The sequence below is a fragment of the Hemiscyllium ocellatum genome, chromosome 37, assembly GCF_020745735.1.
Source record: "Hemiscyllium ocellatum isolate sHemOce1 chromosome 37, sHemOce1.pat.X.cur, whole genome shotgun sequence".
Taxonomy (NCBI): domain Eukaryota; kingdom Metazoa; phylum Chordata; class Chondrichthyes; order Orectolobiformes; family Hemiscylliidae; genus Hemiscyllium; species Hemiscyllium ocellatum.
Window position 1 is genome coordinate 43,084,833 of NC_083437.1, and position 144,179 is coordinate 43,229,011.

Genomic DNA, 144,179 nt, shown 5'->3' on the forward strand with positions numbered 1-144,179 from the left:
TGATTTGTGTGATACCATTCAATGTATTGATGCCAATAGCAGAATAACATTCACATTTATCACAGAGAACACTGCCCTCATTCTATTCCAACACAACTTTGGAGTAAGGAGCCAGCTTTGGTGAAGAGAGGGCCTGTAGAATGAACAGATCAAATTGAAAATTGTTTTTAAAAATCTGCTTTAAACTTGTGGGAATTCATTTTTAAACACAGATGTTACGCTATCACATATTCTTTGGTAATTTATTGAAAATGTTCTCGCAATTGTCCAACTGTGTCACAACTCTGAGAAGGCCTTGCCTCCATGACAGTTCCAATATGGCAGCTCACTGGGTGCCTGGCTCTCATTGGTCCTCTGACTTGCTCTCCCTCGCTAATTCCCTTTGTTTGTCGAATCATATCTCAACCTGAGATACACCAGATACAGAATGTTGGTTAAGGTGGAACACCCCAGCTGGATGCAGCACAGAATGAAGTTCCTGCTGAAACTTACTCTAAATGATGTGGGGCTTACAGTCCAGGGTGAAACACTTCAGTTTGTAATTGTGACTAAAATGATCACAATGACATTGACTGTTAAAGGACTCTACACAATTAGAATGATCTGTTATAAATAACAAACAGTAGTAATTATATTAAAATTGAGGGAGCAGAAGCCAGTATCCCATCACTGAGTCACCCTTTATTTAGAGCTGAAAATGTGTTGCTGGAAAAGCACAGCAGGTCAGGCAGCATCCAAGGAGCAGGAGATTCGACATTTCGGGCATGAGCCCTTCATCAGGGCTCATGCCCGAAACATCGATTCTCCTGTTCCTTGGATGCTGCCTGACCTGCTGCGCTTTTCCAGCAACACATTTTCAGCTCTGATCTCCAGCATCTGCAGTCCTCACTTTTTCCTGATAGGTCCAGGTTAACAACCCCAAACAAAGATCTCATTGTCACCAAGATCCACCTGGTTCCAATCACTACATTCATGAAGCATCATCAGAGAAACTGCTGAAGTATCTGTGCTCTTCGCCCCGTGACCTTCATTCCGAAAATGAAATGAAATGTTATTGTTCCAGTTAACCGTGTTATCATGTACTGCCTGAAAATGTTGCATGTGGAAAGATTGCAGCATAAACATTTCTCACTTTCTTTGTTTCCTTGTTTTAAGAAGTTGCCCTGTCCAATTCTCTGACAAACGTGCGGGGAGAACCCCGTTCAGAGTTACCAAAAGAAAGAATGTGAAGACTCAAAAGAAAAAGAAAACCTCTCAGTCCAACCAAGCAATTCATGAACCAAGGCCTGAGCATTGCTGCTGAGGAAAGGAATACAACCGTGGGAAGAACCTGGTTGGTTTTGTGACTTTCAATGGATTCTTCTGTTACTTTCTCTCCCCTATCCATTTGTTATATTTTCATTTGTCTATTTTTCCTTTTGTGTGGTTGTGTGTGTGTGCATGTGTGTGTGGGAGAGTGTGTTGGGTATGTGTGTGTGGGGGGGGGAGTGCGTATGTGGGTGATGTGTGTGTGTGTGTGTGAGTGGGTGAATATGTGTGTGAGAATGTGAATGTGTGAGTATGTGTGTGTGGGAGTGTGTGTCAGGTATGTGTATGTAGGAAGGAGTGCGTATGTGGGTGATGTGTGAGTGTGTGAATGTGTGTCTGTGTGGGTGAATATGTGTGTGAGAATGTGAGTGTGTATGGGTGATGTGTGTGTGTGTGTGTCGGATGTGGGTGTGTGTGGGGGGGTGTGTGTGAGTGAGTGTGTCAGGTGTGGGAGTGTGTGGGGAAGTGTGTGTGTGGGGGGAGTGTGAGTGAGTGTGTGTTTGTGTGAGTAAGTGAGTGTGTTGGGTATGGGAGTGTGTCGGGTGTGGGTGTGTGTGGGAGGAGTGTGTGTGTGAGAGAGTGAGTGTGTTGGGTGTAGGATTGTGTTGGGGGAGTGTGTGTGTGTGTGTGTGAGTGAGTGTGTGAGGGGAGTGTGTGTGTATGTGGGGGGGGAGTGTGTAAGTGAGTGTGTCGGGTGTCTGTCTGTGTGTGTGTGTGTGTGTGTGTGCGCGCGCGTCTGTGTGGTGGGGGAGTGTATCTGTGACTTGAAAGAAGTTCTGGAATTTACATATTAATGAATTGAAACCTGCAACCCATTCCAAAAAATTAAAGACTTCACAGCAATCCAGCTTTGTTCAATATATCGTATCAGTTGCATGACACTATGATGTAGTGCTATGAGCTCTGTGTCTTATGATCCTGTCCCATTAGCTACCTGATGAAGGAGCAGTGCCTTGAAAGCTAGTGCTTCCAATAAACCTGTTGGACTGAAACCTGGGGTTGTGGGATTTTTAACTCTGAAGTGTTAGACTTCCAGATACTTTTCAAACTGGGGTTGCTGTGAAATAATTCCTTGGTTTACTTTCTTTGTGTTAAATTTTATTGTTGTGAAAACTTTAATTTTGAGCAGTTTGTTAGGTTTCAGCTGCTGCTATTTTATGTTTGCTTTCTACAGTCTGTGAAATGAATAATTCAGCTGAATTGATGGTGAGTTCACATGCAGTCTTTGTCCCACCTACAGGTGGCGCTCAGATCCTATTGGCCTGAGCTAAGGCTCTGAACTGCTATTTTGATCTGCACCCATTAATTCACAATCTTTCCCAAAACATGAAAGCAATCCAGCGTTAAGTTTATGAAGTCTAGTTCAGCTGCTCAGCAACAGCGACCTATTTTTAAACACAAATAGGATTCCCGACCTACAAAAGCGTTTGAAATTCTGCTTACCTACATTTACAGTGAACTGATGTTAGAAATTGGAATATTTTCAAAACTTGCTGCTGTAAACATTGCTGACATAAAACATTAATAAATGTAAGGGCAACCATTCAGACAAAGAACAAGCACATGGTTCACACAGATATCTATAAGAAATAGGAGCATAAGAAGGCCATTCAGCCCGTCAGACCTGCTCTGCCATTCAACAATGATGTGGAGGTGCTGGTGTTGGACTGGGTTAGATAAGATCAGAAGCCAAATGACACCAGGTTAAAATCCAACAGGTTTATTTGGAATCACAAGCTTTCAGAGTGCTGCTCCTTTCAAATAAACCTGTTAGACTATAACGTGGTGACATGTGGTTTCTGACCTTCACCATACAACAAGATCACTGCTGACCAGCCCCAGCCTTCACTCTCCTTCTCAGCCAGCTCCATAACCCACAACTTCCTGACATCTCAAACACCGATCCACCTCCTCTTTAAATACATGCAGTAATCCATCCTCCACAGATTTCCGAAGTCCAGACATTTCACTGCCCCCCTGGGAGGGGAAATCCTGTCACGTCACAGTTTTAAATGAGTGTCCCTTTATTCCGTAAATATGTCAGCTCATGGTTTCCTCACTAGAGGAAGCATTTTCTGAACGCCTACCCCCTCAGAATCCTGCATGTTTCAAAAAAATCATCTCCTCATTCTGCTAAAGCTGATTGGATAAAGGCCTAACCGATTTACCCAATATTGGTAAGTTACCCCTTTCATCTCAGGAATCAGCCAGTGAACCTGGTTTGAAATTCCCCCAATGCTAGTAGATCCTTTCTTAAACATGGGGACCAAAATGATTGTTATTTATGAATTTACTTATGACTTCTGTCATTAAAGTATGAAAGCTAGTGTGCTTCCAATTAAACCTGTTGGACTATAACCTGATGTTCTGTGATTTTTAACGTCATTAAAATAGGCGTTAATGATAGGGTAACTTATAACACTTTCCTTTGTATTTTTCTTGTAAAAGTACACGTGACAATAGATTCTATAGAATATTGTGCACAGTACTCCAAGTGTTGCCTCACCAACCCCCTGTATAATTGTAACAAGATGTTTCTATTGTAAAACTCCCAGCCCTTAGCAATAAAGGCCAACATTCCATTTGCTTTAATTATACACTGCACCTGCGTGCTAACATTTTGTGTTTCAGGTGCTTGAACATCCAGATTCCTTCTTTATTGGGAGTCTCTCTCCACTTAAAGAATAGCCTGCCTTTTGAATCCTTCTTACCAAAGTGCATGACCTCACACTTTCCTACATTAAACTCCATCTGCCTGGGGTTTGCCTACACAGTCACCTATGGCAGGTTCCATAGGTCCTCACCACAAGATGCCATCCTACCTGATTTTGGATCAGATTAGAATTTGGACACATTACAGTGTGCCCCTCCCCTTCTCCAAGTTATTAACATCGACAGTAAGTACGTGAAGCCCTCAGACTGACCTGGGGCACTCCATTAATTATGTCTTCCCTACCTGAAAAATACCTCATTAATTCCAATTCTCTGACTTCTGATAGTTAACCAATCCTCAGTGCAGGCCAATGTGTTCCCCCAGATACTGTGATGCTTCTCTTGATCAATAATGTTTTATGCAGCACCTGACTGCATGCCTTCTGGAAATTCAAAAACACTACATCCACTGGCTCCCCTTTAACTGTTGGTTATAACCTCAAAGAATTCTAGCACACTTCTCAAAAATGATTTCCCTTTCACAAAACCATGTTGACTCTGATTGATTTAGTTCAACATTTTGAAATGTCCTGCTTTTTAACCTTAATATTGGACTCTAGCATAATCTAACAACAGCTGTTGGCTTATAGTCTCCTGCCTCCCATCTCTTCTTGAACAGGAGCCTGACATTAGTGGTTCCAATTCACTGGAACCTCCCAGAATTCACTTGTTCTGGAGTATTTTGACCATGACTTCCATTATCTTTGCAGCTAGTTCCTTTAATATCCTTAACAGCAGTCTATCAGATCCAGGCAACTTATCTATCTTCAGACCTATTACTTTGTCACAAATACTTTGTTCCTTAGATAAGGTCTACTACAAGTTATTCCTTCCCATTAGCAACTTGCTTATGTGGGATGTTTATAATGGCCTCCACTGTGAAAACTGATTTCCCATTTCCCTGTTCCCTGTAATCAGTCCTTTGTTGCATCCTCCAAGGATCACACACTTATTTTAGCCGCGCTCTTTTTATATACCTGTAGAATTAATTTATCAATCAACTTTCATAATCAATTTTCTCCCTCTTTGTGAGATATTTAGTCATTTACTGGTGGTTCTTAAAAAATTCAGTCTTCTGGCCTACCACGAGTTTTCACCACTTTACATGCCTCGGCTTTTGTTTGGTTACTCTCTTTAACCGTCTTTGGTAACCACGACTCATTCATTCTTCTCATGGAGTCTTTCTCTTCAACTACAATAAAACTTTACTGAGCATGATGAGATATGGGACCTGAATGAGGCCACCTGGCCCATCGAGTCTGTCCCACCCTTCAATCATGGCTAATACGTTTCTTTTTTGTAATTGGCTTGTGGGCCGTGAGCCAGACCATGTGAAGATGGCAGATTTCCTTCTTTAAAGGACATAAGTTCTTCATTCTCATTCTCATTCAACCCCATTCTTCTGCCTTCTCCCTGTAATTCTCGATCCCCTTACCAATCAGGAACCCATCACTCTCTGTCTTAAAGACACTCAGTGACTTGGCCTCTACAGCTCTCTGTGACAATGAGTTCCACAGATTAACCATCCTCTTGCTGAAGAAAGTCCTCCTTATCTTATTTCTAAAGGATTATTCGTTCACCCTGAAGTTGTGCTTTTGGGTCCTAGTCTGTCCTACTTGTGAAAACATCTTCTGCACATCCACTGTATCCAGGCCTCTCTCGTACTCTGTACATTTCAATGAGATTCCCCCTAACTCCATCGAGTACAGACCCAGAGTCCTTAAATGCTCCTCCTAGACAAGCCCCTCATCCCTGGGATTATTCTTGTAAACTTTCCCTGGAACAACCGGTCCAATGTCAGCACATCCTTCCTTAGATATGGGACCCAAAACTGCTCACAATATTCTGAGCAGAGCTTTATACAGCCTCAGCAGTACATCCTGACTGTTGTATTCTAGCCCTCTCAAAATGAATACTAATGTTATATTTGCCTTCCTAACTGCCAATTGAACCTGCATGTTAACCTTCAGAGAATCCTGAACTAAAACTCTTAAGTCCCTTTGTGCTTTAGATTTCCAAAGCCTGTCCCTATTCCACACCTTTATTTTATTGACCAAATTGCACAATGTCACACTTTCCCACATTGCATTGCATCTTTCACATCTTTGCCCTCTCTCCTGGCCTGTCCAAGTCCTGCTGCTGTTTCCACAGCATTACTTGTCCCTCGACCCTCCAATCAGTCACCGCTCCTTCACTGACCTTCCCTTTATTCTTTTTCTGAACCTGCTATAGACAACTTTTTCTTCATCTCTCTGGCATTGCTCTTCCACAAACTGAATTTGAAATTCTAACAATGTTGTAATTGCTAATTCCTAAAGGATCCTTAGCTACAAGATCTCCTCTTAATCCAACTTCAATCCATCTCACTAAAATAACCTGTTCCTGGGCAGGTTCTGCAATGTCCTGCTGAAAGAACCAATTCTCAATGCAACCGATAAATTCATCTTCATGTTTATCTTTGCCTATTGGATTTGTCCAGTCAACACACAGATTAAAATCACCGTGATATTTGTAGTGGCTTGTGTACACACCTCCATTATTTCCCAATTCACACTTTGTCCTGTAGGTGGAGTCACTCTTCGGAAGTGGATTAGATGATTCTCCCTCATGATTTCTTCCCCACGCTGTTCTTGATTTCCACTCAAACTGACCCCACATCACAAATTATTGCACCTGTATGAGTACTCATCCCTCCGGTGATACCTTCCTTTAATAACAAAGCTGCCCACCTCCTTTTCCAATTTTTGCCTATTCTTCTGAAGTGTTGAATATCCATATAACACAAGGCCCAAAGGGAATCATTAACTAATTTCTCTGCAAAGCTCAATGAGTTTGGGTTCCCTTGGAACAAGCCATGCCCTGTCCAACAGGAACTTATGATCAGGACTGATGAAGGATCCTGCCCTAAACATCGACTCCTCTGCTCCTCTGATGCTGCCTGACCTGCGCCACCTTTTATTGACTCTAACTCTCCAGCATCTACAGTCCTCATTATCTCCGACCAGCTGGAACTTATCACTTTAGTCCTTTGTAAGGCAAACTCAGGGGGACTTCCTTGTAGTGCAGTGGCACTGTTCCTACCTTTGGACCAAGAGAGCCGGGTTTAAGTCCCACCTGCTCCAGCCGTGTGTAGTAGCACCTATGAAAAGGTAACTTGAAAGACTTATACATGAGGCCTCAGTCAGGGCCCTCTTATGGTGCAGAGGACGTGTCCTTACTCCTAGACCAGGAGATCTGGGTTCAAGTTCCACCTGTTCCAAAGGTGTGTAATCCCATCTCCGAACGAGTTGTTTAGAAAAATAGGTAGAGCAGGCTTGGGTGCGGGGCTCTTGTAGCAGAGTGGTAGTGTCCCGACCTCTGGCCAAGTCCTATCTACTCTGGAGGTATGTAATAACATCTGTGAGCAGGTTGATTAGAAAACATAGAAAAACAAATGTACAGCAGACTCAGGAACGCTGGAAAGCTCATTTGGAAAAGTATCAGGTGTTTATTATGGAGGGTCCAAGTTTCCAGTTTCTGTTCAAGAGCTTACAAATCCTTCATTGGTTTTCTTGTGGCACAGTGGTAGTGTCCCTGTCCCTGAAATGAAAGGCCCAGATTCAAGTCCCACCTGCTCCTGACGTATGCAATAACATCTCTGAACTGGTTGATTAGAAAAATAGGTAAAATTTTAAAAATTGTAAAATAGACTTAGGTTTTACTGGTGGTGGTCAGTAGATTAAAAAAAATCACAGTGATTTTAATGGTGGGCAAGTCACTCAGCTGTGAGTGATAACACCTCTGGGTGGACAAGGGAAGACAGAATAAAGCAAACACGGCGATGGGTCTGTAAAACCTAACTGGAGCGAAGGAAGATAAGAGGTGACTTGATAGAGGTGTACAAGATGATGAGAGGTATTGATGAGTGGACAGTCAGAGACTTTTTCCCAGAACGGAAATGGCTATCACGAGGGGGCATAATTTTAAGGTGATTGGAGGAAGGTTTAGGGGAGATGTCAGAGGTAGGTTCTTTACACAGAGAATGGTGGGTGTGCAGAATGCACTGCCAGCAGTGGGAGGAGAGTCAGAGACATTAGGGACATCTAAGTGACTCTTGGATAGGCACATGAAAGATAGTACAATGAAGGCTGATCTTAGAGTAGGATAAAAGGCTGGCACAACGTCGAGGGCTGAAGGGCCTGTACTGTTCTATGTTCTAAAAATATTATAGGACCTTTTGTTTATACTTATAGATAATTATTTGTAAATAAAATATATTTTTGCGATGAAAGAGTTCTTTCTGCGAAAATATAACTCATGTCTGTTAAGTTCCAAGATCCCTCATAGGTTTAATGAGAATGTGAATAGTTTCCTTTCATGATTAGAAATTGTCTTTTGTTGTATCTGGCTGAAAGCTTTGAGGAATAGCTGGCACACCACTGAGGGCCTGTGTGTTAAACCCTCTGTCCCAGGCTGGCTCTAGCTTATGTATGTTCCCAGTGGTGGCTCTGTTTTAGTGTTCAACAATAAATGATGCTCCTTTCCAGTCACGGTTCCTGTGATATCACACACTAGAACATCGAGTTCTCATAAGCACTTCCCTGTAACAGTTGTCAAGTCACACTCTTTTATTTTCCATTCACTCATCTATATTGTTACAAACACTACGTACATTCTGATGATGTCTTAAGCTTTGATTTTTTTGCCATTATGTACATTTTCAATCCCTTCCTATTACACTTTGAGTATCATTTGTCTCTTCACTATCCTACCTCTACTCTCTCATCTCTTTTCAATTTTTAAAAATTCCCTTCAATTAAACCCTCTAACCCACTAATCAGTTTAAAGCCCTAACTACCGATCTATCGAAAGCCCTAGTTATGTAATTTGGCAGGACACAGGTCCCAGCATCGTTCAAATGCAGCCCGTCCCAATGGAATAGCTCTCTCGTGATTGTATCCTCACGTCCCATGCTGACTGAGATCTGTTTTCCTGGAGCCTATATATAAAGCAGGTTGTGACATTTATTTACACAGCAGACACTATATAAACACACGTTGTTGTTGTTGTCGTGTGAGTTTTGTCATGCGAATATTTCCAATCAAGATTGACATGAGAAATAACTTGGTCACAATGCAATCAACATTTTCTCAAACTGAGCTTCTCAAAGTACAGAAACTTGTCACCAACATTGACAACATACCTTTACTGATCAATCTGCCATTCTTTTCCTGATGTGGAGGTGCCAGTCTTGGGCTGAGTTGGACAAAAATCACACAACACAAGATTATGTTCCAACAGGTTTTCATGATTAGAGTATTCACCTGGTAAGCATTGACCAGGTAAAGGAGAAGCAGGAACCAGTCTACTTTCCACATGGACTTATTCACAATGTTCTGTTTAGTATAAATGCAGAGTATTTTCCTGTTGAGAGACCAGCACTCTCTCACATAGAAACTGGCTCTTATAATCTGTCTCAGGTTAATGTCAGCCACCTCTCAGTACCCACACAATGTGCACTTACCGTCACTCATTCATGTGGGTGTCTCTGAGTCAGCATTGATTGCTGATCCCTCATTGTCCTGGAGAAGTTGGTGGAATGTACTGATTGTAATGAGGTCAGCCAGGTGGACCTCAGAGAATATGAGTTCCCAGACTGGGGCTGTTAATCTGGTCTAATCAGGGATCCCTGGCTGACAGATATAAACAGGACGTTCTGTTCACTCAGACCTGGCTCTGAGGGAGCTGGATCAGTGTCAAGGACTCTCCACACGATGGGATACTGGCCTCTGTGGAGTTATTTCAGGTGCAATGAGATCAAAGCACACTCCTGAAGAAATTTGCTCATAACTGGCATCCTTGAGTTGGGGTAAGCATTTCTACCATCATACCATTATTAGGGAAGCTTGTCTCATTCAATCCTCCCGTCAACGACTGGGCCCAGCATGTTGTGAAAATGCTTTATTTCTTCCAAAGTAATTTGCGTGGCAGCTGGTGGACCTGCAGCTTTTTCAGTTATTTGGAGCCAAACTTTTCCTCAGGCACCAGATACTAAAACCTTTCAAGAGTTGACAGATACGATTAAGGAATATTATGATACCAAGCCTCCTCTAATTCTGAATTGTTTTGTTTTTAACTTGGTAATTCAAAAACCAGAAAAGTCCATGTTGGGATTTTTGACTAGGTTAAGACGATTGGCAGAGGCATGTGACTTTAGTTTAACCTTAAATGAGACGTTGAGAGACTATTTGGTAGGTGGGATTAATGATGTAACCATACAAAAGTGCCCACTAGCTGAAGCCCAACTGGACTTCAAACAGGCACTCCAACTGGCTTTATCATTGGAAAATCTGGCTAGTGGAGTATATGAGTTCCAGGCTATTCCAAAGGGAGTAGACAGCCTTGCCAGTCCGACAGAGCGTGGGGAACACCATTTGAGTGAAGGCAATTGTAAAGCCTCACTCAGGACATAGCCTGAACAGAGGGACTCTAGGTCAGCCCACAGGAAGGCCCCAAAACAAACCCAACCTCAGCCAAACAGTTAACATTTATTTCAGGATCTGGTATGGCAAACCATTGTCGTTGCTGCCAGTGTGCAGACTTGAGCCAGCAAAGGAGTCTCACTGGACCTAAATTGAGTAAGAGAACTCATTGGCTGGTATCCAGGAGTGTTCACATCCTGGAACATCTACTTACATCTGGTTTGGAGCAGCTAAATTGATTAGCAACATCCAAATCAGAACCAATCAAAATAAACATCTGGTTAAATGGTCACCTGGTTCTAATGTAGGTAGAGACCAGCACGGCCCTTTCAGTGATCACAGAAACAGTCGTTAACAAAATTCACTCTATACTCCAACCCTTAAGTTTGAGCAAGATGTCGGCTAGACTGAGAACTGCAATGTGGAACCTTTACAGATTAAGGCTGCTACTTTGGTTCCGGTCTCTCATGAGAAGCAGCTGGTTCAAGTCCCACTGATTATAATAAAAGCTTGGGCCCGCTCACAGACACACATAAAAAATAGGAACAGGAGCAGGCCATTTGGCCCCCGAGTCAATCGGATCATGGCTGATTTTTTTTCACATTTTCCATAGGCTCTGAAGTACTTACTGAGCATTGAACTACTTTTAAAATGTTGTTACAATCTGGATGCAAAAGCTGTGGCCTACATAGGCACAGCAAGATCTCACAGACTTCAAGAAGATGAATGACCATTTGGTCATGTTGGACAGGACATTAATTAAGAACTCGCTGCCTCTGACGTTTTGTCCCATCTTCCTGCAAACTGCAGCCACTTATAGCAGTAAGCCTCCAGATGTGATTGGAGAAATGATGACCCAGTCATCTCCAACCTGCCTGGAAACAGTAGAGTCCTTGTACACAAGCCTCTATACTCGTCTTCCACTGTAATAACTTGTAGAAAATAATCAGCAGTTATAAACAAAGTCTTATTCTTCTAAATAAATAGGAATAAAAAGGACAGACTGAACTCTATTTGTTTAGAATTTTGAACACATAATTCTGATGGAGCCCTCTTCAGAGTGTGATGTGTGACCGTATAGATGCCAAATTCACATGACAGTCTGCAGGCAAAATTACACCAGAGAAAGTATTACTGAGACTTTTCACCTCCAATAAAGTGAACTGTTTCACCTCAAACATCCATAATCCCATTCCAGGTTAGTATTGATTATAAGTGACAGTCTCAGTACAGGGTGTACCACACACACTTAGTTTTTTTTTTGTATGTTCATGTGCTCAGTTGACATTTTGAAATGTAAGGGGTGAACTATCGTGTTATTCTAAAGGCTGCAATTTACCTAAAACAGCACATTTTCTTTACCTTGTTATTTAAAAAATAACCACAAATACTTTGTGAATGGGTCATGGATAACACAAACGCTTGGCAATTGTGCTCAGATTAATGGTCCAAGGTTAACTGGGATGCAGTGAGTAAAAATCCCCACTTCAACTTCAGACTGGTGCAGTATCAAACCCCATTCCTGAGACTTTAATTTGTAATATAGGCTGTCATCTAAATGCAATCCTGAGGAAACATAGAAAATAGGAACAGGAATAGGACATTTGGGCCTTTGGATCTGCTCTACTATTCAATATGATCAGAGCTGATCATCCAACTCAGTCCCCGTTCCTGCTTTTTCCCTGGACAGTTTGATCCCGTTGGTGCTATGAACTATATCCAACTCTTTCTTGAAAACATTCAATGCTTTGGCCTCAACCGCTTTCTGTGCCAGAGAATTCTACAGGCTCCCCACTCTCTGGGTCAAGACAGTTCTCCCCAGCTCGCAGTACTGCACTGTCAAAGGTGCTGCTTTTCAGATGTGAAACTTAAACTGATGCTGTCCCGGGTGAATGCTGAAGATCCAACTGAACCTCATCAGAGATGTGCTGGAGGTGTCCTGACCAAACCCATCCCTCAGCCAGTATTGCTGAGCCAGGTTTGTTGGTCATTATCATACACTGATAGTGGGACATTACTGTGTGCAAATTGACTCAACATTTCTGACATTACAACGTTGCGACACTTTACATGTTCAATACTGGGATTAGATTAGACTTACAGTGTGGAAACAGGCCCTTCGGCCCAACAAGTCCACACCGACCCGCCGAAGCGCAACCCACCCATACCCTTACATTTACCCCTTACCTAACACTACGGGCAATTTAGCATGGCCAATTCACCTGACCCGCACATCTTTGTGACTGTGGGAGGAAACCGGAGCACCCGGAGGAAACCCACGCAGACACGGGGAGAACGTGCAAACTCCACACAGTCAGTCGCCTGAGTCGGGAATTGAACCCAGGTCTCTGTAAAACAGATGTAAAAACAGTTTGTGAATGTACAAAGCTCCCGGAAAGACTGGGAGAAATCTCCTTCTTTCAATATCTCCCTCCAATGCAGAACTATAGAACTCCACATTGAATCCCTGCAGAATCTTTGAATCCCTGCAGTGTGGAAACTAAGCCATTCAGCCTATTGAGTCCACAGCAACCCTCAGAAGAGCATCCCACCCAGACTAACCCTCCAACCCTACCCCTGTAATCCTGCATTTCCCATGGCTAATCCACTCAGCCTGCACATCCCTAGGCACTATGGGCAATTTAGCATGACCAATCCACCCTAACCTGCATGTTTTTGTACTGTGGGAGGAAACCGGATCTCCCGGAGGAATCCCACACAGACACAGGGCGAATGTGCAAACTCCACCCAGACAAACACCCAGGGCTGGAATCGAACCCAGGTCCCTGATGTTGCGCTGAAATGCAATCAGTTTTCTCATTGTATCAACTAATCTATTCAGGACAGTTACAACCAAGAGAATTATCTAATGTATAAGATCCCAAATAGGTTATGGAGAATCAGCATCGTGCAATCACTGCTGCTAGGACCAAGTGGGAAAGGATAAACTAAAACCCCTCTTTTCAGCCCTCATCCCTGATTGGGAACAACAAAGGCTTGAGGTCTTTTTAAGACAAGGCCATACCTTCCTCCAAGTGAAATTGAGTTAACACTTTTTTTTAACTGGAACGAGCCAATCAGAAGGTTTTCTTGAATTAAAGAAAGAACATGTCTGTGTGATGTTTGTGATAGATATAGGACTGATGTCGGAGGTAACTTCTTCACTCAGAGAGTAGTAGGGGCATGGAACAGCCTGCCTGAAACAGTAGTAGATTCGCCAACTTTAAGGGCATTTAAATGGTCACTGATTAAACATATGGATGAAAATGGAATAGTGTAGGATAGATTGGCTTCAGATTGGTTTCACAAGTTGGTGCAACATCGAGGGCTGGAGGGCCTGTACTGCGCTGGAATGTTCTATGTTCTATGTCTATTACCTGAAAACACCAAGACACAATATCAAGGATAAGTATGAAGTGGTCCCTTGGGCCCACACACTGGAACAAGGTTAAAACATAACTGTGTATGCTGTAAAGCAAAGTGGAAGAAAAATATAGTTTTCAATCTTTGAGCCTTAAAATGGAGAAGAAAAGTTGAGAAGTTGCCTTCTTGGACCATCACAGCTGCAAAGACGGCCATTTGCTGCTAGGTTTTCCAATTTTGTGATGCTTCTTTCTAAGGAATTTTGGAGAACTGGATATTTCTTTGTTGTAATAGAAGATCTTCAACTTGAGTTTACTTCTGCATCTTTAAATCCATTTCCCTAACACGTGCCACTGTGTCTCTTGCGATAGCAGCTTGTTTATACATTCCGATCTTCTGAGTTTATGTTTGCAAGCTCGTTAATCACACGTGAGATTTTGTCTCCAACATGTGAAGATTCTTATGATGGTGTAAATCAAATCAGCAATAAGGACTTTTCTCGGCTTCCCCGGGAGACCAGGTTGGGGAGCTCTGTTGGCCTTGGTGAAAACGGTGATTTCAGCTCAGACTGTTTTTGACGTAATCCATTTTGGTATAGATTCCTGGGATAGATCATGTGATCCTTCTTGCCATTATAAGATTGTGTTTTCATCTTTTTTAACACCATTTCAATGTATGAAACTCCCAACATTGGGTCAGCCAAGGGATTTAAAGATTAATTCTCTGTATTTATACAATTATGACACTTGTTGACAGTTATTAGACCAGCCATGGTTAGACCAAAGGAACATACAGAGAGAATGCTGGAGAAACTCAGCAGATCTGACATCATCTCTGGAGAGCGAAACAGAGTTAATGTTTTGAGTCAGAAGAGTTCTGAAGATGTCATACCAGATTCAAGATGTTAACTCTGCTTTCTCTTCACAGATGCTGCCAGATCTGCTGAGTTTCTCCAGCATTCTCTGTTTGTTTGAGATGTCCAACATCCACAGAATTTTGCTTTTACTAGACCAATAAACAATGGCTTTATGTCTCGCTCGTATTCAGGAGTTTTGTGAGATCACAGAATAGAATCAATGGAAAACTGAACTGAATGGCCAGCGTTATGTGAACAGCGATTTTACAGCAACAACATTTAACAGATGGCAAGCATGCAAATGATCAGTTAATCTGTTTGATTTTATGAATACATTTGAAGAAAGAATTTGAATAATGCATCATAATCTTTAAAACTTCCGAGAAGCTGACCGCGAGGACGGCCAGGCAGCTTTACACCAGGGGGTGGCACGTGGTACAAAACAAGGGCTGGTTTCAAACCACTCCGAAGAACATGAAGGTGAACAAAACTTTTCAACAATTCAAATTTTTGAACCTGCTCTTGGTGTTATTTCAATTTTTAATTATTTTCGGAGGAAGTAATGGCATATTGGCAATATGAGAATAATCCAGAACCCAGAGTTAATGACAAGAATAGAAATTGCTGGAAAAGATCATCAAGTCTGGTAGCATCTGTAGAGAGAAATCAAAGCTAATGTTTTGGGTCCAGTGACCCTTCCTCAGAACTATTTTTGTCTCTGATTTACAGCATCTGCAATTCTTTCAGTTGTTATTTAGTTGATAACTCACTGTGCCACAGTAACGCTCTGGAACGTGGTTTTGAATCCCACCAAAAACTGAAATCCTTATAACATTTAAAAAGTAATTAGATGTGCATTTATGATGCCAAAGTGTACAAAGCTATGGCCAAGGTGCCGGAAAATGGGACTGGAATAGTTTGGCGATTTTTGGCTGATGCTGATTCAATGGACTGAATAGCCTTTTTCTGTATTGTAGATCTCTGTGACCATTACAGACAAATAAATTTGAATTCAATAAAGATCTATACAAATGGTGATTATATAACCATTGTCAATTGTTGTAAAAAAAAACATCTACTTCACTAATGTCCTTTAGGGAAGGAAATATGCCATCCTTAGCAGATCTGGCCTACATGCAACTCCAGACTCACCACAATATGGTGGACTCTAAACCGGCCGTGAAACAGCGCCATAAGCCATTCAGACCAAGTGGCAATTAGGGACTGGCAATAAATGCTGAACCCTTGCCAACAATGCCCACACCTTCCCCCCCAAGCAAAGTTTTAAAAGATCAATCAGCTTGCCATCTCAAAAATAACGGGCACTACTTGTCACTTGGGGGGAAATTGCATATCTCATGTTCTGGCTTGAGGTAGGCTTTTTCCTGTCAGGGAGCAGTAGGAGACACAGCAAAGGTGACGTGCAGACGGGAGGGTAAGGACTTTGTATATATGTTGGCAATGGCCAAACCAGAGATACTATACGTGTAGTATCTCTCTCCTGCACCTCCACCCCAAAAGAAAAATACTCTAAGGTAAGGCTTTTTTTTTTTTCTTTTTATTTTCTTTTTCATATACTGAAGCTCATTGTTTGGTTTTAGTTAGTTGATATAAAGCTAAGGCTTACAATGACAGGGGACCTCAGACCCGTGGCATGTGATTCTTGCCTGATGTGGGAGCTCAGGGCCGTGGCTGACGTTCCTGACTCTTACACTACAAGAAGTGTGTTCAGCTGCAGCTCTTGTTTGACCGCATGACGGTTCTGGAGCTGCGGATGGATTCACTGAGGAGGATCCGCAATGTGGAGGAGGTCGTGGACAACATGTTTAGTGGACGGGTCACACTGCAGGTTAGGATTGCTGAGGGAGACAGTAAATGGGTGACCAAAGAGTAGGAAGGCAGTGCAGGTGTCCCCTGCAGTCATCTCCCTCCAGAACAGGTATACTGTTTTGGACACTATTGGGGGAGATGGCTCACCAGGGGAGAGCAGCAGTTGCCAGTGGCGGACACTGCTGTTCAGAAGGGCAGGAAAAAAGATTCGTATGGCCATAATCATAGGGGATTCTATTGTGAGGGGAGTAGATAGGCAGCTCTGTGGCTGAAAACAGGACTCCCGGATGGGAGGTGCCAGGGTCAGAGATATCACCGATTGGCTGCAGAGCATTCTAAAAGGGGAGGGTGAACAGCCAATTGTCTTGGCGCATATAGGTACCAACGATATAAGTAAAAACCAAGATGAGGTTCTGACAGAAGAATTCAGGGACTAGGAGAGAAGTTAAAAAGGAGGACCTCAAAGGTAGTGATCTCGGGATTACTACCAGTGCCACGTGCTAGCCACCATAGAAATGAAAAAGTAGGCAGGATGCACACGTGGCTTGAGGGATGGTGTAGGAGGGAGGGGTTCAGATTTGTTGGACATTGGGACCAGTTCTGGGGAAGGTGGAACTATTACAAAATGGACAGTCTACATCTGAACCAGAGTGGACCTAGTGTCCTTGGGGAAGTTTTTTGCTACTGCTGTTAGGGAGGGTTTAAATTAATGTGGGAGGGGACTGGGAACCAGAAGAGAAGACAAGGAGGCAGTGAGGTGGAAACTGGAGACTGTAAGGATCATAAAGACAGCATTAATAAGGGGAAGAGTGGGCAGAGAGCAGATGAACGCAAAGAACTGGTGGCCTGAAGTGCATCTACTTTAATGCAAGGAGTATAGTGGGTTAGGCAGATGAACTTAGAGCTTGGATTGATACCTGGGAATATGACGTTATTGTAATCACAGAGACTCGTTTGAAGGAAGAGCATGATTATTCCAGGATATAGACCCTTCAGACAAGAAAGGGAGGGAACCAAAAGCAGGGGGAGGAGTTGCATTGTTGGTCAGGGACGATATCATGGCTGTGCTAAAGGACACTATGGAGGGCTTGTGTGGTGAGGCATTATAGGTGGAGCTGAGAAATAAGAAGGGTGCAGCTACATTGTTGGGGCTGTATTACAGGCCTCGCAACAGTGAACGTGAGGTAGAAGAACAAATAGGTAAACAGATTATGGAAAGATGTAGAGGCAATAGGGTAATTGTGATGGGAGATTTTAATTTTCCCAACGTTGACTGGAATACACTTAGTGACAGAGGTCTGGATGGGGTAGAATTTGTAAGAAGTGTGCAGGAGAGTTTCCTAGAGCAGTATGTCAATAGTCCAACGAGGGAAGGGACCGTTTTGAACCTGGTGTTGGGGAATGAGCCAAGCCGGGTGGTAGAAGTTGCAGTGGGAGATTTCTTTGGGAATAGTGACCACATTTCTGTGAGTTTTAGAATACTCATAGACAAAGATGAGAGTGGTCCTCAGGGAAGAGTACTAAACTGGGCCAAGGCCAATTATATCAAAATTAGGCAGGAGCTGGGAAATGTGGATTGGACACAGTTATTTGAAGGGAAGTCCACATTTGATAATGTGGGAGGTTTTCAAAGATAGGTTAAAGATAGTGCAGGATAGGCATGACCCGTTGAAATCAAAGGATAAGAAAGGCAAGATTCATGAACTGTGGATGAAATCGTACGACTAGCCAAGAGGAAAAGGGAAGTGTACATAAGGCCCAGGCAGCTAAGAACAGAAGGAGGAATATCGGAAGAGTAGGACCAGGCTAAAACAAGGAATCAAGTGGCTAAAAGGGGTCATGAAATAGCTTTAGCGAGCAGAATTAAGGAGAATCCCAACACCTTTTATTCTTATAAAAGGAGCAAGCAAGTAACTAGAGAAAGGATTGGTCCACTAAAGGATAATGAAGGAAGGCTGTGTGTCTAACCTGAGAGAAGGGTGAGATTCTGAATGATTATTTTGCATCATTGTTCACTGAGAAGAGGGACATGATGAATCTTGAGATTAGAGATAGAAGTTTGATAAATCTGGATCACGTTGACATAAGTAGGGAAAATGTGTCAAGTTGGCTAAAGGTTATTAAGGTGGCCAAGTCCCCAGGACCAGATGGGATCTATCCCAGGTTGCTGAGGGAGACGAGGGAGGAAACAGCTGGCTCCCTTACAGATATCTTTGTGGCATCCTTAAATACAGGGGCGGTGCTGGAGAACTGGAGGGTTGCTCACGTTGTCCCCCTGTACAAGAAGGGTAGTAGGGATATTCAGGTAACTACAGACCAGTGAGCCTGACGTCAGTGGTGGGAAAGTTGCTGGAGAAGGTACTGAGGGATAAATTCTATTTATATTTAGAAAAGAATGGGCTTATCAGTGATAGGCAACATGGTTTTGTGCAGGGAGATCATGCCTTACCAATTTAGAGTTCTTTGAGCAAGTGACCAAGTTGATAGATGAAGGATGATGATGTCATATACATGGACTTTAGTAAGGTGTTGGATAAGGTTTCCCATGGTTAACCAATGGAGAAAGTGAAGTCACATGGTGTGCAGGGTGTTCTAGCTAGGTGGATAAAGAACTGGTTGAGCAACAGGAGACAGAGAGGAGTAGTTGAAGGGAGTTTCTCGAAATGGAGAAAGGTGACCAGTGGTGTTCCACAAGGGTCAGTGTTGGGGCCACTCTATTGTTTGTAATATACATAAATGATCTGGAAGAGGGCACTGTTGGTATGATCAGCAAATTTGCAGATGACACAAAGATTGGTGGAGTAGCAGAAAGCATAAGGGCCTGTCAGAGAATACAGGAGAATATAGACAGACTGGAGAGTTGGGCGGAGAAGTAGCAGATGGAGTTCAATCCGGGCAAGTGTGAGGTGATGCATTTTGGGAAGTTTAATTCTAGTGCAAATTATACAGTGAACGGAAGAGCCTTGGGAAAAGTTGATGGGCAGAGAGGTCTGGGAGTTTGGGTCCACTGTACCCTGAAGGTGGCTAGAGTGGTCAAGGCGGCTTATGGTATGCTTGCCTTCATCGGACAGGGTATTGAGTATAAGAGCTGGCAGGTCATGTTAAAATTGTACATGACGTTGGGTTCGGCCGCATATAGAATACTGTGTACAGTTCTGGTCACCACATTACCAAAAGGATGTGGACGCTTAGGAGAGGATGCAGGGAAGGTTTAACGAGGATATTGCCTGGTATGAAAGGTGCTAGCTATGAAGAGAGGTTGAGTAGGTTAGGTTAGGTTTGTTTTCATTAGAAAAATGGAGATTGAGGGGGACCTGATTGAGGTGTACAAAATCATGAAGGGTATAGACAGGGTGCATAGAGACAAGCTTTCTCCCCCCAGAGTGAAGGATTCAATAGCGAGAGGTCATGCATTCAAGGTGAGAGGTGAAAGGTTTAAGGAGGATACACGTGGCAAGTACTTCACACAGAGGGTGGTGGGTGTCAGGCACGCATTGCCAGCAGAAGTGATAGAGGCAGGCACAGTAGATTCATTTAAGATGCGTCTGGACAGATGCATGAGTAGGTGGGGCACAGAGGGATACAGATGCTTAGGAATTGGGCGACAGGTTTCGACAGTAGATTTGGATTGGCTCAGGTTGGAGGGCCAAAGGGCCTGTTCCTGGGCTGCAAATTTTCTTTGAGTCCCCTTTCTTTGAGAGAAATCTGCCAAGCATTAGAAATACAACAGGATGAGGTTCTCACTGTTGCAGCTCCAACAACTTGCTTGAACTTTCTGACCATCATTGCATGGTAATGTGATGGGCCAAAAGGCCTCTTCTGTACTGGTGATTCTATGGGGACTAGTGCATTCGAGGTTCATTTGCAAATGGCCTCAAATAGTTATTAAACGCAATAAATTAATGGTCATTGCCCATGCATTTGCGATGTGTTAAAAAATGGATTCTGCATAATCCAAGATGGATGAAGGAAAAAAGTAATGGCAGCAAGAGCTGCTCTTTTGAGGTACTTTCAGGGTTGGAGCTGATTTTCTCAAATTCCAGCCATAGCTAATTACCGTCTTACAAGCTGTTGCATTGTTTTGGAACTTTCCGTTGTGGGCGGGGGGGGGGGGGGGAAGCAGAGAAAGAGAAGAGAGCAAGACAACAACACTTTTAAAAATAAAAGGACTAAGAGAAAGGCAGTGACCACACGGGAAGTGACTCGGAGGAACCTCCACTGCTGTCTGACCCAGAAGTGAAATCTGCACAGCTACTGCCTCTGCCATTTGACTTTAATTACAATTACGACATTTAAGAGGCATCAGGATGGGTATATGAATGCAAGAGGTTTAAAGGACTTGGGCCAAATGCTGGCAAATCATAGAAACCCTACAGTGTGGAAACAAGGCCTTCGGTGCAACAAGTCCACACAGAGCCTCCGAAGAGTAACCCACCCTGACCCATTCCCCTACATTTACCCCAGACTAATGTCCCTAACCGACACATTCCTGCACACTATGGACAATTTAGCATAACCAATTCACCTAACCACATCTTTGGATTGTGGGAGGCAACCCACGCAGACATACCCAAGGTGGGAATTGAACTCAGGGCCTGGCGCTGTGAGGCAACACTGAGCCACCATGCTGCCCCATGGGACTAGATTGATTTAGGATATCTGGTTGGTGTGGACAAGTCGAACTGGAGGGTTTGTTTCCATGCTGGACATCTCTATGACTGTATATACACAAGCATTTTTCTTCTTTGAAATATTAGATTTAAAGCAATAAGAAACCATTTAGTCTTCACACATGACCCCATCAATTCATCTCCCCCTCCCTCCAGATACACCAGATATTCACTTCAAAGAATTGGTAACCCATGATTTGTGGCTTTTGTATCAAGGATACTTCCTGAGGACATCAGTTTGTCGATGCAAGCAGGGATCAGGCTGTTTCGGATCTGGCGGCGTGTAATAAGGCAGGTTTAGCAAATTATCTCAGAGCAAAAAAAAAATCACCTAGGAAGAATTTAATATTAAGTTTGAGAGGGAGAAGCCTGGTTGAAATCAACCGGGTAATGACATGAAATGAGGCCAGACTAACAGGAAACAAAACAAATTGCTGGAAAAACTCAGCTGGTCTGGCAGTATCTGTGGAGAGAAAACAGGACTAATGTTTCGGCTCCAGTGACCCTCCTTTGGAATTGATGGCAGCTAGTAAGAGGTTGTTATTTATGCAAAATATGGGGTGGGCACGAGGGGAGAGGCATGAACAATAGGTGAACATAGCCTGCCGCAACAGAAAAACAAGTGGACAATGAACTGGTCAAAGGTCTGAGTTAACTGGAGTGGACTGGGAAAGACACGAAGCAGAAAAAGATGTTTGATTTACAACTACAGAAAGTAGCTCATGAGACAAAGATATTTCCCAATGAGGAGGAATGATTCTATGAAGGGGAATAAACCTTTTACCACAAAAACTTAAGAATAGCATCAAATTGAAATAGAATGAACATGCAACATGGCAAATACTACTGGTAAGACACAATAAACTAAGGTAAACTAACAATTAATCTCAAAATGGACAGCAAGAATTTCTTTAAATATACAAAAAGGAATAGAGAAGCTAAGGTTAACAAAAGCTCCTTAGAGATGGAGGCTGGAGAAATAAATTTCCTGGGGAGGCAGGAAATGGCACAGTTGAATAAATACTGTGTGTTAGTATTCACAATAGATGACATAAGAACATTCCAAGTCACTAAATAATCAAGAGTAAAAGGGAGAGAGGAAATAAATAAGTATCACCAGAGAAATAGGGGGACTAACAAGACTGAAAAATCTCCTAAATTTTCGAAGCATGAGAATGAAACCTTAATGAAACATAAAAGATTCTTAGGGGACTTGGTGGGGTAAATGTGGAAAGCTCGATTCCCCTTGTGGGGCAGTCAGGAGCAGACAGTGTATTCTCAAAGGAAAAGTCCAGTTACGACAGGAATCAGGAGGAATTTCTTCTGAGGGGAATAAGTCTATGGAATTCTTCACTGCAGAGAGCTGTCAAGGCTAACATTGCATTTTCCTTCCTAACTGAAAACTGAACCCAATCCTGAAGTAGGACTCCCAAGTCTGTTTATATTTCAGATTTCTGAAGTCTATCCCCATGTAGAATTGTCTACACCTGTTCTTCCTACCAAGATACGTAACCTCACACTTTCCCAGATTACATTCCATCTGCTACTTCTCCCATACTTCGAGCCTATCCAAGTCCTTCTGCAGCCTGCCTGCTTCCTCAACAACTATCTTTCCCTCCATCTAGCTTTGTGCCATTTGCTAACATAGCAACAATACTGTCAGTTCATTCATCCAGATCTTTAATGAGAATCATGTACAGTTGTATTGCCAACACTGCTGCAGAACTCCACTAGTCACTGGCTGCCATCCTATACAAGATCCCATTTATCACCACTCTCTGCCTTCTGCCTGTCAGCCAATCCTTTATCCATGCCAGTGCCCAGTCCCTAACGCCATGGACTCATATCTTATTTAGCAGCTTCCTGTGCAGCACCTTGTCAAAGGCCTTCTGGGAATCCAAATAGATCACTTCCACTGGCTCACCTTTGTCTAACTTGCTCACTACTTCCTCAAAGAATTTGAAGAGACATGTCAGGTACGACCTCCCCTTGACAAAATCATGCTGACTGCATGCATCCTTGTTTTACCGCGCACTTCCAAATACTCTGCAATCACCCTTAATAACGGACTCTCAAACTTTATCAGCAGAGGTTAGGGTGACCAGCCTACAGGTTCCTGTCCTCTGCCTCCTTCCTTCTTAAACTCGGGTTTCACGTTAGCCATTTTACACTCCTCTGGAACATTTCCAGATTCCAATGATCTCTGAAAGATCACCACCAATACATCTACAATCTCTTCAGCAATCTCCCTCGGAACACTGGGGTGCAGTCCATCTGGTCTACGTGATTTATCCACAGTCAGCCCTTTCAGCTTTCCAAACACCTTCGCCTTAATGACCATGACATCTCCTCCCTGCCCTGGCTCTCAAAGTTTTGGTATGCTGCTGGTGTCTTCCACTGTGAAAACTGATGCCAAGTACCTCTTCACAATTTCTCTGCCATTTCTTTGTTCTCCATTACCACTTCCCCAGCGGTCCAGTGTCCCACTCTTGCCTGTTACATTTTAGATATCGCAATCTTCTTTTGAGTTAGCTTACCCTGATATTTCATCTCCCTCCAAATTGTTTTTTAAGTTATCCTCTACTGGCTTTTAAAGGCTTCCCACATTTAAAACAGCCTTGGCACAAAGGAGATTTATTAAAAGCGAAATATTATTGATGCAAAATTAAAACATATCTTGCTGCAGGTACTCAGGTGTGGCAGCATCTGTGGAGAGAGAGAGATGATTTTTCTGAAGTAATTTGATCTGAAACATTAATTCTGTTCCTCTTTTCACATTCTCCCTGGTCAGAGCACTTCCAGCACATCCTGCAGATAGATGGAGATGCCAGTGTTGGACTCAGGTGTACAAAGTTAAAGACCACAACACCAAGTTGTTGGGACTATAACCTTGTTTTGTTAATTTTAATCTGCAGGATATACAAAATTGTAAGGTCTGGCAATATATTGAAGTCATCTAGCCTTAATCACCTAACCTTAAAAATCCAAACTTTTTTTAAAAGATTTGATTAGATTACTTAGTGTGGAAACAGGCCCTTCGGCCCAACAAGTCCACACCAACCCGCTGAAGCGCAACCCACCCATACCCCTACATTTACCCCTTTACCTAACACTATGGGCAATTTAGCATGGCCAATTCACCTGACCCGCACATCTTTGGACTGTGGGAGGAAACTGGAGCACCCAGAGGAAACCCACGCAGACACAGGGAGAACGTGCAAACTCCCCGTACTTCCTGAAATGGGCCTCTTATTATGTTTCACAAGATCAAGGAGATACTTAGAGGCTGCAAGTATACCTACAGGTATGTAGTTTGACGTCTTAATGGGAAATGTTGCCAAGACTAACTTATTGAGGTAGTAATATAAACAGCTTGAATAACAAATAGGAGGGCTGTCATTATCCAAAATACATCATAATTTACCTACAGCAATCACATGGATTATGATATTCATTTAGTGTTCAGAATAAAGCTTTGTATGAAGGAAGTGCTAAGGAAATACTCTATTACAATAAATTGTTTGAAGTAGCTCTCGTAACACAAGTGAATAGTTTTAAACTCAGTACATTCCAGTAGTTCCAGCTCTGCAACCTGATCAAGTACTTAGCTCATGAAGGAATCTGTCCCATAGCATGGAAACCAACAAGTATTTGGCAAAGACTGTCAAGAGACCATCACATTTCTGGGTAATGCAGCCTTTAGCAAATTGTCAGGTTTCCTACGTTTCCCATAGTACCTAAAGAGTGCTTTACAAATGCAAGCAATTTTTCTTTCAAAACAAGAGCTCTTGCAGACTTGTTCCTACTACAAGTACATACCTAACATCCAGGAAAAGGACCTGGGTTCAAATCCTGCTATGGCAGATAGTGGAATTTGAATTCAATATAAAATCTGGAATGAGAAGTCTAATGACGACCATGAAACCACCGCTGATTGTCAGGAAAACTCCATCTGGTTCACTAATACCCTTTAGGGAAGGAAACTGCCACCCTTACCTGGTCTGGCCTACATGACTCCAGATCCACAGCAATGTGGTTGATTCTTATCTGTCCTCTGGGCAATAGATGCCAGCCTATCCAGTGATACCCTCATCTGGTGAATGAATAAAAAAAAAACACATCTTTGCTGGATCACTTGAATATCATCTCTGATTGTTCAATTTTGAAAAACCTAAAAGTGGTACCAAATTTCATTTATTTTCTAGAGACTACAAAAAGGGGTGAAATGGAGGTTCTGAACAGTACAAATTTGCCATATGGACTGAGTTGTATTTTTATGTGCATATTATCTAATTGTCTGTGGAGATAGTGGCTCAATGGTAAAGTCACAGGGCTAATAATCCAGAGGCCCAGGTTCAGGGGAGGGGTGGCAATAGGGTCTGTTCAAAGGCCAAGCAGCTGGTGCAATTAACATGAAATGCTAGTCTCAAACCATGAAACCTTCATTGTTATTGAAATCTATCTAGCTCACCAATGTCCTTGAGGGAAGGAAATCTGCTGCTCTGATCTGGTCCTCTTGCATGACTCCAGACCTTTTGCCGAAATAAACTGGATGGCCTGTTAGGAAATCTAGTTATCCTTTCCCCAAGTTAAAAATCACAACACCAGGTCATAGTCCAACAGGTTTAATTGGAAGCACACTGGCTTTCGGAGCGACGCTCCTTCATCAGGTGATTGTGGAGGGCTCGATTGTAACACAATTTATAGCAAAAATTTGTAGTGTGATGTAACTGAAATTATACATTGAAAAATTGATTGTCTGTTAAGCCTTTCATCTGTTAGAATACAGTGATAGTTTCACTTCTTTCATGTGTAAATCACAAAACCCTTCTTTAAAAAAGGTGCATTCTTGGGTTAGCTGTTAACAATGGTGATAGCTAGACACTGTTGAAGGTGTTAGCCCCCTGTGCTCTCTGCCTATGACCTGATGTTTAGATTGATTCTAATCTAAAAAGTGAGATAACAGAGTTTTACATAAAGTCATGCAGTTTTTGAGCTCAGAGTTCTACATGAATGTATGCAGTTTTTGAGCAAAGTGCAATGTAACTCTGCAAGTGCAAATTCACCCCACAATTGCCTAACAATACTGGCCTCGCCAATAAGACTCCTCCCATTAAATTTAAATGGAATGACTGCCAGTGCCTTGGCATTCTGAAAATATCATTCTCCTGATCATGAGGATGACTAAAATGCAGTCTACAGCCGTATTTAATTGATAAGATTCAAAGTCACTGCTTGAGAAACTGCATAAGTGACTATTCCCCAGAATTGTGTATGCCACACTGAGTTACTCACTCTAATGCACAAGTTGTGGAAAAAGTTTGCTTTGGAAACCCAAATGATGCATTGTACTTCAAGTTGACTGATCTTTAAAACATGGAGCTGTTCCAAAAGCTTCTGTCTGACCAATTTCAGTGGAAAGTCCCCATGTGCACATTTTCCATTAAAAACTAAACATTCACCTCAATGTAGCCTTAATAAGCTTGCTCATACCAAATAGCCTCAAGCAAACTTTCCTTGATGTTGTGAGAAATCCTAGACTTTAAACTGTACAAAATGACATACATTATACATGCAATTACAGCTGGGTGCTGGAAATCTGTAATCTAAACTATTCTACATGCATACAAAGAAACTGAACATTGCTGGGTCAAAATCCTGGAATTCCCTCCCTAATGTCATCGAGAGTCAACCCACTGCTGGTTCAAGAAGGCAGCTCACCACCACCTTCTCAAGAGCAACTAGGGACAGGCAATAAATGCTGGCCAGCCAGTGACACCCATATCTCAAATCAATAAATTTTAAAAAGTGGAGTATGCTCTGCCTGCATCTAGATTTCTGTACGAATGAAACTAAAAGTGTCTTGTCTCTAAACGAATCAAGGGTTGGGACATCTGGTCAGCATGGACAAGTTGGACTGATGGGTCTGTTTCCATGCTGTACATCTCTAGGACTATATAGATAGCGTCCAAAACTGCAGTCATAAAAGATAGCATAATCAACAAATCTAATAAGGAATTCAGGACAACCTTTTACCAGTTGTTACAAAGCAGAATCAGCTATTAGTTATGGTGAATAAGCATGATATATATAAAAGGGAGCTTATTAATTACACAATAAGGAAGAGGAAATATTGACAGTTAAATGTAGCAGACTGGGAGGGACATTAATATCGATACTAAATACCAGCATGCACTGGTTGGCGTTGCAACAAGCATCAATTTCTGAATCAACCTGAAGCTCAGAAATTCTACAGTCACATGGTTTAGACTAACTCTTAATCCAATTTGTAACGAGAGTAAATTGGCTTTACAGAAATAAACAATGACTTGACAAATTTGTTGGTGAGAAATAATCAGCTCTAAATTCTTAAATCTTATTTGTGGCTAACTCCCTTAGTTCAGAAGAAAAGGATGTTTGTGACAGAAGCTGTCAATGACTTCAGGAAGGAATGGACTTGCTTCATAAATTGATTCATTTCCAGTTAGCTTCACTAGGAGTCAGTTTTGCTGAAATTTTGTTCTTTAACCATTAAGTTAATTGCATTTTCTCTAAACTCAAAAAAGAAAACTGCTCATGAGAATTGTTGTCACCCTGTCCACTTTAATTGAAAAAAAATTAAACTACAAAAATAGCAAGAGGCCAAAGAAATGTATAATGTTACCTGAAACTTGTTTTTGCAATCCTGTAAGATACAACTGTCCATTATAAAGCAAAAGCTTTAGAGTACACTGTTCTCATTATCCACTGACATGCTACCTGTGGATCTACACACGAGTTAGTCCCAGACCACATCTTTTTCCTCATTCTTTCATCCAGTTAGGGCAACATTGCACAGTCTTTCACTGTAGATAGGCAAGCTATGTTTGTTTTGTTATCCATGGCAAGTCCGTGACCTTATCTCTTGCAGATAATGAGGTCTAAGTTCAATGTTACAAGTGTAACCAGGCTTAAATGAAATCTTCACTCGAACAATAATGGCATAGGTCATTGGTAATCCCATGACAAATCATCTCATTGGAAAACTACTGCATCCTTAAAAGTGGTGACAGCCTACAGTTCAAATGACATTTCAGCAATTTAAACAAGCAGCCTTATACATCAAGATGTAGTGATGAGTTAATGATATTTCAGGATGAGATAGCAAGTTCAGAACTCCAGCTCAAATTTTCATTTTAAAATGTATGCATATCCATCCTTTTCTACTTAGACAATGACCGACCCACTGGCCAATGAAAATATTACAGTTCTAGATAATCAAAATTAACTATGAACTTTACAAAATTATACAGTTTTCGTCCTTGCATGAATTTACTCTCAAACTCCTTCAGAAAATACACAATATGCAAAGGAACCATGCAATGGAGATAATAAAGTTTAAGGTTTGACCCGCAGTCTCTGCTGTGAATCCAAGTCAGGAATCTCTACCCTGACCATTCAGCAGCTGAGCTTAAGCTTGACTACATGACTTGGGGCAATGATTTATGTTCACTTTGCTGAAGGTTAAAAAACAATATTTCAGGTGTCTTCGCTTCCAGGAGTGGAAGGAAACAAATGAACACACAAGACAATTGCAATAAATTATGAGAGAAATAAAATGGTAGAATTTCTGACACTGACAGCTTAAGGTTAGTATTTGTTTTATTAGTCCAATTTTTCTTTGGCTAGAAATCATACATTACATTCATTGCATGCAACAAACAAAGGTACAGTGTACATGATATTGTGCATCAGCAAGAAAGCCTTGCAAAAGGGTCTGAAGGCAACCTGGAGACATTCTGGAGAATGGTGCCATAATGGTGTATGCTGTGCTTGCTAGATCAGTATCTAGTGTGTTTTGGCTATGCTAATTTCCACAAAAGGGCCATTATCTGACTCTCGTTGAGTGTACCATGCTCTCTGATTCAGCTCTGAAGCTATGTGCTAAATGTTGTCGATATCCCAAATAACAGCTGAAAGCAGGCTAGGAATGGAAGAGAGATATGACCAAATATTGTCTGATTTTAGTGACAGTCATTTTCAAATTTATAATTAATGAATAATCTCGCTTCCATAAATCTATGGAAATATATAATAAAAGTAACAAGCCAAGACATAGCTCATGTCAAACTGCTTTATTACATCTTAAATAACAGTACATTTTAATATAGTTATCTATCTTGCATCCAGCTTTCTTGTAGTACACCGACTTCAAAATTAAATACAAAAGGCAAAAGGAAAGGAGTGAGGAAAGACCTACAGAATTAATGGAAAGGGTTGCCAGTCCAGGCCTACGCACAATTACAGCACATCTGTACAGGTTTGCAGGAACAGAATGAGAAAGCCACTAATGCTAGTCAAGAGCACTTCTGTTTACAGTAAAGTATGGTGCAGAGAACTCTGCTGTTCAACTGAGCAAAATCAGAAAGCCAGAAACCTGTTCTAGAAAATGATTCTAACATTAAGCTTTCTACATAAAGAATTTCAATTTTTAAATGTATAAACAGGATGGTTTGTTTCTTTAAGAATCATTCAAGATGAAGATCATTTGAACAGGCCAAGTTTGTTGAGTGCGCTACTCCAGAAAGTGCATAGCCTTTTAATTCTTCATTGATTATGCACAGAGTAGCCATGATTACAGCTGCAATGGTTACAATTTAACAGGTGTCTTAAAAAGAACATCTACTGACTTAATTCCATAAGCACTTTTTGCAATTCTACAGCATGCTTCTATAAGAGTAAACCCTCCCATGGCAAAAGGAAAAACAAAAAACTCCCAAAAAATTAACTTAGAAACCTCAAGATCATTATTTTCAACATTGACTTACATCATTTGATACACACATTGACCAAATCCAAGCACAGGACATCTGCGGCTGCTAGAAGCAGGAATCTCCAGCAAGTATGGGCAGAATTAGCCCTGAGCAACTTTACAGAGAAACCCACCAGCTTAAAATTCATTGGGGAGTTTTAATTAATTTCTATGTTATCCACATGGTGAAGGGGGGAAAATTACAGTTTAAAAACAAGCATTCATTACCAGGACTCTGTGCTTGGTTAGTTTAGTTCCAACACATTTTAAATGCAGTATTTGTGCAACAAAAGGTCCATGACACAGGACAAGACCAAAAAGAAAGTAGCTCTGGGACTAATTTACAGTCTTTGACAAACCAGGACAATGCTGGTCTAGGACTCCCTTGTTTAGCAAAAAAAAATTTATACCAGCAAATTCCTTAGCTAAAAACACAACTTAAAATTGAGATGCGTGTTAAAATAGAGCTTTCAACACTTAACTGACAGCAAACCTTCAAGGTTCTAAAATTTTAAACTACTGAGAAAATTAGCTGTTTATTCATGATTACCAAGATCCTTTTATAGTTACATTTTGTGGGATGATAGTGTTTTCTCAAGACAGAAACAAAATAATGGTCCCAAAAGGAATGCGCAATCTCATTTTTATACCACAATCTTCCATTTAAAGATGCCTAACATTGTGCTCTTCATTATAGCAAAGGTTAAAAGTACATTTTGCCCTTTGAAGTTGGGGGTGTCCAAGTCAGTATCAGTGGATCGGATATGCAATGTCATTGAATGTGGAATGGTCTTCCAGTCACCATGGAGTCCATTTGCAATCTGCAAAGGAGTGAAGAAAGTTCAGTTTGATGAGTATTGATACCAATGCGCCTGGTTTAGACAGAACTGGAAATAAAACCTCTAAACAAGCATCTGTCCATATGTAACATGTGCACTTGAGACTATGTTGATAGGTCAACCCCACTCTGGTCCCCGAATGTTATGATTTGATTCCTGCTTTAAAAATTGCATACAGGTCATTCTTCTATAATGAACGTTGCGTTTATGTGAATTTGCTGTTTATACAATTGATGAATTGGGGGCAGAGTTTCTAAAGTGCAATTTTTCTATCAATTACGGTTGCATAAGGCAGCAACCATCATTTTATAAAAGAACACTCTGTATTGTTAATGCACAATGTTATTCCTTGATTGGGTAATACCTTATTTTTACATTCAGAACACTTGGAATAACCCAAAAAAAAATCAGGATGTAAATAAACCCATTTGATCCATTAGGTAATTCTTCCAAATATGGACTATTTAATTTTCATGGGACAATTGTCAAGAAGAAGAATTCCACTGGGTTTTGCTGAATGACCTGTAAAGGTTAAATAGCAGGAAAAAGACTCATGTTTGCGAAGAGGGGCCTGGAAAGCAAAATTTTCTCTTCAAAAAAATGAAAAGTTTAATCATTTAGCAAAATCTGAGAATGAGTTCTATAAAATGACAACTAAAATATGGAGGCTATTTGTAACAAATATCTGAAGATTCTCCTCAGTATCACTAATTAATTGCTCAACTATTTACTTGCAGCAGAATTCTCTTCAAGAATAAAAGGGATAAAAAATTGTAGAATACTTAGAATGATTGCTAAGTCAGTGTAGAATCAAACATCGACAGACATTGGAAACAATATTAATTTGCTTTAAACAAAGACTTTGTTTGCAACCAAATTGGTTTCTCACTTTGAGGTTTTGATTTGGCTCTACTGCATGAAACAAGCTCTCATAACACACGTTAGCTTTGATATAGTTGCAGACCAAAGCTGCTGAACAAACCTAAGGTTTAGTTCCAAATCTTCAAAAAGCTATCCCACGATCCTGTTGCAACTGCCATGCCATCATCAGTAACACCCAGGCAGCTCACACGGTTATCATGGCCAGCCAGAACACCTGAAAGAGAAGGGCAAAAGTTTCACAGGACAGAAAAACAACTCAGCTGGATTTCAGTGGATCTTCAGCTGTAACACTGAAGATTATCCTTCTCTATCTACCAATTTGGATTTAGGATTAATAATGAAATATCAGGCAGATTAGATTCAAAATCTTCTTGATGCTTAATACTATTTTAAAGAATTGGACAACATGTTTGAAGGGCTTATGCTCGAAACGTCGAATTCTCTATTCCTGAGATGCTGCCTGGCCTGCTGTGCTTTGACCAGCAACACATTTTCAACATGTTTGCTGCCATTATTAAAATTATAAATACAATTAGCTAATTTTTACGACTGTTTGCAATACTAGCAATGTTAAATGCTTAAGGCAAAGAATTCTGAGCAGTAAGATGAATTGAATTTATTTATATGAAATCTATTTTTCACAGAATTCATAGTCTAAAGAAAAAATAGCCAGAGTGAAATGTGTAAAGTACCAGCACGGTCAGCTTTCAGAGTATCCCAGACATTGCAGTTGAAATCATCATAGCCAGCTAGCAGGAGACGACCACTCTTCGAGAATGCTACAGATGTAATGCCACAAATGATGTTATCATGGGAATATACCATCAACTCCTGGTCAGCACGCACATCAAACAGCCTGCAGGTGGCATCATCTGAGCCAGTGGCAAATGCATTGCCATTAGGGAAGAACTGAAACAAAAAAAAGAGCATACATTAAGCAGGAACATAGATAGAATTTCAAAATAACATTTACACAATGCTGTTGTCATAAAATGTTAAGATAGTATAGATAATTATAAAGCAAAACATAATGCTGACTCACACGAGTCATTAGGGCAGACAACCAAAACCTTGGTCAAAATGTAGGTTTTAAATGAGCATTTTATAAGAGAGAATTGGATGAGCATTAGGAGGGAATTCTGGAGCCAAGGATCCAAGCAGCTAAAGGAGCAGCTAAAGATGGAGCGTGATTAAAACTAGCAATGTAAGGGCCAGTTAGCTTCTTGAATAACTTAAGTTTATGAAGAGCGGTGCTGGAAAAGCACAGCTGATCGGTTGGGATCAGAGGAGGAGGAGGAGAGTTGACATTTTGAGCATAAGCTCTATCAGGAATTCGGATGACAATAGTCTGAAGTCTGACAGAATAGTCAAATCGGGAGGCTGAAAATTCATGTTTCAGACATTCAGCAGCTGGGTTGAGGCAGTAAGAGAGAGATAATGATAGAGACAGAAATAATTGCAATACCATGGATACGTGGCTAAAAGTTTATCTTGGGGGTCAAGTACATGATTGAGGTTGTGAACAGTCTGGTTCAATCTCAATTGAATGGGGTGCAGGCAAAAGAGATCACAACTGTAACTGTCCAAATTCAATTGTTTCAGACTTCCAATATTTAATTGAAGGGAATTTCTGCTCAGAGGGAGAAAAGGCAAACTTCAAAAAAATCTAATCGAAATACTCTACCTAGCTGAAAGATACCCATACTGCACTTTTCTAGGCTCCTTCCACATGTCCCCCAAAGTGCTTTAACACCACCATTTACTGGTGTCAGAGTTAACAGATTAATTTTAAATTAGGCGGGCTTTAACTGGCATCTGATCCTAAACTGTTGAATAATAAAAATGCTTAATTAGTTCAACCTGCTGTGACATTCAGTGCTTTGGCCCTGGGGCTAGATCGCCGCAGATGGCCTATTATTTCATATATTATGTTAAAACCAGTGGGAAACAATATTATACTTTCCCAAACTTTGAACAATATTATACTTTCTCTAATTTCACTCAGCAATGCTGAAATAAAATCACCCCTTCTATCTTCAAAAGAGGAAGATGAAAATGAGCATCTGGGTTAACCAACTTTAACCCTGAATGTGAAACAGAAAATTAGAAGTAAATTTGCAAAGAGATTTCCTCCAACTCTCTAAACCCATAAAAATGTATGTAGCTCAACAGAATATTTTCTCTGACATCATTAAACTTTAAAATAACAGGGTCAACATTCTATGAGGCACAAGTCAGGAGCGCCATCTAACACAAAACATTAATTGGCATTTCATTGTGCAAATGTTGCACACAGCAGCCAATCATGCAGCGCCTTCAGCAGGACCTTCCAACTGTGGAAGGTTTACTTCCTAGAAGGACAAGGGCAGATGCATGGAAATATTACCAAGTTTCCTTCCAAACTCCACACAATCCTTACTTGGAAATATACTACTGTACTTTCTTGGTGCTCAGTCAAAATTCTGGAACTTCTTTCATAACAGCACTGTGGGTATCCCAACACCCCAAAGACTGAAGTGATTTGTAATTTCAAGGGTCACCACAGAGAAGCAAAAATGTTGGACATCTATATCACATGAACGAGCAAGTACTGACCTTTCCTTTGTATTGTATCAATTTTACTGGTAATCTGGAAAATCCTGTTATTTTAGGTTGCAAATAATTTCTCAAACCTTGTTTGTGTGCCATCTATTACTTGGATATAGACATTAATGAAATAGAATGCAAATGATCACAAATACATTTTATTATACCAGAGAAAGCTCAAACCACATTTTCTTGATTCAGAGTAACAATTAAAACAGTATCATCCCACTCTTAAAGCTGCATAACCAAAAGCTAAAACTTACACAAATGGCATTGATATCAGACTCATGTCCAGTGAAAGTCTGTCGGCACATGCCATCTCGAATGTCCCAAAGTTTGCCAGAGGCATCACATGCACCAGAGACAAAAAGTCTTGTATCAGGACCAAGAGAAAGGCTCATGACATCACCAGTGTGGCCGGTGAATGTAGTTGTTTGCTGCCCAGTTTCAATGTCCCAAAGAGCACTAATGACAGAAAATGCATATAGTTTAGACGCTAATACAAATTTCACAATAAATGCACTGTACATAAGACAGCATAATATTTGCTATTTACTTTCATTTAGTTCCAATGACAAGCCCCTCTAATCTACCACCCAAATCGATGAGTCAAACAAATTATGAAGCAGCTCCCTTCTACTGCAATCTTGAAACATTTACAATTGATCTCAGTCTGATGTCAGCTCACCTGTGATTTTACCTGTTGAGCTCTGTCTAATTTGCAACCAGGTCCTTATTTTACATTGAATCAATTTCTCTCGAATTTGGTAAATTCTGACAACATTCTGATTTCCTTCTCCCAGATTATAATTTAATCTGGTGACACCTTTCCCACTACAATTCACAAGGATACAACCTTGCTGACCTTTTCAAAATAGACAAGATGCACTGGCATTGAAAAGACTTATTCAATACACTGCAAACTGGTCTTCAGCATCTTGAATACATGAACACGAAGTAATCTTCAACAGTAATTTTTAGAAAACTGAATTGGTTTAACCAGTTTGGCAGCATCAGCGATCTGATTTCAACACTTACCAAGTGGTGTCTCCTGAACTGGTTACAATTTGATTATCATCCAGAAAGCGGCAACAGGACAGATAACCTGTCATCAAGAATAATTAAGACAGAATCCATTAAAATTGCATACATACAAGGGAACAAAATCTCTACTCTATATTAATAACTTGCCTCCTATAGTTTAGTCTGCCAAACCATAAAATCTTAATTTTAATTAATTCCCATCTTGAGAAGCCACCAGCCGCTTGCTGCAGTGAGACACTATGAACATCACAAATCCTTCCATAAATTGCCCACAATGGCATTATTTACAGCACAGATTAGACACTTGGCAAGTCAGCCTATCTCGTACAACTGTCAGTCAAGTCTAATCCTGCATTCCGCTGTGTCTACATAGCTCCTGCAGAATTTACAACTGACTGTCCCCTCTCAACATGGGGTCCAGGAAATGTTAATATCATATTAACATGGGGGTGGAGACCAGCTAACTTGGTAGAAATCAAGAACTGAACATGAAGCTTTGCCAATATGACTAAGGTCCTTCACGCGGCAAAGAACCATGTTCTTTGTCTTAATATCAATATATGACATTAAGCATGGATTTTATTTTCCTCATTTTTACAATGTGTATTTACTGCAGGTTCAGTCTTCATGTGAGAAAACATTTTCAAACAGACACTTAGGTGAGTGGTACAAGGATCAGAATGCAGGTTTCAACTCAAATCTAGTTTTCATAATGGACACTTGGAATATATCATTGAGAGATCAAAATTATAGTTGTTATTTGGTAGATCAGAGTCACAGTTTCTGTCTCAGTTAGCTACAAACATCCTGAAGAACATGGGTGCTGGGAGCTTAAAAGCTATTCCCAAAGTGAGATTGGAAATCAGTTTCTAGACACAATGGTAGCAGATGTCACAGTGAAAATTTACCTCACCAATTAATAAGATTTCTTCAGATGAGAATGCTGTCCATATGTTAGATAATGCCACTGGCAGAACTCAGATCTGGCATGTGGGGAGAAAACAGTTGACATTTTGCATCCAGTGATTTTCAGAGTCAGATGGCTTGAGTCATCAGACTTGAAACATTAACCCTGCTTTCTCCCCACAGATGTTGCTAGACCTGCTGAGTTTCACCAATCTGTTTTCTTTTCAGATCTCCAGCCTCCACAATTCTTTGTTTTATGACAGCATCTCTGAAGGTGAATCTTTCAAAAACTATGGCAGGAAGTATGACATTGTCATGAACTCTATCTAGCTTTTACAGTGGAAATTTGAACATATCATTGCTCTTCTAAATACTGAAGTGTTTACCTAAATATTGAGCGGATCTGCTAACATTATAATGACACATCCCCTAGGCAAAGATATTTCTCCTCATTCAAGTATAAAATTCTGGCCCCCTTATTTTAAGGCACAAAGTCTACAATGCCTTCGTCAATGATATTCCACGGCAGTGTCATTTAGAAAGGTGACCATGCAGTCAGTTTAAATGTGTCACAGCTATTTTGAAGCAGCTACATCCCTGTTAGTGTTCTAACCAAGGAAGAAAACACTTTGTTAAGGAAGTGACATGGATTTTATAAAAGTTTAATCACCATGACCAATTGAACGCAGTGATTTGAATTGTGTCCTGTATGCTAAGCTACTGGAACATCTAGGTCGTCTTCTAAAGGTGACGAGGGGCCACAAAATTATGGATGATTTAACTGAAATCAGGATGAGAAATCACTAGGCCTTTGAATACCACTGCTGGAAATTTGAGTGAGTGAAATTAGTTACTAAATGCCCATGATATAGCATGTATGAGCCAACCAGCCAGATTGGAGCATCAATGTGTAACATCAAGTAGGTTAGACAGGGAAACCCAGTGGATGTGGTCTATCTAGACTTCCAAAAGGCCTTTGATAAGGTGCCACATGGGAGGCTGCTGAGCAAGGTGAGGGCCCATGGTGTGTGTTCGAGGTGAGCTACTGGTATGGATTGAGGATTGGCTGTCTGACAGAAGGCAGAGAGAGTTGGGCTAAAAGGTTCTTTTTAGGAATGGCACCAGTAACAAGCGGTATCCCGCAGGGTTCAGTGTTGGGGCCGCAGCTGTTCACGTTATATATTAATGATCTGGATGAAGGGACTGGGGGCATTCTAGTGAAGTTTGCCAATGATACGAAGTTAGGTGGACAGGCAGGTAGTACTGAGGAAGTGGGGAGGCTGCAGAAGGATCTAGACAGTTTGGGAGAGTGGTCCAGGAAATGGCTGATGGAATTCAACGTGAGCAAATGCGAGGTCTTGCACTTTGGCAAAAAGAATAAAAGCATAGACTACTTTCTAATAGGTGAGAAAATTCGTAAAGCCAAAGTACAAAGGGCTCTGGGAGTGCTAGTTGAGGATTCCCTATAAGTAAACATGCAGGTTGAGACCGTGATTAAGAAAGCGAATGCAATGTTGTCACTTATCTCAAGAGGGTTGGAATATAAAAGCTCTGGTTAGGCCCCATTTGGAGTACTGTGTCCAGTTTTGATCCCCACACCTCAGGAAGGACATATTGGCACTGGAACGTGAGCAGCGGAGATTCACACGGATGACCCCTGGAATGGTTGGTCTAACATACGACGAACGGCTGAGGATCCTAGGATTGTATTCATTGGAGTTTAGAAGATTAAGGGGAGACTTAATAGAAACTTACAAGATAATACATGGCTTGGAAAGGGTGGACGCTAGGAAATTGTTTCCGTTAAGCGAGGAGACTAGGACCCGTGGACACAGCCTTAAAATTAGAGGGGGTCAATTCAGAACAGAAATGCGGAGACATTTCTTCAGCCAGTGAGTGGTGGGCCTGTGGAATTCATTGCCGCAGGGAGCAGTGGAGGCCGGGACGCTAAATGTCTTCAAGGCAGAGATTGATAATTCCTTGAGACATCAAGAATCTAAGGGCTACGGGGAGAATGTGGGTAAGTGGAGTTGAAATGCCCATCAGCCACGATTGAATGGCAGAGTGGACTCGATGGGCCGAATGGCCTTCCTTCCACACCTATGTCTTATGGTCTTATCAATGAGAAATCACTTTATACCAAAGTCACCAAGCATAACTAAGTCCACCTTCCTTTTGCTAGCCGAACTGGGCCTTTTAGCTCCACATGTGAAACCTCCAACAATATTTCAAGGAACTCTGGCTGCCTTTGAGTAATGTTTAACAGTGAGCTGAACAGTCTAAAAGGTTTCAATAACTCCCAAATAATCTATAAATTTCATAGGTCTTGCTGAATAACAAGGTGAAAAATAGAAAAGGGCACATAACCCCTTCAGCCTGGTCTGCTATGCAATAAGATCATAGCTCCTACATCAACTCCACTTTCTGCCCTACTTCCATTTCCATATGTACATTCACCACTAGTTAGTACGTAACCACAGCAAGGTCAAAATGCCCATTAAGATTAATGGGAAAAACTTACCAGCATCTTTACACAAATACGACTGCAATCTTCAATAAGATTAAAGGTCGATTAGATCACTTACCTGTATGCCCAGCCAACTCACGACTCACACGAACATTTCCTTCACGAGTTTTCAGATTATAAATGGAACAGATGTTGTCCAAACCACCACAAGCAACGTAGTTACCAGATGGAGCATATGCACAGGTCATGACCCAGGAAGACCGGAGAGGAATGGCATGAACCTACAGCTCAGTCACAAACAATAAGATACAACTTGAAGGATACAACTTACTAACAATGTATGTTATTAAGAACTTTTTTCCTCACCAAATCAGTTGTAAAAGTTCACAAGATTATAAATTTCCTTTGCTTTACAAAGCCAATTTTGTTAGTTTACATCAACGTTTCTACTAGGTTGGCTTGTCAGAGGTTTGTTCCCCCAGAGTGGGCACAGGTTCAAGGTGTGAGGAGCAATGTTTATGGGAGAAGTGGGAATGTTTAGGGAAATGTTTCATACAGAGGGTGATGGGTGCCTGGAAGACACTGCCAGTGGAGGAAGCAGGTATGTCAGCCACATTTAAGGCATATTTTTATAGGTACATGAATGAGGCGGGGCGGGGAGGGGGGAGTCAGAACACATGCATGGGCAATAGTTAGGAGGTCTACATACGGAGCAGGAATCAGTGCAGGCTTGGTGAGCTGAATGGCCTGTTCCTGTGCTTTATTGTTCTTTGTTCTCTTTGATATTTAAAAGCAAAAGAGTCTAATACAAGCATCAAATCAGCTTGAATCCATGCCCAGAGCATAAAGCTGGTCCCTGCATTACTTGTCCAGTGACATTACCACTACGCCATCACCTCAAAATATTGCTGAAGTGCAAACAAGTATTCCATTCCTTCAGCTGCTACTTGGCCAAAAATCAAAATACGTGCAAAAATATATTTGGTGCGGTACCACTTTCAAGTGAAATATTTCCAATTTACCAGATAAAACATTGCTAAAGAGCTTAAATAAGGAAATGCTCAAATGTGAAAACACTCATCACCAGTGGGATGTAATCCAACTTTAATCCTCAATACCAGTGAAATTATACAAATAAATATCCCTTCTGGAAAAACTCAGAACTGCAGATGCTAGAAATCAGAAACTACTGGAAAAACATTCTTTTGAATAGTTCATTGGACCTGACATGTTAACTCTGGTCTCTCTCCACGGAAGTTGCCAGACCTCCTGAGTTTTTCCAACAATTTCTGTTCTTGTCCCTTCTGGAGAATCTAGTTTTTCTTTCACAACTCAAAATAGGTTCTCCCCACATCAGTAATACCAAATTTACACTCAAGCCTGACCAAACATGAAGATGACAATTCTCCTGAAGCCAACACTGAAGCTGTCAAAACAGTATTAAGACACCAGATGTACATCAGAACTGGGAGTAGATGGCTGCTCAGTCCCGTGTGTCTGCTATTGTTATCTTGACTAATCTGACAGTGGCCTCGATTCTACTTCCCTATCTCTCGTCTATACCTTATATACCTAAAATCTTAAAAATATTTAGGGACCAGTGTCAGCTGCTCTCTGGAAGAAGAATTACAAAAAAAAACCCTTTGGGGAAAAAAATCCTCATGTTTTAAATGTAAGAGCCATTATTTTAAAACTGTACTCCCTAGCGCTAGTCTCTTCTGTAAGTGGAAGCTTCTCTATAGTTTCCATTGAATCTGCAGTTACGTGAAACATGGAGCAAACAAGCAAGCAAATTTGTAATTTAAGAATGCTGCGATAGTATTACTTTGCATCATGAAAATATACACACACAAAAAAAGATAAAGCCTGCCAATGCACCAATAATTCACAATGAATTTGAGTGTACTCAGTTCTTAAGACTGATTAAATTAAATCGATTTACTTAATTACATATTAGATTAGATTAGATTACACAGTGTGGAAACAGACCCTTTGGCCCAACAAGTCCACACCATCCCACTGAAGCGCAACCCACCCATACCCCTACATTTGCCCCTTACCTAACACTACGGGCAATTTAGCATGGCCAATTCACCTGACCCGCACATCTTTGGACTGTGGGAAGAAACCGGAGCACCCGGAGGAAACCGACGCAGACACGGGGAGAACGTGCAAACTTCACACAGTCAGTCGCCCGAGTCGGGAATTGAACCCGGGTCTCAGGTGCTGAGAGACAGCAGTGCTAACCACTGTGCCACCGTGCCGCTCACTCATATGGGGGGTGTTGGCACGGCCAATATTTGTTGTGCATCCTAACTGCCCTTGAACCTAGTAGCTTGTCAAGTCACTTCAAAATCACCATAGGACTGAAAGCCTGGGGTCACACGTAGACCAGATCAGGTAAGGATGGCAGATATCCTTTTTTAAAGCAGATCGGTGAATCAGATGGCAATTTTAAGGGCACCATTACTGAGACTGTCTTTATTTTCCAAATTTTAATTAATCAAATTTAAATTCCACCACCAGCAACTGTGGCATTTGAATCTTGCTTTTCCATTAGAATCTGGACCTCTGGATTACTATCAGTCACCGTACAATACTAATCCTAAACAAGTACAGAATTCCATTCCACTGTTAGTTATAACGAGCAGTAGAATTCAAGTCTACTTTAAAAAGTGAGAATATCGATGGAACACAGGAAAAGGTCTAGATATTAAAAATAATGAGATAATGCTCTGACTAGCTAATTAGAAAACATGACTATCCAATAAATACTATCACACAACTATTAGAAATATCCACTATATTCTCTCAACTCACCAGAAACAAAACTATACAAGCACAATAATTTTTAAAACAGTCAAATTTGACTCAAAATGACAGGACAACTGTTTCTCTTGGTCAACAGTTTCAGGTAGAAACCAGGACAAATGAAACATTTTCTCAAGATATGCAGTTGAAATTAGTTTGTCCCTAAATAGATCACATGCAATTAAAAACATCTGAAGTACAGCTGGAGGCCCAGGGTGGGGCAGGAGGGAAAGAAGGAAGGGAGAAACTTGCAGTAAGCTTGTATCTCTATATAAAATTTTCTTCCTACACCAACATGGGAGCAATTGTATTGAAATTACACAATTACAGGAGTACATGACAGACCAGAGAGTCAGAGTCAGATGTACAGCATGGTAACAGACCTTCGGTCCAACCCGTCCATGCTGACCAGATATCCCAACCCAATCTAGTCCCACCTACCGGCACCCGGCCCATATCCCTCCAAACCCTTCCTATTCACATACCCATCCAAATGCCTCTTAAATGTTGCAATTGTACCAGCCTCCACCACATCCTCCGGCAGCTCATTCCATCCACGTACCACCCTCTGCGTGAATAAGTTGCCCCTTAGGTCTCATATCTTTCCCCTCTCACCCTAAACCTATGCCCTCTAGTTCTGGACTCCCCAACCCCAGGGAAAAGACTTTGCCTATTTATCCTATCCATGCCCCTCATAATTTTGTAAACCTCTATAAGATCAGCCCTCAGCCTCCAACGCTCCAGGGAAAACAGTCCCAGCCTGTTCAGCTTCTCCCTGTAGCTCAGATCCTCCAACCCTGGCAAGATTCTTGTAAATCTTTCCTGAACCCTTTAAAGTTTCACAACATCTTTCTGAGAGGAAGGAGACCAGAATTGTACGCAATATTCCAACAGTGGCCTAACCAATGTCCTGTACAGCCACAACATGACCTCCCAACTCCTGTACTCAATTCTCTGACCAGATAACCTCCTCATCAGAACACTATCAAGATTAAGTATTTCAAATTAAACTAATACCTTCTGCACCGAACTTTAACATGGCTGTTTGATATAACGACAAAGTGCCTCAACCATCAGATGTAAAAATGCCCTAAAGGAGACCGTTGACTCACCAGGATTTAATAATAGCAGTATAAGTAATTACAGAGTTGCTGAACACAACCTTACTAAAAAGGTAGAAAATAGAAAATTATTCTGCTACACAAGAAACAGTTCCCAAGTGAACCTAAATTTTTAAGCTATTCAAACTTTACTTCCCTTACTTGGGATAAAAGTTTATGATTTTCAAAGCAATTAGAGAGATCAACAACTACCTGCATTTACAGAGTTTCGGAGGAAAATATCCCAAAGTTCTGAAGTTAGACACAGCCTATAAAATTGTGTAAGAAGGACCTTGAGACAGAGACTGGAGGCCAAATGGGTTTCAGGAGAGAATTCCACTCCACTTCAAGATGAATGAAGATGCAGCCACCAATGAGGAGATAGGGCAGGAGCGTGGAAGAGGATGGGCAGGTATGTCATCAAGCTCTAGCAAAACGGATATCAATGCAAATTGGGGAACAACTGTCCACTGATTGCGGTCTTAATGAGCATAAAATAGTTACTTGTGAATATTGATAGACAATCATTGCTGCAAGAGTAGTGTCTTTGGGCCAATAATCTTCACTTGCTTATCAATAATCTTTCTTCTAAAAAAGGATCAGAAGTGGGCACATTTATTGATGACTGCAGTGGTTGGTCTGGTTAATAACTCAATATTGCAATGCAGTTTCTTTCCCTTTCTCCCAAAAGACTAACCTCCTTGTCACTGATAGTCCCCAAAATCTTGGAAGTACCACTAAAAACTTAACTGGATCAGCCAAATAAAGTAGCCAGAGAGACAGATAGAGGTTCAGCATTCTGTGGCAAACAACTCACCACCTGACTGTCCAAGCATGCCCACAGTCTACAGTGCACAGGAATGGGTTAGTTGTTGGGATAAGTAATTCCAATACAACAAAACTTTATACACGACAAAGCAACCTATGTGATCACCACCACACCCGCCAACTTAAATCATCCAAGTTCCTCGTCACTGAGGAACGATGCTAGTGCGTATCAATTACAATATGCAAAACAGTAACTCAAACTTCCTCCAACATTACCTCACAGACCCATCACAATTTAGTATTTAGAAGAACAAAGCACAACAAATACACGGAAGCACCAGCATCTGAGAGTTCCTTTCCAAGGCCCATATCATTCTGAATTAAAACTACATGGCCTCTTCTTCATGGTCACTGGATTGAAGCCCTGGAACTCCCTCCCTAATAGCACTTTGGGCATGCCTACATCATACTGGCCTCAGCAGTTCAAGACAACAAATCACCACATTTTAAAGATAAATGTCATAGAATCCCTCGTATGGAAGCAGGCCATTTGGCCCATTGAGTCCACACTGCCCCTCTAAAGTGTAGCCCATGCAGACACCCCCCCCCCCCCCCCCCACCTACCCCTGTAACCTTGCACTTCTTATCCACCTAGCTTGCACATCCTTAGAGGCCAATTTAGCATGGCCAATCCACCTAACCTTCATATTGTTGGACTGTGGGAGGAAACTGGAATTCCCAGAAAGCCACACAGACATTGGGAGAACATGCAAATTCACCCAAGTGTGGAATTGAACCTGGGTCTCAGGCGCTGTGAAGCAGCAGTGCTAACCACTGAGCACCGTGCCACCTCTATCATCCCAAATTGTCCTTGAGAAGCAAAGTTAAAAATCATACAATTTTATAGCCCAACAGGTTGATTTGGAAGCACTAGCTTTCAGAGTGCTGTTCCTTCATTAGGTGATTGTGTGACACAGCCTAAGGAGCAGCGCTCTGAAAGCTAGTGCTTCCAAATCAACCTGTTGGACTATAACCTGGTGTTGTATGATTTTTAACTTTGCACACTCCAGTCCAACGCTGGCACCTCCAAATTTGGAATGAGCAAGCAATGTTCAACATACCCTGAGATTTCGCTGGAAAAACAGTTACAGATATACTTTTAGGCACTGTCGTAATGAGCATACAACCACAAGCTCAGAGACTCTGCATAGGATGTTAAAGCTGCAAACATGCTTCAAGCTGGGACAGCAGACAGGTGGGGGACATCACTAGAAAAGGGAGGATGCAACAACTGTCAATACCTACAAAAGTGAAGAAAGTACACCAGGCGACAATCAAAAATAATGTAATTTGTGACCTTTACCAAGGATGATTCAGCATCAGAATCAGGAAAAATGGAAAGTGACCCTATATTTAATAACCTAAGAAAGGAGGTTCATGATAGGACCACAGTTTACAATGATAGATGGAATTTTGGAGGAGGGATAATGGCTGTTTTGAAAGGAAGAGGGACATTATTTGGAAATTGTTTACACCATCACCTGGATGCAGCACAAACTGACAAAAATAGAGGTGTCATTGTACTTCCAAAAGTATGTGGCTGGTGAACATGTTGAACTCCATGCCTCCAAATTGCAAGTGTTTAGTTTTGCGGTGCTTTTCAAAAATGATAGGTAACTGTTATTAGAGTCAGAGAGTCATAGAGATGTACAGCATGGAAACAGCCCCTTCGGTTCAACCCGTCCATGCCGACCAGATATCCCAACCCAATCTAGTCCCACCTGCTAGTACCCAGCCCATATCCCTCCAAACCCTTCCTATTCATATACCCATCCAAATGCCTTTTTAATGTTACAATTGTACCAGCCTCCATCACTTCCTCTGGCAGCTTGTTCCATACACATACCACCCTCTGTGAAAAAGTTGCCTGTTAGGTTCTTTTTATATCTTTCCCCTCACCCTTTAGTCCAGGTGGGGAGGTCCAGAACTAGAGGGCATAGGTTTAGGGTGAGGGGAAAGATATGAAAAGGACCTAAGGGGCAACTTTTTGCTGCACTATAATTTTTAACCGTGAAGCTCAGCATCTTGAAATGGTTAATAAAATTACAAACATATTAAAATAAATCCAATTTAATAAAATCAGATGGGTTAAGGTGGTTAGGCTTATCCAGCTGAACTTCAGGCACCAGGTCACCTACATATACATCTGTAATACAGCTCCTCCTTTCCCCTCTGCCAGTGCTTATTCCCCACACTTACTACCTATCCCTATTTGTGATGGAGGATATAGTGATTTAAAATACACAACGTTATAGGAAAGTCTGCCATATAGTTTGTCACTGTTACCTCCATTTCACAGATCCTAAGTTTGACACCTGGTACTATACATTACTGAAGCTCAGTGCTGCAGTGCACTGTGAGAATTTCCAGCTGATTCTTTATCAACTCCTTTGTTTCATCAGCAAAAGATTCTGAACATTTCAGTACTTCTGAAAACTTTAGTTACAACCACTGACTGTTTCAAGCCTGCAGCTGTGCAGATTCAGAATTAAAGCAGAAATATAAACATTCTAATACAAACTCAAAAGCTTTTCTACTTTGGAGAAATTCCACAAATTTACCCCAGCTGAAATATTTAAATGTTAAAGTCCTTGAAGTTATAGTAATTCACAGTTCAGAAGAGTCATACCAGATTCAAAAGGTTAACTGTTTCTCACTCCACAGATGCTGCCACACCAGAGTTTTGCCAGCATCGTGGGTCTGTTTCAGATTTCTAGCACCTGGAGTAGATTGCTTTTATTCGAGGATGTAAGCAATCCCGATCCATCACCAACCAACATTTGTGTACAGCCACCAGGACCGGGAACCATGACGGATTTTATTCCTTATTTAAATAAGGCAGACAGATCAATTTAGTTTAGAGCTTAATGTAGGTTGCTCTAAACATGGCTCGTTTATCCATAGAGCTCGTGAAGAAATTCATAAATTTTGAAGTTCCAGAATTACTTGATCCAACGAGTCAAGTATTGTAGTTAAACACAATTAAGTGCCATGGATTTATTTTGAAAGTTCATTTGTGTCAAGTGTAGCCATGGAAACTTTTGAGCCAAATTCAATTCCAAACTTGAGCCTGTACTCACTTTGTTTGTGGTATAGCTATCCCAGATGATCAATTTCCCATCCTGGGAGGCACTCACTAGCAGTCTACAGGGGAGAAAAAAACAATAATACAGCTGATACCACATTCAGATCACATGTGGATTAAGGCAAAACATTGCAGTTCAAAGGTGATCTTTAAAATCTAAAATAAATTCAACTACTTTTTCACTTCATGCGTACTCCATAAACAAGTTTATAGGAAATAGTTTACAGAAATGAACACTCTCAGGTTCACATGAGAAATAAAAAAAATCCTCTCCAAAATAGTCAACGGTCAAACATGCAAATCACAAAGTCTGTATTAGCTTTTACCTCAACTCAAGTAAAACATTACTCCACTCTCAAATCATCTGTAGTCCACAATACATTTTTGCCCATCACATACATGGAATCAAGTTCATTGAAACGCAAAAAATGATTTCAAAAGTGACTTTCTTGAAAAAAAATTATTTTCTATTTAATGTAGAAAATGAACACAAGGTTCCAGTGCTTTTAAAGCCAAAATATCTAAATACTAAACCTTCCTAAACATATTCAATAAATAACTTTTGTCATTTATCTATTCAATTAGAAATAATTTCAATTTATTTAACTTTTGGGAGTACAAACATTACACTTCAGTTTAAACACTTGCTCACTGTTCTATATAACATACCTTGTAAAATTGGTTAGTTATAACTTGGTGCATGCTTCCATTTAGGTAGAAGACATTTACATTGTTCATTTTATCAAAATGCATAGTAAACTCAACAGCACTTCCATAACTTAAATGTTATGACAGGTGGAGTTCTACAGACCTCAAATTTTCCTCTGTCATGGGCTTAGTAACATAAAGCAATAACAATGAAGGACTGCAAAAACATTCTGCCATCTAAATAATAACTAATGCTGCTTTTCTGGGCTTTTGAATTTTGGTTAGTGTTGTGATAATTCTTATGTTAAACCTAATCACTCTGCCAGTTAGCTTTGCACATATTGGTACAATTGTTACCAGACAAATGTTCTAACAAATTTAATATTTGAATACAGTGCATCAGCGCTTTAAATCTTTTCATAGTTATATCACTGTGCAGTCAACAATGTCTTTTATAAAACAGGTATATCATTGTAAGATAAAGCTACAGGGGCCTGTAATTATCAAATTTAAATATTCCATTCCACAGATGTAAAGCACTTGGCGTGTCATGTGTTATTTGCAAGAAATATGTCCATAAACAGCAGGTGGAAGAAGTGGTAAACAGCAAACCACCTGACTGCAAATTCAGGAGAGCTATGTTGAGGAACTGCTTTGTTCACAAATAGTCAGCAATGGAATGTTTACTAAAAATTGTGTTCCAAGATTTAGTGGATATTTTGACAACAATAAATACACGGCCATCCACTTGGAATCTCCTTAAGACAATTTAAAAATATCTGAACTATATCAATGCGCTCATCTGATGAATAATGGGAGAATCTTATTTTGCCTATTTGTTGCTACAATTTGATAAAGTTGCAGAAATGCTGGGTCATCCTGCTCATCCACAAGAATATGCCTATTCCCTGATGGACTCAAGTATGAGTGCATCTAATCAGAGTACTTAAGATTTCCCTAAAGATTTAACACACACCTGCTTCAATTTAATTAAATAAAGTTATGGTTTTTACATTTACTAAGCATTTTTCTAAAATCTGAACATTTAAACCATACTTTAAATGAAGCATTATCTTGTTAAAATTGAAAATAGTTCCAATGTCAACATAAAACTGTTATGGTGCTAAACGTTACATTGGCACATTAGCTTATGTTGTACTTATGGTCTTATTTCAACAAAGCTGGTCTGACAAAATATGATAGATTAAATAAATGCATACAAGAAAGAATGCATCTAAGCAGGTCTCTCATGAAGATTACATTTCAATTTATATTAAAAACTGCACATTCCTAGCAATGCGAACTGGGTAACGGCACAATTAAAATTAGCGGCATCAGTGATAGACAATCCATACGAGATCAATCAGCAAGTTGTTCACATCATGAGAGTTGGAATGAATTTTCATCTATAATTGTTCTAGTATCAAATAATTATTAATGCAGTCCTCCATTAGGTCTCTTTCTTGGAACCTTGGTAGCAAATGCATTGTATTAAAGCATGATATGGTTAACAATTCACAATGTTTTTATAGAATGCCACTGTTTATGTTGTGCATTAGTTGCTCACTCTCTAGAGTCATTAGATAATGAAAACAGGCCCTTTGGGGATAAAAGGAGCAAACAAAATTCCATTTAAAATGGCATTGCGCCAACTAGACTGTTTGTTATCTTAAAAATTTTTTTTAAATCCTAATGAACTTACTTTATCCCAAGGTCCTGCTCTACACAGTCACTATCCATCTGAATCTATACACCACTTAGAAAACAAGATAACTAATAATGTACAAACCTGGAGTCAGTACCCCAGTGCATTGCATAAATCTTAGCAAGATGGCCTCGTAGTGTTCGCCTGGTACGCATCTGAATTCGCCCTACTGGGTCAATGTTAGCTGTGATCTATAAAAGGGAAAGAAAAACGTCAGCTTGCATAAAGTAAACCTTTCCCATAACTACAAGTATTTTCAACACCACAACCACACTACCCACAGATCTGAAACCATCCAGTACAAAAAGATTCTCTGTCAGGAGCTAAATTAAGATTCTATACTTAAAGAGAAAAGCAGCTGATATTTCAAGTTGACTTTAAAAATTGTTCTGAAAAAAAAGAGTCCTGCGCCAACTTGAAACACTTTCTCTCGACAAATGCTGCCAGGCCTGCAGAGTATTTCCAACACTTGCTGTTTTTACTTCAGATTTTCAGCATTATATTTTGCTTTTAAGTAAACTTGTGGTTTTGTTTTGCTGGCTCTCTCAATTTGCCAGCTTAGTAAACTTGGTTAATGAATCAAAGATTTTTTTTTGGGTAAGGACGATTTAACAGCAGTTGTGAATAGAAACTTAGATGAACTTCCTGCAACTCTCCCGAGCTCAGGATCTCCTTTCCCAATTATCACATGCCATTGATATCCAAGCTAACGCAGAACAGGGAAAAATTCGTATTTGGTAGGAAACTGAGTTACTAAGAAAATGAATAACTTCATGATGGTGGCAAAATGATCCATGAAACATTAAACCAGACAGCAAAAATATAAAATAGCAGACAGCCAGGAAGTGGTGTTGAGCTATAATCATATCAGACAATTTTTTTCAAGAGATGGAGCAGGGTCAATGGAACTGGTGTCTATTTCTGCTGTTATTTCTTATAAACGCAAAACAAAGTTGCAAAAGGTTAAAATTGAAAAAAAAAAGGAAAAAAGTCTTTAGGTCACTGACTATGAAACAATAGGGAGTGAGAGATTTACATGGGGATTAGTAATTAAGCATTTCACATGCTATGACCAAGTATAATCATGAATTTCTCAATAAAGCATGTTCCAGAAATATATCTGTGGATAAGTGGACTGTAAATCATTTCATTAGGATGCGCATTAAACTATTTGACATTGTGACTTATGCTTCCTATTCTTTACCAAAACTTCTCATTGATGTTTCATCCTATTGTACTACCTAATTTTTATGAAATCTTCAAATTAGACTACTGTAGAAATTACATTAAGGATTAAGTAAAAGGTTCTACAGACATGAACACGATAAATTTATCCTCAGCTTAAATGATGGTAAGTGGCTAAAACAAAGGTCATATTAATTCTGTCATGAGAGAAACTAATTATTTCTTAGCTGTTCTGTCTTCATTTTCTTGCCATATTACAAAAGTTGTGGGTGAAAATTGAAGTCCAGCTGTAGCAATGGATACAAGAAAGTTTGTTGACTGACTTAAAACAAAATGAATCTAGCTATCCTTGCAATGTGAAGTTTTTTTTGCTGACTTGTATAATACAAAATGCGCAAACACTTCAAGAAAATATAGTAAAGTTTTTAAAATGAAGGAAATACAATTTCACTGCCCCATCTGGCTAAATCTGCATTTGTAGATCACAGAACCGTTCAAAACTATGTTACAGAGAATTGAAGGATTGGTTCCTTTTCTCTCTATTCTTCCTTTCTAAAATTGAAGATGAGATTATGACCCATTACAAATCCCCAAATAGTTTGAACAATATATTATTTACCATTTCGAAGTTTGTGGTTGTGAAAGCTGTTAGATCACTCTCCTTTATCTTTCTGGTTTGTTGACAGCCTTTGCATCACCAAGGCCTCTAACAATTCACCGCTTAGGGTGACACATGGCAGCTAAGTACTCTATGGTCCTAGGCTGAACTACATGAGATCTCAAAGAAACAGTCTCCCCAGGAATGTAATGTATAGGCCCATTGTCCATCCACCAGGTTTCAGCCAGGAGTCAAATAGAACCCACTGCTTTATGGGTTTGGCTTGTGAAAGTCAAAGATGCTGGAGAAGAATTCCATGGGTAATTGACAACCTCTAAGTGCCTCTGACAACTCAACTGAGTGGGTTCTAGGTACAGTGTCGTTATCCTTGCTATGGATTCAATCCAAGATCATAAAGGGACTCAGTTTCCAAATTCCGCTCAGATTGTGCATCCAAAAACAAAAAATTGGGGAGGACACCTTATCCACATTCTTTGAAGTCAAAGGGCCAACACGAGCCAGCAGTTTACACATTAGCTCAGTTCCATTTGTAGAGAAGGGTGCCTGAGTTGCCTCCAATGATGGAAATCAATGCATTATTATGTCAGTCACTGCCTGGATCAAACTGGGAAGTCACCTGCTGCTAAGCTGAGATGTCTGCTTTTCTCTAGGGATGCTTTACAATTAGGGATGCTATCCTATCAAAAAAAAGCTACCCACAAAATTAAAAAGCGAAAATTCTCCATTAAGAAGCTGGAGCTGCAGGACTATTCAGCAGCATGCAGCCTTGCGGTCAACAGAAAACATATACAAGAGACTCAAGCTGATAGCTAATGTAAATAGTGATGCCAGTTGTGAGCAGTCATTTACCATCAAACTAAGTGGTTTCAGAACAATGCTAGCTAGCTCTGCATACAAGGTGTCAGCAGAGATCAACCCACACCACTGGGAGGGGAAGCTTCATTTGGCACCTGTAGTATACTGTGCCCTTTCAGAATTAGCTCATTCAACCAAAGAAATGCAATTTCTCAACTGATTGCATGTAGGTTTCGGGCATATAGCCACCATCTCTTCAAAATTCATAGATATAAGTCATTCAGATTGGGGAGTTAAAGAATGTTTAAAAGTATGATTCACAGAATTAAAAGTATTATTAGAATATTTACTATTGGAACAAATCTCAAACTTCAAAAAGAACAGAAAAAAATGACTTAAAAGTAAAGGGAAAGAGTGTTTCAGTCATTGGAGCTCCAACAGCTGTAAAACATGAACTAAGGTCTCCTGTTCATTATAAGCTTGACTGTCTTTAAATATGGCTAAATTCACATGAATCAATATTCAGCTAAATTTTAAAGTTTGCTTACATCTTGAAAGGATAATGGCTATTTATTTTGTACTTCATATTTCCTTTCATTATTTCCACCTCCCCCCACCCCAAAAGCACTTCAAATCTCCCTCATTAAACTGCATTGGCTATATGTCTAGCTCACTAACCTCTATGCCTTCCTGCAGTTTCTATATCTTGCAAGACTGCCTAGTTTGATACCATGCAAACAATGTTATTTCTCCTCTACCTACACTCAAATCAATAGTACAAACAGCTGTACTTGGACAGGTTTAAAATCTTCAATTTGTTAAAATACAAATAGTCCTATGTTCTGACTTTTAGCTATTATACAACCCATGCTTTAAGTTTTAAAAAGGTTGCTTCCAGATTTTATCCATACATACATTGCCCACTGTGCTTTGTTAATTTATATTTCAATACCTCAAAAGAAAGAAAATCAAAAGAAATTAGCTAATCAACAAATGCAAGCTGATAGCCCACTTTTTGAAGTATCCATTCATGAATGGATTTGTTTACCCACAAATGAAACATCTTTTCGCAGTCTCTTTTTTGTGAAGGGATTTTCTGAATCTTTAAAATATGAAAAAAAGTGGAAAAGCTTAAAAAAAAATTTAAGGATTGAGTAAGTCATCAATAACTAAAACCTCACCTGGGCCAGAGTGGCATCCGCACATGCTTTCCTGGCATCCTGAAAAGGAAAGGCAACGATTAAAAAAAAGCTTCAAAGTATTTCAAGGAAAGTGCATCAATAGGACATTGAGTTAGTTACAATTTTCTTTTCTAAAAGATTGGGATGTGGAAGACAATAGCAAAATAGTTAATAATTGCCCAACTTTGCTGTCCCAATGGTAATGAGACACATGGGATTGAAGTTGCTTAGGCCATTCCAGGAGGAACATCTACATGTTGGATATTAACCAGCTGTGTTCTCTCAATTTCAGTTTCAATGGTCATTTTTAATCATTTACATTGTGAAAATGGTAGAGATCAATGGTATTGGAGGAAGAGAGCTCAAACACATCCAACAAGTCGATAACAAGCTCATTTATCTCTCCACACTGCAGCCACCCTGCCTCTACTCCTGATGAAGGGCTTTTACCCAAAACAGCGACTTTCCTGCTCCTCAGATGCTGCCTGAACTGCTGTGCTTTTCCATCACCACCCTAATCTAGACTCTGGTTTCCAGCATCTGCAGTCCTTGTTTTTAACATATAAACAGACTTACCGGTGGTGCAATCTTTCCAAGTTGATCCAATTTTATCATCCACAGCTATTCATCAAAATATATATCTGCTGGGTTGGGTTCTTGCATCAAGAATTGGTTGGTCGCAAACTTAGCTATACAATTTTAAAAACTGTCCAAATGAACCCAGGTGGCAGAAAGTACAGGACACTGGCCATTTATATCCTAACTCCATGTTCAAATACATGCCAATAAAAACTTGCTCGGCCCAACAGTAATAACCCAGCAGTTTGGGTTATGGATTGAAAGTACAAGTCTGCTCCTTAGTGACTGAGGAGTCACGAGATGGCTAGAACAGGTAGTGGGCAAGAATGGCCAAATTAGTACAGCACAGTGCTTTGAGGATTGGGTCAGGATAATTCAGATAGCAGATGCTTGAAATGAGAACTCCTCATTCAAACAGAAACACTTTCAGCTTGAGTACTTCAATGGTTAACACTTATCCAATTGATTGTTTCTGCAGAACTTACACCAAAATGCTGGAGAAACGGATTTGTTTGGCATATTCTGCACAACAACATAAATGCATTTTTCAAAAACAGCGAAGCATTTGAATCTTTGAGGATGGGAAAAGAGCATAAACACGATCAATGTGGGTGGAATACCCTGCTCCTGTGTTGTCAGCTTGATGTAATACAAAATGTGTACATAAGGAGTTCAGTTGAAAGGAGCCAACGTATTTAAATTCCTCATCCAACAATGGAACCTTTGCAAATAGGTAATTTATACCAGGTGCATGATGGACCAGAGAGAAAAGTCAGCTGCGAACCGGTAAACATGTTTTGTAGTTAATGAGGCCTAAAGCCTCTCAAACCTTGCCATAAATTTTCACAAACAATCTGACTGCCCCCATTTGAGATAGAAATCAAAGACCCATAAAAACAACCATTTAGAGGGTCTTTGACAGAATCCTGAGTGTTCAGGGACAATAGTTGTTATGCAGGCATTGTACATACATGAAACATAATCAGGAACATACAAGATGAGGATTAAGTATCTTAATGCCCTGGAGACTTCGGACTTACTAACAACGTTGAATGATTTCAATTAAATGCACACTTTGGGAGAAGGTGCTTTCAAATGCAGGAAACTCAAACAACCTAATCAGCCCCCATCAAAAAGTACACTCTGCAGGCCAATCACAACGCACTCCACCTCTTCAAAAGAAAGCTTTTCAAGATACCAAACTTGCTATTCAAGAAATTATGTACAAACCTATAATTTACCATTTAAAGTACAGTATATTAGTAGCAATGTAATGCCATTCCTTTTAAACTTAATTTTTAAAAATCCAGCCACATGAATTCATGCCAAACTAAAATACAAGTTTCGCAAAGAGGACCAAGCGATATAATACTCACTCGGATCTGATTCTTCAGTTGCTCGGCCTCTTGACGTAACTGATCCAGCTCACTCATTTTTCTGTACTAAACTTGTGCTTTATTGCGTCCACTTGGTCACAATGATTTCTGAAAGAAAAACAGCAGAAAGTCACATTCTCTGCCATGAGGAAGAAAAATACATGCTAGAGCTCCTAAAGTAGCTAAAATATAGGTAAGGACTTCTAGTGTATTGGACCAAAAAGCAACCAAGCTTTTAAAATATGTTGAGAACTTTCTTGCACATTTTTCATTTTGTAAATACATACAAACAGATCAACAAAAATATGCAATTATACATATTTAGCATGTCGGAACACCTAAAGCTTTCTCATGAGTTGCATACCTGTTTTAAATGCTCTTAGCACTGACAAGAATAAAGAATCGCCAATAACAGCAATCTGAATCAGTAAAATCTTTAGAACTTTTAGTTGTTAGATACTTACAATTCTTTGAGTTTCTAAATATTAACTTGTCTTAATGATTCAAAACTTTCTTCCAGTCTAGTCTATTTGCTTGGTGTGTAGGACTGTCTTCCTCAGCAGTATAATGCACTCAGGCTCAGTGTAGTCGATTCTGCAGCTAAGCCAAATCGGTTTAACAAAACCTGCTGATTATATAAACCCACTGCAATCCATGACCTGAATCCAGTCACTGCTATAAGACATGCAAGTTCCACTTACAATATTAAGCCTACAGAAAGTTGGGATTGAGATGGAACAATGGCCAGATTCCATTCATAACCAGAGATGAAACCACTGAGAAACTAGAACTACCAAAAATAGAGATTCCATCTCTTGCCCTTTACCCAGAAGAATCTACTAGCATTTCACTCCCATTCATAAATCAATTTCTATTAGTTAAAATTAGCTGAAGTTCTATCAATTTTGCCACTATGAAAAACAAATGGCTAAGTTGCAAAAGCTCCAACTTCAATTGTTTATCCACTTCATTTTTTGTCACAAGACATCCATTTAACAGCTTCTTGAAAAATCCAAACTACAAAAGCAAACAAACTAAATTTTCAAATATTCCCCGATTCAAATGACAAACCAACAGCTTTAGGCAATATTTATATGTTTTGATTCACATTGAACAGTTCTGTTTTTACGTAACTACAGATGAAATTTAACATGAACATAAAAATGTTAACTGTGGCTGACGACATTCATTGCCCGATTCACCATGATGGCAATTATATTTGAAGAGAACAGCTGTATCAGTACTGTGCCAGGATTAAATCTTAACTATAAAATGCCTTTCAACCAGCATGTTTATTGGCCCATTCTCCTAAAGTGGGTTTGCAGCGGGGCAATGACACCAAATCCTTTAATCTTTTTATGAAAAAATATGCCAGGATTAATGCTATCAGAACAAGATTAATCCATACAGTTGTCAGTACCATTTACTTCTCAGGGCAATGAATGACCTTTATGTCATTTTAATCACACTAATTTACTCACTCTCAGTGTAGCTTCAACTTTCTCAGTAGCTGATGCATCTAGACAGCTCCAGTATAACCAGGCAAGGCCCAGATTTGACCTCAAACATTATTAATGCTATTAACACCTACCAACTGGTCTAATGTTATTGTAATAGTCCAACAATCCTAATTTTCTTCGTCTCAGAGTCAGCATTACCACAAAAATAAAACAAAACTGGAGATATTGGAAATCTGAAACAAAAACAAATTGGAAAACAACAGGTCTGGCAGCACCTGACAGGAGAAAGCAAAGTTAACGTTTCATGTCCGGCGATTCTTCAGAATTATTAGTAGCTTGGAAAAAATAGTATTTATGCTGAGATTGAAAGAGTTTTTTTTTGGGAGGTGGTGGAAATAGAGCCTAAAGAGACAGAGAAAGACACGAAAGGGATAGGTAGGCAAGGCCCCATATAAAAAGGTTAATTATGATGGCCCACAAATTACAACTTTTTCTGAACACAAACCACTGGATTAAGAAAAATGGACATGACTTTGAGAGTGTGCGCGCTTCCCAGGAATAACTCAATGGCGTTTTTCTTAGCCTGCAGTAGTTATCTTTAGACCTGCTGTGAAATCTGACAGGTGTTTAGCATCAGTGAATTCATGCTCTATCAAGATGTCTTGCAAGCAAATTCAAAGTTGTTGCAACCAATGACTGGAGGGCAATTCTAATAAAAAAACTCACTGGTGAGCCTAAAGAAACCAGTTGGCATTCAATCCTTTACTATTCTCACCGACACACACAGACCTCCAAATAAATTAAAGATACTGCAAGAACTTCAGTTTGCGTGCTGGGCTTATCTAAACTTTGCCTAAATACAGGCGAATCTCATATTTAAGCTAGCCATTAAAAATGTATCAGCAACGTCTCCAGTTCAGTGTCAAGTGAAATACCAGCTTTCAGACAATTATTATGCACAGACCAGATATGCGTAGTATTCAAATGAACAAAATAAAACATAACAGGAATTAGTTAACATATCAAATTAATAAAACATTTTTATTCACCTGCAAGAAGTGGGCATTACTGGCTGCACAGCATAGATTGCATTTATCTGTTGGCATTTTAGATTACCAAATAAAATTTTGTAGTATAGGCAAGTAATTTAGTTTTCCAGGTACATGGTCATCAATTAACCTGACAATCAGTTCCCTTGTACATACTCCAACATTGTAAGTTTCTTTAAGGGGATGCTTAGTCCAAATAACAATGCTTATAATGAAATTAAATATATGGATTTCCACAGCATATTACACACCCTCAGGATACCCCAAAATATTTTAGTCAATAAATCACATCTGAAGTGCAGTCACCTATAATATTGGAAACTTGGAAGCCAATCTGTGCACAGCAAGCTCTCATGAATAGTACTAGGATAATGACCAGATAATCGGTTTTAATTGATGCTGATTACATCCATAATTAAAACAAAATCTCAGCAGCAATTGTGTTGCTGCTCTTGTACTCATGTCAACTACATTGACTAGTTCAAACTGAATTAGCCAATTTGGATTACACAACAGCTGATTTGAAGGAGCAGATATAATGTATAGCGAGCAACTGAGAAGGAAGACTGGAACATTAAAAGGAAATCGAAAATAAATTAACAGCACAGTGAGGGACTGAGAAAACGTTAGATACAAGATTATCCTTCCCTCAAAGTGAGTGTGGAAACCAAGAGAGTAAAATACCAGGTTTCACAAAATATAGGATAACCTCAGTTATCCGATCAATTTCGGATTATCCGAACAAGATCCAAAGGTCCCTATACATGCGTTTCAATTGAAATAGGAAAATTCTACTCATCCATTTATTGCAATGTTTTGTAAATTTGAACAGGACTATAGATGCAAGTATGCTTTAACAAATAATTAACTTCAAATATACATTCGAGACATGACTTTAGGGTTAAGTCTTACACTTTTTATAAAAAGGCTCTCCGATACCCATTCTCCTCAAGGACAAAGGTTTGAGGCTGTGAACACACAAATGTGCAAGCCCGAACTGTGCGCTCTAACAGCAAGATTTGCTCAACACTGACTCGCTCCGTTCCCCCACTGGAGTAAGCAAGTTTGGAAATTTGTAGCTCAGGTTGAAGTTCTGGATGTAAGTTTGCTCACTAAGCTGGAAGGTTCATTTTCAGATGTTTCATCACCATGAGGTAACCTCTTCAGTGAACCTCCAAGTGAAGCACTGATGTTATGGCATGCTTTCTATTTGTGTTTAGGTTTCCTTGGGTTGGTGATTTCATTTCCAGTTCTTTTCCTCAGAGGATGACAGATGGGATCGAAATCGATGTTTGTTGATAAGAGTTCCAGTTGGAATGCCATGCCTGTAGGAATTCTCATGCATGTCTATTTGGCTTTTCCTAGGATAGGTGTGTTGTCCCAGTCAATCTGAGGCATCCTAGGACAAGCCAAACAGAGAAACGCACGAGAATTCCTAGAAGTGTGGCATTCCAACCATAGCAAACACGGTGATTTGGATCCCATCTATAACCCTCGAGAAAAAAAGAGCAGAAAATGACATCACCAACCCAAGGAATCCTAAACACAAATGAACCATAACACTAGTGCTTCACTGGACGCTCACTGTTGATGTTACTTAATATGGTGATGAAGCGTCTGAAAATAAACCTTCCAGCTCAGCGAGCAAACTTGCATCCACTGACTTGTTCCATTTTGCAAACCCAACAATTTTTTTCCTCAGCTCATTCTCCAAGGCAGTCAAAAAATGTGATTGCAGTTTGTTTCCATTGCTTTTTCTGCCCATTATCCCACGACAAGTCTTTTTCTCCAAACAAAATGTAGTTCAATATATTTCAGCTGGCCAGAAAATTTAATGTAATTTTTTTTTGATGGGGAGAGCAAATCAGTGAGTTAGTATACATGAAAATAAACAGGAGGAAAACTTGATGGGAGGAAATACAAGGTAAACATTACCCCCACAAAAACAAAATTGACAAGGGGACGGAAACTGAAGTCAGCAAACAAATCTTTCCCCTCTCTCATGCTCCCCTTGTATTTTACACCTCCACTCTAAGGGCTCAGCAGTTAGAGGGAGGGAGGGACACTGGGTTAGTCTGGATGGCGGGATGACACCGAACAGAAAGATGTCAGCTACTGTCAAGGGCAGGATAAACAGTAAAATGTCAGCAAAAATTTCCAGACTTAAGTCAAACATGAACCAAAAAGCCATTTTATTTGTAAGATATCATGGATGTTTAAGCTATATCCAGTGTTTGGATACATTTTATTGATTGAATAAGGTAAACCAACTCTAAACATGTTTTTAGATAATTACGTTCAGTATGGCTTTCTTTGCTTATGATCAACTCAGTTATCCAAACATTTTTCTGACCAAAATACTCCCCACCCATTTCATTTGGATAATTGAGGTTATTCTGTACTTGGAGATATAGGTGACATTAGCATAGCAAATAACAAATTAATAGATGAAGTAGAAGTATGGAGAAAGAAGAGAGTCTAAATCAGTATTATGGAACACATGAGAATGCATGTACAGTTAATAAGATTGTTGAGTTACAGATACAAATTGTCATGTGGAAACATGATGTTGTGTCGATAACAGCAACCTGGCTCAAGGGTGGGAAAAGCCTGGGTACAAGGTGTTCAGAAAGCATGAAGCACGCAGGCAGGTGGGGAGGCACACAGGAGAAGTGTGACAGTGTTGGTTAAGCAAGAACATTATAATGCTGGCAAAAGAGGATGTCCCAGATGGTTCAAGGACAATACTGGTTTGGCTAGAGTTAAGAAACAAAGAAAAGTACAATGGCATATTGCTCGGTGTAGTCTATAGACCAGAGTGGAAAGGGTAGAAAGAATAGGTCGGCAAGGGAATTACAGAATTTAGGGTGTAGATTTGCTCGCTGAGCTGTAGGTTTGATATCCAGACGTTTCATTACCTGGCTAGGTAACATCATCAGTGGCGACCTCCAAGTGAAGCGAAGCTGTTGTCTCCTGCTTTCTATTTATATCTTTCTCCAGGATGGGGGTTCCTGGGTGATGTCATTTCCTGTTCGTTTTCTGAGGGGTTGATAGATGGCATCTAGATCTATGTGCTTGGAGTGCCAGGCCTCTAGGAATTCTCTAGCATGTCTTTGCTTAGCCTGCCCCAGGATAGATGTATTGTCCCAGTTGAAATGGTGTTTTTTTTCATCCGTGTGTAGGGCTACAAGGAAGTGGGGTTGTGTCTTTTTGTGGCTACTGGTGTTCATGTATCCTGGTGGCTAACTTTCTTCCTGTTTGCCCTATGTAGTGTTTGTGGCAGTCCTTGCATGGAGTTTTGTACACGATGTTGGTTTTGTCCATAGGTTGTACTGGGTCTTTTAAGTTTTTTAGTTTTTGTTTGAGTGTGTTGATGAGTTTGTGCGCTACTAGGACTCCGAGGGATCTTACTAGTTTGGCTGTCAATTCTGTCATTTCAGAATTATTATGCCAACATGACACAGGAGTTATAATGGGAAGCTTTAGTTGCACAAATATAGACTGAGATAGCTATAGGGGCAGATGCTCCTAGATTGCACACAGGGAAGTTCCTGACGCGGAATAGGTCCTGTCCAACAAATGCACTATTGGGTCAGGTTCTTAAAATGAGGTGGGCCAAGTGAATCAGGTGGCCATGGGAAAATATTTAAGGAGACAGTGACCATTGTATTTTAAGGCTCAGAATGATGGTGAAGAATGACCAACATTAATCCAAACTAAGTAAAAAAAAATCAATTGGCAGAAAGTTAACTTCAAATGGGGAAAGGAGAGAACTTGGAATGATTGACCGAAACAAGGGGTTAGTGAGTAATATTTGTAACTGAGCATTGGGTTCAAAGATGGTATGAATACAGTCAAACTTTATTATCTCAAATAGAAAAGGTAGGACAAAGCCTTGAATTAATAGGTACATAGAAAGAATGGCAAATAGTACACAAGTGTCAGGTAGAAAATAAAACAAAATTGAGAAAGCTCAGAGTGGAGGTGAAAAAGCAAATTGAAACAGAAAATTACAAAAAAAGAGTGGCAACTGACAAAGAGGTACCCAAAGTCTTTTCTGAGTGTATGAACATAAATAGTAAGTGGTAAAAAGGAGCAGGGTTGATCAGCAACCAGAAAGGCAGCAAGCGCTGTAGAGGTGTTAAATGAATACTGCTGTGTGCTGGTCTTTACTAAAAGAGGAAGATACTAATCCAGAAGAAACTGCCACTTGAAGATTCAAAATTCCTAAGGAACAAAATGTTGAATACACTTAGTAATTAAAGTTGACAAAACCTCAGGGATGGATGAAATACATTCAAGGACTTTGAAGGGTGAGTGAAGATTACAGGAGCACTGACCATAATCTTTCAGTCTTCCCTAGACAGAGGAAGTATGAGACAAAATTGCAATCGCTATAACCTTGCTCAGCAACGGTTGTAAGGATAAGCCCAGTAATTTAAGGCCAGTTCATTTAACTTTAGTGGAGAGGCTCCGAGAAACAAGTATTCAGGATAGGGTTCGTAGTAGTCATTCTACAGATAAGTTTATTACAAAGAGTCTGTCTTGATTTCTGAAGGAGAAATTGTGCCCAACTTGGAATTTTTTGAAGACTTAACAGAAAGCCGATGAGGATAATGCCGTTGACATGATGTACATTGAGTTCCAGGTGAGATAATATAGTACCATACAGACTTGTAAGGATAGTTACAGGTCATGGAATAAGGATAGTAGCAATGGAGTACAAGCTTGGCTGAGCAACAGGAAATAGTTGTGGTTGATAGACATTTTTCAGACTAGAGGAAGATAGCAGTGATGTGCCCCAGGAGTTGGTATTGGGAGCTCTACTTTTCCAAATATATATTAATGATCCAGATCTCTTGTGCAGGGATAAATTTCAAAGTTTGTAAATGACAATACATTTAGAAGAGTTTAAAATTGATGGGACCATCAACAACTCCAAAATGACAGGTTAGTCTGAATGGGCAGACAGGTGGCAGGTGGGGTTCAATGCAGCGAAATATGAAGTGATGTATTTAGTATGAAGAATATGGGGGATGCAGGGACCTATGAGAGTGTGTACACAGATCACTGAAGGTAGGACAAGTTGAGAGAGTAATAAAGAATACAGTATCCTCAGGTTTTATTAACAGGGACAAAGAGTATAAGATCAAGATGTTAAACTTTTATTAGACACGTATTAGATCTCAGCTGGAACAGTGTACACATTTCAGGGTGCCACATCATTGAAAGGATGCGAATGAACTGGAAAAAGTACACAGTTAACGTATGAGAAAATTCCAGAAATGAGGAACCTCAATTATGAGGTCAGATTGGAAAAGGTGCTTCACAGGAGATCTTATAGTAGTTTTCAAAATCTAAGAGGACTGGACAAGAATAGATAGGGACAAAGGGTTCTCACTTATAAAAAGAATAAAGAACTACAAGACAGATTTAAAGTGATCTGCTAAAGAAACAAATGCGAGCTGAGCAGTTAGAGTCCAGAAGGCACTGCCTTAATGAATGGTGGAGGCAGCTTCAATTGAAGGATTCAAGATGTTATTGGTTGATTATTTAGTTAGAAATAACATTCAAGGGTATGGGGGAAAAAAAAACAAAGATTGACAGTAATTAATTTTTCTAAACTGAAGAGATGGTGCAACATTTTGGGCTGAATAGCTATCTTCTCAGCCATGTGATCACATCATAAATGTTGAATTTCACAGGTAGTAGGAAACAATTTTATTCACTGAGCGGGAATAAATCAAACTTACAGCCAGCTGAGTCAAAATATCATTCAGTCCTTCAAGGGCAACATCTTGAACAACAGTCATGCTCACAATACAAAGACTGTCAGAAGACTCTAGGCATAACGGCATATTCCCGATTCTGGGCCCAAGCCCTACTTGCATTGGAAATGTATCACAATGTGAGATCAGGTTGACTTAAAGTAATTAGAAAGACAGCAGGATGTCAGTAACAGGCTAGGGCAGGTTTGGCACTTGCGATAATGACCAATAGGGAAAATTGCAAGAGCCAGCCTTCCCCAAGTATTCATTATATGCAAAATGTTGAACGCAAACAATTTTTCTTTGATTACATGCTTTAACAATGAAAAATCAATGCTTCCAGTATATTCTCAAAATTCCCCTTTAATAAGAACTATTTCAATAAACTTGAGATGACTGAAAAAATAAATTTCAGCTTGAAGCACAAAGCTTTCATGGTTAAGAGTGACACTATTCCACTCAGTAGAACACACAGATGCTGGAAATCTTGATGTAAAGTGAACATGCTTAAAATGTTAACCCTCTCTATTTCCCCACATATGCTGCCCAATAAACTCGGTGTAATCACTATGATCAATGCAAGAGAAGTCACTTCTTAAACCAGATTTTCCTGGACCAATCCAGATTTATATTAAGGTTACTGTAGACAATACAAATACATGCTTTGGGAACAAGCAATGCCAACATACTATCCAATAAAATAGTCCACCCAGCAATCCTGGCTAAAGCTCTTCAAACTTGATTTAAGGTTATTACCTAAACGTGCATAGTATAAAGCCAAGGTGTATTTCACTTGCGAACTAGAAGCTACACATATTCAAACATAATATATTGTTTGGTGTAAGCTATGAAGCGAGTGTGCATACATGGCACCTTTTTTCCAGAAAGGCTCTGGAAGCTGCTTATCTCTACTGCATTCCTACAGCAACACCCTGACCAATTTCCCTCCCTGATCGGAGGTTAGTTAGCTAACTAGAACGGAGTCAAATCCTGCTGCATTGCCATGCTAGTCTCAGTCCAATAAATCAGCATTCCTTTCAAGCTGTTAGAAAATGGGTGAACTCTGAAAATGTTTGTTTTCTAGAATCCTAGTTTCGATCAGTGAAAGGCTAAAAGCTCGACTTTGCAGCTTTTAAGCAATTTTCAAGTTTTGTAATACCAATCATAAATAAGATATAGTGGAATTTTTCACAAAGAACAATGCGCTGTTTCAAAAGCGAAGTATTTTCAACTTAATGTAAATTATCATTTCAATTCACAAGTTGTATGAATACAAATTTCATTTTGTGAAGAATTTGCACCAAGTCAAGTCGCTTCTTGACCATTTCTGGACCTTCATTCAACCGACATGACCAAAGGACTCCTGGCATTCTGACCAATGCCTGAGAATGTGAATAGGATTGAGGGGTGTTCAGCCAAGTGGCGCACAGACTTCATAGCCTCTGACGTGGTTTTAAGCCACAGCATTTACATTAAGACTCTCCTTAATAGTAACCACCAGGATTTTGATGGTAGAAGATTCAGTGATGGCAATACTATTAAATATAAAAAGGTTACTAAGCTACGTTTCCTTAAAAATCAAACAGTTATAAATTGCCATCTTCAGTACTTCAATGCGAGTGATATTTAAAATCTTAAGCAACTTAATGACAGTAAGAGCTAATTAAAAAAAATCAATCGAGTCAGCGACTTAAAACAATTGCTGGAAATACTCAGTGGACCAGACAGCATGAGGAGAGGAAGTTGTTTCAGATTGAGATGACCCTTCATCAGAAAATTCATCGAATTCTTGCATCCAATGTGATAAATGTCACTATTTTACAGAGTTCCAGAACTTTTTGAATATGCAATATTTTTTTATCCTGTGCAGCTGTAACCTTGCCTCGCTGTCTAAAAACCTATGATCGGTATGTTGTGTCAAAAAAAGTGGGGCACTGGAAAAGCACAGGTCAGGCAGCATCCAAGGAACAGGAGTGTCAACATTTTGGGCATAAGGAATGTCACTTTCTCCATGTCCTTGTTTGCTATGATCTGCCTGCACAGCTTGCAAAACAAACTTTTCACTGTAGTTAGGTATATGTGACAATAAATCAAAGCACTCCCAATGCCTACCATCTCGTTACAAAAATGTACTTCGTACGTGTGCAATTGAACATTAAGTTAACATGCTGTCAGTGGATGGTCAAATTTCAGTGCAACTTAAAAATGACTTGCACAGTCAAAGGCCAATGGTGAGAAAACCCACTGGACAGTTTGATTTCCAGTTTAGCTGACTAATACCTCCACATACTCCCACCCCAATCTGATGCAAGCAATTATGCCGCTATTTGGTTTGCTTCAGTTTTGATTTTATATTTAATTTCTTCAAAGACTTGTAAAAATTGGTGCAGATGCCACTGGTAGGGCTTGAGCGCACAGATTTATGGTTTTGGGCAAGGGATGTAGTGAGAATAAGATAAGAATGTGAATAACAGAATTCATACTTGAGTGTGGAGGAACAGAAACAGTACTTTCAGACAGAAATAAACCTGTGTGACTAGACAGACCAAGTAGAAGTCGAAGTTCAATGATTCAGTTATGATGAGAGTGTAGATATGCTGGTTATTTTCCTTACAGCAAAAGGGTGGGTGGGGAAATGACTGTTTATACCCCTCAAATTTTGTACAATTCAAAGTACATTTGGAGAAATGCCCCCCATTTAATAGACAGGGTGATATTCAGGGGGCACATTTTTAAAGTTAGAACTAGGAGATTGAAGGAATTTAAAGAAAAATCTTTGCACCTTGAAGGCTGTGTTTATCTGGAACTCTGCCTAAAAAGAGTGATAGAAGCAGGGACCATCAAGTTATTTAAGAACATAGTGGCACAGTGGTTAGCATAGCACCACGAACCTTGGTTCAATTCCACCCTCAGTGCCTGTGTGCGGAGTTTGCACATTCTCCCATGTAGACATGTGTTACCTGCGGGTGCTCATTTCCTCCCACAGCACAAAGATGTGCAAGTTACATGGACTAGCCGTGGGAAGTTGTCCATCATGTCCTGGGATGTGCAAGTTTGGTGTTTGATAGAGTAATTGTGGGGTTATGGGGGAGAATCAGACTCAATGGATTGAATGACCTCTACCTGCACTGTAGGGATTTCACGAACTATTTACACACTTGAAATGCCACTGAACATCATGGGGTGATGACCAGATTTGCTCTTGTGGGAGATGTCCATTGGTTACTTATGGCATGAAAACTATAACAGCCCAAGCTGAAACGTTGCGCAAGTCCTGCTGCATTTAGACACCGACTGCTCCAGTATGAGTCATGAATGGTGCTGAACATTGCAGAGTAAATTACCGTTTTAAAAAACATACACTGACTGGATGAAACGTCATCCTTATCTGGCCTGTCCTACATCTAACTCCAGGCCCAGACTGGGGTTGACTCTTAACTACTCTCTGAAACAAGACTTAAATGAAGTTCCTGCCATTATTGCCATCAGCTTCAAAAAAACTCTCAAGCAGCTATTGTGTCTTGTTTAGTGGGTTTCCATCAAGTAGGTAACAGAGACACACACACAGAAAAGGATGGGGGGGATTTTTTTCCCAATTGCCCAAAAACCAATATGATTCAGGACAACCTAGTTAGCAAAATAAGCTAAACATACAATGTTTAATGATACGAATCAAATTCATGATGCCTTTTAAACATTTCCCAAATTTGTATTTAAATTTGCTTTGGTTAGGACAATCGATCTTCCTGAATAGAATAGTAGGTATGAAATGAGAAGACAAGGTCGCCCATCAAATGGTTCCCTTTGTAAAATGACAAAAGCGCTGAGCAGACAAATTTAGTTACACTCAACATGCTCTACTAATGCCTTCATCTGCTAGATTTGTTGGATTTGAACCAACTCTTCAATAAAATTAATTTTACAGGAATAATGTTCAAAGATTACGACTCCTTGGTTCCTAAACTGATAAGCAACAAGAGGACAAAAGGAATCTTCTCAATTTTCACTTTCATCTAAATCGTGGCATAATGAAGTGATGTAAAATTAAGATTTCAGAACTACAAGCCCAAATGAGTGGTTCCATGCCCACTTTATACAGAATTCAAATATTCCAGTGTGACTATTTAAAAGGCCATATGAGTAAAGCCATTGTTACCCAAAGGTGTTAGGTTTCCTCTGAATGAAGCCATTCCAGAGCCGACTCATGTGCTGAGATTTTCAGGCTGACATCCAAGGTTACGTATTCACATGCCTGTAGTGGCCAAGCAGACAATTGAAGAGCTATCTAAGTCTATTTGTCCAGTTGCAGTTAAAGGGTGTCACAAGCCAGACATGTGACCAGTCAATTGAAGCCAGATGCTTCTGCTATATGCAGTAGTAGACAAATATTCTACTAATAACAATCCAAGCTCACCTTATACAAGTAGAGCAGGCTATAGCAGGACGACTGCTGGGAACTTTAGAATGTTATCCTAAATAACCTACCTTCAGTAAAATTAAAAAGAAAACTCCACTGATCATTTCTATGAACTATAAAGGACAAACTTTCATGCACTTATGGAAATGTTAATTCTGAATTTTCTGCAGAGATGCTGGCAGACCTGAGTTTTTCCAGAATTTGTCTGTTTCTGATTTTCAGGCCTTTCGGTTTTTATTTTCTCATGCATTTATCTTGCCTATACAAGTCATTGTAAAGTAATAACACAAAGCTCTTCAAGGGGATTTGGCATCATTACGTGCTATTTAAATGCAAGTGTATATACAATATTAGTTTCTGATTAAATTAACAAAACACTGGTTTCACAATTAACATTGAGCTGTGGAACGTTAACACTAATACATTCTTGACAGACGTTTGCTTCTTGGGAAGAAGCGGATTAACACAGGGCCTGAGATCCAGAGATCCTCACTTTTAGACAACTATAATGATGATACCTAGAGTGTGTAACAATCCCTTTGTTGACCATCATTGTTGACAAAACTAGCATTCCTAGACAGTTCCACAAAAAAAAGGATGCAGGATTGAGAGATTATTCTGATAAATCAGGATAAGATTGACTGCATTTTCTCCAAGAGTAGGATGAATAAACAAATCGTGCCCACTGCAAACTTACAAGTGGATGTCATTTAATGCTTCTCAAAGATCTGATCTAGAATTTTGTCACATTCCACTGAAAGTCAGCAACATGAAAGCATGATTCTCCCAGCCTTGTACTCTTTTGCTCCCAGGATATGGTAAATTTGAGCCTTCGGGAGCGGAGTGCAAAGTAACCACTTTTCAACCAAACATTATGCTCAAGAGCCAACACAGGTTCATACTACCAGAGCTACATGTGAGAGCAATGAGAAAATACAGATTTATAACAACAGAACTACCCTCATTATGTGCTAAGGTGGTAAAACCTACATCCATGTACTATACTGGGTTTACCCACTTTACACACTATACCTACTGGCAGTTTTCAATACAATGGGCAGTTCAGGAAGTATTCCAGTAAGTCATGCCATAAAGCTGACTCATGCTCTCAAAAGGAAACTTCAATGCACTGTATGGCAACATTTAAATAAAAGCTAATCATATTTTTGGCAAGTGCTTTAGAATGAAATTATCATGTTTAAAATATCAGGACACAATATAAAGAGCACAAGTAGTTATATTTGATCCTATTACAGTAAAAGCTCAATTGATCTGTTAGTACAGGATCCCTACAGCTAATTGGCAAATAATGAGCAGCATGCTGCTGATTGGAATGGAGTATCTAAACAGTAAGACAATGTCTCCAGCAGCATTCAATTACTTTTGTCAGCAAGTATCAGCTGATACTGCAGTGCTGATTAATCCCATTCCCAAACTGCAGCCAGCTTTGTAATTATTCTAATTTGTAGGCACTACACCTGAGGGTACCTCCGATAGCACTGAAGATACTGTCCTTGATCTTCAGTGATCCTATGTCAAAGGTTAACTTTGTTCGGGAAAAGAAATACTTGGGAAAGCTCATAGATCACCTGGGACAGTCACCTGCCCACCAAAACAAAAATGGCAGCTCACAGGGCAAAAACTTGTTTAAAGCTGTAACTACTAGTCTCTTAACATTATCTAATTATTTGAGAGTTCATTTGAGAATGCAGACAATCTGGTGCCTGGATAATTGATGTTCCATTTTAAAGTATGACTCAACATGAGGATCAAAGAAATTAGACTTTATTTCTGACATTAAAATAAATTGATACTTCATATTAAGAATCAAAATGTATGCATTTATTGCTTTCTGCCAAATGGTTGAAATTTGTGCAAGATTCCTCAAATACAAAAAAAAGAGCTGCAGACACTGGAAATCAGAAACTAATTCACCAAGGCTCTTAGAGAGCATCTTCAAAACTGACAACCACTTCCATCTAGGAGGACAAATGCAGCAGATACATAGAACGTCGTCCTATATTTAAGACAACGAGGACGAACTTCTTCGGAGGGTAGTGAATCTGTGGAATTCTTTCATGCAGAGGGATTTTTGAGGCTGGGTCATTAAGCATATGCAAGGCTGAGATGGACAGATCTTTCATCAGTAAAGGAATCGTGGATTATGGATAAAATGTTGTAAAATGCAGTTGAGGATTATAAGATCAGCTATCATTCAATAACAAAGCAAACTCTACTTGCTGAATGGCTAGTGTATTACAAACCAAGATCATATCCTTCAGTATCACTGGGTTAAAATCTTGGAATTCCCTTCCTAATGACACTGTAGGCCTACCAATAGCAAACTGGCTGCGGCAATTTAAAGCAGCATCTTTTCAAGGTTACCTAGAGATGAGTAACAAATGGCTGCCCCAGCCAAAATCATTCACCTAAGTATTTTGGGGTAATATATTTAAAAATAGTTTCTTTCCACGCACCTCAGTTTCAGTATCCACAAAACCAAAACCCAAAAGTCAGCTGGTTGAGAGTTTGAGCCCCACTTCAGAGACAGGTGTAGTGAACTAAGGAATACTGAACTGATGGAGTGCAGTATTTTAGATGAGACGTGAACACAAGATGCACAGATTCCATGCTATAATTTTGTAGAGATAAGTTCACTTCAGTTTTTTTTTAATATAAAGTATCTAGCCTTTATTTCATTACAATCTGCAAGAACTTTGTGTATAAATTTGCCATTTCAACAATGATTATATATCAAAAATACTTTATTGGCTGTAAAGTACTCTGTGGTATCACGTGGCCCTGAAAGGAACTATACAGCCCCAAGTCTGTCTGTTTTTAAAACCAGTATTATTGCCAAACAGGTAAGAGGACTGCAATGATGGAACACTTCAAAACATACTTTGTTGCATGCATATTTTATTCACAATACGCTTTAGAAGCAGAAGCATAACTAAATCTAGACAGCTGTCATGTATTTGACCCAAAACCTATTTTGACGCAAAGGACATGCAGACATCACAAAACGGTAGAAATCAGTATTGCACAATGCACAGAACAGTATAATATTTCAGCATCACAGTTGTCAAATTTTCCAAAATAGTACAACTATAAGATAGCAAGACCGCATGGGATAAGCAATGTTCGAGACTTGCTGGCATTCCCATATCCTGACAGCAAATTACAAAGACAACACAGAAGCTCAAAAAGGGATTCACAAATGATTAGGTCAAATAATTTATTTAGAACGCAGGAGAAATATCTACACAAGCTCTCACGAAAAGTAGTCATCCAAGGCACTGGAGTGCAAACAAGAGACTAGAGTTTGACAGGAATCAATGGGATAAAACAAAGAGGATCTAAAAGATGCAACGTCAGGGATTAGGAAACTGACCTAAATATTATCATTTTCTCTTCTGTATCAGGAAGAACTTATCCTCCCTTCAATTCAAGTACTCAATATGTTAACAACTATCTGGGCTCTAAGCATTTTACAGAAGATCAATTTTTTTTGGGAGAAAGTGGTTAAACACAAATTAGTGGACATACCTCATAAGTTATTCATTAAGAAATCATAAAAGTCTGCCAAAATAACGATGGAGAATGTTTACCTGTTTAAAATGCCATGGCATTTCTTTTTTCAGCAGACCCTCAGTTCTTAAAAGTATAAGTTTTTGTTGCTTGAAAGATAATGAAACATTTGTAGGCTGCTTTTCAAAAGTAAAAGACTCTGACAGAAACCTCAAAACAGATTACAGGCTTGTGCAAAGTACAATGGATATCACTGCATTTAAAAAGTGAACTTTATCATTTTGCTCGGCTATTAGAAATTTGATCACATTATTAAATCCAAATTTGGCATCTATGAAAACAAGAGGGTGGAACACAAGTGGCTTACTCTTAAGAGTCAGTGAGTCAATACTAGGACACAGATGGTCACAAAAGATCTGTCATGAGATGCAATTAAAATAGGATATTTCCACTAACAGCCAGGAACTGCATATCATGGAGGTTTTCAACACAAATATTCATTTTTGAAAAAAAAGACAATGTATGCAGGTAAGTTTTTTTGGCAAATAAAATACAAGTTATATAATAAATTACAAATAATGAATAAGAATGCACTGAAGAACTTCAATTACAGGGAAAGCATGAACCATGCTCCTTCTGTTGTACCAAAGCCGAAGAAAACCTTCATAGACTGTTTGACATTTCAGGGAGGCTCAAAACACATCACAATCCACTAATTATCCCTGAAACAGTCAGTTTTTACAAAAACAATGTAGCAGTCAAACAGCACAGACGCCTGAAAATTTAGGGATCAGTTTTCTGATCATTAGTGGTGCTGTGGGGGGACAGGGAGGGATGATAGCTGGTGAGGATACTAAGAATTCCTTGCTTCTCAAAAGAAACCCAAAATACCAAGTATAGAACAGAAAAAGCCCCAGGACTCAAAGATGGCAGCCATTCTGCAGAACTGCCATGGACTGCTCTGCCTAATAGCCAAGGTATATCACTGTTTTTTGCCATCCATGGGGCAGCACGGTGACTCAGTGGTTAGCACTGCTGCCTCACAGCACCAGGGATCTGGGTTCAATTCCCACCTCAGGTGATTGTGCAAACTCCAGACACATTCTCGCTGTCTCTGCGTGGGTTTCCTCGGGGTGCTTCAGTTTCCTCCCACAGTCCAAAGATGTGCAGTCAGGTGAATTGGCTATGTTAAATTGCACAGTGTTAGGTACATTAGTCAGGGGTAAATATAGGAGAATGAATCTGGATGGGTTGCTCTTTGGAGGGTTGGAGTGGACTTGTTGGGCCAAAGGGCCTGTTTCCAAACTGTAATTTAACCTAAATCAAACTTACATGGAGGAATTATTAGTTTAAAACCTCTGGACACATTAATATTTGGGAGTGGGGCTGATGCCAAAAGGAAAAAGGAGCGAGCAAACAGCAGCAGGGAGGACACTGCCCTGCAGCACTGGACACACCAGAGGCCACATCAGCAGCCTCTCCTGAACTCCTGGGGGACCTGACAGACTCTCAGGAATTGGGGGCAGTGATGGCGAGACTTACTTTGAAGGTTGGGGCTGCGATTGAGGAGATTAGTGAGCAAATCTAATCCATCGCATCCATGCTGCAGAAGCATGAACAAGAGATCCAGGGCCTCAGAGAGCAGACAGAAGAGGTGGAGGGTCGAACCAAGGCCTTGGAAGAGGTGACAGAGTCCTCATCCGGTTGGATCCAGGTACTGGAGCAGGAGATGCAGGCCTTACAAGACCAGGTCGATGACCTCAAAAATGGAGGTTGGAGGATGAATCTTTGATTGCCAGGCTCATGGAGGGTGAAGGTGGGCAGCTAGTCAGCTTCTCTGAAAGCTGGCTGCCGCAGTTCCTGGGCCAGTACTGTGCCCATGGCTGGTCCTGGTGCACTTCCGCACATACAAGGAGAGGCAAGTGATGGAAGCCTCCAGATCACTAGGAAACGACCCAAAGGCACAGCTTCTCAGCAGCTGAAATTCGAAAGAGGAAGTCCTTTGATGAAGTTAAAGAGAGGCTGAGGAACCTGAGCATCTAGTACTCCATGAGGTAACCTGCAGTGCTCCGTTTCAGCCATGAGGACTCAGTTTATACATTTGACTCAGCGGATAAAGCTAAGCAGCTAAGAATTTTGTAGACACTTTAAAACAGACTAACAGGTCTGCAGAATACAGTTAATGTTCATCCTTTTGTTTTTCCTTCCCCATTTTTTATCTTTCTCTTTCCCTAATAATTTTAAAAAATTTTGTAATATGTTGTTCCTATTATAAGATTATAACTGGATTTTATCATGGGAAATTTTGTGGGTGTCCTTTGTCGTCTCCCTTTTTTGATCTTTCTCTTTTAGTCACAAGGAAGGGTGACATGGAGCCAGGAATGGGTAGAGTGCTTATCCTGACTTTGTCTTTTCTTGACTTAAGGACCATCTACTTTTAGTTTTTTTTTGCCAAGAGGCTGGGGCACAGTCCAAGCTTGAGGAGTTGTGAAGGAGGGGATGGGTAAGGTGCGTGCCCCCTATTGGGGTGGGGTTTAGTAGTTGGTTTTCTTTGTAGTTTTTTGGTAGCAACTGTTGTTTATAGTTATGATTGAGTAGTTTCTGTACGTGCAATTCTGTGACTCTGAGTCTTTATTTACTTGTGCTTGACACACTAAGCAGGGTTCTCCCTCCCGGGGTTCAAGGGTCTCTGAAAGGGGATATGACTAAGTGCCTTGTTAAATGGTGCACTTGAGACATCAAGGGAAGTCATTCACCTGTTAAAAAAGGAAAAAAGTGCTGATAATGCTCTGTTGCAGGAAACCCATCTTGATGATGATAGGGAATACCTGAAGCTATAGTGGGGAATGGGGGCAGGGGTTAAGACGAAGTATTCTTTTCATCCTTTACTACCAAAAGTAGGGGAGTAACTGTACTTATTCAGAAAAACTTTTCGTTTATATTATTGGAGCAGGTGAAAGAGGAGTATGGGCAATTTGTGATACGCAAGGCCCTGATACATGGAGAGGAATATGGCATTTTAAATGTCTACTGTCCACCGGTGCATCCTCAAATTTTTGGTTAGTGCCTTTGGAACATGGCACATTATCGTGTGTGTGTGTGTGTGTGTGTGTGTGTGTGTGTGTGTGTGTGTGTGTGTGTGTGTGTGTGTGTGTGTGCGCGCGCGCGGTGGGGGGGGGGGAAGAGAGAGATTTTAATTGCCTTTTGGATCAGACAGTGGACAGGATGGCTATTGGGCCAACTATTTCTTCGCAGACCAAGCAGGTGGCTGACTTACGTGTGGCGTTGGGGCTGATACACATTTGGAGATGTCTTCATCTATTTTTCAAACCCACATAAAACTTCACACAAGAATGGATCTTATTCTGACGTCCTCGACCCTTCTGGATTCGATTATGGGTTGTAAAACTGGGAACATAGTTATCTCTGATTACACGGTGGTATATCTGGAGGTTAACGCCAAGAGTGAGGGGCTAGGTTTACAGCACTGGCATCTGGATCCTTTTCTCCTTAAGGGCTCCAAATCTGGAATAACTTTGGAGTTTCATGAGTCCTTGATTATCAACTCAGGCATGGCTAGTAGTCAGTCTATGCTACAGGAGACTGCTAGGGGATTAGCTATTGGGCTAGACTGAAATGATAGGCGGGGGAACAGCAGTTGTCTTCTTGAGATGTGGTTGAAAGCCACCGAGATGGCACATTTTGCACAGTCTTCAGTGACTAAGCTACAGCAGATTACGGCCCACCAGGCTTCCTTGAATTCAATACTTACACAAACCGCAAGGAAAGAACTTGCTTTTGCTAGACAAAGGCTGGTCAAGTATGGGGATAGGCCAGGGAAGTATTTGCGTATCTGACTAGGGGAAAGCATGCTCCCCAATCCATTACTACAGTTAGAGGCAGCACTGGGGTCCTTACACATGATGCTAAAAAGGATTAATGAGGATTTTGAGTTTTTACTCTGAATTGTATTGGTCCGAAGGTTATGAGGACAGGTGGGCTAAAATATAAGCCTTTAAGAACCTGGACCTCCATGGGGTAACATTGCAACAGGCCTCTCTCCTTAAATGCCCACTTGACAGTTCAGGAAGTACAGGAGGCAGCTAGGCAACTTCAGAGTGGGAAAGCGCCCGGCCCTGATGGTCTCCCGGGTAAGGTTTGAGGAGGAGTTTATAGGGATTCTGTCAGGGCCAATGTTGGAGATGTACAATCACTCCAATACGCATAAAAGCTTACCACCATCTTCGAGAGGAGGTAATACTTCCCTCATTCTTAAGAAGAGGAAGGTTCCTGATTATTGTGCCTCATATACGCCCATCTCTCTATTAAATTCAGATTTCAAGATTCTGTCTAAGATCTTGGCGCTGAGATTGACAATATATGGGGCAACACCTTCTTCAAAGAGGGCCAGACAGGTTTTGTAAGGAGCCGTAGGTCTTATAATATTAGAACGTTGCTGAATACTGTCCAAGTATGTCAACAACGATCAATTCAGGGGTTAGTGATTTCCTTAAATACAGAGAAAGCATTTGACCGGGTGGAGTGTCCATATCTCGTGTCTTAGAGCGGTTTGGGTTGGGTGGGGCCTTTGCTAGATGGGTGGAGATTTATATCACCATCATCTGGCTGCGGTCATCAACGGGGTGAAGTCTGGGAACTTTTGGATTGGTAGGGGTAGTCAAGGGTGCTCGTAGTTGGTATGCTGGGATTCCAACCAGAGATGATGGACTCTAGGTTCAATCTATGGGCAGGGAGAGGAGTTTCCAGTTTGGGAGACTTGTTTGAGGGGGGAGGTTATGTCGTCTTCGAAGCAATTGAGCCACAAATACAGGCTGCCCAGCAGAGATCTTTTCTGTTGTTTTCAGGTTAGGGGCTTCATCCAGAAGACTACTACGCTTCTCACTAAGCCCTATAAGCCCATTACAGAAAAGTTGTTGCTACGTTCCACAAGCACCCTCTCGGTTAGTGCCCTCTATCGACAGCTGGGTGGCAGGACCTGGCAGGATATTAACCAGTCATGAGGGGTCTGGGAGCTAGAGCTTGGAGTGCAGAAACGTGGAAGGACATAAGGGAGAATGTGCAAAAGATCTCAATTTGTACTAGGACATGTGTTATGCAGTTAAAAGCTCTGCACATCTGGTACCGGACTGACTGGCAAGGTTTAAAAGGGGGGATCTTCAATGTGCCCCAAATATAAAATAGGTGCAAATACTCTTACCCATTGCTTCTGGACATGCCACAGGCTCTGTGTTTATTGGAGTGCTGCAACGGGAGAGATAGGGAGGATATCAAGGACCAAAGTTAAAGCAGACCCGATATCACTCTTTCTAGGTCTACCGAATTTATCTTTAGACAGGCATGGGAAGAAACTATTTAATATTCTTACTGTGCACTTAAGAATATTCTGGTGAACTGGGTGTCTGAAAACCCGCCAGGCTTCCTGGGATGGCTGGAATTAATTATGGTGCACATTCTCTTGGATTTTTTCACAAACATGGTACACAACACAGACTTTTTTTATGTAAGGCATGGCAGCCCTTTGAGTTATTTGGATACAGATTTGTCTGTTATCTTAACTCGAGTGTTTTTTTAACCAGGATGGTTAGGTTTGCTGAGCCCTGGAGGGGGGACTCCCGAGTTAATTGTGTATTTCCGCAGTGCTCCCGTTCTTTTGTTTGGGAGCTTTGCACCGAGCATTGTTATTTTGTGTTTGTGTTCTTTCGTGTATTTGTGCTTTATTAATCACTTATTTATTGGGGTTGTTTTGCAGTGTTAGGTTTTGTTTTGTATTATAGGGTAGGTTAGTAGTTAGTAGACAGTAGTTGTATTGTAATTTGCGTTTTTCTTTATTATACTGGTATTTTTTATATTTTCAGTAACTTTATATTTTTGCTAATAAATATACAACTTTGATAGGGAGAAACCTGAATCTGCGCCGTCAAGGAAAAAAAATGAGTTTGATATTTTCAAGATGCCCCAAGTGTTCTGTTAGCTAATGATTATTTCTGAAGCATTGCCATTGTTGTAATTGGAGGAAATAAGATATTAGGAGGGATGACCAGAGGCAGGTTTGATGGAAAGTACGTGGGCTCAGCAGAAAATTTGGGAACAATTCCATACCATTGGACTGAGATGGCCACAAATGGTGAGGTATAGTGGCGTGAGTGTGTTGCGTTGGTGGAGGTTAAATAGAAAATGCAAAGTGGACACAAGGATGTGATTTGTAAAGTTAAGATATGCATATCAGGATACATGTAGGACAGCAATCACACGTGGTGGATGAGTGGAAACTGGCAGGAATGTGGGAGATACATTCTCGTCAACAGAACATGGAGATGGCAAAGTCTGAGGCCACTGTCAAGAAATTCAGGAATTAATTCCATCAAATTGACCTGAATTTTTCAATCAATTCTAGAAGCAGAAACTAGTGAAGGGTCTAACTCAGGGAACAGGAATTAAGCAGATGGCTTCCGTTCTTTCCATCCAGTTTATTAAATCCAATGCTTTTTAAAACAAATTTCTAACTCATCACATTAGTGGAAACTGAGAAACATCGCTAGAAACTTCAAAATTTTTTTTAAAAAGACAATTCTCAAATAGGCCAAGAATAATGAAAACAACCATGCTGTCCAGTACAAATAACGAGATGATGTCCAAACATACTCCAGCACATAAACACTATTTCTATTTGCACCTTCCATCACCATGTTTACTTAGTCAGTCAAAAAATTGTATGGTTAGACTGTGGATTTTTCTAGTCACAATTAATGTTACTTTAACACTGTAAAATACCAATTCCAGTGATAACCCTAACAAAAGTGTTACTAATTCAAAAAGATAAATTTGAGTAACAAAGCAAGTTACGATTTCAAGTTCAAATTATTGTGCAACCAATATTGTTAGATCCACAGATTGGTTTTCTTATTTCTAAACTTGGCAAATTAGCTTCTCAAATAAGAAAATTATTCTAGTTTTTGTGTCAATGGTTCCAAAGTTTCATGGAAGGAGAGTCAGTGTCCAGAGAATTGTAATTTCTTTTGTTGCTGGAACTGGCGTTTCAGTGTTCAAGAATTCATGGTGTCATCTTGTAAACACAAAGGCCCCTTTTATGGTACACAGTATGCTGTTTACTCAACATCTGCACTGAACTGCCACCTGCAAAAATACATCACTGGTTAAAACTTTAACTGTGTGCTTTCCAATCAAATTCAACATGCGCTTAACTTTTTTTCTAGAAATAGAATTGGAATCACAATACAAGACTGACATAATTGATCAAAAGGATGGACCGCGGTATCAATGTATAGCAGGAATTCCAGCAATTTTGAAATGACTTGCATGAATAACATCAAGCAGCAGATTTACAAATTCCACTTCTGTCTCTGTTACACAATGTTTCGATGTGAAGTGCAATAATATGGCAATGGCCACATGACCTAGATCAGTGAGGTGTGGTGAATGTTCCAGTAACATAGCTATACTGATCATGTAGTTACAGCAATGCAATTTGGCAAATACTTACTTGAGATTTTATGGTTTGACATGAAATCCAAAACACAATATATTTTCAGCATGTTCCGTATGGGAGAAACAAGTAAAGGACCTGCAGCCTTGGAATTGAGATTATGCCAGGTATGGAGTATCCCAGATTTTGTACTTTCTATCCAACTTTCTTGCAATCCTTACACAACAGAAATGGAGGAACCTCAATTATCCAATTATCAATTACCGCGCACGGTGTGCTTCTGCCTAGTTTCCTGAGCAGAGAGCAGACTTCACAGTAAACTCCAAGCCCCAGAGGAAATCAAGGGATCAAATAATTATCCAAACAAAATAGTGTCCGCCCATCTCATTTGGATTATTGAGGTTCCTCTGCAAATGGCTGTTTTCTATCAATCTCCCTTGAAAGCGGCCAAGAATGGTACAATCAGAACACTCCCGTCAGTGGACCAGACAGCTTTGCATCTGAGTGACAGGGAAGATTTGGGGGAAGGGGAGGAAGCAGATGTGTTGCAAAGGATTCCAACCATGTGTATGCACAAATGAATCCAAATACGATCAGCCTGAAAACTGCCTCTTCAGTCTCATGAATAGTGTGTTTTGGAAGTGGCAATGGAAAGAAAGTTGTGCATCTCTTGGACAGCTTGATTTTAGACATTATCTGTATCTCAATGTGCTTTTATTCACTGACTTAGCCCAAACAAAGATGCCATACCATTCTTCCTTGACATCAAGGCTGCAATTGATCCAATGTGGCAAAGGAACCTAAACTAAAATGCAGTCAATGGGAATAAGATAAACTCTCCAATGGTTCCAAGTAATATCTGGTGCAAAGGAAGAAAAAAAATGGCTGTTGAAAGTCGGTTATCTCAGCATTGCAGGAGTTCCTCGTGGAAGCATCCTAGGTCCAGCTTCAGCTGCCTCAGTGACCATCCCTCTATCATAAAGGTCAGATATTAGGATATTTGCTGATGATTGCACAATGGTCAGCACCATTCACAACTCCGCAAGTACTAAAGCAGTCCATGTCCAAATGTAACAAGACATGGACAAAGTCTGCACCAAATGACAAATTAACATTTGTGCCACAAAAGCACTGGGCAATGAGCCTCTCTGGCAAAAGGGAATCTAACCACTGCCCCTTAACTGTCAATGGCACAACCATGATTGAATTCCTTACCGGTGATACCTGGAGGATTACCACTGACCAGAAACTGGACTCACCAGATAAATATTGTGCCAAAAGGGGAGGTCAGAGGTTAGGTCTCTGCGACTAATTACCTTTGATTTTGTAAAGCCTTTTCACCATCGACAAAATACAAGACAGGAGTGTGATGAGATACTCTCCACTTGCCTGGATGAAAGAAATTCCAACAACACAAAGCTTCAAACCATGCAGGAAAAAGCAGCCTGCTTGATTGGCACAACATATTTACACAAGCAAAAAGGGATTTTAAAAGAATTACGACTAGGCTCAACAGTACCTTAAAGTGAAGAAATGCAATTCAGCTTAATTTAGTTCAAAATGAGGTTTTCGAGTAGGCATAGGATAATTATTTGGATAAAAATAATGAGCATTGTTGAGGGTATAAAGCAGAAATCAGCAATCATTTGAAGAGCTGATGCAGACATGAGGAGCCAAGTGGTTTCCTTCTGTACCATAATGGATAGGGTAAATAGACAAGGTCTTTTCCTTGACTTGGAGTTCAGAACTAGACGGCATAGATTTAAGGCAAGGGGGGAAAAGAATTGAGGGGCCCCTAAGGGACAACTTTTTAAATGTAAAGCGTGGTGCATGTATAGAATGAGCTGCCCGAGGAAGTGGCAGAAGCTGATAGTTACATTTAAAAGCATCAGGATGGGTATGTGAATAGGAAGGGTTTAGAGGGAAATGGGTCAATTGCTGGTAAACAGGACTAGTCCAATTTAGAATCGCTGGTCTGTTTCGGTGCTGTACATCTGATTCTATAAGACCTGAGCCTGCGATTAATCACTAGGACATTTTTACCATTTAAAAACCCCTAAAAAAAGTGTCCAAATTACTTAACTGGAAACCTCCAAGCCCAGAAACCATGCACGAAACTCATTCAGCTCATAAACATTAGCAGTGTGATTTTAGATGTAAAGTCTGGCATTGTAAAGTTGAGTAAGTCATAAGATATAGGAGCAAAATTCAGCCATTTGGCTGATCAATTCAACTCCTTCATTCGACCATGGTTGGTATTTTTCTTAACCACATTCCCCAGCATCCTCCTCATAACTCTTGATCCCCTTATTCAAGGGGAACCTCTGTTCTTAAAGACACTTCATGATTTAGCCTCTATAGCCTCTATAGAGAGTTCCATAGATTAACCACCAGCTGGCTGAAAAATCGAACAGAAATCAGGCAAAGATCATCTATTCATTAAGTGCCTTCAAGTTCTCGTCTCTCCTACTCATGGAAACGTTATTAGATTACATTAGGCTCCCGACAGTGTGGAAACAGGCCATTTAGCCCAACAAATCCACACCAACCCTCCGAAGAGTAACCCACCCAGACGCACCTAACACTATGGGCAATTTAGCATGGCCAATTCACCTGATCTGCACATTTTTGGATTGTGGGAGAAAACCCACACAGACACGGGAAGAACGTGCAAACTCCACACAGACAGCCGCCCCAGGCTGAAATTGAACCCGTGTCCTGGCTCAGGCAGCTGTGCTAACAAATGAGCCACCATGCTGCTCCATCTCCGTACCCTGCAAGTTTCAATAAGATTCCTCCTCATCCTTCTAAACTCTATTCAGTACAAACCCAGAGTCCTATTTACTCCAGAAAACAAGCCCTTTATTCCCAGAATCATTTTTGTAAACCTCCTCTGGACTCCTCCAATGTCAGCATATCCTTCATTTGATACAGGCTGAAAAGTGGTCAAAAATTCTAAATGCTGTCTGACCAGAACCTTATACTGTCACAGTTCATCTGTTCTTATATCCCTTTTGAAATGAATGCAAACATTTCATTTGGCTTAACTGTAAGCTAAACCTGCATGTTAACCTTAAGAGAACCCTGAACTAGGACTCTCAAGTCCCTTTGTGCTTCTGATTTCCATGAGAATGACCAGACAAACTTAAGAACTAACCTTTTAATCACTAATTAGTTAATACCTACAGAAATGAGACCCAGCAGGTTGAACTGTTCTTTTTTTTTTAAAATCACATGCAAATATAGATCACTATATGTTAAGAGGCACAACTTTCCCTAGCAAGTTTAACTTTATTTTTATTCACTTGTGGGATGTGCATTGTTGGCTGGCCAGAATTTAACTGTCCCTAGCTGCCTTTGAAAAAAAAAATGGTGGTGAGCTGCCTTCTTGACCTGCTGTGGGTTGACCCATCTTGCCATTTGGGAGAGAATTCCAGGATTTTGACCTAGTGACAGGAAAGGATCGATGATGAACTGTTGACAATATATTTCTAAGTCCAGACTGTAACAGGCTTGGAGGGGAACTTGCAGGGTATGCATCTGCTGTCCCTGCAAGTGGTCATGGGCTAAGAAGGTGCTGTTGAGGATCTTTGGTGAATTTCTGCAGTGCACGTTTTCATAGTACATACTACGGTTTCTCAGCATCAGTGGGGGAGGGAGTGGATGCTTGTGGGTGTGGTGTCAATCAAGTGGGATGCTTTGGCTGGATGGTGTCAAGCTTGTGTTGTTAAGAGCTGCACCCATTCATACAAGTGGTGAGTATTCCATGCTCCTGATTTATGCCTTGTAAATGATGGACAGGCATTGGGTATTCAGGTGAATTACTCGCCACGGTATTCCTAGGCTCTGATCAGCTCTTGTTAGTGCTTACATGGCAAGTCCAGTCAAGTTTCTGGTCTATGGTAACCTCCAGGATGTTGACAGCAGGGGATTTAGTGATGGTAAAACCAGAGAATGTTACGGGTGGGGGCAGATTGCCTCTTATTGGTGATGGTCATTGCCTGGCATTTGTGTGGTATGAATGTTACTTGTCAGCACCAGCATGGATATTGTCCAGATGTCATTGTATTTCAACATGGACTGCTTCAGTATCCAAGGAATTGCAAATGGTGCTGAACATTGCTCAGTGAACATCCCCACTTCCAAGCTTATGAGTGTCATTGATGAAACAGCTGAAGATAGGTGGGCCTAGGATATTAACCTGAGGAGCTCCTTCAGTGACTTCATGGAACCGAGATGACTAACCTCTAACAATCACTACTATCTTCCTATGCACCAGGTATGATTCAAACTAGTGAACGGTTTTCTCCAATATCCATTGATTCTACTTTTGCTTGAATTGCTTGATGCCACAATATATCAAATGCAGTGTTGATGTCAAGGGCTGTCACTCTTACCTCACGTGGAATGGAGCTTTGTTCACTTTGAACCCAGATCAGAAGCTGAGTGGCCCTGGCTGAATCCAGACTGGGCACCACTGAACAGACTATTGCTAATCAGGTGCTACTTGATAACACTACTGATGACACCTTGAACCATTTTACTGATAATTGAGTGTAGCTGATGGGGCAGTTAATTGGCCAGGTTGCAGTTCTCCTGTTTTTTATGTATAGGACACACTTGGGCAATTTTCCACATCGTCAGGTAGATGCTAAAGTCGTCAAATGTACTGGAACATCTCGGCTTGGGGAACTGAAAATTAGAGTCAGAGGCCTACAGCAAGCAAACAGGCCCTTCAGCTCAACTTGCCTATGCTGCCCAGTTTTCACAATTAAGCCAGTCCTATCTGCCTATGTCTGGTCCATATCCATCCATACCTATCCCATCCATGTACCCATCTAAATGGGTCTTCAATTATAAAATTGTATTCACTTCCATCATCAACCTGCTGCAAATAAAGTTATCCCTCTGGACCCTGTTGTATCCCTCCCCACTTATCTTAAACCTATATTCTCTAGTTTCAGACTTCCCTACCACAAAGAAAAGCTGTGGGCTACCTTATCTACGACCTTCTTGATTTTATATGCCTTTAAGGTCACTCCTCAGCTTTCTACACTACAGGGAAGAGTGTTCAGGTCTATCCAGGCTCTCCTTATAACTCAAACCTTCCATCCAGATAGCAACCAGTAAATCTTATATGCACTTTTTCTACTTTAATAATATATTTTCTGTAAGAGGGCAATCTCAGTAAGAGTCATCCGTATAAAACAGATGAGGAGGAATTTCCTCAGAGGGTAGTGAATTTTTAGTTGTACAGGTGGGGTGGTTAAGTATATTTAAGGCTGACAAAGAGACTTCAAATCAGTAAGGGGATCAATGGTTATGGGGTAAAGGCAGGAAATTGGAGTTGATCATCAGATCAGCCATGATCTCACTGAATGGCAGAACAGACCTGATGATCAACTTACTTCTGTTTCTACAACAGATGGTCAAAGCCCCAGGAGCTCAATAAAAATGAATGGCAGCAGACAACTTAAAATTTCTGCCCCAGGCTGGAAGGTGGAGGTATTAATTTGGACAGATTGAATGGGTCCTGTTACGTTCAGACACGTGTAGAAACAATTATTTGGACAACACAAAACTGATCAATAGAAGATTCTGCAACTGGACAACAAAAAACAAATTATCTGTGAACTCTGATCAGGTCATGTGTGTCTGAAATAACATTAATTCCATTTAACAGAAATAAGAACTTCAAGTACAGCCTGATAAGATCTAGTGAGGACATACTTAAACCTACAGAAAAAGATGCAATGCAATGTCATTCAGAACTAGCTAAACAGTTTCCAGTGCTGTCAACATAAAGCTTAATTGTCAAAAGCCACATGAATAATTTCAAGCATTTCTATAGCACATTGATCACTTGAGACAAAAAGCAGAGAAAGTTGGAATGCAAATCAGCTATTTTAAAAAAGCTGCATAATTCCAGGACTTTCAGATTTCCAACACTGCTTTGTTGCTAACTATAAAAATTTCAGACATCACAGATGCAGTGGGATCTGAATTCATTGTTATCCCAGTAAAAGATCAGAAAGTTGACCGCTGTTTCTGTCTTGCGTAATTTCAAGGAAGCCACACCCATCACATCTACACAGATGCATCGACAAACTCTCACAGTTAGGGACTTCAAAACAACTTCACACAAAGAATGCTTCCTTCAAAACAAACCCAGCCATTTTTACACAAACATTATTTTTTGCATGAACCGCAAGTGATGATGTAGTAATATTTTAACCTACTGCAGAACCCTGAAGTCGCGAACGTTATAGCAAAGCTGATCCCTCAAGATGCAACTCAAATTGAGCCTGGTATATGAGCTGCACTCTCATACAAGCAATTGTATATAATCTCAGTAGTAAAAACACGTTTCTGCATTAAAGGGTATAGGCTCCCAAAGATGGTTCAAGAACTCTGAAATACAATGAATAGGTTTCTAGCATTGCTCTGTTTCATAGGCTATGAAACACTCAAACAATAGATATCCTCAGTTCTCAGACTTAAATGCCACATATCATCAAAACCTGTCTGTGCTGCAAGCATCTTTTATCCTTACAAGTCAAAAAGAGAACAAGCAGACAATTTAATACATGAAACGGTGAATTTATATTTCTGAATATTAATTTGTAGCACCCTTAGAAAAATACAAAATACTGTTAACAATGATATAACCAGGTTAAATAATGTACATTCCTGTCCCAGTGTTCCTAATACATAGAGGTAATCAGATTATCTCCATCTTAATCCCTTTTAATTATCTAAAATGTTAATATTTTAAATACATTTGCACAGCTAACAACAAATTTTATATGCTGGGACTATGACCAGCTTGATGAAGTACTGGAAGGCAGTGCAACCAATGGAATTTCCAAAGGAATGGGGCAAAGAAAGAGAAATAATACAAATATTTCAAAAATTTACTTTTCAGAAAGAAAGTTTTAACGTAAACCAGATTGAGAGTTTTACAGCAGTCACAAACTTTTCCTGCATAAACTGTAGGGCATTTAGTTTGACATAAAACAGCCAAATGACTACATTCTCTCTGCTTCATTTGCAGTATTGATATATCTGAACATATAGAATTATCTCTATATGTCTGGTGCTAGAATCAGGAAACTGAATTAAGTGGTGCTGTTATGAATACAACGTTAGGAAAGAAAATTTAACAGGAGGAACAGTGAATCCTATTATTATGCCTTATAAAATTACTCACTGAACTCCAATGGCATTGCACACCAGAAACCAAAGTGCAGACTTAATACCAAACAGTTAGATTAGGGCAATGGGCAGGAACTAGATCCTAGGATCAGGAAAGGGGAAGCAAAACAATCCACCCTTGTAATGGGATTGGTATTTCACAGGGAATATTTGAATAAAAGGGACATGGAGTCTGGGGAATCTAATTATTAACTGATTCTATATTTGGATTTTAAGAATATTTTCAAATCGGAGAAGAACCCTTTTATGTTTTTTAAACCAGAGTCAGGTGCCAACATATGCTGGTAAGAATTCTTCATCTCTGTATTTGCACAGAGGCTTTAGGGTTATGTTGAGATAAGACATTACCGAGGAACAAATTCTCGCAGAACTCAACACTGGACAGATATCAGCTAACAAAAGGTTTTCAGTTCTCACTAGAGTGGTATGTGACCAATCATGATTTTAATGCAAATTAAGGTAACATACTTTACTCTAAAATGCATAATCTTATTTTTGCCTAGAAAAATACAAACCACATATTTCACCCACCATGTTGTGGCTGTCCAGAACATTGGTTAGATCACTTTTGGAATATTGCATTCTACTCTAGTCTCCATTCTTGAAAGGGTTCAGCAAAGATTTACGAGCACTTTGCCAGGGTTGGAGAGGTTGGGATATTTTCCCTGAAGAGTTGGAGGTAGAATGGCGATCATATAGAAATCTACAAATTTTTATGGGGTAGAGATAGGGTGAATAGTCAAGATCTTTTCATCAGGTAGGGGAGTCTAGAAATAGAGGACATAGCTTTAATGTGATGGGGAAAGGGACCTAAGGGGTATCTTTTTCATCAAGGGGGTGGTGTGTGAATTGAATCAGCTGCCAGAGGAAGTGTCAGAAGCTGGTACAGTTTCATTTAAAAGGTATCTAGATGGGCATAAGAATAGAAGGGTTTGAGGGACATGGGCCAAATGGGATTAGATTAGTTTAAGATAGCTGGTCAGTATGGACAAGCTAGATCAAATGGCTTGAGTTTAGGGCTGGATGGGATGCTTTTCAGAGGGCTGGCGTTTGCTTTGATGGGCCAAATGGCCTCTTTCCATACCGTATGGATTGTACGATTGTAAAAGGAGAAACAAGTTATTTAGTAACTTCCAAATTAGTCTTTAATTGTGTTTGTGCTCACATGGCTGTCATTGCTAAAGCTTGCGACATCTTTGCATTAATTCTGTACCATGTGGTACCTTGGGTTTTAAAAGCAATTTGAGGTATCAGTTTGGTAAATTGAAACTTAAGAAATGATATTGCATCACCATTATGGCACATCAGTTTAAATGTAACTTCAACTACAGAGTTGACTTGTTGGTCTTAAAACACTTCTTTTAAAAGCATGCCACTGATAACATGCAATGCTTTTCAAATAGGTCTTAGGGTCTCAAGCAGATCCAGGATAAATGAAAAACATTAAGCTGTAATTTACCGTAACAATTTCTAGTTTTATATCATCTTTTATTAAAGCTCCAGACACTTTAGGATGAATGATGGCCAAAACCTGGCCAAAGTCAGTTTTAAGGAGAGTCTTAAAGGAAGAAAGGTGTAAGTTTTAGAAAGGGAACATGAGAGCCTAGGGCCCAGAAAGATGTTGGTATGCCCCATACAGGCAAACTAAACTCAGGGATGCTTGAAAGACCAGAATTAGAAGAGTGCAGACATTTGCAAAGCTAGAGGGGCTGGAGGAGAGCAAGATGGAGAAGGCTTTGTTAAGGATGAGAATTTTAAAAATCAAGGCACTGATTTTAACTAGGAGCTAATTTAGATCAGCAAAAGTAACATTAATGTTTGAAGAGACTTGATACAAGGACAGACATTGAGTGTTTTAGACAGTTTAAAATTTCGAAGAAAGAATGGGAGGTTGGGGGGACAGCACTGCTGCCAAACGAGAATTCAATAAATAAAACCAGCAATTTAAATTTAGACTTTCTGGAGATATTTTGAACAAATCAACTTGAAGGAGGGAAATGCAAATTATACATTTTCTTCATGCAGTCTCAAAAATTTCTAGCTTGCTTCAAAAAATTGTAGTAAAACTTTCCACATGCTGTGTTGAATGAACCAAACAGCTGACCCTTGCTTGTAGTTTAACTCTTCCTGCATAACCTTATCTTGGGGAAGACATTTCAAAGCTACACGATTTGCTGCAAGTGCATCACAGCTTTGAGTTAGAAATCTGACAACTTAAAAGTCAGAAGATCTCAAGTGATGCTGACAATTTCTCATTATAAGTATTTATACAAAGACTCCTACATCAAAAAAGTGAAAAGCTGTTACTTCTTCCCAATATTCAGAATTACATTAACAGCTGGATACTGTCACCCGAAATGTATATTTAAAATTGTATTGGTGCAAAACTGTTCCACGCTGCACCAATAACAGTGTAAATGCACCACCTGACCTGACACCAGAATGAACTGAAAATCTCAAAAACGGAGCCATACTCTAGCATGTTTTGAGATCAGTTCAGACCTTGAAATCCTTCAGCTTTACATAATTCGAAACCAGTGAAAACAGACTATTAATGCTCACAGCTTAGAAATACTCCCTTGATTAAAATTAATCCCTGTGCTAATCAAGGCAATCGTATTAAAACTCAATCAGGCAACGTGTTATAGGATTTAATATCAGAATTGCAGCTGACCGATTGTGGTGCTAGACTAACTAGAGGTCCAAATCTCTCTGTGAAGAGTGAAAATTAATTCAATACATTTAGACAGTTGTCAGATTATTCATATCATCATTCAGGAATAAGAACTTGCCAGCCCTAACTGGTATGATTCACATATGAATCCAATTACTTATTGTTGTTTGATGTATTGCTCTCAGGGCAATAACACATGGGCAGTATTTTCCATCATAGTGCAGTCCACTTGTCAAAAACAAAAATATCTCTAAAAGGTATTACCTTGAGAATCTGGAACCAATTGAGAGAGAAAAATGGTGAGAGCTCTTGCTCTTTAAGTGGTTAGCAAGCTCTGATATGAAAAGTTATTTAATCTCAATTCCATACAAAATGAATATTAACTTAAAAAAGCTGATGAAAACTTTGTAAAATATTGGAAATAATCTTTTGATAATGGAAATCAAAGTTATTGCACCATTCATTTCAGAATGGCTTTATCCAAAATGCAAATTCACTTTTGTGCAGGGACAGGTAACAAAAAACAGAGCTATGCAACCAGTCCGAATGGGCAACATCTTTCACACATTGTCTGCTAAAACGTATTTTGACACACAAATACTCCCATGGACCTAATCAACACCATAAAGCAACTGGGAAAGAAATGAAAGCCAGCTCAGAAATTAATTGTTCAGCACTGTAAAGAAGCCAGCAACCTCTATCATTACCTCATTGACCAAGGGGAGAATTTTCTCCAGTTCTTTTTCTTTGTCAACTCTTTCAGTCATTTACCTTTCTTATTGGTTTTTTTCCCCCTCATTCCATCAGTTAGACTTTTGATTCACAAGGGAGTACAGGGTATTGGGGACAGTCAAGAAAATTGTTAGGGCCACTAGATTAACCATGATCGTAGTGATTGCATAACAGACCTCAGGTGCTAAATGACCAACTCTGGCTCCCAATTCTGATATGCAAGCATACTATATTTATCCTGACAAACCAAATTTAAGGGTAAAACATGATTCAAATCTGCTATATCTGAAGTGTACAAAATAATGATGGGAATACATAGAGTCAATAGCCAGAGACTTTTTCTCCAGGGCAGGATTGACTGGTACAAGTAGTCATAGTTTATAGATATTAGGAGGAAAGTATAAAGGAGACATCAGAGGTAGGTTCTTTAGCAAAGAGTTGTGAATGCATGGAATGAGTTGCCAGCTGAGGTGGTGGAAGCGAAGTCATTGGCGACATTTAAGCAACTGCTGGACATGCACATGGATAGCAGTGAGTTGAGGGGTGCACAGGTTAAGTTACTATATATTATATTAGGATTAAGTTTCAGCACAACATCGTGGGCCTAAGGACCCATTCTATGCGGTACTTTTCTATGCTCTATGTCAACGCAAATAAACATTTTGAAAGAATGTGACCAGACATGGATACTGTTAATTGTCACTGCATATAGTAATGAGATGTCTGAAATTAACACATTTTAAAATCTTAGCTGTAATACGTAACATCTACATTCATGAGGACAAGTTGAGCAAACACACAATAAATCCCATCAATGCATAAATGCTATACCATAAATGGTTTAAAATAGTCTTAAATAAAGCACACAGACAGAGTTTGTTTGGAACAGCCACCCATTTCCTGCCTGTGGGGAGAAGCACTGACAATAGTTTGTCTAGTCCCGATGGGCGCGATGCACTAACAAGCTGAGCTAACCACCTCTCAGATTCTGACGGAAAAATATCTCCCCTGGCACAAGAGGCCCAGAGAAAAACAAGGACATCTGTACATACAAGTTATTCCAATAATGATCAGCTTTTTGAAAAACTAATATTTTTAAAGGAAATTAAGACTTAGAAAAGTCAGATCACACTCCTCTCCATGTAAACATGATTAACTATAATGGTAATTCTAACAACAGGATCAATTTGGAATCACATCTTTACAAGTGATTTCATGTAACCAGCATTAAAAGCTAAATTCTGCCCAGAGAATTAGGTCCATATTTTATTATTTAGTAGGCAAATTGGAGTAATAAAAACCCACCAGTATAGTGGAACCCAAAATGGCTCTGTGCGCTGCTTCACAACTGAGATCGTGTATAGCAGATTCCTTTTAATTAAGACTTTTTAATACAAGATAAACTGGAAAAAGGAATTCACAAAATTAGCCCAGACCACAAAACCCTGAAGCGATAAAATTTTCCACTGATAAATCGATTTCAATTAATTCCCTGAAGTATACAGGTATATACAAGATCTTGATTCTTACCAAATGTGCACACCACAAAAACCTTGAACATACAAACAGTGGCCAAATGCCCGCTCAAGCCTGCTCTGCCATTTAATATAAATCGCTGGTCTGATTACAACTTCAAATTACAACATTCTCATCTACTCCCAATAACCTTCCACCCTATACTCGAGTCAATCTGCCTTTGTACTAAAAAATAATCAAAGACTCTGCTTTCACCACTTTTTCAGAAAGGGAGTTCTAAATACATACTCTACAGAACTTTTTTGCCTAACGTCTTTAAACAGCCAACCTTTTAAAAATAGTGATCCCTAGTTCTCTATTCTCTCAAGGAATATTCTCCACAGCTACGCTGTTAATGCCTCTTAGTTGTTTCCATCAAATTATCTGTCTTCTAAACTCCAACAGATACAAGCCTAGCTTTCCAATCTTTCCTCAGAAGACAACTTGCCCATTTCAGATTGGAGTCTGGTAAACCTGCTCTGAACTGTTTCCAACAGATTTACATTTTACATTCTATTACAAATTTTCAAGAAAAATAACTTTTGTTCATTTATTACTGGAAATTTTTGATCATTACTAGAGTGGCACAGTGGTTAGCACTGCAGCCACATAGCAGCAGGGATCCAAGTTCGATTCCACCCTTGTGAGATGGTCCATATGGTGTTTACACATTCTTCTTGTGTCTGCATGGGTTTCACTCCCACAGTTCAAAGATGGGCAGGTTAGGTGGATTGGCCATGCTAAATTGTCTGTCACGACCATGGATATGTAGGCTAGGTGGATTAACCATAGGATTATGGAGATAGGGTAGGAGACTGGGTCAGTGGGAGGCTCTGCAGATGATTGGTGCAGAATTAATGGGACAAATGGCCTTTTCCCACATTGTGGGGATTCAATGATACATGGCCAAATTGTACATATTTTGACAATCTTGTCTTTACCTAACATCAGTACAATGTTTCTTGGGATACTCAGTCAATTTTGACTACAAGCAGTAATTGCAATCAATTTTACTCTCCCTTAATAGGACTGAAAAGAGCACTAATCACTTCTACTGCAATCTTTAACTATAGAAGACAACTTGAGTGCCTCTACCTCCGAGTCCTGGGTTCAAGTCCTACCTGCTCCAGAGGCGCATCATAACACATCTGACTAGGCTGATCAAAAAATATCTAGAAAATGATTGGAATCTGGAACCCAGCTAGTCTGTACATCGGATAAACCCCTCAAACAGGGAGAACTGGTTACGTACAAGTTTAAAAAAACTGTGTACAGCATTTCATTACAAAGTTGTTTCAAATGCTGTGGACTTTGTTTAAAAGTGCATTTTTAAACATTCAATACTTGGAAAGTGAATTCCAAACTAACGTGCAAATGGAGAAATCACTAACCCAACCACCACAACAGCACTTTGCAGTAAAGAATTCCAGACTGATCCACGAACAGCCAATCACAACTTGAGAGCGGAACCACAAAATGGCTAAAGATGACAGGTTCTCTTCTCTATAAAAGCTGTTAGGTAATGCATTTGCACTTTCACAACAACCTGACACCTTCATGGTCAGATACAAGTTTCTCCCACAAATATTTTACTTTAACTATGGCTTCAAATTTCTAACTGCCATGGTGCTATTTAAATCTACATTCTAAATCATTGGTTTAAGCCTCCAAACAGCTAATAATTTGATGGTGGGATACTCAGACTCTCCAATACCACAACTCTACTGTTAAACCAAATATAAAGACACTTAACTCCAGCATGCTATCACCCACTTCTATGCAGGGTCTTTTTAAATACAATGTAAAGCTGAGGGGAGTTGTTTTACTTTGCTCCAGTGTGAATGCTCTCAATATTCCACTAGAATACCATTTTATCTATTATAATCTCAGAACAATATTGCCCTTAAAGATGTAATTATGCGCAAATCTGCCAATTCAGAACAACCCAATTAGTTTCATTGCCTCACTACTTCTCCATATCCCTGCAATCTTCTCCTCCCAGTATTTATTCAACTTCCTTTCGAAGGCTATTGTTGAATTTATGAGTACCACCCTATCAGTCATTCCAACTCCAAATGCTAAACTATTAAAAGCGATTTCTTATATTTTTTATTCTTGTGCTACTGCGGTCTTGTTACTCACCCTTGAACCACTAAAAAGTCTATGAATTCTCAGCTGATTTTAAGCAGCTCTAATAAACTGGTCCCAGCTTTCCAGCTTCAATAACGACCTTCAGCTTCTCCAATCTATATACATTATAGAAATATCCAACCCAAAATCATTCCAGTAAACTTCAGACCTTTCAGGTCCTTCCCAAGAATTGGACAATATTACAACTACAGTCAACCCAGCATTTTTGTAAAGTGTGGCATTTGTCCTTCTTGGTTCTACTCAAAGCTCAGGATCAGCTTGTATGTTGATTATCCTTCCAACTTCAGAGTTTTACACACACACCCCGTCAGGTCTCCCTTCTTGAACCATTTAGTTTGAACTATTGCTCTTCATTCTTCTTTCTAAAATGCAACACACTATTCTGCATTGAATCTCAACTGCTCATTCCACCAGTCGATGAATACTTTGCCCTTGTTGTGGTTCTGTTCGCCGAGCTGGGAATTTGTGTTGCAGACATTTCGGCCCCTGTCCAGGTGACATCCTCAGTGCTTGGGAGCCTCCTGTGAAGCACTTCTGTGATCTTTCCTCCGGCATTTGTAGTGGTTTGAATCTGTCGCTTCCGGTTGTCAGTTCCAGCTGTCCGTTGCAGTGGCCGGTATATTGGGTCCCGATCGATGTGCTTATAGCGTTTCACAGGAGGCTCCCAAGCACTGAGGATGTCACCTAGACAGGGGACGAAACGTCTGCAACACAAATTCCCAGCTCGGCGAACAGAACCAAAACAAGCACCAAGCTACAAATCTTCTCACAAACTTTGAACTTTGCCCTTGTTACACAACTACAAAAACAGCATTACAAGCATAGCCCATGTCATATGGTTTAAACAAACAGTGCAGCTGATCAAAAGTCATTCATAAAACCTGTTCAAAACCTTCAGATCAAACTGTTGACTAACTGTTGCCCAGTTCTTCTAATTTGAATGTAAAAGTGAAGGACCAAAGGAGTTGTGCACAACCCTCAAGACAATTGTCTTGTTCCACATTTCTTTACTTCAAACATTCCATGCTGTATATACAGTATACATCTTTAAGGAAACTGCTGCATAATATTTCAAGATAAATGTCTTGATTGCATGAATTTGTTGTGTTGCAAGTTGATAAAATACTAAAATTTGTAATAGGAGGATCATAAATACCAAGTTGAATCCAAACTGAATGTGGAGGAAGAAATGACCTCAAGATGTTAATATATAAAATTCCAAAAACCAATACAAAGCAAATGATTTGTACAATCAGAATTTTTTTTAAAAAACGATCAATACAAAGGGAAAGGAATCCCTCTGTTGAAAAGCATCTAGGCCCCAGAGCATGCCCAGTTTTGGATGATCCACCTTAGGAAGGAATTATTGGCTTTATACAAGCATAGATTCACCATGAAACTGAGATTGTACAGTCAAAATTAAAGCAAAGTCACTGACAAGTAAAATCAGGAAGCAGTTTTAAACAAAATAGTAAAAATCAATTTTCAAAAGAGGATGGCAGTTGGGCTGGTTGAAATTTAAATTGATAGTGTGGTACTGGCAAAGCATAGCAGGTCAGGCAGTATCACAGGAGCATAAGTCTTTCATCAGACATGAGGCTTGTGGATGGGAGAGGACAGAGAGATAAATTGGAGGGGTGTTGGGGGAAGGTAGCTAAGAATGCGATAGGTGGATGAAGGTGGGGGAAAGGTGATAGGGTGGAGCAGACAGAGGACACCCTTAAATTTATCTAAGTTAAACATGATCTGCCACTCAACTCATTGACCTAACTGAATAGGGGGGAGGTTCAACAAGACCTGGGTGCCCTTGTATACCAGTCACTGAAAGTAAGATGGAGTAAATGATGAAGATGGTAAATGGTACACTGGTCTTCACAATGAAAGGATTTGAGTACAGGAGCAGGGATGCCCTGCTGCAACTATACAGGGCCATGATCGGCAGTCTCCTGAGGTTTATAAACCATTAGCTGAGTTGCCATTACAGCACTGTGCCCCAATTCTGGGCACTGCATTTGATAATGAGGGTGAAGGCTTTTGAGAATAGAAAGAGAATGGTTCCAAAGATGTCAGAATAGAGTTATGTAATTGGGACAGAGCAACTGGGGTTACTCTCCTTAGAGGAAATGGAGGATTGCAAATGCTGGAGATCAGAGTCGAGAGCGTAGTGCTGGAAAACCACAGCAGATCAGACAGCATCCAAGGAGCAGGAGACCCCACATTTCAGGCATAAGCCCTTCATCGGGAATGCCCACTGCTGTTCCCCAGATGTAAGTCACCAGCCTGATATTTAGGCAAAATATAAAAGGGAAAAATGTAATACATAATCAATGTACTTCAGCATATTGCCTAATGGTTGTTTTATCAGCAACACTGGGAGAAACCTCAAAAACAGCCTCCTGGGTAGAAAATAAGAATTATACCCAGCAATCAAAAACAAGATCATTAATGGGAAAAGGCCAAACATCAAAACACAAGCAAACAATAAGTGTCAAATGCAGGTTTATCATTGCAACACATTCTCAAGGTTCAGAACCAAGAACAATTCAATGCAGGTCATTCAGGCATCTTCTCAAGATGAATTCAGTTAGTTCCACTCTCCAACTTTCCCCTAGAGTGTTGAAGGTGCTTACAAAAATAGTTGCATACTTTTGGGAACCTTCGTGTACTTGGGCAAATGATAAGTCATCCATTATTCAGTAAAAATGAATAAACCACTGAGAAAAGACCAAGTTAAATCAATAACAACTGGATGCAGGAGAATGAAGTGGAAGAATGATGTGTGATGCCAAGTGTGGCTGAACAACTTGGTACTCAGTATTTCATTCATACATAATAAATGGGTAGTGAAGTCCTAAAAGATTAAAAGAACTATAATCTTCACTAAGAGGGAAACTTACTTGATTTGAATACAGAGTTATTACATTTAGTAAGATCTGGATAAAACATCAGACTAAACTAAATTTCAAACACAACAAATGAAGAACATTGCACTTAATTTTGTTTGGTGTGTACAAAGTCTTAAGAGGATACTTTGACAATATAGAAGAAAAGCAACAGCTGGAAGTAGACAATTGTACACCCAATACAAATTTAAATTTAAAAAAAGCATTCATGAAAATATGAATTTCTAGAAAATTATTACTACACTGCACAAATCTTGGCCAAGATGGGGTTTGAATAGTTTCCACTCCATTTTTGGCAACTAAGTATCGTAATTGAAGTTTGCGTTTAGTCTTTGCACATCAAAACTCCAATACAGCAATTCCATGTACTATAAATTCCAGTTGAGTTTATTCATATTACAAGCTTAAGTTGTCCAAAACTTACCTAAACTTCTAATCATACATATAAAAGTTAAAGCATATTTATTGAAAATCAAGGATTTTGACAAAAACTATTAACGTTTAAGTCTATGACAGATTTATTTAATAAGCAAATGCAGTCTGAAAAACATGCTAAACAAAATTCTACTAAACTGCAGATCGAGAGATTTGAAACTAATTTAAATGAGTTTAGAACATGTCAGGAACTTTTCTCATTGTTCAACAGTTAATGCCCTACCATTTCAAGATTAAAAGAAACAATGGTCCAAATCGTCATTACTAAAAAATGGAATGTTGAGTTTGTACATACATTTCAGGACAAGTTAGCAATGTCACCCATTTCAGAGGCAAAGTGGGAAATATATCTCAGCGTTGCCTCTGACCACCTCTCTGCCTATTCCTAGCACAGTTACACAAATAGACACTGACCGTTACTTAACTATGCTTTTAATCAGGAGTGGTCAGTGGTATACTTGAAGTTGGGGACCAGTTGATGCTAGAATCTTTCTGTACCAAACGGTAGATGGATATTTACATTAGTTAGAATTAGGACCCTAGCTAATTTTGTCTGCTATGAAGACATCATTTCTCCTACAATTTCACCATTTTAAGGTGGTTAACAAAAGGATGATTAACAAGTGCATGTAGACAGGCTTTGTGAAGAATAACAGTTCAGCAGTAAAGCTATCCTCCATGACCGACTTGTAATTCTTAAATTTCAAGAATTGCTCATTCCTTATCATATATAAAATATATGTTGCTTTGTTCCCACATAAATGGTATTTGAAAATACAAACAATCCCAGAGATAGAAAGCATTGATTCAAAAAACAGCATGACCCCACCTACTCAATTTCCCATTACTCATCATAAATTCGATACTCTAAGGAATAAACCTCTTGGATGTACACATAACGCACTTTGATGTAAAAAAAATCGCTGTTTAAATACTAAGCACCATATTATATAAGAACAACTATCGAATGATGAACACAAGAAAACGGGGTTTAAAAAAGACCAAGGCGCGAGTCTCTTTCACTTAAAAAAAAGCGATGGAGTAAGATTACTGCAAACAGAGAAGATTACCAAATAGTCTTAATATGGCATTGTGGTTGATCAGTAATGGCCTTTTGGACAATAAGAGGCATTTATAGGCATGAAGAGGTGCAGGAAGAAGCCACTTTGTAGACAAAATTCAATAATCCGACGCAACATCAATTGTACTAAAGCAAATCTTCGGCGATGGGCAAATTTCAGCCTGGAAACCCAGCCCTGCAAGAAATAAGGAGGAGCCCCCAGCACAACCCCCGAATGTTAAAATAGGCTCTACTAAAAAGACGGGAAATTCACACGTTTGGCCGCGTTGCGGGCAGGAAGCGGGGAGAGAAAAAACGTTCAGACCCGTCGAAGTATTGGAGTCAGATGCTAGGATTTTACACCCAATTTACCCCCCTCGTTATTTCTTGGGAGAGAGGGAGAGAGATTGCCATCGCCATGTTTGGAGTCCGGGCCCAGATTGAGGAACTCATTCATTATCGGGGAAAGGGGGACCATCCTCTGACCAACACACGAAATAAAACCCTATTTCAAACCGCGACATTTCTCACCCCTCCCCCCCACACACGAGTATGGGGAGGGGGGGGACAGATGGGATTTACCCCTCTCCCGGGTATCGGCGATACACCGCCCCCCCCCTCCCCAAACTCCCGGGAGTAACGGCTTCTCCTCCTCTCCGAGGGCCTCACCTACAGTTCCTCGGTCCCGGTCAGTAGCATCGACCTCTGTCAGCCCGGGCTCCGGAGGCGGCGGCTTCTTCCTCCTCCTCCTCCTCCTCCTCCTCCCCCTTTCCCCGGCTCTGGCTCCGACTTCAGGCCCCGGACCTGCTCCTTCAGATTTTTCTTTTCCTTCTTTCGATGCCTTCCGTTTATTTCTCTTCTTCCTCGGTGTGCTTTCTTTGTTCTGTCGCTCTCGGTGACGGATGGCGGGGGTAGCGGGGTTTTTACTGTATTTGTCAGCCCCCTCTCACAGTCGCGCTCTCCCTCTTTCCCCCTCAGCCGCTCCGAGCGCGCCAGCCCGCGGCCATTAGATGGAGACAGAGCCACTCACCCGGATGGGCGCGGCCCCAGCACCGCCCCTGCGCCGAACGCCCGGGAAACCCCGCATGCTCGTCCCTGCGTTTCCTCGCCGCGCCCAGGCCCTGAGAGCGAGAGCGCGCGCGCCAGCCACGTGATCTCCCGCTGACCTCCGCCAGCAGCGTCCTCTTGTCTACCGGAGCGGCACTGCAAGGGCAAAATTCATCCACCCCCTCTTCAATATTCACCCCTTTTCAATATTTACTCCCATCACCCCCTTTAACCTTCACCCACTTCAATATTCACTCCCATACACCTCCCTTCAATATTCAACCCCCATTCATCCCACCATTCACCTTCAAAATTCACTCCCATCCACCCCTTGAATATTCATCATTCATTTCTTTTAATATCTACTCCCATCTATCCCTTTTCAACATCCTCCCCATCCATTCTCTTCAACATTCGCTCCTATCTATCCCCTTTCAATGTTCACTCTTCATCCTTTCCATTCGACATTCAATATTCACCCTCTTGAACTACTTTCAATATTCACTCAGTCCACACATTGCCAAAAGGTGTGGTGCTGGAAAAGCACAGCCGGTCAGGCAGCATCTGAGGAGCAGGAGAGCTGACGCTTTGAGCATAAGCTTTTCAAAAGGAATGTGGAAGGGGACTGTGAGATAAATGGGGTGGGGTGGGGGAAGGTAGCTGCAAATGTAATAGGTAGATGAAGGTGTTGCATTGCAACAACTTGTCAAAGCTCCCTTGACATCACCTTCCAAATCCACAACCACGAGGTCCTAGAAGCATAAGCACATTGGACACATGGTAACACCAGGATGGCAAGTTCCCCTCTGGTCACATACTGTACAGACATGATCTCTATCTGTGGAACTTCACTATGGCTGGGTCAAAACATTGAAACTCTCTACTTAACAGCATAGTAGGTATCCCTACGTCCACATCCCTGCTACACTTTCCTGCAATGGTTCATGAAGATAGTTCACCACTACCTTCTCCAGAGCAATTAGGGATGGGCAGTAATTACTGGCCGAACCAGCAATACCTACATCTCGAGATTCAACATAATAATTATAAGGGAAACAGAGGGCAAACGATAAGAAAAGAAAGACCTCCATTTCTCGACTGGAAAGATCAAAGCTGACACGCTGGTGCAATACAGAAAGACTGTCACACTGTCAAAGGTGCCATGTTTCAGACGAGATGTTAAACCGAGGCCACTTTGCCTGTTCCATGGATATAGGAACATGTAAACTCCAAGCAGTAGTGTGTCATTCAGTTCATCAAGCCTGCTCTGCCATTCAATAAAATCATGGTTGATCTGATTGTCGCCACAACTCCATGTTCCCAGCCAGCCTCATAATGTTTGAGTCGTGTGTTATCTATCTTAAAAATATTCAATGACCCTGTAAAAGATTGCAAGTCACTATTTTGTAGAAGCACGTGTAGGATCTGTCCAGTGTTGTGGTCAATATTTATTCTTCTATCAAAATCACAAATAGATTTCTATCCATATGACATTGTTGCTAATGGAAACTTAACATCTATATAAAAACCCAAAGAACTGTTGATGCTGGAGAGAAAGCAGAGTTAAGAGCCTGTTCTGAAGAAGGGTTACTGGATCCAAAATATTAACTCTGCTTTTTCTCCATAGATCTGCTTTGTTTATCCAGCATTTTTCTGTTTTTGTTTTTTTACTATCTACACATTGGCTGCTGTGTTTCCTATATGACATCAGTGGCTACATATCAGATGTGCTTCATTGGCTGCATTTCATTTTAAGACATCCAATGGTTGTAAAATGCACTGTATATAAATCAATGATTTCTTTTTCACGACCACCAGCCATCCCGAAGCAACTTAGAGTTAATGATGTACTTTTGAAGTGTAATCACTGTTGTGGGGGAGGATACACAGCAAGATCCCACATACTGCAATGTGACAGATAATTGGTTCGAGGGGATGTTTTGTTGGATAAATGTTAGCCAGTAATCCAGAGAGAATTTCCCTGCTACACTTCAAATGAGTGCTTCAGGATTTTTTATGTCCATTTGAGAGAGTACTTGGAGCCTCAGTTATGTATCTCACTTGAAGGCTAGCACCTTCAAAAGTGCAACAATGCAACAAGAGAATTTACGGGAGTAGCTCTAGATACAGTGAATGCTTTAGTGGTCATCAGCCAGGATTCTATAGACTCTGGAAACAGTTCTTCTGGGTTGGTTGATCACCAGTATAACTGCACTGTTTAAAAAGAGGGTAGAGAGAAACAGGGAATTATAGATCAGTCAGCCTGACATCATTCGTAGGGAAAATTGACAGTTCATTATAAAATATTTAATTGCAAAGCTCTTGGAAAATAGTGGTAGGAACAGATAGAGCCAGCATATATTATGAAAGAAAGATCATGCTCAACAAATTAGAAGTTTTTGGGGATGCAACTTTGGATTTGCTAGAGGGATCCAATGGATGTGGTTTACTTGGCCTTCCAGAGACCTGTTTGCTAAGATCCCATAAAACAGGGCAGCATGTAAACTTAAACTATGTGGGTTTGGGGTTAGTGTGCTGACCTGGATGAAAAACTGGTTGGCAGAAAGGAAACAAAGAATAGGAATAAACAAGTCATTTTCTGAGGGGCAGCCAATGACCAGTGAGGTATTACAGGGATTAGTGCTTGGACACCAGCTATCCACAAATGTATTAATGATTTGGATGAGGGAACTAAATGTAATATCTTCATGTTTACAGATAAGACAAAGCTGGGTGGGGAGGGTGAGCCGTGAGGAGGGTGCAGAGATTTTTCAGCATGATTTGGAGAGGTTGACTGAGTGGGCAAAAGCATGGCAGATAAAGTAAACTGTGGATAAATGTGAGATTATCCACTTTGGTAACAAGGACCGGAAACCGGATTATTATCTTCTCAACAATAGAGCCATACAGCATGGAAATAAACCTGTTGGTCCAACCAGCTCCCTCTGACTATGTTCCCAAACTAAACAAGTCCCATCCGCCTGTGCTTGGCCCATATCCCTCCAAATCTTTCTTTTTTATGAACTTATCCAAATTTCTTTTAAACATCGTAACTTGTATTTGCATCCACCACTTTCTCTGGCAGTTCATTCCATACACAAACCACATGCTGTGTAAAAAGGTTGCCCTTATGTCCTTTATAAATCTTTCTACTCTCACCTTAAAAATATACCCCTTAGATTTGAACTCCCCTACCTTAGGGAAAAGAGCCTTATTTTTCACCTTATCTATGCCCCTCATAATTTTATAAACCTCAATACCGTCACCCCCTCAACCTCCTATGATCCAGTGAAAAATGTCCCAGTCTTCTCAGTATATTATTTTTAACTCAAACACTCCATTCCTGACAATATCCTGGTAAATCTTTTCTGAACCCTCTCCAGTTTAATAATATCCTCCCTGTGACAATGCAACAAAAACTGTACATACTACTCCAGAAGAGGTCTCATCAATGTCCTGTACAATCTCAACACGGCATTCCAACTCCCTGACTCAAAGGTCTGCTCAACAAAGGCAAGCATGCTAAATGCCTTCTTAACTACCCTGTCTATCTGTGATGCGACTTTCAAAGAACCATGTACCTGAACCCCAAGGTCTCTCTGTTCCACAACACTGCCCAGGGTCCTTACATTCATTTTATAAGTTCTGCCCTTGTTTTGTTTTACCAAAATGCAATAACCCACATTTATCCAAGGTTAACTCGATTTGCCACTCCTCAGCCCATTGACCTAATTGAATAGGGGGAGGTTCAACAAGATCTGGGTGTCCTTGTATACCAGTCACTCAAAGTAAGATGGAGCAAGGAATGAAAAAGGTAAGTGGTACATTGATCTTCACAGTGAGAGGATTCGAGTACAGGAGCAGGGATGCCTTGCTGCAACTGTACAGGACCTTGGTGGGCAGTCTCCTGAATTGTTTATAAACCATCAGCTGAGTTGCCACTACAGCACTGTGCCCCAATTCCAGGCACTGCATTTTATAATGAGGGTAAAGGCTTTTGAGCATGGGATGAGAACGGTTCCAAAGCTGTCAGAATGGAGTTTTGTATTTGAGCCAGAGCAGTTGGGGTTACTCTCCTCAGAATTCCTGATGAAAGGCTTATGCCCGAAACGTTGATTCTCCTGCTCTTTGGATGCTGCCTGACCTGCTGTGATTTTCCAGCACCACACTCTCGACTTATACTGCTTAGAGCAGAGAAGGTTAAGGGGAGATTTGTTAGAGGTGTTTAAAATCATGAATGGTTTAGAGAGAATGAACAAAGAAGAATTGTTTCCAATGGCTGGAGGGGCAAGAGCAACTCAGCGAAGACGATTGAGAAAATAATTAGAGGTAATAGAAGGAAGGACATTTTTAAATAGTGAATGGCTAAGATTTGGAATACTCTCTCTGATGCGCTGGTGGCTATAGAATTAACAGTCACTCTCAAAACCTAAAGAAGAAGAATTTGCAGAGCTGGAGGGAAGGATTGGGGACTGTGATTAACTGAATGCCTTGAGATAGATGGGTAGAACAGTCTCCTGTACTTCACTATTCTATGATTCCATAATGTAGTTCTAATGAGTTTCAACAGTCTAACGAGGAAAGTGTAAAATTGATTTATGGAAGACATTTCATTTCTGTTCTAGGCTGGAATACAGATACATTGCTGTAAAAATAACAATGCAGGGTTTTGCTCTTTACAACAAAAAACATAACACATCACACAGTGTCTATAATAACTATCAATCATGAAGTCCACTCAAGATAGAGTTATGGTATGAATCTTTTTGAATTTTAGTCAATTTACTCACCCGAGTCAGTTTGAGTCGTTGGATAAATCCAGAGCATGTACCTGTAGTCGACACCACTGACATTAATGGGTTGAGACCTCAGTCCTACACACACCAAGTTAAAGATCTATCTGGAGGGTGTTGTGATGTGTTGGTGGTGTTTTGCACAGCTGAACTCTCAGAAGAGATGACACTGTTCCCTGGAGATTGTCATGTATTGCCAGTTAGTAGGTTGCAGTTTGCAGAACTCCCAATCTCATAAGGAGTTACAGTCTCCAGGTTATGTAACCTGCACTGAAATGATTCGTCATCAGAGTCAACTCAAGCAATAACAATGCATCAGCGACAACAACCTGCATTTACGTAGCACTTATCAAATTATCAAATTTCTGAAGGAACATTATAAAGTACAATATGGCACTGAGCGAAATAAGGCAATAATATGGACACCAAAATTCAATACCACACATTTATTGAAATTAAACTCTACATGCCATTCCTGAGCCCATCGACCCAATTGAATAAATTGGAAAAGGGGGAGGTTCAACAAGACACGGGTGTCCTCATACACTAGTCACTGACAGTGAGCAGGTAATGAAGAAGTTAGATGGACACTGGTCTTCATCATGGAGATAGGTTAAAAACAACCTCTGAAGGGAGGAAAAGTGGAGAGGTGTAGGGAAAGAATCCCTGAACTTAGAGGTTAAGCAACTGAAGGACCACTCATCCCTGACAGTGGTAGAGTGAATCAAATCATGGATATGCAAGAGGCTAAAGTTGGAGGGACACAGATCTCAGAACTAATGGAGATCAGTGACACATGATGTGATTTGGAAAAATATGACTAATTTTAAATTGAGGTGTTGCCAGACAATGATAGATTCACGATCACAAAGACAATGTGTGAACAGGAATTGTTGTGATTTAGGATATAAGCAGCAGAAGTTTGGATGAATTCTAGTTTATTATTCCAGTTATTGAGGTTGGCTAAGGAAGGGCTGAATCTAAAGGAAACAAAGGCATGAATGAGCATTTCAGCAACAAGTACATTTAGCATCTGTGTGTAACTTAATATAATTTTATGATATCTTAGTCATTTTTATGAATACCATATGCATTGTCTCTTCATATTAAAACTAGAATTGAAATAACATTAATTCATCGGGAGATCATTAATCTGCAGTGGTCTTGCTGCTGGCAGATCCATATCTCAATGTTAGTTTTACAGTTACATAAATAAATCACTAAATCCTGTGTAAAACCATTTGCTTTTCTAACTCTCCCTTATCTTGACAGAGCTCCTTCATATCAAGTTACTTTATGAACATGTGCTCCTATATGCCACAAATGTAGACAACAATTCACAAGGCTTTATCAGAGCACAAGAGAAAAAAGACATAAATAAGAATTAATTCTGTTTTAACAGTTGGAGGTAAATTAAAGCTTTGAGAAGACTTTTAAAATAGTAAAAGGAGTTGAGAGGCATTAAAGAAGGAATTTGAGTGTCCAGACAGAGAGACTGTGAACAACAGTGAGGCAAAAGTAAAGAGGAATGCACCAAACATTAGCATTAAAGGTTATAATGGAGGGGGGGGGTGGGAAGAGGAGGAAATAGGTGATAACTTGTGCAAGACATTTATGATTAATTATTCATGATAGTGCAGTGAAACCTTTATTTAACAGTCTCCCAATAATGCAATCCCAATTCTTAAAAAAATCCTGGGATGAGGTGTCGCTGGCTGGGCCAGCATTCCTGATGAAGGGCTTTTGCCCGAAACATCGATTTTCCTGCTCCTCGAATGCTGCCTGATGTGCTGTGCTTTTCCAACGCCACTCTCATTTAGGCTCTGATTTCCAGCATCTGCAGTCCTCACTTTGGCCCAGTATTCATTGCCCATCCTTGATTACACGTGAGGTGTTGGTGAGCTGCCTCTTGAACTGCTGCAGTCAAAATGCTGTAACTAGACCCACAAGGCAGTTACAGGGGGAACTCCAGGGTCTTGACCCAGTGACCCTGAGAGAACAGTGAAATATTTCTAAGTCAGGATAGCAAGTGATTTGGAGGGGAATTTGAAGGCGGTAATGTTCCTGTGTATCTGCTGCCCTTGGCCTTCTAGATGGAAATGGTCAAGGGTTTGGAATGTGCAGTCTGAGGATCTTTAGTAAGTTACTGCAGTGCATCTTTTGTATGGTACACATTGCTGCTACTGAACGGCAATGATGGAGCGGGTGGATGTTTGTGGCTATGGTGCCAGTCACATGAGCTGCTTTGATCTGCATGATGTCAAGCCTCTTGAGTGTTTTTGGGGTTGTACCCATCCAGGCAAGTGGAGAGTATTCGATCACACTCTTGACTTGTGCTTTGTAGATGGTGGGTAGGCTTTGGGAAGTCAGGAGATGAGTGACTTGCTGCAAGATTCCTAGTATCCGATCTGTTCTTGTAGCCACTTCATTCATATGACTTGTCCAGTTGAGTTCCTGGTCAATGGTATTCTCCAGGTTGTTGATAGTGGAGGAATTCAGTGATTGCATTACTGTTGAATGTCACCATTGTTTATATTACCCATCCAGCAACAAAACCACTCAGGCTTCACCTCCCCCATTTGTCCTCATCTGTGATCATCATGATGTATTGCTTCGATTGAAGAGGCGCTGGAGTTAGCAAGCCTTCTCTTGTTCGAAGCCTAACCCTAGCACCAACTCCTTCTCCCATGGTGCACTAAACAAGCACCACTATTTCAAATTCATGGTCAATGATTTGTTGTTAGACTGATCATTACATAATTATTAAGTCACTGACATAAAACATTTTTAAAAAACTCAACAAAAGAAGCAAAGAAGTAAAGACCAAACAAGTGCAGTAACACAAAATGGGGATTGTAAAGGGGATTACCATTTTGGGAAGTGTTTTATGTTGATACTCCACTGCTCCAGTTCATAATTTATCAAGCGGTTCTTGCAAAATTCAATGATGTAATTCTAAGGCAAAATGTCCTAACCACTGAAATACTTTTCCTTAATAAAAGTAGCAGATAAAGTTGTTTTTTTTTTGCCTGTGTTCATCGACTTGTATTGGATGTTCCATGGATCCATTTGTTTTATTGATATGAGACCCCACTCTTGGGATGGTCACAGATGTTTGGGGGAATTGTAATCCTGAGTAAGTGTGAGGTGGGCAGGATACTGACGACAAGTGAAACATCCTCCCTGTCTGAAATAGCAGGCCTTGCTGTTTTAGACCACAGACATCTCTTCTATGTCACTGGTAACCTGATCACCAGCAGCAGAGGAATCAAGAGAAACACTGTTTTTCCCGACCACCTGGTGTACTCTATTGATTTAAATCCAATGATGTTCTTTCTGAAGTGTAAAGGTAATGTCATGATAGGGCCGCACTCTCACCAGCGAGAGCTGACCTGGTGGTGGTTTAACTTGAGGGCTACCACTCCTCAGGTCAGGGTTCAGGTTGCAAAGGAATGTCCTTCATGGTAATCTCAGCTGGTGTGGGAACTGTACCCATGTTGTTGGCATCACAAACCAGCCATCCAGCCAACTGAGCTAACTGACCAACTGAAATGTAGTCACTGTTGGAATGAAACAGACAAAATGAAACAGACAATTTGTGCACAGCAAGCTCTCATAAACAGCAATGTGGTAATGACCAGATAATCTGGTTTCCATGATGTTGGTTGGGGATTAAATATTGGCAAGGACTTTGGTGATAACTCTCCTTCCATTCTTCAAAATAGTACCAGGGAATCTTTTACAGCCATTTGGGAGGGAAGGAAAAGTGCTGATACAGGCAGGAGGAGTGCTGGGCCAGGCAGGAGGAGTGCTGGAGCAGGCAGGAGGAGTGCTGGAGCAGGCAGGAGGAGTGCTGATACAGGCAGGAGGAGAGCTAGCGCAGGCAGGAGGACTGCTAGGGCAGGCAGGAGGAGTGCTAGCGCAGGCAGGAGGAGCGCTGATACAGGCAGGAGGAGTGCTGATACAGGCAGGGGGAGAGTTAGCGCAGGCAGAAGGAGCGCTGATACAGGCAGGAGGCGAGCTGGGGCAGGCAGGAGGAGTGCTGGGGCAGGCAGGAGGAGAGCTGGGGTGGGCAGGAGGAGCGCTGGGGTGGGCAGGAGGAGCGCTGGGGTGGGCAGGAGGAGAGCTGGGGCAGGCAGGAGGAGAGCTGGGGCAGGCTCCGATAATGATATGAAGTTAGGTGGACAGGCAGGTAGTACTGAGGAAGTGGGGAGGCTGCAGAAGGATCTAGACAGTTTGGGAGAGTGGTCCAGGAAATGGCTGATGGAATCCAACGTGAGCAAATGCGAGGTCTTGCACTTTGGCAAAAAAGAATAAAAGCATAGACTACTTTTTAAATGGTGAGAAAATTCATAAAGCCAAAGTACAAAGGGATCTGGGAGTGCTAGTTGAGGATTCTCTAAGGTAAACATGCAGGTTGAGTCCGTGATGAAGAACGCGAAAGCAATGTTGTCACTTATCTCAAGAGGGTTGGAATATGAAAGCAGAGATGTGCTACTGAGACTTTATAAAACTCTGGTTAGGCCGCATTTGGAGTACTGTGTCCAGTTTTGGGCCCCACACCTCAGGAAGGACATACTGGCACTGGAACGTGTCCAGCAGAGATTCACACGGATGATCCCTGGAATGGTTGGTCTAACATACGAGGCTGAGGATCCTGGGATTGTATTCATTGGAGTTTAGAAGATTAAGGGGAGACTTAATAGAAACTTACAAGATAATACATGGCTTGGAAAGGGTGGACGCTAGGAAATTGTTTCCGTTAGGCGAGGAGACTAGGACCCGTGGACACAGCCTTAGAATTAGAGGAGGTCAATTCAGAACTGCGGAGACATTTCTTCAGCCAGTGAGTGGTGGGCCAGTGGAATTCATTGCCGCAGGGAGCAGTGGAGGCCGGGACGCTAAATGTCTTCAAGGCAGAGATTGATAAATTCTTGATGTCACAAGGAATTAAGGGCTACGGGGAGAATGCAGGTAAGTGGAGTTGAAATGCCCATCAGCCATGATTGAATGGCGGAGTGGGCTCGATGGGCCGAATGGCCTTACTTCCACTCCTATGCATTATGGTCTTATGGTCTTATAGGCAGGAGACGTGCTGATACAGGCAGGAGGAGTGCTGGGGTGGGCAGGAGGAGCACAGGTGCAGGGAGGAGAAATCCTGGGGCAGGCAGGAGAAGTGCTATGGCAAGCAGGAGGGGTGCTGGGGTGGGTAGGAGGAATGCTGGGCCAGGCAGAAGGAATGCTAGAAGACAGGGGAAACCCTGGTGCGGGCAGGAGAAAACCTGGGGCAGGCAGGAGGCTGCCAGCTCTATGCAACAGCTCATAACCAGCCCAGAAAGATGGAAATTGTGGTGGAGAGGTGCAATGATTGGGCATGAGGTCATGTTAAGGGAGAAGGTTGCCTTCAGGGATTGGGTGATCCAAGAACCAGGCATCAGTGGGTTGAAAGAATTTGTTGAGGGTGTGACAGGGTTAAATGTGCTCATCTCGTCATGTCCCTGAAGGTGATCCGATGTTTTGTTTAAGATCTCTTTAGCTCTTTCTAAAATGGCTTAATATTTTAAGAAAAATATTCACTGCTTCTAAACAAATTTATTGTACTTAGTCCTAAAAGAAAAGGTAAATTCCCTGTAGTTCAATTCTCTCATTAGTGAGAGATGACTGTGGTGGTTTGTTCTGATGAGCTGAGAGGTCCTTTATGGTAACCTCAGTCACTGAGGGAATTGAATGCACATTGTTGGCATCAATCTGCAACACAAAGTGAGCTAATTGACCCGTTACCTAGTATGAATAAAGAAACAAAGGATTGTTTTGAGAAAGAGTCTGCACCTGAAGATTTAATCTATATCTTCTCTTTGCAGATGGGCCTGACCTGTCATAAATTTCTGCCATTTTTTGATTTATTAGTTTAGGATCCTAGCTATCACAATTCCTTTCTCTTTTGTTGTCCAGTCCTATTGATTTTGCCCGTATTTTCTGCAGCCATTATTGTTTCATCTAATTTACATCACAAATCACACTGTAAGGAAATCAGGGCAGATCGTGTAAAACCTCTGCAGATTAAGCTGCAGGGGCCTGGTCAAAATATACTGACGGCATATTCTGTTTCCTTATTTTAAAGCATTTTCAGGAAACTGGGGCTCTTAAAGTGTCGAACAATTAGTTGACTCTATGACATGTGGACTAAGATTTCTTCAAAAAGGTGAATGCATCTTCTCGAGAGCAATCAGGGATGGGCAATAAATATCAGCCCAGCCAGCAACACCCACATCCCATTGAGTCATAGAGTCATGCAGCACGGAAACACACCCTTCATCCAACCCGTACATGGCATGAACAATTTTTTAAAAAGGTAGCCATGATGTGGAGGTGCCAGTGTTGGATTAGGGTGAACAAATTTAGAAATCACACAACACCAGCTTTCAGAGCACTCCTCCTTCATCAGGTCATCACAACCACCTGATGATGGAGCAGCGCTCCGAAAGCTAGTGCTTCCAAATAAACCTGTTGGACCATAACCTGGTGTTGTGTGATCTCTAAATTAAAAAAAACTAAGAGCAGTCTTTGATTAAATTTAAACGTTTTGGTTTTAAAATAGATTTCACATTATTGTACTGCAGCTAAATTATTAAATTAGCTCTCTAAAATCCCATTTGGAAAATTTTAAAAGCTTGAAGAATGCACTGAATTATTCAAGACATTATTGCTTTGGCACAATTTAAAATCAATGGGATGAATGCTGTCGAAGAAGGGGTTTATAAAATATCATTTTTGCATTTGTCCTTTGAAGTTCTACTACAGGAAGAACTCCAAACCAAATTTCGGATTCTGCTTTTACAAATGTTGCCAAATATGATCACAACAGACTACACAGCCTAAAAGAAAGTGCCTCAACTAAGCTTAGTCCATTTATATTAAATAGGTTAATCCCTTTGTTATCCTGGCAATCAAAGGCTTTCATTCATCAATTAAGCATCTGTGACATTTCACAGCATAACATCTGGGCTATATCATTGCACTGCATTGAGCTAAATGTATTATCCAATTCATGACATACAAGCCGGAAAACATATTTTGTCAAAACTGTGCAGGGATCAAAGGTTTCACTTTCAGTAGGTAAATGGTGGTATTTTATTTTTATCGTTAAAAGACCAAATGAGCCAGAACTGAATATGAAAAGTAGACAGGCAGGAGGTTGGAAGAACACAACAAGCCAGGCAGCTTCGGGAGGTGGAGAAGTCGAAATTTCAGGGGTAACCCTTCTTCAGTTCTGAAGAAACTGTTGCACAGTTTGGAGCATTTGGTTTCTGAAGGTCAGACTATGCAACAGTTTCTTCCCCCAAGACATTAGGCTCCTGTATGATTGGACTCTTTCCCATCAGGAATTCTTTGCACGACCTTGCTGCTAGAAAAATGTCTATTATTTATCATTCTTCTATTACACTGTATCTTGCATGTATTGCACTTCTTATGCACTTTATGCCACCCTGTGTATGCTCGAGTAATTTGTGCTGTCCATGTAGCACCCTCGGTCCTGGAGGAATGCTAACTCGTTTTTACTGTATCAGTTGTACATGGGAGAAATAAAACCTACTCTCCTCTCTACTCTACATTTCTGTCTCTAACCAGAATTGAATATCAGGCAGTTGGTAATGTCAGGGCAATTAGCTGTGGGCAGTAACTGTGCAACCTAGTCAGCAATGCCCACATCCAGGGAACAAATAAAAAATTAGGCTGACCCAATGTCAACCCTTAGAGCAAAGAACAGTACAGCACAGGAACAGGCCCTTCGGCCCATGTGCTGACCATGATGCTATACAAAACTAATCCCATCTTCCTGCATGTGGTCCGTATCTCTCTATTCTCTGCCTGTTCATGTGTCTGTCTTGCTGAGAGGAATCCCTCAGTGCCTGCATGATTGACTTGAGGAGAGGTGTAATGCAGTTAGCTGGCAAGGAGAGCTGCCTCGACACTGCATCAATAATGGGACAGCATCAAGGTTCTTGACTGCACTAGCATCAGAACCCTACATTCCCACCAGCTTTATGCAGTCATAGATTATTACAGCATGGAAAGAGACCCTTCAGCCCATCAAGTCCCTGCCAGTCATCAAGCACCTATCTACTTTAGTCCCATTTCCACACACTTGGTCCTTAATCCTGGAGAGAATTTAATCCATCAGCACTGAGATACTCTTAACTTATCAATGCCATTCAAATAGGCTACAGAGAAGGAAGAAAACTTTTCCATTAGTAGAAGGGTAAATAACGAGGGGGCATAGATTTGGGGTAAGAGCCAGACATTTTATAGACAATTTCAGGAGATCTTTTCTTGTGTATGGTGCTTCAAGTGTTTATCTAAATACTTCTCAAATGTTATAATGGTTTCCACCTCAATTTACCAGTGAGTTCCAGATACACAACAACCTCTAGGTGAAAAAAACTCTCCTGAAATTCCCCCTAAACCACCTGACCCTAACCTCAAATCTATGTTCCCTCGTTATTTATCCTACTACTAAGGGGAAAGGTTTCTTCCTTCTCTGTCGCCAATCTGAATGGAACAGGTACGCTAAGAGCTGAAGGTTTAAATTCTCTCCGATTTCAGTTGAAACTACCAAAGCATGAATCACATGGGACACTGACGATGAACAAAATCAAGAGGCTTTCTCTAGTCATTGCAGCCTGATTTGAACTCAGCTTGTGCCAAGTTATAGTAACCAAATATGCGAACTCTTCCCCAGTTGGGCATTTGTAATGATTAGATTTTACAACGTTGTCAGAGAGTGGCATTTATATAACCCTTTAATGTATCAAAAATTGCAAGGTACTTCACAGGAGTAATGTCAATATGACAGAGCCACATGGTGAGTTATTAAATCAGATAGCAATGAGCTTAGTTAAAATGACAGCAGCATAAACGCGGAAAGAAGGGGTGAAAAACAGAGAGGCATCGACAACAGAGTAATTAAAATTAGAGATCAGAATTACAGAGGTGAAGATATCTCAGAGGATTAAGGGCTGCAGGAAGACACAGGGAGGGGCAGGGGATAATGGTAAGGGATTTGAAAACAACAATGAGGATTTTCAAAAGGTGTTGTTTAATTACGAACCTATGTAGCTCAGTGCGCTCTGGGGTAATGAGAGTTAGACCACAAGCAGCAGACTCTCATATAACTTCAGGCTGGTGAGCAGTAGAATGCTGGACCAGAGTGAATTAGGATAGTCAAGTCTGGAGTAACAAATTCCAAACTGGACATATCTGCAGGGTCAGAATCGTTTGCATCATTCATCAAGATTGAACATTGAATATGGGGTAATTGTTAGATTTTAATGCACAGTTTGAATTACAAAGCAGTTGTTACACTGGCTTAGTAAGTGCAAAGCTGAACACAGAGTTCATTTAACCATGATCCAGAACAACTTGATAGAATATTATCATGTAGCTCCTTGGGCTTATCATCATTATCATTATCAATAATCCAATATCTGTTAACTTTACAGACAAATACTGAAAAGTCCATTTATTTGATTATTCTATTTCTCATTGTTATTTACTGATATCAATACACCTTGACAGAACATAACTGAATGATATAGAACACACAGACATACCAGAACTGTATTGTCTCCTTCTGTCTGCTTATTGATGAGAGGTTGCTTGGCGATTCATGAAACAGTTCCTTTTGCATAAACATCATCTTTCCATTAATGCAGCTGCTTCCCCCAACCCCCACACCACCTCCCTGCTTCCCCCAACCCCCACACCACCTCCCTGCTTCCCCCAACCCCCACACCACCTCCCTGCTTCCCCCAACCCCCACTGTCACTGTAAGGTCCTTCTGGTTTTGAATATTATTTGTTCATTTAACTCCCCATAGGAAGTTAAAACTGGTAATAAAATGTGTGAGACTTATTAACAATGTGACTTGCTAATACAAAACCAATTCACCTCGTGAGTACAAAAGGTTGAGAAGGTAAACTATTCAATCTCATATTTACATGTTAAAGGTTTTAAGAATGCCCAATTTCTAATTTTTAATTTTTTCACATCTTTTCTTTCTGTATTTTTTTCTGTCTCTTTAAATCCAATCCTTCTCTCCTTCCCTGATCGCTCTCTCTATCTAATTTAACTCCAATTTACCCCACTTTCATTATTTCTTTGTCTCTTCCCCAATTAACAGTAGTTGCTCTGTTTGGTCAACTGTTCCTTTATTGCTATAACAGGCAACCGTTATGGGTAGAAGGTGAACTAATTTGGTGTCATAGGGGCCTGGGACTTCGCAATGTACTGGACTATCTTCTGTTTTTAAAAACACTTGAAAATTAAACATCAAGGATCTACAATGAGAGGTGCCATTGGGACCTGCTGCCCAGTGGTTCAACTGCTCTGGTAAAGCAGATTGAACAGCAATGACATAGCAGGAATGTTTGGGGCACCAAAAGTAATTTTCTCTCTCAGGTTTCCAACCCTTTCAGCCAATGACTTGCACAATGTAGCAGAGGGCACCAGGACTGGACTGTCTAGACATTGCCAAACCATACAGTAGCTCAACACTTAAAACGCAGCTTCCAGGATAGGGCCTCTTTGTAGTTAAGAACTTGCACAAGTCTCAAGTACTCCAGAAAAGAACAAGGCCAGACATTCCCGATGAAGGGCTGGTGCCCAAAACGATGATCCTCCTGCTCCTCAGATGCTGCCTGGCCTGCTGTGCTTTTCCAGCACGACACCTTTTGATCATGATTCTCTAGCATCTGCAGACTTCACTTCTTCCCATGACTAAGAGATTCCCTGTTGCATATTTCCCACCAAAGGAAAGTATCCTAGAAGTTGGTTGCATGTTGGTTTTTGAGTAATGTGTTTAAACAGACAGCAGATGCTGGCCATTAATGATGTCAGTACATGGGGATTGGTTCCAGCAAGTCTGGGACAGAGCTTATACTCCAGCAGATGGCAGGTGTTGAATGGTAACTAGGACCTTGTGGAGAAGATAGTTGGTCGGACAGGGAGAGGCCAAAGTTTTAAATTTGGCTTTGGACTGTGTTGTTTGTGAGAAGGAGTTTGGCTATTGATGCTACAGCACGAAAATTTGAAAGCTCGCTGCCTAACCTCTCATTATTAGCAATTGGAAGTTCAGGGGATAGAAACTAAGTTATGTGCTTTACTGACATCATCAATAACAACTGACAAGGTGGCCCTTTTCAACATCTTCAGAAAATCAACCAAGAATCAATCATGTGTGCCTATGGAACAGCACATCATGAAAACCACTTCAGTAATCTGCCAGTTTTGTTATCTTCTTTTAGTCATCCCATAATTGTGATGGTTTGTCTATCTATCCTCTGTGTGAATGGGGTTAAAACAAAGGTTATTAAGTTTAAATCGTAGACATCAGTTAGATTACTTGGTTGTTTAATTTTGCTCTGCTGAAGTTATCATATTGTTAATAAACTGTTAAGTCCTTTGTTTAAGCTACTGACATGATATCTAGGATTGATTGTTTGCAGAGTCTGGAACTGGCTATTCAAAAAGAGTCTGGTTAGGAACCACTGGGGTCTTTTGAAGCTTTTAGTTTTACTGAGTTGCGAACACAGAGGCTGATTTGGCTTGACTGTCTGTCTCCATGTCCAGCTTAGGTCATCAGGCTTTAGAAAGGTCATATCTATCCTTGTTGAAGTTGAAGTTCTAAGTTGGAGAAAGGCCAATTTTGACGGCATTAGGCAAGAACTTTCAAAAGCTGATTCGGCGCAGATACTCACTGATAAAGGGATGGCTGGACAGTGGGAAACCTTCAAAAATAAGATAATGAGCGTCCAGAGAAAGCATATTCCTGTCAGGGTGAAAAGAAATTTTGGATTAGTGGTGCTGGAAGAGCACAGCAGTTCAGCAGGAAGAGCAGCAAAATCGACGTTTCAGGCAAAAGCCTTTCATCAGGAATAAAGGCAGAGAGCCTGAAGCATGGAGAGATAAGTGAGAGGAGGGTGGGGGTGGGGAGAAAGTAGCATAGAGTACAATAGGTGAGTGGGGGAGGGGATGAAGGTGATAGGTCAGGGAGGAGGGTGGAGTGGATAGGTGGAAAAGAAGATAGGCAGGTCCCGGAGATGTTCCCCAAAGTGCTACACCCGCACCAATCAACCACACCACCCCGTGGCCCAACATTTCAACTCCCCCTCCCACTCGGCCAAGGACATGGAGGCCCTGGGCCTCCTTCACCGCCGCTCCCTCATCACCAGGCGCCTGGAGGAAGAACGCCTCATCTTCCCCCTCGGAACACTTCAACCCCAGGGCATCAATGTGGACTTCAACAGTTTCCTCATTTCTCCTTCCCCACCTCACCCTAGTTCCAAACTTCCAGCTCAGCACTGTTCCCATGCCTTGTCCTACCTGCCTATCTTTTTTTCCACCTATCCACTCCACCCTTGTCCCTGACCTATCACCTTCATCCCCTCCCCCACTCACCTATTGTACTCTATGCCAGTTTCTCCCCACCCCCACCCTCCTCTAGCTTATCTCTCCACGCTTCAGACTCACTGCCTTTATTCCTGATGAAGGGCTTTTGCCCGAAACGTCGATTTTACTGCTCCTCGGATGCTGCCTGAACTGCTGTGCTCTTCCAGCACCACTGATCCAGAATCTGGTTTCCTGCATCTGCAGTCATTGTTTTTACCAGGGTGAAAAGAAAGGCTGGTAGGTATAGGGAATGCTGGATGACTAAAGAAATTTTAAAGTTTGGTCAAGAAAAAGAAGGAAGCATATGTCAGGTACAGACAGGACAGATCGAGTGAATCCTTAGAAGAGAGTAAAGGCAGTAGGAATATACTTGAGAGGGAAGTCAGGAGGGCAAAAAGGGGATATGAGATAGTCTTGGCAAATAACGTTAAGGAGAATCCAAAGGGTTTTTACAAATACATAAAGGACAAAACGGTAACTAAGGAGAGAATAGGGCCCCTCAAAGATCAGCAAGTCGACCTTTGTGTGGAGCCATAGAAAATGGGGCAGATACTAAACGAGTATTTTGCATCAGTATTTACTGTGGAAAAGGACATGGAAGATATAGACTGTAGGGAAATAGATGGTGATGTCTTGAAAAATGACCACATTACAGAGGAGGAAGTGCTGGATGTCTTGAAACACATAAAAGTGGATACATCCCCTGGACCTGATCAGGTGTACCCTAGAACTCTGTGGGAAGCTAGAGAAGTGATTGCTGGGCCTCTTGCTGAGATATTTGTATCATCGATAGTCACAGGTGAGGTGCCGGAAGACTGGAGGTTGGCAAACGTGGTGCCTCTGTTTAAGAAGGGCAGTAAAGACAAGCCAGGGAAATATAGACCAGTGAGCCTGACCTCGGTGGTGGGCAAGTTGTTGGAGGGAATCCTGAGGGACAGGGTGTACATGTATTTGGAAAGGTAAGGACTGATTAGGGATAGTCAACATAGCTTTGTGCATGGGAAATCATTTCTCACAAACTTGATTGAATTTTTTGAAGAAGTAACAAAGAGGATTGATGAGCGCAGAGTAGTAGATGTGATATATATGGACTTCAGTAAGGTGTTCAACAAGGTTCCCCATGGGAGACTGGTTAGCAAGGTTAGATCTCATGGAATACAGGGAGAACTAGCCATTTGGATACAGAACTGGCTCAAAGGTAGAAGACAGAGGGTGGTGGTAGAGGGTTGCTTTTCAGACTGGAGGCCTATGACCAGTGGAGTGCCACAAGGATTGGTGCTGGGTCCACTATGTTTCGTCACTTATATAAATGATTTGGACGTGAGCATAAGAGGTATAGTTAGTAAGTTTGCAGATGACACTAAAATTGGAGGTATAGTGGACAGTGAAGAAGGTTACCTCAGATTACAATGGGATCTTGATCAGATGGGCCAATGGGCTGAGCAGTGGCAGATGAAGTTTAATTTAGATAAATGTGAGGTGCTGCATTTTGGGAAAACAAATCTTAGCAGGACTTATACACTTAATGGTAAGGTCCTAGGGAGTGTTGCTAAACAAAGACATCTTGGAGTGCAGGTTCATAGCTCCTTGAAAGTGGAGTCACAGGTAGATAGGATAGTGAAGAAGGCATTTGATATGCTTTCATTTGAGGATTGAGTACAGGAGTTGGGAGGTCATGTTGCGGATATTGGTTAGGTCACTGTTGGAATATTGCGTGCAATTCTGGTCTCCTTCCTATCAGAAAGATGTTGTGAAACCTGAAAGGGTTCAGAAAAGATTTACAAGGATGTTGCCAGGGTGGAGGATTTGAGCGATAGGGAAAGATTGAATAGGCTAGGGCTGTTTTCCCTGGAGCATCGGACGCTGAGGGGTGATGTTATAGAGGTTTATAAAATCATGAGGGGCATGGAAAGGGCAAATAGACAAAGTCACTTCCCTGGGTTGAAAGAGTCCAGAACTAGAGGGTATAGGTTTAAGGTGAGAGGGAAAAGACATAAAAGAGACCTAAGGGGCAACTTTTTCACTCAGAAAGTGGAATGAGCTGCCAGAGGAAGTGGTGGAGGCTGGTACAATTGCAATATTTAAGAGAAATATGAATAGGAAGTGTTTGGAGAGATATGGGCTGGGTACTGGCAGGTGGGACTAGATTGGGTTGGGATATCCGGTCGGTGTGGATGAGTTGGACCTAAGGGTCTGTTTCCCTGCTGTACATCTCTGTGACTCTAGGACTCTGTAAAGGGGTGGAGATGACATTTAGCAGAATTGTTCAGGGTATGAGGTTCATTTAGAGAAAATGGGAAAGTTCTACTTGTGCAAAGGACATTGAGGTGAGGTCAAAGAATCACAGAATCCCTATCGTGTGGAAACAAGGCCATTTGGCCCAACAAGTCCACATGATCCTTTGAAGAGAACATACCCATTCCCTTATTCTATTACTCTACCCTCAAAATTGACCCCAGTGGTTCATAACCAGACTCTTTTTGAATAGCCAGTCCCTGACTAATACACTTAACCTACGCATGCCTAAACGCTATGGGCAAATTAGCATGGCCAATTCACCTGACCCGCACATCTTTGGACTTTGGGAGGAAACTGGAGCACCCGGAGGAAACCCACACAGACACGGGGAGAATGTGTAAACTCCACACAGACAATTGTCGAAGACTGGAATCAAACCTGGGTCTCTGGCACTGTGAGGCAGCAGTGCTAACCACTGAGCCACTGTGCTGCCCCAGGAGTGTACAGCTTTAGCATATATAGGTATTTAGATAAGGTAGACAAAGAAAATATCTACCATTAACTGATGGTTCAAAGATTCAGGTACATTGATTTCAATCTCTGGCAAGAGAAAGAGCGAAGATGTGAGGAAATCTTTTTTTAAGCAGCGAGTGGTAATGATCTTAAACATGTTGCTCATGTGTGAGGTGCAATAAGAGATGGCCAATGATTTCAAAAGGATGTTGGACAGGCATTTCAGGGAAGTAAACTTGCAGGATACAGGGACAGAGTAGTGGAATGGCATGAGTTAGGTCACTCTGCAGGGAGCCAGCATGAATTCAATGGGCCGAATGGTTTCTTTTTGTCTTGGGATGACTTTTTATGATTCCATTGCATAGAAGAAGGGGAATTTGGTACATCACATATTCCATAACTACTTCAAATAAATAAAGCTATTTGAAAATGTTCATGTTTAGACCCTTGTTTATAGCTGTAGTGGAATTGCATGCTTGCCTTGTCTGTTAACATTGCTCGATGACAGTGTCTTATCAAAATACTAATATCACAACGAAAACAAGATGCTTGCTCAAAGTCAAAAATAAGATGTTTTCACAATCCCACATTTCCCTTGACAGTTGTCACGTAAAGTTATAGGTGTTTCGAGAGAGTGATCCGCAGTCAGTGAGGAAAAACTGAGCAATCAGCCGAGGCATCTGAGTGGCTGAGCACCAAACTGTTACATCATTCTGACAAAACCATCTGAAACCACTGGGCATGACCAGCTCCTTCTCCATTAGACAGCTAAGTGCAGTAATTCAATAAATATTACAGTCCCACTGTCCACCAGTGCTCCTGAAAATTAGCTGGTCGTGTACCAGAGAGTACACATGGATACTAAATATGTAGTTTACATGTTAAGAATTTAAAAGACTTTTGGAAAACTTTAGATAAGGGATGACTGATATTAGTTTCAGTTTTGGATCGATTCCATTGAACAAAGGAATTGTGTTTTACTGACAGCAGAAAAATGAAAGACCCTTTTTAATTGTGTGCTCCTCTAATATACTTCTATTGCCAATATGACAGATGGTAATCAGGCAAAGTAACTTCAGTTTTTCTCTTGTTGTCAAGGTTACAATTGGGCGGTCCTAAATGTTATAAATATGAAACTACATCAGTCAAATTATTTACCTTCCAAACCACAACCACTTCCAACTGGAAGGACAAGGGCAGCAGATACAAACATGACCCTCTGCAAGTTCCCCTCCAAACCACTCACCATCCTGATTTGGAAATATATCGCTATCCCTTCACTGCCACCGGGTCAAAATATTGGAATTCCTTCCCTAAGGACAGTATTGGTCAAGCCACAGCATGTGGACAGTTTTTTATTCTTTTGTGGGATCTGGGCATCGCTGGCTGGGCCCAGCATTCATTGCCTGTCCCTACTTTCCCTTGAGAAAGTGGTGAGGAGGTGCCTTTTTGAACTGATGCAGTCCACCCGCTGTTGGCATAGGTTGTTTATTTTACATTAAATTGTTTAAGGTATTAATGACCGACTGTGCTCCATTCACTTATCGGCAAATTGTATTCTGGTGTTCTCTTTAAAAAGCTCCAGTTATTTAAAGGCCAACCACTTAACGGCAGGGTGGCACCTTGGGGATGGCAGTAAATGCCTGGCTAAATCTCCATATTTTAAACAGCCTGCAGGGTAACAATGACCAGGAGAAACAGCTAGATTGACAATGAGGTGGGGGGCCCCAGTCCCCCAGGAAAGAGTGATGGATGCTGTCTGGAGGTGGTAGCAATCTCCATCACCTTCAAGGTTGACAAATCTCACACCTGGATTCTGGAGGCTTTTGACAGGTGAGGGCTAGAAACCATGTTGGTACAAATTAATGAGCCGTTATTAATTAATTACAAAGACACAGCAAGGCTGGTCTCCATTAGAAGCTTCTTCCCTCAGGTCTCAGCTCTTTGTGATCTGACTATTGCCCTAACAGCTATTAACCCTTAATGCTACATCCCACTCCCTCCACCAGGTCTAACACTTTTAACCATCTCCTACTGCTTACCCCCAAGTCTCTTGCCTGGAGGCATCAATCTCTAAATGTCTTCTTGACTGTCTTGGAGATTGTGTGGGATGAATGCTGGACACATCGGAAGACACTGACATCAGGACACTGAGATTTCCATTTTCTGATCTCAGTAGAAAGATGATGGGCAGAGATCGGCACCGTCTCTGCTCTCTGGTCCTTCTTCTTTCTTGCACTCTAGGGAATGATTAATTTCCTGGGAAGGAATGTTCAGAATATCTGGACCTTTGCACAGATTCAGCTACCTTAACAATAGGAATTCCTTCTAGTTTTAACACCTCTCCATTTAAAGGGGTTGTTGCATCAAGTTGTTATGACACACATCAGTGACACCTTCAGCAGAATGACCTGTTACTTTCATTAAAACAATCCTGATCCCTCTCAGCAAAGGCAAAAGGACTGAGCTTAATGACTTTGAGTCCAAAGAGTAAAGCGAAATACAGGATCTTTTCCAGTGGTGAAGCATCATTAACAGCATCATTTGCAATTTTACCTGGTCCTGAAAAAGCAAATAAAGGTTCTGAATGTTCTCTCGTGGCTGGTCACCGTCACCCTCTGTATGTGAGGCCACAAGAGGGCGGTCTTCCCATCTCTCCTCAAACAGAACCCCATGACCAACAACATCTGCTGATGGACACACAGATGGAACTTTTTCTTAACGGAAGATTGATTTACACCATTAACTTGAATTTCACCTGCAATTAGCAAATAAAGAAAATTCAAGGCCACACATGATTCTCTGCTGAATAAAGGATAATACTGATTAGATAGCATAGTGCTGCCTCACAGGGTCAAGGACTTGGCTTCTAGTCCAGCCTCGGGTGACTGTCTGTGTGGGGTCTACACATTGTCCAAGTGTCTGTGCACATTTCCTCTGAGTGTTCCAGTTTCCTCCCACAGACCAGGGATATTTAGGTTAGGTGGATTGACCATGGGAAATGTGGGGTCATAAAATTGGGTTGGGGAGGGTTTTCGGGTCTGGGTGGGATGGTTGGGTCTGGATGGCATGTGCTTTGGATGGTCTGTGCAGACTCGATGGGCTGAATGGCCTGTTTCCACACTGCAGGGATTATATGAATGACACACACAATATCAGTGATTCCCTCGCCCCTTCTCACACTTGTAATGGCTGCAGCACATACCTGCTTTCCCAGCCAGAGTGAAATACCTCCTGCTTTATTAATCTGAGTGGGAGGTGGTCGGACAAACTCAGCCTTTAGCCAAGGTGCAGTCCCAGACGCTTCCTAAAAAGAAAACATCTTATTTCTTCACTATCGTCTATCAGTTGGACACTCGCAGATTGGAGTGGTTGGGTTTTAAATTTTTCTCCTGTAGATGGAAATTTTCCATTGTTGTGGCCAATGTCCTTAAGTGGCCTGTCTTATAGTATGTGAGGTGTTCAGTTTCAGTGAGTTGTTTTCCCAGAACAATGCAAACACAAACCATTGACACTGACTAGGCCCTCTTTCTACTGGGTCCAATTTCACACTGACACATTGGCACCTCTGTGTAATCGATGAGTGGACTAAAGTGGAAATGGCAGATGGCCCACAAACTGTCTGTGTGCTATCAGAGTTTTTAAAAAAGCCTAATTTGTTTTCAAAGTTTAGCCTGAATGGGGAGCTCCACAAATGCAGCCAACATGAAGTCTTCTTTAGCTTGCAGAAATTCTGTGAAAGCTTCACCAAGCAGCGTCACTATGATGTCATCTCTGCTGAGCTCAGCTCTCAATATTCCATCCTGGCAGTTATTTATGAATTGAACCAATAGTCTCGCCAGATCCTGGCTGCCCTGTTTAATACCTGATCCAGTCTATTTAGGGATTAGGCTGCAAACTAAAGTTAAAAAGTTCTTTATGACTTCTTCATATTTGAGAGTTTCTTCTTCAGAATGGCATTGGCACTGTTGCTGAGTGTGGGCAGTGCAACACTGAGCTGATGCTTGCCAGGCTTCTCTACAAGCCCAGAGGCGGTGTGGGGTTGAAGTGACAATGCTAACTGATCATGTCTGTGGTTGGGCCAAGGCCAGTCTCCAGGAATTTGGAAGGGGATAAGGCTTGCTCCATTATTCTGGACAGTTTAATTGGCTGTTGTGAGACTCTGGGAATAAATAGTTGTTTGATTTAATGCTGTGGCTACTTTCCCACTCATTCTCTTTCGGGTCAATGGCTTTTCATTTTCCTGTCTTTACCGATGATCGCCTGGGATCTCAGTAAACAGATTACAGACTGCTTCCGCCAGGTCTGAATTAATCACTCTGGGCTCTGCTGCTTCTGGCAGATTTGGCCTGGAAACCATGTTTGAACAAACTAATGACCATTTATTGATGACTCACAAAGGAACGGTTCAGTCAGACTCCATTAGAACCTTCTTTAAGTTTCATGTGATCTGACATTGAAGCCACGGAAGCACAATATTCTCAAATCTATCATGTGTTCTCTTGATTCATTTGTCCTTCCCAAAGGCACAGCTTACACTTCTCCAGCTTAAATTCCATTTGCCATTTTCCACCCCCAGACAAACCATTGAGACCATGCTTCAGCTGACAGCACTGTTTCTCATTATCATCGGCCTAGCGAGTCTCCCCAGCCCAATCATCCCTCCCAGAATTCAATCTAAATCATGAATATATGCCACTAATAACTGGGACCCCAAACTGAACCCTGTGGAACATCACTGGAAATTACTTTCCATTCACTATTACTCTTTGTTTCTTGTCACTGAATTAATTTTAAATCCAACTCCCAACACTCCTTGGTAGGCCTCGGGTTTTAATGTTTCTGACCAGCCTGCCATGTGGAATCTTGTCAAAGTCCATCCAGACAACATCTGCTGTAATACTCTGACCAATCCTCCTTGTAACTTATCCAAAACATTCAGTTAGGTTGGTAAGACATGACCACCCCTGATTAACCACTGCCTCTCCAGCAACACTTAAGCCTAACTCTCAGTATTGATTCCAGTAATTTGTCTATCACTGACCGATCTGCAGTTATTTTGCCTTTTCCTCATACCCTTGTTGAATAATGATTCTGCCATTGTTGACGATGCACTCTATTGAATGGTCTAACAGGTGTTAACCCTTTATGCTATCCAAAGTAACTCGAGTACATAATGTTATTGCTTTCAACTTTTAGGAATAATGGCAGCAAAATTGTTTACTTCTATCTTATGAAGACTGTTTGTAGTTTCTTGGACATTGACAGACTTACGCAGGATATATTTGATGGGGATTAGTATGAAATCATTTTATGAGTTGACTAAACTTTTACTGTGTTGAAAATTCTGGGCTATGATTTTTACCTTCGTTGGCAACTGACTATTGGCTTACCCTCGTACTCTTCCTCAGTGTCCTTCTTTCAACATGGCGTGACAAAATCTTACAAACATTCCTGGTGAGTGGATGCCTATGTACAGGGAGGTGCCCTTGCTGGTATGTGATTCTAAGCTTCCAACTCAACCTCTTCCATTTATTGGTTGAGTTTTTGAGGAGATCAAAATAAAGGATTCTCCACCGAGAAGCATCTATTCAAAGTATAAAATAAAGCAGAACCAAGTAAAGACTGTGTCAAAATACATGATTCAATCCTCACAAAGTCCAGCAGTAAGCAGACAGTGGAACTTGTACACTACAGCAGCCATGGCAGTCTCACACAGAATGAGTGTAGTATCTACCTGAGCAGCTTCCCCTCTCCCTGATTACCTGAGGGGTGGAGATGGAAAAGAATAGGATGGAACTACTTCATTTCACAAACGTGACCAGGATGTTTGGCAGGAAAAGACCAGTGTCATATTTTGTGATGAACTTTATCGAGTAGACTTTAAAAGAACTTTTTACGCTTCATTGTTTTTTATTTCCATCAAAGTTCAGAATGAATCCTTAAGCTGATGTGTCCACATTTCATAGAATCCCTATCATTTGGAAGCAGGCCATTTGGCCCATCGACCCACCCCTTTTAACTTAAATCTATGACCCCTAGTAATTGACATTTTTACCCTTGGACAAAGACTCTGACTGTCCAATGATTGACGCTGCTCATACTTCTGTAAACTTCTATTGGGTCAACCCTCATGCTTCCATGTTCAAATGAAAACAAATCAAGTTTGTGTAATCTCTCCTCATAGCTAATACCCTCCAAACCCGGCAACATCCTGGTAAACTATGTCTGGAAACTCTCCAAAGCCTCCACATCCTTCTGACAGTGTGGCATCCAGAATTATATACAATATTCCGCATGTGGTCTATCTAAAGTTCTATACAGCTGCAATGTGACTTGTCAATTTTGATACTCAGTGCCCTGATCAATGGAGGAAAGCATGCTATATGCCTTGCTGACCACCTTCTCCACCTGTGCAGATCAGGTAATCTGCTTTGGGATGTTTATTGAGGAGTTAATACTAACCAGGTCACCAGGAATAATAGCCTTCCTCGGGAAATGCACCATGTGTATTGACACTGTTTGAAAATAGGGGTGACGACTTAAGATGGAGAGAAGGATAATGCTTCTCTCTCAGAGTGTCATGTCTTTGGAACCTTCTTTCCTCGGGAGGGAAAGAATCTTTGAATATTTTGAAGGCAGCGGTGGATGGATAAGCCATGAGGAGGGGGTGAAAGGTTATGACGGATGGACAGGAATGTGGAATAATCAGATCAGCCACAACCTTACTGAATGGCAAGCAGGCTCAAGTTTGCATTAAATAATTCAGTTTGATTTTCTCATATTAAGTCCATGACACAAGCAGACATTTGTTAATTGTAGATTAGAGTGGTGCTGGAAAAGCACAGCAGTTCAGGCAGCATCTGAGGAATAGAGGCAGACTGCCTGTAGGGTGGAGAGATAAGTGAGAGGAGGGTGGGGGTGGGGAGAAAGTAGCATAGAGTACAATAGGTGAGTAGGGGAGGGGATGGAGGTGATAGGTCAGGGAGGAGTGTGGGGGAAGATAGCAAACAGTACAATGGGTGAATGGGGGTGGGGATGCAGGTGATAGGTCAGAGAGGAGGGTGGAGTGGATAGGTGGGAAGGAAGATAGCAGGTAGGACAAGTCATGGGCATGGTGCTGAGCTGGGAGTTTGGAGCTGGGGTGAGGTGGGGGAAGGGGAAATGAGGAAACTGGTGAAGTCCATATTGATGCCATGGGATTGAAGTGTTCCGAGGTGGAAGATGAGGCGTTCTTCCTCCAGGCATCGGGTGGTGAGGGAGTGGTGGTGAAGGAGGCCCAGGACCTCCATGTCCTCAGTTGAGTGGGAGGAGAGTTGAAATGTTGGGCCACAGGGCGGTGTGGTTGAGTGGTGCAGGTGTCCTGGATATGTTCCCTAAAGCGCTCTGTTGGGAGGCGTCCAGTCTCCCCGATGTAGAGGAGACTGCATCGGGAACAACGGATACAATAAATGATATTGGTGGATGTGCAGGTAAAACTTTGATGGATGTGAAAGGCTCCTTTGGGGCCTTGGATGGAGGTGAGGGAGGAGGTGTGGGTGCAGGTTTTACAATTCCTGAGGTGGCAGGGGAAGATTTTTAACCCATTTGTTAATTCTGTTCAGTTTGCTCCAAGTGGTAGTACAATATTTTACAGAGGCTGTTTCCAGTTTTTACTAATCACCCTGGATCTGAAATGAATGCAGATTATTTATAAAGAAGTCTCCACAGATGCTGCCAGACCTGCTGACTCTCTCCAGCAATTCTTATGTTTGTTTCAGGTTATTTATTATCTTTCACGAGGCTTTGAGATTTTCTACGTAACAATTGTAGCAGCTGTGGCTCTGAGACTGGTCTGCAGCGGAAGCTTGTGGCTACTAGTCCCTTCTCCAGAGCGGTGTGGACAGAGCCTGAACAGCTCCTCCCAGAGCCGGACTCAGGGAGCGCTGCCCTGTTACTGAAACCATCCTTTGGAATAGAGCCACTTGGAAACAACAACGTGAGGATGGATGTTATTGGTGTTTTCATGGAGACTGTGGGCAGACACATACAGGGGTTTGAGTGATTTTGGCTATCATGGGGTATGGAGCAGAATTAGATGTGGAATCCGGTGATACTGACTTCAATGTTGGCAGAAACTCACTGCGCCTTCTCTGTTTTTACCAAGTGGTGTGGAGAGTTTCTTGCTAGGCGATGGTGATTGCCAATTAACAGGGAGTTTTGGTGGTTTATTGCCTTAGTAAGAGCCAAATTCAGCTCATTAATATTCAGCTTCTCATCTTGCCTCAAAACAAGCCAACCATTCAGAATTCTCAACTCAGAGCGGGTCAGAGCGGGTACCTGGGCACTGCAGCTCACTGCTTGCTCCAAAGAAGCTCCATGTTGGTCACTGGGCACCAACATCTCAGAGCACACACCATGGACTACAACATCTCAGGGCTCACTCCATGAACTACACCATCTCAGGGCACACTCCATGAACTACAGCATCTCAGGGCACACTCCATGGACACCGACATCTCAGAGCACACTCCATGGACTACAGCATCTCAGGGCACACTCCACAGGCACCAACATCTCAGGGCACACTCCATGGACTACAGCATCTCAGGGCACACTCCATGGGCACCAACATCTCAGAGCACACTCCACGGACCACAGTATCTCAGGGCACACTCCAAGGGCACCAACATCTCAGGGCACACTCCATGGGCACCAACCTCACACAGTCCACATCCATGGACATTGCCGTCCAACATGTCCCAGCCTCTACGAACCCTCAGGGCCCATCTCTGATCCACTTACAGGACACTCTGCCCTTCAACGCTGCCCCAGTAACTCTCAGTGTAACCCTGCAGCAAGGACACAGTTAGGTGGGTGAGGGTGAGTGAATTACCCTGGCAGAGCAGTGGCTGAGGTCATTGATGGTTTTGTGACAGCACCGGGCATTCCTTCAGGGGGCTGAGACAGCACTGACCCAGGGGGGCATTCTTGGACCAGGCTGGGCAGGGGCTTTGCTGCTGGTTCTGGGGGAGGTGATGGGGAAGTCCTGCGTTTGCCTCTAGGACCCCTCCCCCAAAGCTGAGCACCAATCCCCCTCTTTGTTTCCCCATGTCCGGAGCAAAAGTCAGGAGCTGTGCAGGGCAGCTCAGGACTGACTGAACGTGTCCTGGTGCTGAGTGAGAATTTCGAACTGACCCCAACCGTGTGTGTGTGTGTGGGTGGTGGGGGGGGCGGGGTTTGCTGTGTGAATGACACATGGTGAGACGGGGCTGGTATCTGATATGAGGGATGCCATTGGGTGGAGTAGATCATGTGGTAAAATGCGATGACAAATCACAGGGGGTGGGGGCTGGAATCCCTCCAATAAACCCGACCCAACTCACACTTGGCCAAATAAAAGGGCTTATGCCCGAAACGTTGAATCTCCTGTTCCTTGGATGCTGCCTGACCTGCTGCGCTTTTCCAGCAACACATTTTCAGCTCAAATAAAAGTGAGGTCCAGCCTGAAGTTTCTGTTTTCAGCCACATGCCTTCCCTCTCTGAAATCCATGTTTGATTTGGAGATGATTTGTGTTATAACTATGTCTGTAACAAGCTCAATGATAGATGGGAAAGAAAGGGCAGAAGAAATGTTACATTTTTATTCTCATGACTATTGTGTTCCCATGATAAGAATGTTTTCAGTTACACTCGGTGACTTCACAGAATTTGTGGTTGAAAAGGGATTTGGTGATTTTCTCCTGTTCAAGGTATGTTAACGTCACCATGACACTATTTATAATTTGGCGTCAATTCTTATTGCACTGTTTTCTTTAACACTAACAGTTACTTGATATGAAGCAGGACAAATGATATGATTACGAGGAACAAGCAGAAGTTGACAACCCATACGTTGTAAAGCTGTTTGAAAGTCTCCTTAAATAAACTCAAAAAGCCCAACAATGACAAAAGAGTTTAATGGTCCTCCAGTCATCTGGCAGCGTCTGACTCCTGACCGGAGCAAAGCAAGGATACAGTGATAGCTCACAATTCAGCAGAGATCAAGCCGGAGAGTCTATTTTTAACTAAACGTAATGATTAAAGTTCATGCAAATGCGCAAGTCAGTTTCCCTGTTTAACGTTACAGTTCTTTCCAATATCAGTCTGAGACACTTTGTGTGGGAAATTTGCTAACATTTCTCAATGATGATTCTTTGGTGTTTGAAACAAGGTATCGATGAAAGTGCAGGCACCAAGAAAAATGCATAATCAAATAATTTAGACTTAATGTTAATGTTGAAGGTAAATCCAGAGATAACTCATCCCTCAGGTGCTGCTGGAAGGAGCATATGCCGAATATTTCAAACCTCACTTACACAGCTGACCATAAAAGCTTTCTGGGTCAGAAGACAGAAAATTCAACCGACATGTTTGTAGTTGATGGTGATGGTGCTTCCAGAACATTCTAGAGCAGACTTGGCAGTGTTTACTGGTTATTAAGAGTGTTTTCCCCTCCTCCATGTCCTGATGTAATTAAGTGCCTTTTGGGACAGCGAGGGGGGTGGAGTTTTCCTTTCGCAGACTCGGAATGTTGTGCTAGCTGCACTTCCTTTTTAAAATTCAAACATATATTTTATTTTTAGAGAATATCTTCATATATACACAGTCACAAATGCAGATTGGTTCTGTATAGTAGCATATCAAGGAAATAAAAACATTGGAGTTTAATTCTACCCAAACAAATCAAAGACATCATTTACACATAGTAGGCAATGTTTACATACAGTTGAGGCACTGAGAAAGGCTGATAATTGAGTGGAACCCCATTTATCTTCAATACAAAGACCTCAGACAATGGTCTTTCCTCACTGTGCCTTGGTAGCAGCTTCCCCAGGCTTTAGTGCGTCCCTCAGCACATAGTCCTGGACCTTGGAATGTGCCAGTCTGCAACACTCAGTCAGGGTCAACTCCAGGTCCTCATCAGGCCTGGCCATTGCTGGGAAAGGGAGGGATTGGCCAACACAGGCTGAGAGGATCACTGAGCTCCACCTTCTTGCTCCATGAGGATGGAAGGGGCAGAGTGGGGGATGGAAGGGGCAGGGAGGGAGGGAGGGGCAGGGTTAGGGGGGGTTGAAGGGGCAGCGTTGGAGGGACAGAGTGGGGGCTGGAAGGAGAAGGGCTGGAGGTTGGAGGGGCAGGGTGGGAGAGGCAGGGTGGGGGATAGAATGGGCAGGGTGGAAGGAGCTGGGTTGGGGGTTGGAGGGGCAGGGTTGGGGGTGGAGAGGGGCTGGGTGGGGATGGGAGGGTCAGGGTTGGGGTGGGATGGGCATGGTGGTGGGTTGGAGGGGCAGGGTTGGGGATGGGAGGGACAGGGTGGGGGTGGGAGGGGCAGGGTGGGGCTGGGAGGGTCAGGGTTGGGAGTGGAGAGGGGCAGGGTTGGGGTTGGGAGGGGCAGGTTTGGGGTGGGATGGGCATGGTGGGGGTGGGAGGGGGAGGGTGATGGGTTGGAGGGGCAGGGTTGGGGGTGGGAGGGGCAGGTTTGGGGTGGGATGGGCATGGTGGGGGTGGGAGGGGGAGGGTGATGGGTTGGAGGGGCAGGGTTGGGGATGGGAGGGGCAGGTTTGGGGTGGGATGGGCATGGTGGGGATGGGAGGGGGAGGGTGATGGGTTGGAGGGGCAGGGTTGGGGATGGGAGGGGCAGGGTGGGGGTGGAAGGGTCAGGGTTGGGGGTGAGAGGGGCAGGGTGGTGGGCTGGAGGGGCAGGGTTGGGGTGGAGAGGGGCAGGGTTGGGGGTGGAGAGGGCAGTGTGGGGGGTGGGAGGGGCAGGGTGGTGGGTTGGAGGGACATGCGTGGTGGGTTGGAGGGGCAGGGTTGGGGGTGGGAGGGTCAGCATGGGGGGAAGGGAGGGGCAGGGTGTTGGGTTGGAGGGACAGTGTGGGAGGAAGTGTGAGGTTCCAAGGGGCAGGGTGGGGGTTGGGAGGGTCAGGGTGGGAGGATGTGTGAGGTTCCGAGGGGCAGGGTGGGGGAGCAGGGTGGGGAAGTGGGAGGAGGTGAATGGTGAGTGCAGGGGGCAAAATTTCACACATGTGTAAAAGAGGGCAGATGAGTTGCTCAGCCCTTCCCCAGCCGCCCAATAAATAGCCACCCGCAGTAGAGGCAAATTTTTGAGTTTTTTTGTTCGGGTTCTGAAAGGGTTAAAGCTGAGTAGGGCTGTAAGCTCCACCCACTGTGTTGATGTCAGATAGATGTGTGGACAGATCTCAAAAGGATTGAGTGTTGGAACTGGATCCTTTTTAGCATCTCTGTAACAGTTTGTCTCACAGCCACAAGCTGCTCACTGCAATAATCCAGTTTGTTCGATACAAGAGGCATTTCTCGTTAGAGCAGGGTCTCCTCTTCCACAGCTGAAAATGTGTTGCTGGTTAAAGCACAGCAGGTCAGGCAGCATCCAAGGAATAGGAAATTCGACGTTTCGGGCATAAGCCCTTCATCAGGAATGAGGAGAGTGTGCCAAGCAGGCTAAGATAAAAGGTAGGGAGGAGGGACTTGGGGGAGGGGCGATGGAGATGTGATAGGTGGAAGACTTTGCTGAGTTCCTGACCTGCAATCTTCTTCATGACCTCTCCGCCCCCACCCCACTCCGGCCTATCACCCTCACCTTGACCTCCTTCCACCTATCACATCTCCATCGCCCCTCCCCCAAGTCCCTCCTCCCTACCTTTTATCTTAGCCTGCTGGACACACTAACCTCATTCCTGATGAAGGGCTTATGCCCAAAATGTCGAATTTCCTGCTCCTTGGATGCTGCCTGACCTGCTGCACTTTTTCAGCAACACATTTTCAGCTCTGATCTCCAGCATCTGCCGACATCACTTTCTCCTCGAATGCTCCATCAGTGCCACTCTTTCAGCTATCAAAGTCCTAATCCCTGAAGTTCCCTCCCAGAACATCTCTCCTTCATTATCTTTAAGATATTCCTTAAAGATATTCCTTTCAGCAAACCTTAGTCACCTGCTCCTTGGGTAGCTCCTTGTTACAAGACAAACAGGATCAGGAAGGGGCCACTGAGCAGGTTCCATATTCAGATCAAAGTTGACGTTTATCATGGCATGGAGTATATTTACCTACAAAGGGTAAACTGTAATAGTCTGTAAGTTGTGAGAGTTTAAGAGGAAGTGATCTAGAAAAAATTTAATGTAAAGGTCTGTTTTCATAATTCTAAATATATTGTATAAAGTTTGTGTTGTATAGTTTACAACCTTTGAATAATCCAGCCAACAAAACAATACTATAATCGGAAGAGTTCTGGAGTTCTGAAGAAGGGGCACTGGACTTGAAACATTAATTCTGTTTACCTCTCCACAGAAGCCGGAATTTCTCCTGCATTCACTTACTTTCCTGCCTGTTCCATTATTACTTAATTAACTGAGAAAACAAAAGTGCTATCTACCTTGGACTGACATATATTTTAATAATGAAACATCCACAGCTTTCTTGGGTACAGCATTTAAGCATCCAAGGCCCTATGAGCCAAAACAATTTTCCCTGTCTCAGTCCGAAATGCTCATTCCCTTTTCCTGAGCCTCCAGGTTCGAGATTCCGGAGTTGGGGGAGGGATACAGTTGTCAGTGTCGACCCTGTTGAGCCCCTTCAGTACAATTACCTTTCGTTCTTCGAACCTCCAAGGAATAGAGACCCAATTCATCCAGCTTCTCATTATAGTACAAACCTTTCATCTGGTAAAGAGTCACTGCACTGCCTTCAATGAAGCACACACTCACTTTGTTATGGAGTCTCAAAGGGTGCACGATGCTCAAGGTGTGGCCATTGTTGTAGTCAGACTTCCTTACACTTGTACAGTGCTTTAGTCATCTTTAAATAAAGTTTACCATGTTATTCCCTTCCTAATCACTTGCTTCATTGTTCGATATTCTGTGTTGCTTGTCTATGTACAAACAAAGCCCTTGGGCATCAACATTTACATTAAAAAATATTCTGCTTATCTGTTTCTACTCCCAAAGTGAAAATGCCTTTTCTGGATCATCTTGTGACATCTTCCTGCATGAAACGATTGGGAAGAGTGCGCTGATACTTGAGCCCCACTATTCCATTAGTCGTCACAAATGTGTAACAACCCAATTAATTCACCAAATCAATCCATTTTTTCTGATGGACTGCTGTTCGGGTCAAAAATAATTCACATCAGGTTTTATCATTAACAGAAAAACTACCCTGTTTTTTAACTAATAGCATAAAAAAATGACTAATTTACTATTGTGCAATTGAGATTTTACTCCTTTAAAATCTCAAACACACATTTGCAAATAAGACAGACAAAAACAAATTGCTGACAAATATTATGGGTGGAAAATTACTGACAGAGAAACAAATGCTGTAGATTAGATCCACACCACAAGGAGGAGCTATTTCTCACCGTGTTTCGAAGCTTCAGTAATGATGACATGCTGTTCTGTGGAGAACGATGGTTGGTCAACAGCCAGTTGGGAGAAATTGGTCTTTTCTTGGATTAGACTTCTTTCTTTTCAGACCTTTGGAGTTTTGTCTTTTTCACTCACAGATAAAGATTTGGTGAGAGATAATTCTAGTCCTCAAGCTTCTGCATCTCCCTGGAGCATGGCATTCACCCATCTAAAATAATCCACGACTGAACCTATCTGAAGGCTATCATTAGGCAGCTTTCCCTTAACTCAAAGATTCCTGGTGCCACTGTGTCTCATGAATTAGCTATGTCATTGATCTGAAAAATAACAAACCCTTTTTTATCCACAGCACACACCACAATAGTCCCACTTGATTTTCAAGTTGCAAAGAATAAACTCTCCATATTCCTTTGGGTGATACAGTAGTGTCCCAATTTTCATTTTTCCAGTTTATAATCCAAAAGAAAATGTGCTATCACCTTCTCAGGAACAACCAGGGCTGGGCCCAGCCAGCAATGTCAATGTCCTATATACGAGTAAAGAAAGAGGCCTCTTGCAGCTGCTATACAAATGCAAGTTGTTGTTAACTAACAAGGGTAAAACGTTTCTCCTTTCCAGAATGATCAACTTCATGATTCCTCCAAGATAGAAACAAAATGTCACCTATTCCGATTTGATTTGTCTGCCAATTTTGGAAGTGACTCCAGGTTCTCAGAGTAATGAGTCGAGAGTGTGGTGGTGGAAATGTACAACAGGTCAAGCAGCAACTGAAGAGCAGGAAAATCAACATTTTGGGCAAAAGCCGTTCATCAGGAATGAGGCTGGGAGCCTCCAGGGTGAGAGATAAATGGGAGGGGGGGTGGGGCTGGGGAGAAGGTAGCTGAGAGTACGATGGGTGGATGGAGATGGGGGGGGTAAAGGTGATAGGTTGGAGAGGAGGGTGGAGTAGTTAGGTGGGAAGGAAGATGGACAGGTAGGACAAGTCATGAGGACGGTGCTGAGCAGGAAGGTTGGAACTGGGGTAAGGTGGGGGGAGAGGAAATGAGGAAACTGGTGAAGTCCACATTGATGCCCTGGGGTTGAAGTGTTCCGACGCAGAAGATGAGGTGTTCTTCCTCCAGGTGTTGGGTGGTAAGGGAGTGGCGATGGAGGAGGCCCAGGACCTGCATGTCCTTGGCGGAGTGGGAGGGGGAGTTGAAGTTTTTGGCCACGGGGCAGTGGGGTTGTTTGGTGAGGGTGTCCTGGAGATATTCTCTGAAGCGTTCTATGACAAGGCGTCCTGTCTCCTCAATGTAGAGAAGACCGCATCGGGAGCAACGGATAAAATAAATGACATGTGTGGATGTGCAGGTGAAACTTTGATGGATGTGGAGGGCTCCTTTAGGGCCTTGGATGGAGGTGAGGGAGGTGGTGTGGGTGCAGGTTTTGCAATTCCTGCAGTGGCAGGGGAAGGTGCCAGGATGGGAGGGTGGTTTGTTGGGGGGGGGGGGCGTGGACCTGACCAGGTAGTCCCGGAGGGAATGGTCTTTACAGAAAGTGGATAGGGGTGGGGAGGGAAATATATCTCTGGTGGTGGGGTCCATTTGTAGGTGGCGGAAATGGCGGAGAATGATATGGTTTATGTGAAGGTTGGTGGGGTGGAAAGTGAAGATCCGGGGGGGTTCTGTCCTGGTTGCAGTTGGAGGGGTGGGGCTCGAAGGCGGAGACGCAGGAAGTGGATGAAATGCGCTGGAGGACATCTTCAACCATGTGGGGAGGGGAAATTGCCATCTTTAAAGAAAGAGGCTATCTGGTGTGTTCTGTGGTGGAACTGGTCTTCCTGGGAGCAGATACGGCAGAGGCGGAGGAATTGGGAATGTGGGATGGCATTTTTACGGAGGAGGAATAATCCCGGTAGCTGTGGGAGTTGGTGGGTTTGTAGAAAATGTCAGAGTTGAGTGGGTCACCATTGCTGGAGAGGTTCAGGAAGGGGAGGGAGGTCTCAAAGATGGTCTAGGCGAATTTAAGATTAGGGTGGAATGTGTTGGTAAAGTTGATGAACTGTTCAACCTCCTCATGGGAGCAGACTTGCCCTACTAACTCTTCCTCCCTGGTGCTCATCCCAGCTGATTCCAGCCCCATTCTAATAGCCGGTGTCACTGAAGCAAGTCACCATTGCTGGGATACCCTGGAAGGTGCCAGTGTCCCCGTTACCAATGCAATCTTTAAAAGGCTCTGCACGGTTTCTGATATTTGCCCCACACTTGGCAGAGACAGGAACATTGGCACCCTGCTTTGTGGATAATTCCCCTTCCCCCAGGACCAGCAAGGGAGGCCCCAACACCAGACCCTACCCAGCCTGCCCCGAGGTTACTCCTTCCCCTACTCCCATGGATCAGTGCAGTCTCAGTGTCTGGAGGAACACCCAGGGCTGTAGGCTATTGGTCAATGACCCACTCCACTCTGCCAGGGTAAGTGCCACCATCTTCTCTTTGCTCCTTCACACTCACTCCATCTTTGGTATTGCACCCACCACCCACCATGGATCACACTTTCTCACTTTCACCAACGCTTGCACCATCCTGCCTCCCTAACCCTCTCCCACCCCAAGCACCAATACCACTGACCCTGCTTGCTTCTGCATTGCCCACTAACTCATAGAGCCATACACACGGAAACCGACCCTTCTGCCCAATTCGTCCATGCCAACCAGGTTCCTTAGGGGCATCCTCAAGAGGGAAATGAGGATGGCAAGAGGGGGATACGAAATAGCTTTGGCAGATAAGGTTAAGGAGAATCTAAAGAGATTCTACAACAACAATAGGGGCAATAGAGCAACTAGGGAGAGAATAAGGCCCTTAAAGATCAACCACGTTGTCTATGTGAGGAACCAGTGCAGGGCACCCTCCCCTGCACCAAGAGTAACAGCTGTGCCACCCACTCCCATATCCCATAATACCCACCTTTCCCTCACTCCAGGAGGAAAACAGCCCACTCTGGGGGCAGAAAGGGTGGTGGGCTGCCCGACATTCTCCCCTCTCAGCCCCTTACATGGAGAGGATCCTGACTCTACCCACCCTGAGGGTCTGACTGACCGTGCCCAGGCCCCTGGACTGGTCTGGGAGGCTGCCCTTTCTGCGCTGGTAGCCCCGAATGAAGTCTGTGCCCCTTGCCCTGACGGAGTCCTGCTGCCAACCGTGACAAGCTTCCTGGCTTTGTGCCTGTACTAACCAGCCGAGCGACACAGCAATACTGTCAGCCTGGTGTCTCTGACTGAGGGCCAAGACACTAAACAGCAAGGTAAGGCAGGGATGCAGTGAGCACCTGGATAGGGTCTGAGTGAGTGAGGGCTCTGACAGGGAGTGAGGGTCCCGGAGATACAGCCTGGTGGACGCCCTGAGCTGGTGTGGGGGGTGTCCCTGGGCACACAGTGTCCTTGCTGCAGGGTTACACTGAGAGTTACTGGGGTAGTATTGAAGGATCAGAGATGGGCCCTGAGGGTTCATAGAGGCTGGGACATGTTGGACGGCAGTGTCCATGGAGGTGGACTGCGTGAGGCTGGTGCCCATGGAGTGTGCCCTGAGATGTTGGCACTCAGTGAGCGATATGGACCTTCTTTGGAGCAAGCAGTGAGCTGCAGTGCCCAGATACCCACTCTGACCCACTCTGACCCATTATGTCCCACTCTGACCCGCCCTGACCCATTATGTCCCACTTTGACCCACCCTGACCCACTCTGACCCATTATGTCCCACTCTAATCCACCCTGACCCATTATGTCCCACTCTGACCCACCCTGACCCATTATGTCCCACTCTGACCCACCCTGACTCATTATGTCCCACCCTGACCCACTCTGACCCATTATGTCCCACTCTAATCCACCCTGACCCATTATGTCCCACTCTGACCCACCCTGACTCATTATGTCCCACTCTGACCCACCCTGACCCATAATGTCCCACTCTGACCTGCTCTGACCCACTCTGTGTTGAGAAATATCAGCGTCCACATTGCTCACAGTAAGAGGATAGAAAGCTGCATATCAATGAGGTGAGAGGAACAGTTCATGATTTCATGAATGAGTAATAAATCCGTTCAGAGGCAGCTCATCACTGCCCAGCGAGAATCCCAAATCCTGGAGCTTTCTTAAGGGATGCAGTGAGCTGTTCCCAATGTCGGGTAATCTTGCTGGCCCTCTCCCACAATCCTGCGACATTTCTCCCAGAGCCCACGTCATTCACATCCCTGTCTGATTCCATCCTGTGATAATAAAAGTCTGTTTTAATTCACTTTAATTTAGGACGAGCAGTGATCAATATTAATGACACAGATTAATTCAGTGGAACTATTCTTGACTAGATGGAAAATCACAATTCACAGTGTTCCTTGTGGAACCTTCACTCCATAACAAACAAAGACGCTGCATATTCACTTCCACACGCACAGTTTAAACCACCACAGACTTGTTATTCAAATCTCCTGACATTTAACACAACCAGTGGCCAATGAGGAGAATTGTGACGTTGCTGACTCACTGGAAAGTTGACAGATTGTCATTTGACCCCTGGGTATTTACACACCGTTTCTGGGTCAAGGCAGCAGTGTCTGAATTCACGCAGCATTCATCCGATGGTCTGGACACTGACCTTAGAGTGAGCAGGGAATCCTGTTGAACTAGAAAGGAACTTATCAAAAGGAAAATAAGGCCCCACTGGTCTGTCAAGGCCTTTATTAATCTGGCGGGCACTATACACCTTTGTGTGGACATCACCATAAAAGGGGGCAAGGGTGTCAGGTACAATGAGCTTAAAAATGTGTTGCTGGAAAAGCGCAGCAGGTCAGGCAGCATCAAAGGAGAAGGAGAATCGACATTTCGGGCATAAGCCCTTCTTCAGGAATGAGGAGGGTGTGCCAAGATAAAAGGTAGGGAGGAGGGACTTGGGGGGAGGGGCGTTGGGAATGTGATAGGTGGAAGGAGGTTAAGGTGAGGGTGATAGGACGGAGGGGGGTGGGCGCGGAGAGGTCGGGAAGAAGATTGCAGGTCAAGAAGTTGGTGCTGAGTCTGAGGGTTGGGACTGAGATAAGGTGGGGGGAGGGGAAATGAGAAAGATGGAGAAATCTGCATTCATCCCTTGTGGTTGGAGGGTTCCTAGGTGGAAGATGAGTCACTCTTCCTCCAGGCGTCATGTTGCCATGGTCTGGTGATGGAGGAGGCCATGAACCTGCATGTCCTTGGCGGAGTGGGAGGGGGAGTTAAAGTGTTCAGCCACAGGGCGGTTGGGTTGGTTGGTGCAGGTGTCCCAGAGGTGTTCTCTGAAACGTTCCTCAAGTAGGTGGCCTGTCTCCCCAATATAGAGGAGGCCACATCGGGTGCAGCGGATGCAGTAAATGATGTGTGTGGAGGTGCAGATGAATTTCTGATGGATATTGAAGGATCCCTTGGGGCCTTGGAGGGAAGTGAGGGGGGAGGTGTGGCGCAAGTTTTGCATTTCTTGCGGTTGCAGAGGAAGGCGCCGGGAGTGGAGGTTGGGTTGGTGGGGGGTGTGGACCTGACGAGGGAGTCCTGGAGGGAGTGGTCTTTCTGGAACACTGATAGGGGTGGGGAGGGAAATATATCCTTGGTGGTGGGGTCCGTTTGGAGGTGGCGGAAATGGCAAAGGATGATCTGATGTATCTGGAGGTTGGTGGGGTGGTAGGTGAGGACTAGTGGGGTTCTGTCCTGGTGGCGATTGGAGGGGCGGGGTTCAAGGGCGGAGGAGCGGGAAGTGGAGGAGTTGCGGTGGAGAGCATCGTCAACCACGTCTGAGGGGAAATTGCGGTCTTTGAAGAAGTTATTGGTGTAAACAGGGGCCCAAGAAATTCCCTGGCAACGAGTCACAGGAAAGTGCAGGGTTGATCCACCAGCCCCTGCTTCCCTAAGCCATTCTCTGGACAAATGTGAGCAACAGACACTGCATGTCTGTCCCCCACAGACCACTGACACCCTCGCTCCAGTACAGAACAGTAAGTCGGTTTCTGATGCTCCAGGGAAAATCACAGGCTTCTAAAGAAGGGGGTATAATTGGGGGGAAAAAATGTTTCAAGTATATTCAGTATACAGTCACCATCATGTGGTGGAGATATACATTGCAACAAGGGGAACAGTAACATTTTTATCACATATTTAATAAAATAGCCAAAGCTGTCTTTAAAATGTAGAATAGACACTGTGCGGTAATAGGGTGGTTAGTTCAGGCAAACCATGGCACTTTTGGATAGATCGGGTTTCAAGAATTAGTTCAAAGGCCAGAGAATGTATAGGGATTGAGAAAGGTTGGGTTTTTTTCAGACTCTCATCAAAGAGGGAGAGGAAGGAGTCTCATGGAGAGACGGCCAGGGGATTGGGATTTAAGACAATTGACCAATTAGCTCTTGGTTACTCAAGGAATGTACTTAAGCAGGAAGTTATTATGATTTTTATAAATTGATTTATTCAAACGATTGATTGAATATTGAGTTTATTGAGCATCTGTAACAATCCTTAAATCACTGCAGTTTATTAAAGCTCTTTAATAATTTAAATGTTCAACAAATTCAGAATCAACCCCATGGCTGTGGATCTGGGGTTACATGTAGGCCAGACTGGCTAAGGATGGCAGATTCCACCCCCTCCCCGCAGAGGACATTAGTGAACCAGATGAATTTAACAACAAATAAAGGGAGGTGATGGCCTAGTTATGTTATGACTATACTAGTATAAGGGTTCAAGTCCCACTATGGTAAGTGGTGGGATTTAACTTCAATTATTTTTATAATAAAGTCTGGAATTAAGAGACTAGTGATGAGATGATTGTCAGCAGAAAAACCCATCTGGTTCACTGATGTCCTTTAGAGAAGGAAATCTGCCACCCTTACTTGATCTGGCCTACAAGTGACTCCACACCCATAACAATGTGGCTGACTCTTAAATTGTCCTCTGAGCTGTTGGGAATGGGCAGTAAATGCTGGCCTAGCCAGTGACAGACTCATCCCATGACTGAATAAACAAAGGCATCTCACGCTCATTATTAAATAACTGAAATATAAGAAGCAAGGAATAAAAAGCAAAAAAGAAATATATAAAGGAAACTAGAATTGTTGGTTTTATATCTAAAATCAAACAGATGTTTATGGAGCTATATGTGATATTGTTCTGGTCAAAGATAAAGAATTTGAACCAACAATGGATTCATAATCATCATTAGACCCTTAATTCCAGAGACTTCACTGAATTTCCACCATTTATCAAGGCAGGGTCAGAACCCAGATCCCAGATTAATATTCTAATGATAATACCACTAGGCCATCAGTTCCACATTAACTCAGGAACTCCTTTGTTGAGCAGATGAAACTCAGCTCTTTAACCGCTTCTCCTTTTACCCACTGTCCCACAGCCGCACCCCTTCCTTCCCCTGTTACCTTGTCTCATTGTTGCTGTGTTAACTGGACTCAAAATGTGACCTTTTCCCCCCAGTAGATAGAGGAAGCGCTGACCCCTGATCTGAGATGATGTTTATAAATGCCCAGGAACATCGGGTCGATGGGCTTTGGGGCAGCAGATGGGCAAGAAGTGGGCACTGTCCGCTCAGTAATTTCTCCAGAGGGAGAAGAAATCCACTGCTTCCAGGTCTAATCTCAAATTTCGAGCCCTCCTCATTGCCAGGTGGTGGGGGGAGGGTGAGAAGCAGAATATCTAGGCTATCATTTCTACAAAAATATGGCTCATTAGCAAAACCCTGAGAAATCAATTAGCTTTACTGACACAGTTCCAGCTAACTTTAGATCAGCTCCTACAGTCAGACACAAGGGAGGCCAGACATCATAGCTGCCTGGTAAGCAATTTGCTTAATCTCTGAGTGGATAAGGTATCAGTAACTGACAGCTGGTCTTTTTCACTCTGCAGCAGTTTTCCAAAGGCAGTGGAATGATATCAATGACCTGACTGACACATTACTTATCAATAATGCTGCAACATTGCTTTTCAAGAAAAGGACAATCTCTTTCCTCCTTTATTAATTAACATTGCTTTCTCTTCCAAAAAATTGGTGTCATGTCTAAACCTCCTTATGTTCTTGTGTATAAAAAAACTGTTCTCAACCTGGATTTTCCAGGCAGAGAGTCACCACATATTTGAGAATCAGTGTGGTCTTCAGGTTTGGAGATCACAGGTCGCAATAGGCTGCTACATGCATGGCAGCATGGGTCAGTTTGAATTTGGGGGTGGACCAGCAGAGAAACGAGCTGGAGAATGAGGCCGATCCTGGCCTGAAATCAGGCAGATTGCACTTTTCAAAACTGCTCTGCAATTTTATAAATATCCTGCACGATTTGGATAGCCCCGCCTCCATCCCACTGACATCCCGATGCCAAGGGCTCCTTTTCATTAAGTGCAAAACTAGAAAATCAGGTGATAAACAGCCAGCAAATTGGGCCCAGAAACAATTCACAAATAGATGAGTGTGATTTGAATGACAGCACGGCCTGGTGGTCAGGGGCTGTAGCTGCATCAAAGAAAAAAAAGTGAAGGTAAAATCACCATAATCTAACCAAAGCATAGGGTTACTCTCTCATTAGAGCTGCAGGAAATTAAGCAACAGAATTTTTACTGTTAAATCAGATTATGGTGGCTGATTAGCTCAGTTTTTACTCATTCATGGGACATGGGTGTTGCTGGCTGGGCCAGCATTTATTACCTGTCCCTAGTTGCCCTTCAGAAGGTGGGGGTGAGCTGCCTTCTTGATCCACTGCACTTCTATTTGCTGTACGTTGACCCACAATACCATTAGGGAGGGAGTTCCAGGATTCTGACCTAGTGACAGTGAGGGAATGGTGACATATTTCCAAGTCAGGATGGTGAGTGACTTGGAGAGGAACTTGGAGGTGATGGTGTTCCCATGTGTGTGCTGCCCTTGTCCTTCCAAATGGAAGTGGTTGTGTGTTTGGAAGGTGCTGCTTAAAGAGCTTTGGAAAATTTCTGAAGTGCATCTTGTAGATACCTCATACACACTGCTGTTATTCAGTGTTGGTGGTGGGTGGAGTGGATGATTGTGAATGTGGTGCCAATCAAGTGGACTACTTTGTCCTGGATGGTGTCAAATTTCTTGAGTATTGTTGGTGCTGCACCATCCAGATAAGTGGGAGAGTATTCCATCACACTCCTGACTTATGCTTCATCAATGGTGGATAGGCTTTGGGGAGTAAGGAAGTTAATTACTTGCTGTAGTATTCCTAGCCTCTGTCCTGCTCTTGTAGCCACTGTGTTTATGTGGTGAGTCCATTTGAGTTTCTGATCAATGGTAATTCCCAAGATATTGATAGTGGGGGATAGTGGGGGATTAATGGTAACACTATTGAAAGTCAAGGGGTAGCTGTTGGATAGTCTCTTATTGGTGATAGTCATAGCCTGACATTTGTTATTTGCCACTTGTCAGCCCAAGCCTGGATATTGTCCAGATCTTATTGCATTTGAACATGGACTGCTTCAGTATCTGAGGAGTGGTGAATGGTGCTGAACATTGTGCAGTCATTGGTGAACATCCCCACTTCTGACCTTATGATGGAGGGAAGATCATTGATGAAGCAGCTGAAGATGATTGGGCCCAGGACACTCCCCTGAGGGACTCCTGCAGAGATGTCCTGGAGCTGAGATGACTGCCCTCCATAAACCAAAACCACCTTCCTATGTTTCAGATATGACTCCAACCACCAGAGAGTTTGTACTCGATACTCATTGATTCCAGTTTTACTACAGCTCTTTGATGCCACACTCATCAAATGCAGCCTTGATATCAAGGGTTGTCCCTCTCTTCTCCCCTCTAGCATTCAGCTCTTTTGTCCATGTTTGAATCAAGGCTGTAATGAGGTCAGGAGCTGAGTGACCCTGGGGGAACCCAAACTGGGCGTCACTGAGCAGATTATTGCTGAACAGGTGCTGCTTGATAGCACTGTTGATAACACGTTCCATTGTTTTACTAATGATCGAGAGTAGACTGAGGGGCGGGAATTGACCATGTTGGATTTGTCCTGCTTTTTACGTACAGAACATTCCTGGGCAATTTTCCACATTTTTAGGTAGATGCCAGTGTTGTAACTGTACTGGAAGAGCTTGCTTCGGGTAGCCACAAGTTCTGGAGCACAAGTCTTCAGTACTATTGCCGGAATGTTGTCAGGGCCCATTGCCTTTGCAGTGTCCAGTGTCTCCAGCCATTTCTTGTTATCATATGGAATGAATAGAATTGGCTGTAGGCTAGTATCTGTGAAGCTTGGACCACTGGAGGAGCCTGAGATGTATCATCCACTTGACATTTCTTGCTGAAGATTGCTGTAAATATTTCAGCTTTATCTTTTGCACTGATGTGCTGGGCTCTTCCATCATTGAAGATGGGGATATTTGTGGAACCTCCTCTACCAATGAGTTGTTTAATCATCCATCACCATTCCTGACTAGATGGTGACAGGACTGCATAGCTCAGATCCAATCCATTGGCTGTGGGATTGCTTAGCTTTGTCAGTCACTTGCTGCTTATGCTGTTTGGTAAGTAGTCCTGTTTGGTGGCTTCACCAGGTTGGGCACCTCATCTTCAGCTACGCCTGGTGCTGTCCCTGGCATGCCCTCCTGCACTCTCCATTCAACCCAGGGTTGATCCACTGGCTTGATGGTAATGGTTGAGTGGGGGATATGCTGGGCCATGAGGTTACAGATTGTACTGGAGTACCGTTCTGCTGCTGTTGCTGTCCCACAGGTCACATGGATACCCGTTATGGAGCTGCTAGAACTGTTTGAAGGATGTCCCATTTAGCACGGTGATAGTACCTCACAACATAATGGAGGGTATTCTCAATGTGAAGGTGGGATTTTGTCTCCACAAGGACTATGTGGTGGCCACTCTTACCGATACTGTCATGGACAGTTACATCTGCAGCTGGCAGATTGGTAAGGATGAGGTCAGGAATCTTTTTCCCTGTTTGTTGTTTCCTCCCCACCTGCTGCAGACACAGTCTAGCAGCAATGTCCTTTAGGACCTGACCAGCTCGATCTGTAGTATTGCTGCGAGCCACTCTTGGTGATGGAGATTTAAATCCTTATCCAGAGGACATTTTGTGTCCTTACCATCCTCAGTGCTTCCTCCAAGAGGAGTTCCAGTTCATCAGCTGAGGGAGGATGGTGTGTGGTAATCAGTGTGAGGCCCATATTTAACCTGAAGCCATGAGACTTCCTGGGATCCGGAGTCAATGTTAAGGACTCCCATGGCAAACCCCACCCCCTTCCGATTGTATCCCACGGTGCTGCCCCCTCTGCTGGGTCTGTCCCGCTGATGGAACAGGACATATCCAGAGATGGTAATGGTGGGGTCTGGGATATAGTCATACACACAATATCAGGCTGTTGTTTGATGGTCTGTGAGATAGCTCTCCCAACGTTGTCACTAGTCTCCAGATGTTAGTGAGGAGGATGTTGCAGGGTCAACAGGGCTATTTCTGCCTTTGACTTTTCTGATGCCAGGTCAATGCCCAGTGATCTGTCTGTTTTCATTTCTTTGTTGGGACTTTGTGGCGATTAGTACAACTGAATGACTTGTTAGGCCATATCAGAGGGCAGTTGAGGGTAAAGCACATTGCTGTGGGTGGCACGGTGGCACAGTGGTTAGCACTGCTGCCTCACAGCGCCTGAAGACCCGGGTTCAATTCCCGACTGTGTGGAGTTTGCACATTCTCCCCGTGTCTGCGTGGGTTTCCT

At 41.7% G+C, this 144,179-nt stretch overlaps 1 protein-coding gene across 1 annotated transcript; it reads right to left on the reverse strand.

Annotated features, from left to right (window-relative positions):
- Window positions 1-28,823: 28,823 nt before the first annotated feature.
- Window positions 28,824-98,058, reverse strand: LOC132833794 (guanine nucleotide-binding protein G(I)/G(S)/G(T) subunit beta-1). Its single transcript, XM_060852376.1, has 11 exons — window positions 97,672-98,058; window positions 54,628-54,735; window positions 52,673-52,711; window positions 48,977-49,083; window positions 46,535-46,598; window positions 38,834-38,996; window positions 35,337-35,403; window positions 34,562-34,763; window positions 32,405-32,621; window positions 31,813-31,926; window positions 28,824-30,812 (listed from the first exon to the last, which is right to left on the reverse strand). The coding sequence occupies exons 2-10, from the start codon at window positions 54,682-54,684 to the stop codon at window positions 31,820-31,822; spliced, it is 1,023 nt and encodes a 340-aa protein (XP_060708359.1). The 5' UTR covers window positions 54,685-54,735; window positions 97,672-98,058; the 3' UTR covers window positions 28,824-30,812; window positions 31,813-31,819.
- Between the last annotated feature and the right edge of the window lie 46,121 nt (window positions 98,059-144,179).

What these genes read in the sequence shown, in the direction of transcription:
- LOC132833794 (XM_060852376.1), bottom strand. Translation starts at nt 54,684, where the DNA reads ATGAGTGAGCTGGATCAGTTACGTCAAGAGGCCGAGCAACTGAAGAAT. An exon ending in AACTGAAGAATCAGATCCGA is followed by an intron (nt 52,712 to 54,627) that starts GTGAGTATTATA and finishes TTTCCTTTTCAG; the next exon opens with GATGCCAGGAAAGCATGTGC. An exon ending in CGGATGCCACTCTGGCCCAG is followed by an intron (nt 49,084 to 52,672) that starts GTGAGGTTTTAG and finishes TCCCTTTTATAG; the next exon opens with ATCACAGCTAACATTGACCC.